General features: G+C 46.8%; 2 protein-coding genes and 1 long non-coding RNA gene across 4 annotated transcripts; 2 read left to right on the top strand and 1 right to left on the bottom strand.

Annotated features, from left to right (window-relative positions):
• The first annotated feature begins 8,152 nt into the window (after nt 1-8,152).
• On the top strand, nt 8,153-35,319 carry SLCO4A1 (solute carrier organic anion transporter family member 4A1). Of its 2 annotated transcripts, none has more exons than XM_033075178.2 (12): nt 8,153-8,289; nt 20,679-21,657; nt 22,822-22,912; nt 23,792-23,913; nt 24,161-24,272; nt 28,540-28,694; nt 29,315-29,510; nt 30,008-30,173; nt 30,761-30,933; nt 31,301-31,365; nt 31,870-32,018; nt 32,813-35,319. In XM_033075178.2, exons 2-12 carry the CDS (start codon nt 20,832-20,834, stop codon nt 32,960-32,962), a joined length of 2,205 nt encoding a protein of 734 aa, XP_032931069.1. In that variant the 5' UTR covers nt 8,153-8,289; nt 20,679-20,831; the 3' UTR covers nt 32,963-35,319. The 2 variants fall into 2 exon arrangements, with proteins under 2 accessions (XP_032931069.1, XP_032931068.1); XM_033075177.1 differs by lacking the exon at nt 8,153-8,289 and adding an exon at nt 8,630-8,671.
• Nucleotides 35,320-63,206: 27,887 nt separating this feature from the next.
• Nucleotides 63,207-118,433, top strand: NTSR1 (neurotensin receptor 1). The gene is made up of 4 exons (XM_033075076.1): nt 63,207-63,909; nt 99,881-100,082; nt 111,406-111,496; nt 113,728-118,433. Exons 1-4 carry the CDS (start codon nt 63,247-63,249, stop codon nt 113,975-113,977), a joined length of 1,206 nt encoding a protein of 401 aa, XP_032930967.1. The 5' UTR covers nt 63,207-63,246; the 3' UTR covers nt 113,978-118,433.
• On the bottom strand, nt 71,388-71,857 carry LOC117004342. Its single transcript, XR_004419617.1, has 3 exons — nt 71,817-71,857; nt 71,588-71,670; nt 71,388-71,479 (listed from the first exon to the last, which is right to left on the bottom strand). It is a non-coding gene; the product is annotated as an uncharacterized LOC117004342 (long non-coding RNA).
• Nucleotides 118,434-121,896: the final 3,463 nt, after the last annotated feature.

Raw genomic sequence — 121,896 nt, forward strand, 5'->3', positions numbered from 1 at the left:
TGCTGAAAGTGAAACATCATCCAGTCTTCCAGGAAATACCACGAACCTTCTATCTGACAGGAGAACATAAATCTTCTATAAGGGTTCATCCATTCTGCATCTCAGGTCTCTGGAACCGAGCTGTGGACACTGGAGTGGGAATCTCAGCCTCCTGAATCCAGGGCTGCTGAACCTGAGCCCCTGCACCCCCCCAGCATGGGGAAAAACATCCCCATGGGGTTGGCCCTTACTGAGCTGGTTCTGCACCAGTTCCTCATGCCTGAATCACCTTCAGCCTCTTAAATTTTTGTGGGAGACATGAAACCTTAAACACATCTTTACAGCCCAGAGTAACCCACCTTTCCATGCTTCAGCCTCCCCAGTCACCTCCTAGGAGAGGCTGCTGCACTGCAGAGGTTTCAGACTCTGCACCCCACGCTCAGCAGGGCAGCCCCAGCTCACACCTCCAAGAATAGATTTCCTGCAGGTCCCTGACCTCGCCTTTGTAGGTTGTGCTCACATCCTGCTTTTTGGGGGGACCACAGACGCCTTTCTGAGAAAGTTGTGGGGCTCACATTATTTGACGATAAGGGGATATTTCTAGGAAGAGGTGGCTGCAAAATTTTCCACCTCCCACCTCCACGAGTGGTTTCAGAAGTTCTTTTGTGCTTTTACTTTTGCTCCCCCTGGTCTCTATCACTCAAACCTCTTCGCTTCACGGCTCTTTCCCAGAATAGGGCATCCCAAACTCCACTGGACCTGGGAAAGGACTCAGAGGCACCTCTGCACTTTCTGTGTGTCCCTCTGGATCAGCTCGGTGACATTCCCAACCCTGTGCATTATGGCTTTAACTGAGCCCACAACGATACCCCTCCAAAAGCTCCAGAAAGCGAAAGTTTCTTTTTTTTCTGCCTGGATCATTTTTCCTTGTTTTACCACTAGATGGGAGAGTGAGACTGGGCTAACTCAGCTGCTCCCCTCCTTATCCCGGCAGGAATTCCGAGGAGAGAACTGAGAGATGCCCGAAGGTTATTCCGCAAACCCTCCCACCTCAGGGAGGGATCGGGTAACTCCCAAAATGTCCAGTTGTTGCTTAACCCCAAAAGTGCACGATTGCCTGGTGCTTTCCCAGAATACCAGGAACCCCCTGGATCCCACTCTGCCTTCATGGAAGGGGGATTCATTCACACAAAGACTGGATATATTCTTGGGGTGGAACCGTTCTTATTTTCCCTCAAATCCACCTGTCCTAGAGCAGAGGGAGACAGAGGAAGCATTTACAGCACTCCTCTCATCCATACACCAAATTCTCCTTCTCAGGAATCCAGGTGACCCCAAAAATTGTTTGGAGAGGTTAAAAAGTCACAGAATCACAGAATAGTTGGGGCTGAAAGTGACTTTAGTCCAATACCCAACAGGTAAGTATAAATAAAGCAGCATTTTCTCCTTCTTTCCTTCTACAGGATTTTTTCTTTCTCCTATAGGATTTTTGTGTAAGGATGCTCCCAGTGATACCATTTTCCTGCAGAAAATAAAACTGGGCTGTTGCAATGATTGCATGTGCAGGAGGAGAATTCATGCCTTGGTCTGACACCGCTCACCTCGAGAGCTGCTGTGGGTGAGGGAGGGAACAGCCCCTGCTTCATTAGTGTCAGTAAATTTACTTTAACTGCAGCACTTCCCAGCTCCTGAGACTTCCCAAGGTTATGCTGAGACTGGGTTTATTTGGGAATTATATAGCTGCAGAAGCAGTTTCTCAACCCAATCAGATTGTCCAGTTGGACCATTTTTATTATTGTTGGGTTTGAGGCTTTAAAAAGGAACATCTTGCTTCCTGAGATTTCACAGATTTTGCAAGAAACCTCACAGTAGACAAATTTTCCGACTGCCTGTGTGACTACATCAGAAGATGCAATCCCTGTGAATTGGAAATTATCTTTTTGGAGGATTTTACCCTCTGCCCAACCTTCTTAATTTGCAAGTTCTTTAGAGAAGTGACTCATCTTATTTGTTTAATGCCTGGCAGAGTTGGGCAATGAGATGAAATAATTCCAGTAACTTCCCCGACTGCAGTACCCTTGTTTTCCTATATTGAGATCTCCTGGCTTTGCCACTACAGGAAATATGTGACATTACCCTTCTAGACAGAAATAACAGCTTCTTTAGGAGACAAACCCTGCATTTTTACTGGATCTATCTACTCTTATTTTCCATAAGTAGCATCCACCCCACCCTGGATGTGCAATGAGGCCACTGAGTCACCACGAAGGAGTGACCAGCTCATTCACCTCCCAGGGGAAGACCAAAAATCCCCTCCAGAGGCAAAGAGAGACATCTTCCTTCAGTAGATAATTAGAGGTGAAAAAATAAAATTTAAAAAAATACATTCCAGACTTGGATTTTTTAAACCAGCCAGAAGTAGAGTGATCACAGCCTTCTGTGAGATAGAATTAGCCTCGTGATTTCTTCTCCATGTTTACAGGGATAATATTTTTCCAAAGTTCAAAGTCTTCCTCTCCAAGGAAGCATGTGATGTGCTTTGCAGTCACACCATATTCTGGTGCTATGAACAATTAAAGAAATCAATTTCTAGAGCGATATTTTCTATGTTTATAATCTCTGAACTAATTACAGCGCTGGAAAATCGATAGTTATCTGGAAATCTTTCCAATACGGCCAACTAAGCATGCTACAGATCATGATGGAATATATTCTTCCCAAACACATGCTGCTCCTGACCATCCCAGATCCCATGGGCAGATGATAACACTGTCAATAAACCTCTGTACCTCACTGCACTGCACTGGCAGCATTCACCAAAATCTGCAGGGGACATTGGGCTGAGAAAATTGCTGAGAGCTGGAGCAATGCTTGTGCCAGCATTTTAAGCCAATGACAAAAAAAAAAAGTTGAAAGATTGAGTTAGTTCAACAGGAACCAAAAAAACCAAGTATGAAATAAAGAAATTATAAGTCCATGCCTTAGTTATAATGCTTTTTCATCAAGCTTTATTAAAAGAAAAAGTAGAACCTTTGGTGACTGAAAATAACCTCCTTCTCAAGTTTCCCAGCAAGAGAGAAGCAGCGTTAAATGGGCAGTTTGATGGTGATTACACTTTAGAAACACACCTAAAGAGGAAGGGTGTTGCTCTAATGAGCAGATCTCCTCTTGCTCTACAAACACACTGTGTTGACCGTGGCAAATCAGCTGGAAGCAGAGCTCAAACCCTTGTGCTGGTGCTCTCCACACTTCCCACGCACTGCAGGCACTGCCAGGATCCTCTCCAAGATGCTGCCGCCTCCATGGTGCCCTGTGAGAGCTCAGGCTGCTCTTCCTTGCTGTGCTGGAGTTTGTCCTGCTGCTAAACAAGGACAAATATTCCTACTGGACACGGTGCCAACAGCACAGAGAGTGGGTAAGAGGCACAGAGCAGAGTGCAGGGGATTTCCCCCACACTCCCATTTGCTTGGTACAAGAAAGTGATAAAATTCTGAGCTGTCACAATGCCACAAAGTGTTTGCTCTGATTTCATATGTTTTTCTCTGATTATTTTTCATAGTTTTTTCCTTCCAGTGAACTGAGCAGAGGAAAAGTAGGGCTGGGGCACATCTCTGCACTCACTGCCTCCCCAAGTGGGGAATTTCCACAGCTCCCCAAGGGGGTGATCCTTACCCTGGAATCCCACAGCTCCTTAAGGGGGTGATCCTCATCCTGTAATCCCATAGCTCCCCAAGGGGATGATCCTCATCCTGGAATTCCACTGCTCCCCAGGGTGCTAATCCTCATCCTGGAATTCCACTGCTCCCCAGGGTGCTAATCCTCATCCTGGAATTCCACTGCTCCTTAAGGGGCTGATCCTCATCCTGGATTCCCACAACTCTTTATGGGGCTGATCCCCATCCTGGAGTGGAGCTTTGGGTCTAGCAGCCCATGGAGGTAAGGTGCAGCTCTCATCTCAGGAGACAGGCCATAATTTATAGTTCCTCCTAAACAAGACCTTGACAGGTTGGTTACGCTCAAAGAATTTAAATTTTGGAGCTGAACACGAGGCATGCAATGATCTGGATTGTAAATATTGTTATTACTAATTTCTGTTTGCACTCCTGTAGCACTCCCTCGTGCAGCTGAGGAGCTCCTGTGTACATTGGGACAGAGGAAGGAGCCCTTGAGCTGCTGACAGCCTGCCCAGAACAGAGGGCCCAGACCTGAGAGGGGCCAGGGGAGCTGATGGCAACAGCACTCAGAACACACCAGTGATGTGGCTTTGCTAATCTGGACTGCTTTCTGCCAAAAAGCAACAATTCAAAAAGCATTGTGTTTATCATCACCACAGTGAAAATTTCCCTTTTAACTGCAGTGGCTGAAAGGTCCTTGGTGGGGACAGGGGGCTGCCAGGTGCCACGCACTGCTCAGGTCTGCAGGACCACACCTACAGCTGCTGCACTCGCCTCCAGCGTGTTTTCCCTTCACATGGTGGTACCTTTGCACTCTGCCATCATTCTTGAAATTGTAATGTTATATTTCCTTCAAATAAAACTCAGCTGGAGCACTCACTTCTGTTTCTGTCTTAGGGAAGGAAGGCTGAGGTGTTTGCACATTACCTAAGGGGAAAGATCTGAGGAGGAAGAGCTCAGACCTTTCAGGAATATTTCAGAGAGAATCTCCAGCTCTCCCTTATCTCCTTTAAAATTAACACATCATACTTTGCACATGCTGAGCAACAAATTTTCTAATACAGCTTCCCAACAACCCCCAGGCCCGGAGGGGCAGTGCTGTTGTTTTATAAAGAGGGTGAGAGCAGGACACTCACTCCCCTGGCCAGTGACAACCAGCACCTCAGGGACACCCTGAGCTCGAGGTCTGCACAGAGATGATGGGGTTTAACAGCCACCACAGCATATGTCACCCATGAATCTGTGTAATTCCTCCTTAAACACGGTTACACTTCCGTCTCTGCGATGTCTCTGCTGCCAGTTGCTCTTGTTTAATCAGCAGCCACTCTAAACCTTCTACCTCACCCTCTCATTTACAGGAACCTTTGCTCTTGTAATAATGAAGGCAGCTCACAGAACTGAGCAGGACACATTTGGATGGTCCTGTTTGCAAAAACAAAAGTGTGTCACAACAGGATAACACAAAGTCTGGTAAAAATCCCAGGAGGGATTTTCAGAAGTGCTTTCCTCACTGCAAGCCAGCACCAGCACTCTTGAAAAATCCCATATTTATTTGCTATTTATTATATGTTTCCTGTAAATTAATTTCTGGCTGAAGTTAGACTTATAATAAAATCTAAAAAATTCCGCTTTTGGAAAAAGAAATCCAGGTCTGTTCTTACTTCCTGGAGATTTGCTGCTTGTTCTGCAACAGGAGATGTGAATCATGGAAGTATTTATAACAGCAATATTAGGAAATGATCATTTGGGCACCAGAAATCCATACGAGACATTATGGCTTTAAATAAATTGTTTGTTGCTTTGTTAATCTAATCTTGTAAATACGTGCACACTTAACTATATTAAAAATGTAAATGCTCCCAGGCCTGGACTTCACATGATGAATAAACAACTTCCCTTTTTTGCCTTGTCAGCATTGTGGGTCTTGGAAAAACAAGATTTGATGTGTGCACAGGTTTAGCCAAAAGATTGTCACAATCATCTCAGGACCCATGGGCCCACAGGACTGAACTTGAAGAAACCTCATTCAACATCTGCTCATGACAGAGCGATTCCAGACCCAGGACTGCATCCAGCCAGTGTCTTCCCTTCCATGCACTGGATTTGCATTCATTAAACCCAGAGTTTTAATGATTTATGGACATTTATAAAAAATGGCAGCCCAGAGCTGCTGACACTCTCAAAGCTTCTGACAGGAGTACAGCACATCATAAATCCATCCCTGAGTGAAATATTGAATGAAAACTGGTGCAGGCATATCTGCAAATGCTAACATGACCCCATAAAATAAAGGATTCAGGCAAACTAAAATTATCAGTGTGCCCCAAACATGAGGAGATAACGTCACAATACATCCATACATAACAATAGTATAATAATTATAATGTTAGTAATAATACTTCTAATGGAGTTACCAGTCTCCTTGTCATTGTTCATTATTGTCTCTGCCCTGATAATTCTCAGCTCTGAGGATGGACAGAGGCAGACAGGGCCCCATGCTTTGAGAAACAACCTCTGTGCTTTGGGAAACAAATTCCAGCTTCTCCTTGTCCCTTAGAACAGCTACCTGGGATCTTGGGGATAACAGGTCTTTGGCATGAGCCTTCTGCCACTCACACAGCAAGCTGTGCACTGGTTCATGCTGAGCCCCAGGGTTTGAAAAACTGGAGTTTAAACAAAGATGCCCCTGAGACAGACTCCTTTTTATTTACAAGTGAATCGGCAGAGATGGCCAGGCTGATTTGCAGTGCCTGCCCAGCATCTCTTAAAGACTTTAGTAGGAGACAGACTCCTTCCAGGCGACCTCTGTCCTGCCTTGCCACACCTTCCCCCTGGTTACCTTATCACAGTTGCTATTAACTCAGCAAATCCACAGCACAAGCTCCTTATCTTTACATCTTCCTTACCCAAGAGGCAACCTACTTTGAGATGCTGAGCAACAACAACAAAAAATCACTAAAAACTACGTTAAAAATTACTCTACACCTCTTAGGACAACTTCAGCCAAGGCAGAATGGACCAAAATACATGTGGAGAAGTGAGCTGAGCTGAGCTGAGCTGAGCTGAGCTGAGCTGAGCTGAGGAGCAGGATGCATCCCCCTGCAGCCAGAACCAACGATTCCTCACCTCTGCACCGTGGAACAGGAAATGTGGGGGGTTCCCCAGCTCGGATGCCTTTGATGTACTGCTTCACCTTTGCACATCTGTTGTCCTTTCCACCTTGTTTATGTAGAATAAAAAGGGTTTGAAACAGGACCCTATTCATCAGTGACTGCACAGCACCAGCCAACACAATACCCCGGCTTTGTTGTGCAGGAAATTATTTGTATATAATAAAGCAATATCAGTTTGTATACACAGAGCAAATGTTTCCTGGTTTTCCTGGCCACAGCCTGTTGTAAAAAACAGGCTCTCCTACACTTCATTTTACTTTAAAAGCAGATTCAACAGCTCCCAATTTAACCAAACCCCACAAGGGCCCCATCTACCTCCAGCTCTAAGGGGAGCAAGGATGGCACAAAAAGGCAGCACCTTGCAGCTCCATCTTGGAGGATGAGGAGGATGAGGAGGAGGCAGTGATGTGAACAGCACATCACCACAGCCCAAGATGATCTTTGATGAGTTGCTGGGTCTGCTTCTACCTCAGCCTCTGCCCCAGCCCTTGGTTCCCCGTGTGTCCCTGAGCTCTGGCAGCAGCTGTGGGAAAGGTGCCACGCTGCTGTCCCTGCAGGGCACAGAGAGGGCAGGGCAGGGCTCGGCATGGCAGCTGCATGTCAGATGTCTGCTCACGTCTTTGCCCTCCTCTCTGCCTCGTGCAGTGTTAGCTGGGCTTTTCCATTACCCAGGTTATCCTGCGCACTCCGGGAAATGGAGTGCTGATTGCACTTCGGGAGCTAAACACGCAGGGTCTGAATTATTTATCTGCAAGCGTGCAGAAACGAGCCAAGTCCCTAAGTGATGTGGAACAGCTCTTGGAAGGAAATCAAAAGGAGGTGCAAAGGCTGCAGGGGTGGGCATGGGGAGCTGCATGGTCAGAGCCTCACACCTGCACATCACACCTGCTGGGACTCTTCCTGCCCAGGTGGTTCATGTGCTGCAGGGTGTGCAGTGCTCAGGTGTGGGTTCTGATCCGGAGACTCTTCTGTGAAACTCTCAAGAGACACCTCTGTGCCTCAAACCAACCACAGTGACAGCAAGTCCCCAAAAAACAAAGAAAAACGCCCAAACGAATATGTTAATGCAAATGCAGGGGTTTAGGGTGTCCCACAGTTTTCCTGCTCAGCTCCCTCAACTCCGGAGGGATTGTGCATCCTCTGCAACCACGAACTCAGCCGTGCCCAGCCTGACAGTGCCTGGCACGGTATCGAACCATGCAGATAGTGCCACGATAGCCGTGTTTGGGTTCAGTAATGCCCTGCACTTTCGCTTTTACGCCAGCTCAGCCCTACAATAGCTGGGGGAAGGACCAGAGTCCTGTCACTGCTCTCTGCCGCCACACACGCGGATGCAGCTCCGCCAGCACCGCTTTCCGCAGGGATGTGTCGCAGAACTTCTCCATGAGCCTGGGCGTGCAGGGGGGCTGAGACAGCCCCGGACCAGGGAGGGCAGCCCGAACCCGGGGGCTGCGAGGCTGCAGGTGCGCAGGGGCCGGGAAAGAGGGAGGGTTTGATGTGATGCCTAAACCCTTACCCTACCGCTGCTCTCTCCTCACCCCTTCTTCTCATCCCCCATCCCTCTCCTCCTCTTCTTCCCCCCAGACACATCACCCTGCCCCTGCCCTTCCTCTGCCTCTGCCCAGCTCCCATCCCTGCATCCCTCCCGTCCCTCCCTCGCTCTCCTCCTCTGCCTTTCCCCCTCTTTCTCCCCGGTCTCAGTTCCCCCCCCATTGGCCCGAGAGCGGTGGCGTTCCCCGGCGATTGGAGGAGCTTCCCGTCCGTCAGAGCGCTGCCCGGAGCGCGGCCCCGGCCGTGCGGGAGCGCGGAGCGGAGCCGGCGGAGCGCGGGCAGCGGCGGCGGCAGGTACCGGGCACCGGGCACCGGGTACCGGGCATCACACCGGGTACCGGGCATGGCACCGGGGGTGCGGGGAGGATGCGGCACCGGGGATGCCGGCATGGCTCGGCAGGAGCCGGCGGGCGGTGCCTGCGGGGGAGCCCCGGGGGCGCGGGGATGGCGCGGGGGATGCGGAGCTCACGGGGGGCTCGGGCCGGTCCGCGGGGCTTTGGGTGGCCACAGCGCGGGCTCCGTGCCGGGAACAGCCCGGGGGATGTCACCGGGGGACAGTCAGAGAAATGGCCCGAGTCACTGAGGTTTTCCGCTTTGCGAGGATGCTGCAAGGCTGCGTTGCTGCCTCGAGCTGTGAATCACTGCAGTTTGGGGTTTCCCTCGTAGCGTGACGGTGTCTTTCTGTGGAAAATTTAAATGATGCTGAGAAAAGACAGAAAGTAGAGTAAGGTAGTGAAGTGGCATGACAGGATCTTTACAATCTTTACAATAAGAAAAAATGTTACGTTAATGATAAATTAATGCCTGTTCCACAGGAGCAGAACTGAAGTTAGTAGCGGGCAGGATGCTGGGTGGAATCGGAGCACTTTAGTTACTTGCTCTATATTATTTTATAACCCATTTCTTCAAATGATACAAATCATAAGCTGCTATAATAAAACCATGTTTTTCAGCTCTGCGAGCCTTAAAAGCACAAGTGGACCTTAATCATATGATTTTGTTGCATTACCATTTTATTGGCTGTTTGATTTTACCAGGCAACGCACCAACACACTACAAACCTAAAGTTATCCTTGTCTGGCACTTGTTTCTTTCTTTCTTTCTTTCTTTCTTTCTTTCTTTCTTTCTTTCTTTCTTTCTTTCTTTCTTTCTTTCTTTCTTTCTTTCTTTCTTTCTTTCTTTCTTTCTTTCTCTTCCTTCCTTTCTTTCTTTCTGGGCTCCTACTACTTTCTGTAGTGCCACTTGGTTGTAAAAACACACTTTAAAATAGCATTTGAGGCAGGAATGAACACAAAGGAGATCTTGAGAAAAGTGTGTCAGAGCTCTTGTGAACGTGAGAAAGCATGAAACTGCGGGGGGAGCGGCTTACTCAAATAATGAAAAGGAAAAAAAAAATGCAGCTATTTATATGCAAAGAGGTCTGGCTCGCAAACTGTCAGAAGTGATCGGAAACTGAAGCAGCGGCTCTGTGCACTGGGCGGGCTGGGGGGACAGATCTGAGCCCCCTGCCCAGCAGGACTCCATCAGAGCCGGGGTATGAGCGTGGTCCGGTGTCGCAAGTGCCACCTGAAGCGCTGGGAAGTGGCAACTCCGCTGATGTTCCCTTAAATTCTCCTGCCCATAGGGCAGACCCTCTCTATGGCAGTGGCAGAAACGTGAATTGTGACCCTGGGATGAGAGATGAGACTGGGAAGCAGCGAGTCCTGCGAGGGTTGGGTATTCTTGGCCAGTGGCACCAGGAGCTACCTGAGCAAGTACTCGCTCCAAGTCTTTACAGAGATTAGAGATTCGAAGGGGGAAGATGGGATCAGGCTCGAACAAAAGAAATACCCACCGGCTTAGGGAGATCAGCATCCAGCTGCTCCGTGCCTCATGACTGCAAACTCCTCCAGGCAGTTTTAATCTTTTTTTTGTGCGTGTCTTTGCAGTACAGAGCGTGCTGGGGAGGATCCTGCCCTCCCATTTGGGACTTTACACCCTGCAGTAGCAGGGAATCGTGGCTCTGGTTTATGCTGCTCATTTTGCTCAGTCCACCCCAAAAAGCATCACTGAGCACTTGTTTTGTTTTTTCTTTATTTTAACTGTGTGTACCAAGCCCAGAACCCTGCCTTTGCACAGATGAAGGTGCTCATACGCAGGATGCCATACATTCTGCTTTACCATTTGGGATTTTTGTCTTCCTCACATGGTTCCATGAGGTGCTGCCTGTAAGTTGATTATTCAGAGCCTGGGACATTTCTATCTTGCATAATCACAGTGAATGGTGGAAAAGTTTTGCAAGACCCTGCACCCACGGAACAGAGTTGGCTTTTTGCTGGTGGGTCAGTGAGATGCTGGGTATGATTTCAGGGAAAATGTTCCCCCTTTGGATTTTATGCTTAGTGAATTGAAGTTGCTGTGTTAAGGCAACATGTAAGAGTTACCAAGCACACACAGGCTGTTACAGGTGTGAGCAGCATGAAATTCATGGGCCTGGGTTTCTCTGGCTGCCCTGAAGGGGCACAGTTAAAAACTGCATTGTCTTTGTCTGGTGAGGGGCTTATCCTTGTGCAGAGAAGCAGAATTTGGGAGCTGTAGCAGCCCAGAGCACTCCACAGCAGGATCAGGGCTTTGTCCCCAGGGCCGGTGGCAGCGTGGCTCTCCCTGCACCTGTCCCCAGCCATCCCAACCCTCTAGCTCTGGGATCTCCTCTCCTGCAGCCACCCTCCCTTTTCAGAACTGATTTATTGCTAGACCTCCCCACCACAGAATTAGTTTTGTTCCATCCTGGCCTTGAGTGACCTCCTGGCGTGCGAGCGCGGGCGCTGGACGGAGCGGCCGGAGAACAAAGAGCTCCTGCACGCGGGGAAACGCTCCAGAGAGGTCACAGACTTCATCTGCTTTATGGATCCCAGACAAAAGCATCCAGCCCACTCCAGTGGATGGGATAAGTGATTGTAGACAAGCACTCAGAGAGTGCCACTAACTTCAGTGGATTTTGTGTCAGAGCTGTCTAGTACAGAGGAGAGCATGTGATGAGGCAGTGAAGTGTTTAATATTAGCAGAGCAGTGTTGTTCTAACCTCAAATCTCTCTTCAGGTTCTACAGTGTTGCTGCTGACAAAAATAGTGTAATTCCACCTCTAGGTTGTAAATGAGCTTGAGCAGTGGGCATATGTTAGTGCTGGGAAATACTCTGTTTATTCTGGTTCACCTTGTTCAGCACAGTGCTGAGCCTTTCCAGCAGCTTTCGAAATTCCTGGAGCAGTGAAGTCCCCTTTCTTCTCCTGTGCTGTTTCACTGGCATCTAACTGAATTTAATTGCTGTTGTTAATGGCTTATTGCTGTATGGCATCAATTCAGTCAAGAGCTTGGCTTGGTGACTTTAAGGAAAAAAATGAAGCTGACAAACTTTGTTTAGCTGTGGCTGAGGATTTGATGGAGTTAGGGAGTCATTTTCATATTGAAAAAGCAAGATCAAGCACTTATTTCTCTAAAAAATATTTTGATTTGCAATATTCTGGCTGAAAAAAAATGCAAGAAAAAGTACTTTTTGTCATGTTTATAGCTTCATATTTGTCAGTTCAAGTGTTTGGGATATCCTCTGTGATAGGAGTTTGTTTTTCTAGATGACATTAAGAGATAAAAAAAATATATTTAGATTCTAGAGTTTTGATAAATGGTAACAACCCATGACACAGAAATAAAAAGTCCCCAAAATATCTGAAGGACTTGAGCTCTTTTAAACATTTTCTCTCTTAGCCTCTCCTTGAAAAACTGCATCAATCTTTTTAGCTTGCCATATTCCGAATAAATCAGATTTGAAATTTTAATTCAATATTCTTTTGCTTTAAAAGCTCTGTAGGAAACAGAATCTCAGCCAGAACAGTGATGAGGCTGCTCTGCCTTGCCTGGGCTGGAAGGGTTTGCCCAGGGCACATGCTGTGGAGCTTTATGTTGGCATAAGAATTCCCAGCAAAAAAGGATTTCCTCAAAGTGCTTTCAGAGCTGCTTTATGCTCTCCTTGGGTTACTGGAGTGAATTCAGTCACTGAGGATTCAGATCTTTGAGCCAGATGTGGGTCTTGGTTATAGCAGAATCAGCCTTTTCTGGAGTCCCCATATAACCCTGAGTAAGCTGTGATCCCTTTAGGGTTGCATATTCTCCTCTTATTTGGCAGTAAACCTCAAAAAGAGTTTAATTCAGAGAGACTGCATTAAAAGGAGTGAAAAATAGGTAACCAGGCTGTGATACACTGATTACTTGTCTCAAATATTCTTGTTTTTAAATAATTTAAATTTTGAAATGCTGCCTTTTTTCAAGAGACAATAGAAAGAGTTTGCCTACTACCATGAACCAACCCAGTTTTGTTCCTTTGAATTCCGTGTTGCTTTCTTTGAGCAATCTTGGGAGCCCTGCTTGGATGCCTTGTGTGAACAAACACCACCCTGGCTGAGCAGCAATGGCAGGATCAGGAGCATCATTTCTACAGGAACACAGGTGAAACTCAGTGCTCAGTGGCCTCCTTGAGTCACAAGGACAAGGTTATTCTGCTGTGTCCATTTGTCCTGTGGGGACTGTGGGATGTGAGCAGGTCCTCACCAAGGAAAGCAGAAAAGTTCCTGAGCCAGAAATGGAAACCACACTATGCTGCTGTGTGGAAGTGGGAATCCCTTGAAGGCAGTTTCCAGATTTCCTAAATCCATCCTCACAGCTGCTGTGATTCCTGGTGCATGACAAAGAGAAGGCACAAGGCACAGTGTGTCTCCCCACTTCTCATGGACAGCAAACCCCTCTGAGTCCAGCGGGTGTTTGGGGCTGACAGTGGGAACATTTTATCCCTGTTCATCCTTTTATCTCAGGAAGAAACACCAATCTGGCACCAATTTGCTCCCTGGCAGTTGGAATGAGTTGCTGACCTGGTTGAACAGAGTCAGAGCAGCCTGCAGAGCCTGTGCTGCTTGCAGGGAGTGTGCACTCACCTCTGGACACCTCTTTCTCTGTCCCTTAGTGTGGATATGGTAGTGTGTGTGTGGAATTGCTGTTTCATACTGAGCTGGTGTTCTCAGAGAGGCCTCTTGATGCTGAAGGATATTACTCAGCTTTTTTCCACCTCTCAAAGTAGTCAGTGGAGTCTCACCTCTTCTGATCAGGGGAGATTTTTATTTATTTATTTAGAGGCATCCAGCCATGGGAGAAGCCAGCAGCCACAGACAGCACAACCAGGATGCACCTGCCCATTTACAGCCCCTTTGTTTGTGGCCATGCTTGAGATTTTCAGCACTTTGTGCACGAGGTGTTGCTGCACCCTCTGATGGAACTTGCAGTACAAGGGGTTGCCATTGGAACAAATAGGAGGTTTCTAAGAGGAGTACCATGCCAGGTTGGCTCCTTGGTGGCAGTGGTCAGCAGCCCTGCACACTGTCCCTGTGCTGGTCTTGTGCTCTGCCCCAATTCCCCTTTGAGTTCCTGCCCTTCACCCCATAGCTGCTTTAATTTTTAGTTGTGGTACTAGTCTGGGGTTTTGAGTCAGAGAATGAAGAGGAGTCATCCCTTTGAAAGTGTTCATCATTTCCTCTCAATGACACAAATAGGGATCTGCCCTCTTCAGAGAAATCCCCTAATATACCACAGCCTGTCAAGATCTAGGGTATTGCATGAGTAAACACAAATTATCTGCAAGCTGACATTCTGTTTATCTAAAAGTATGAAATAAAATGAAGAGTGATGCCTGTTTAGCTCATCTTTACGGGGTGGATGAGGAATACTTGCTATCAGGAAACTTGGAGGCTGCAGATGCCATGTCAGGAACCTTACAGCCATGTGAGTCTGTGCCAGTGCTGGACCAAATTCCCTGTGCCACATCAGATTTGTGCTGAATGGGTTAATTTTGCACCATCTGGCTTTGTGCTAGATCAAATATTGTTTCTGTTGTGGTAGCCAACATGAGGCCAGAATAAGCTCAGAGTAATATCCTCGACTAATCCAACAGAAATATGATTATGTACCTGTTCCTTCTCCAGATCATATCTGCAATAATGGGTGATTTAGCAACATAAAACATTCCTTGATGAGACAGGGGAGAAGACTGAGGGTGGAGTACTTCTGACAGGCTCTGACAGCTGGGGTTGTTCAGCCTGGGGAAAATATGGCTCTGGAAAGATTTTAGAGCCCCTTCCAGTGCCTAAAAGAAGCTACAAGGAATTTTTACAGGGGCATGGAGTGATAGGACAAGTGGGAATAGCTTCAAAAGGAAAGAAAGTAGTTTTAGGGGTTAGGTATTAGGAGGGAATTCTTCCTGTGAGGGTGGTGAGGCCCCTGGTACAGGTTACCCAGAGAAACTGTGGCTTCCCCATCCCTGGAAGTGTCCAAGGGCAGGTTGGATAGGGCTTGGAGCAGCCTGGGACAGTGGAAGGTGTCCCTGCCCATGGGCAGGAACTGAGGTCCTGAGGTCCCTTCACACCCAAACCCTTCTGTGATTCTGTGACTTGAGGTACAGAATGTGATGATCTCCTTGCAGCTGGCAACAGAGACACAACAGGAATGTCTAACTCAGATTAGGTACTTAGCTTTAAACAAGTCATTATAGACAAAAAACTGCAGTCCTAGTGCAGAATGGCTTCCTAGGGAGTCACCTGAGACACAGAATTGGAGGTGATTTAACTTTGCATTTTGCACACCACAGTGACCTCCAAGGTGCTGATCTGAGGTTAACCAAAGCAGAACAGCTGGAGTTCCACTGCATCTTGAAGTATTGCACATTTCAAGCAGTGAGTTCATTGAAGTGTTGTCTGGGAGGCTCTGCTGCTCCCCTGCTTGGCAGGAATCTCAAGACTAATACCTAAGAGGATTAAGGAGCATCCCTGGATGTTAAACAAGATTCAGGCTGAGCACTGTGCACCGGTGAGCTCGTGCTCCCAGGGCTGTTTGGGGAAGCTGTTACTTGCTGATGTAGAAAAAATGAGTGGGTTTGTGGGGAAATACCCTTCCCTCAGCTGAATCTTTGGTGTGTGTCTCTCATACTCCCACCTGGCTCTGTGTTTCCACCTGCCCATCTTGTGTTGTCCTGTGCTCACTGCAGTGCTGAGTGTTGCAGGAGATGCTGATGAACAGCGAGTTTCTTTTTCCGTGATGATTTTAGCTCTTCTAATGTGCTCCTCTGAACTCTTTGTTGTCTAGTTGGACATGCATGAGTGGGCATCCAGCCCACCCAACACAAGGCTGAGCTGGAGAAATGTCTTAGAAAGCTCAAGCTGATGGAGCAAAGTGACCTTGTGGTGTGTGGTTTTCTCCAGAAAGTCCCCATGGTGCAGGGAAGAGGGGTTGGAAGGGAATTGTGTCTCAGGAAAAAGTGAAGGTCTAGGTGATTTCATGCTAACATTCCATCTGGTTTTCCTTTTTCTTCTACCTTCATATTGATCAAACCATAAGGATGAAAAAGTGAAAAAGTGTTAAGTGCCTGTAAACCATGGTAGATGTCAACATTATTGAAATACATCTGTTCTGAACACAGCATCCTTGAGTTGTGTCACACAGGATGTTGCATTTTTTTCATTTCAGTTATTCTATCTTTAGAAGCACCAGAGAATCACATGTCTCTCATTCTTTATTTGGGTTTTGCTCATTTTGTTTAATTCCTTGCATCATAAAGGATTTGCCTGAGTCTGCATCTTCTGCTTGGAAGCAAAGAAGGCACAGCTGTGGGAACTAACTGGTAATCCTTGGGAAGAGCTGACCAGCAGCTCATGCAGAAAGAGGGGGCTGAATATAGAACTTCCTTTAATGGGATGTAAGAATCCAAATGGAAAATAGGGCTAGGGGCTGAGAAAATGCTGGTGGTGGGTCTGAAAACACCCAGCTCCATGGGCAGTGACAGAGATGGAGGGCACAGCTCTGTGCCAGCATGGAAACTTCCCAGCATGGGCCAAATGTATGGGTAGGAAAAAGACATTAAAGCAAGAGTGACATTAGGGAGGGGGAGTTAGGAATTACAGCATAAAAGACCCTTTTGTCTGGTTAATCTGTGCTATGGCAAAAAGCAGTGTCCGGGTTAAATCTGCTCCACACGTTGGCACTGCAAGTTTTTAAAGATGGTCTGAGGCAGCTGCAGCCAATTGTATGTGCACAGATAAGCTGGAACAAGTAAATAGACTCAGAAAATCTGGCTAGATTTATCTTCAAAGCATTTTCAAGCAGCTAATTGAAAATTATCCAAGCCACCTTCCTGATTTCCTGCATATTATTGCAATAATTTCCCGGTGAATGGAAAGCACTTGGAAAACATACAAAGGGTTTCTGAGTGCTAAGCTCTACTGTTTGGAATTTATGTAATTATAAATATGTCCTTGTTCATGTGATAATTCAAAGCCAGTTTCTGCTGCTCTCTTGCATGCTTCAGGCTCCAGCAGGGCTAATCATGTAAAAGCAGGTCTCTGACATGAGGGGTGGGTCAGGATATTCCCATTGCCCCCATTCCTAGGAACTTCCTCCCTCATCCTGTCTGTGCCTGATGGTGAGCACAGCATTCTGTACACGGTCAGCTGGCTGATCTCTGGGTGTGTTTCTCATTCCTGAAACTTTTCCATGTGTGCAGGACCATGCTGTTCTCACAAGAATTGCTTACCAAAGGCTCCACTCTGGTCCTGGGGCCAATCCCACAATAGCAGCATCCTCTGTATTGCTGATCCATAGGGATGCTTTTTAAAAGTGGGCTAAAAATGTCAGGTTTACACTTGGTGTGAGCTGGGTGAAGTTCCTCAGCTGCCAGGAAACCAGCTCAGTGTTACTCAGAACAACTCACTCATCCCATTCTTGCTTTTATCTCCCTCGCACTGAAGCAGTGCCCTAAGGACAAGCCCAGTTCACAGGACTGGGAGGTGGATTTATCTCACTTCTGGGAGGCTTCTCCACTCCTAAAGCAGCCTGTGGATTACACTTGACCCATATGGTGTTTATCAGCCATGACAGAAGGAGTGCTGCTAATCCTCTGAAGCCAAACTCTCCAAGGAAAATTCAGTGTGTGTTACCAAGAGAAGTTAAACGGACAAACCCGGATGGATTTATCCCTGGCTGCAGTAATATGAGCTTGGTACTTGGATGTGGACTTTCCCAGTATTTGATCAGTAAGTCCAGGCTCACTCACAAATTGAGGAAAATATAAATAGAGGAGACCCAGAGGAAAATAAAGGAGACCCATCCCAGCCAGCAAGCATTGCCTGGGGCTGCTCCTCTCCTGTTTGCAGTACACTTCCTGATCACTTTTAATCCCTTACCTCTGTTCGTTAGGAAATATCTCCATGTATGCAATGGAATTGAAAAAATGCTAAATCTGCTCATAAACTGTGCTCAGCTGTGGAATGCAGAAGTTATGTATAGATGTTATTTGCCACAATAATACCATATAAAAGTCAAAAAACCATAATGTGGAAGGGAAGATTAACTATTATTGGGCATGTTTCAGCAAATGGGATTATTTTGCATGTCAGTTATGAGTTAATTTGCAACATTAATCTCGTTGCAGTCCTTGGCAGAGATACAGAATGTTTTTAATTGGTCCTGTGACTTTTTAAATGATCACCTGATGAAAAGCTTGTAAGTTCTACTATTGATTTAATGCTAAATATTATTGGGAAGGGGGAAAGTCTTTACAGATTTCATCAGGAAATACAAATCATATGCTTTCATTACCTTACTACTTTTGCTGTGTTTACTCAATAATGTTGGCACTCTGGAACAAGCTGTACAGTGGGGGGAAAAAAAAGTAGAAATCTTGCAGCAAAATGAAGAAATCTATGGCAGAGAGATAATAGCATTGGGACTGATTCAGTGTAAGCAAGAAATCACCTGCTGAGTCATTAAAAACTGAGATGAATGGGATGCAATAAATGGATGACTTGGAAGAATATGAATGATTAGGGAGTGCACGAAGTTGCTTGGGATTTTTCCCCTGAAGATTGTATTTTGTCCTCTAAAGTGGCATATGGCTCCTGTGGAAGCTGATACCCGCAGTGAACGTGTCACAGGCAGTTTATAAATCCTTCAAGAGATGCCAAGCAGCTCGGGGGACAGCACAGAGCAGGCGTGGGCTCCCTGCCCACAGCACCTGGGCACGAGTCATTAGCCCAGGTCCTCTGGGATGTGTGCAGGAGGTGGTGTTGGGGCTGAGGAGGCTTCTGGGTGGGGGGAAACATCTGCTGCCTGCAGGAAAGGCTGGCTGCTTCCCTGGAAGTGTTTCACCCTGTTTGCTGTTAGCTCACACTAACAGTGGCAGGAGATGAAGGGGGGATGGCGTGGTCACCTGGGTCTGCTGCCATCAAGGGAAAAAGGTTTGATGAAGAGCTGTAATCTCTTTCCTGACCCATGAAATAGCAAAATATCAATATAAATTCATGAGGTATCAAAGGAGAGATCCCAGTGTTTAAAGGAGTTCCCTCCAGGGTGGAGCTGGGCCAGTTTGGGAGCTCAGGACTCCTGCTTGCATATCAGGTAATAACAGAGATGTGCTTTTGCTGCCTGCTGAAATCAGTGAGAGCAAAATCAATCCCCAGCCAAGAAACCTTCTTTACAAGTGCAGTCGAGTGTAACATCAGACATGAGTGTGATGCAAGTTTGATAGGAGGAGGGTGCAGCTGCAGTCCTGGCTGCTGTGCAAGGAGGCGTTTGATTTACATGAGTATGAACCAGTCCGCCCCTTAGAGCCTGATTCAGCGCCTAATAATCACTCCTGACTTTAACAGCGTGCTAAAGCAGGCTTATTTATTGCTTCCAATATTGCATCCAAAGATGAGAAACAGATTTAGAGCTGTAAGAGTCATAAGAACACTGGAGAGGCAAAAAAAGTGGAAAAAATAGATCCTTGCACCAAGGCATAATTTTTTTTTTGTGCCAACACACTACAACAGTCTGTCTCTGCAGCAAAATTTCAACCCCTGCATTTACATTTTACACATCAAAGTTACCTGTACTCAGCTAGCTAAGGTAGGGGTTACCTGGAGGACTCCAGCATGGAACTGCAAAGCAGTGCCCTCCCACCCACCAGGCTCACCTGCCCTGCACTGTCATCAAATCTGCTGGAATCTGCACCCTGAAGTAGGAAAAAGTCCATGCACTCTGCTCCCCGTGCAGGGTCATTAAGATAAAATTATTTGCAAATGAAAGTTGAACCTCATTTGTTGAACTCACTTTAAGGACCAGAGGTGCTGCAGCACTAGTGGCATGAATGTTTTTTGGTAGCACACGTGGGCTGTGCTCTGCCCTTCTGGGGGATCTTCTGCCCCGTCCTTCTGCCCAGTCCTCCTGCCCAGTGCCTGCAAAACCTGCTGGTGCAGAGAAACACAACTATTTAGCAAATGTCAATCGTTTTTTTTACAGCAACACACAGGTAAGTATTAAAGTCTTCACCAAAGGCTGCAATACTCTCAGGTTACAGCCATCTGAACTTAGTTCATTTTATCAGGGAAAAATGCCCTTTTTCCCTCTTCCATGCTGATGAGGCTGTCATGTCAGGGGGAAATCTTTTGTGGGAACCTCTTGAACAGATATTGGCAAAATTATTGAGAAATACAGGATGCTTTGAGCATGCTCTCTAAAAAAAAAGGGTTCTTGCCTAGCATTTGTTGCATATTTAAGACCAGTATTCAAGAGAGAACCTTACTATTTTCATCATTTATAGTTCAGCCAAGGCATTTAAGGAAAAATACTCTTGGTTTCTGGCACGGTCAGGTGCTGCAATGCACAGGAGCAGGGTGAAAGAAGGCAGTCTGCATCAGTAATCAGGTTAGAGTCAGCTGCCTCTGCCCTCCAGCCTGCTCTGAAATGGCATGTAGTCTAATTAGTTATAGAAAGGATTTTACTGAATAGTTGTAAACAGATCTGAGGCTTGGAATAAAATCAATCTGACTGTGGAAACTTTTCAGGATAATTATAAACTGTTATTGGCAGAGTGTGAAAGAGAGACCAAAGGACTTCTAGCAGTGGGAAACTTGTAGTTGTGTGGGCTGTTCTCTGCAGGGGGAGGAAGGGGGATGGAGGTTGTGGGGTCTCACCAGGTCTTTATCAGAGGAGGAATAAGGGGGTTCAGTCAGTGGGGACAGTGCCTTAGAGGTGCTTTTCTTTTAAGGCTCTTGGATGTTTTGTTCTTTTCTGTAATGTTAGTGATGCCCTGACACCTGAGGTACCAACACATTCCATGGTGGAAAGCACATGACCAGTTGAACTGCACAGTGAAATGATTATACTTATTAAAAAAAAAAAAAAAAAGAAAAATATTTGAGGGGTTTGAGCATGGTTTTGTATAAAGGCATGTAAAAATTCTCTTTGCACAGATCAGAATGGTCTTGGCTCAGACCTACACCGTCTCCCTACTGAAGTAAGTGCTGGAAATTGCATCTCCTGGACAGGCTGCTCCTCGCTGCCCCTCAGAGCCACCCTGGCCACCAGCCCACCTCACCCTGCCCCTGGACTCCACATTCCCGTTCATGGCAATGCCCCAGAACTCCACCAGAGAAAATGGCTTTTGCTTCACTCAGCCCCTCGACTTCTCCTGCGCGTCCCCTCGTCCCGGCGAGGCCGGCCGGCCATTTGGAGCGCTGAGTGCCAGGGATGGCTGCAGCACCCCCCTGAGCAATGGCACCACATCCTCGGGGGCTGCCAGCCCCTGTGACTCCTGTGCCCAGCCCCTCTGCACGCCCACCCCGGCCGAGGAGGAGCCGCCGTTCGAAGAAGGGATTAAATACGTGTCTGCTGACGGGGAGGACCTGGCCTGCGGCTGGGGGGGCTTCACCCCCGGCTGCCTGCAGCTCTGCAACACATCCAAGGGCGTCTTGTTCTTCCTGTGCGTGGCCTCCTTCCTGCAGGGCATGACCGTGAACGGCTTCATCAACACCGTCATCACCTCCATCGAGCGCCGCTTCGACCTGCGCAGCTACCAGAGCGGGCTGATCGCCAGCTCCTACGACATCGCGGCCTGCGTCTGCCTCACCTTCGTCAGCTACTTCGGGGGCAATGGCCACAAACCCCGCTGGCTGGGCTGGGGCGTGCTGGTCATGGGCTTGGGCTCGCTGCTCTTCGCCCTGCCACACTTCACCACGGGGCAGTACGAGGCGCGCTCGGCGGCCGAGGTGGGCGTCTGTGGTGGCAACCAGAGCGTGCCCTGCTCGCAGGCCGCCTCCAGCCTCTCTGGGTACAGGTTTGTGTTCATGCTGGGGCAGTTCCTGCACGGCATGGGAGCCACGCCGCTCTACACGCTCGGCGTCACCTACCTGGATGAAAACGTCAAGACCAACTACTCCCCTGTGTACATTGGTGAGTGGGGCTGAAGGGAAAGCAGGATGATGGCAGGGGGATGATGATCCCTCTGCCTTGGCCAGCCCTCTCTGGGAGCACCTCTCCCAACACTGCTCAGCCTTTTGTTCCCATTGAGGGGCGAGGTGGAAATCAAGGATGTGGCAGCTGTTGGGGAGGCTTGGGTTGTTTACCAGGACGAAAATTGAGCATGGTTGGGTGTTTTTTTGTCCTGTACCTCGTGTCTTGTAGATGGGGAGTGCCTCCTGTGGCATTAGCACGTGGCCATGAGGCCATACCCCCACCTGTGCAAGGGTGCAAGAATCACAGCAGGATTTGGGTGCAAAACCACCTCTAAAGGTCATCTAGGCCGATGAGAAGGGACATCTTCAAATCAATCAGGTAGCTCAGAGCCCCATCCAATTTGACCTTGAATGGAACATCCACCGCCAGTTTGGGCAGCTGTGCCAGTGTTTTATCACCATCATTTATATCTAACCTGAATCTTTAGATTGTCATCCCTTCACGCCTCAGCACAGCAGGGATGGTCTCTGGGCTGCTCAGCTACTGCTGGGGCAAAGCACAGCCAAGAACAGAGGCTCAGCTCACCCCTCCATATCACTGGTCACTCAGCAGCTGCCAAACTCACAGTCCTGGGGGTGAAAGTGCCAAAAGAGTGATCTTTTAGCAATTCCAAATGTATCAGTCTGCCCATGCTGTATCAGAAGGCTGTGTAGTGTGGGAAGGAGATCACAAGGAGATCATCAGCATGGATGATCTTTCCATGGGTCATGGTTTAAACAGCAAACTGAAATAAGTGCCTGTGGTGCTGTGTTTAGTATAGTCATTTAATGCTGTCAGTGAGAAGAGAATCCTGCTGCTCAGTGCTGTGGCAGTCAAGATGTGGCAGTGGGATCAGCTGCATCCCTGATAAATATGATTCATAAACAAATTTTACCTGCCCCTCTTTTATTTTACTATAAAACGTCCCAAAAAAAAGCTTCACTGGAACAGAAGTTTGAGAGGAAAACTTGTTGGAATGATCTGGGTTTGTGTCTTGCTGGTTTAGGAGGAAGGGTGTGAGGCAGCCAGAGGCTGAGCATCCTGCATCCAGGAGGGAATCGGGCTGGGGATCCCTGGCTGACACACTGCTGGTTGTCTAACACGACATGTTTTCCCTTTCAGCTGTTTTCTACACTGCTGCAATCCTTGGGCCTGCAGCGGGTTATCTGGTAGGAGGAATGTTTCTAAATATTTATACTGAAATTGGCAGAGAGTAAGTCGTTAAAAAAAAATCTTGTTCCTTTCCCTTTCTGCTCTGTGTTTCCTTTGGGGTAGAAAAAAGTGATAACAATGATCTGGAGCAATGAGCTGGTGGCTGGGTGGAAGTGTGCCTGGGGTGTTGGGTGGTGTGTCTGCAGGCAGGGAGGCTGGAAGGGTGGATTGCATTAGTGCTGCTGCTGGAGGGAAATTGCTGACAAACCTGTCAGCTTAAATCCTTCCTCACGCTGCACTGCCTGTGCTAATGAGGCTGTGAGCAGCAGGTGAATTTTTTGAAGGAGTTCCTTGATGAGGTAGTGCTCCCAGCAGTGCTGCTCACCCTCCCAGTCATCCCACCAGGATGCTTAGTTCCTTCTTGCTTTGTAATGTTTGTTATTCATTCTTGTTTCCTTACAGCTCTTTGGTAGGTCATAGAATCACAGAATGGTTTGGGTTGGAAGGGACTTTAGTGATGATCAAGTTCCAACCCCTCTGCCATAGGCAGGGGCACCATTTATTAGACCAGATTAATGAATTAAAAAGGGGAAATGGGTTTCCAGGGGAAGAATGGGTTATTTCCACCAGTTTTCTTGCAAAGGATGTTTTTTGGGGTGGAACAAGGATCAGAGCACAGTTGAAAAGGAGTGAGGCGAATGTGCAAACCTGAGATGAAATGAGAATGAAGTGGGTGTGATTTCCTGGGTTTGTGGTGAGGCAGTGCTGTGCTGAGGCAGGAGGGATGGTGGACATGGCATCCCCTTCAGATCACTCCATTTCCTTCACTGTCACCCCCTGGCCCTGCCAGCCTCAGGGAGAGGCACCCGGAGCTGCCCCGCTCCGTCCCCAACCAGCGCCTCTCTCTCTCTGTCCCCTGTGTCCCTCTGGCTCCTTGCAGGATCGACATCGCCCCCGAGAACACGCTGTGGGTCGGGGCGTGGTGGATCGGATTCCTGGGGGCTGGAGCTGCCTCCCTGCTCATCTCCATCCCCATCCTGGGCTACCCCCAGCGCCTCCCAGGTACGGGGCTGGGGCTGGGGCTGCTTCCATCCTGTGCACCTGTGCAAAGGAGGAGCCTCCTGTGTTGGAATTGGAATTCCTACATGGATTTCACCCCTTTGGCTTTCCATCTGTTACTGCTGTGCCCTTGCAGCTGTTGGTGGAGGGAGGATGTCAGGTTGTGTTTTCCCCCTGTAAATCCACGGCTTCAGGATATCCACATCCCATGTCTGACACGCTCCTCGTTCCCTTTGCCTCTCCTTTGCAGGATCCCAGCGCTACATCGTTATGAGAGTGTCAGAGGCTCATCAGCTGAAGGATGGCAGCCACCAAAAAGCGTCGGATCCGGACTTTGGGAAAACAGTGAAAGATCTGCCTCGGTGAGAAAACCCCACACAGAGGTCAGGGAGCCCTCCAGAGAGAGGAGAGAGAAATGAGCCCTGGCTGAGCTTCCTTTCAGCCCTGCTAGCTCAAAGGTTTTGCCCAGCTTCAAGCAATGACCCTTTCTTGCAGAGGAGGTGTCCAAGTGCCTGCTTCTGTCAGGGTTTGGGAGTTCTTGGCAGCGAGGCTGAACTAGAGCTGGTGCTGGGGATCACACAGGGAGCAGGGGACAAGTGCCCAGTCCCATCTGGGTTTGCAGAACCTTGTGTCCACCTGCAGTCCTGTGCCACACACCGAGTTTCCCTGAGAGTGCCTTGATGCCAAGCTTTAGGTGGTGGGAGATGCCCAGGCATTGCCAGCTCCCTCCCTCTCCCCAGCAGCATTATTTCAGCCTGGCTGCTTCTGCCTGGCCTCACCTGGCCCAATTTCGTGTTTCCAACAGCTCCTCCTCCCCAGCCCCTCGGGGTTTTATTCCTTTCCTCTATTTTTACTTGTGTTAGATCCCTGTTTTGTCATTTTTAATGAGAAACGAGATGAAACAGGCCCTGCGATTCTCACAGCTCCATTCCAAACAAGATATTCCACACTGTAACTTTCAGTTCCCTTTCTCTTTTATTCTTTGTTTCCTTTTTTTTTCTTTTGCCTTCACATCTTCCAGCCACCTTTTATGTGATACTATTTCTTATCTCTTCAGCAAGGCAGTGACACAGCAACTTGCTTAATCCTGGGCTGCTGCTCAGCTCTGTGATGGGAACAAAGCAGGGGCCAAAATAAAATCTGGTCTTTTAACCACAGATTTTTGCAACATTTTATGATTTCTTTTTTGTTGTGTTGAGTTGTATTGAAATGGAGGGCAGAGGGAGAGGTGCTGCATTATTTATTACTTGGGGTTAGTTGGCATGGAGGCTCTGGCTGGTGCAGAGATACCTGGGTATTGATTCCTTTTGGAGCTTGCAGTCAATAAGGGACTCTTCCTTTTTTTTTTCTTTTTTTTTTCTTTCAAATTATTATTTCTACCAGGACCATTTTTAAGGAGGAGATTTTACCCATGTGTAATGGCTGCTCCCTGCAAAGACAAACCCCAGGCTGCTGCCAACAATCACCTCTGAGCTTTAGCTGAGGTCTTGGTTGTGCTGGCAGAGCAGGATGGAAGCAGGTGCTCAGAACAGGAATTTTCAGCACCAGTCGAGCTGTGTTGTGTCAACACAACAACTCACACCCACCTGAAGTTCTTGCAAACTTTGTAGGAAGTTTACCAGGGGTTAAGACAGTTTTATGAAGAATATTACATTGAACAGATTTCAGTGTTGTTATTAAATGGCATTCTTGACTGGGTGCCATTTTCCGAGGTCATGGCTTGTTCTCCTCACGGAAATTGAATTCATAAACCTGCATTTAAATAACGATAGGGCTGTGACTAAAACCAGCACGAATGGGGCAGCAGAGAGGGATGAAATTCAGTGGTTGATGCTTTTCTTGCTTGTCTGGAGCAAAGCTCACACTGTTTCTGCTGGCTGCCAGCAGGAACAGAGACAATCCTGCTCCAGGAGCATCTTCACACCTCTTTCCTGAATAACAACCACCCCAAGGTGGGAATTTGTACCAGACAATTCAGAGCAGTCCAGACCTCGGTGTGGTTTGAAAGCAGGAACCCAACAGACTTTTGTGGTCCCTGGTTTTGATTAATGAAAGGGAAGTGCCTCCAAGGCTTTCTGCTCTGGAAACTTGCATTAAAGAGGAGATCCCATCTGTGCAGGCAGCTCTGGGGACACGTGGAGCAGGCTGCAGGCTGAGGCCAAGGGGCACTCACTGTTCCTTTTGTCTTAGGCACCGTGTGCCACACATTTTCTCACAGTACAGGCAGTAACAGTCTCACAAAGATAAGCAGAAATACTGATGAAATAAAACACTGTTCCATGCCATCAGCTCCTTTCTAAGTGAGGTTAATGAATTGCTGCATTCACAGTGCTGCCTAAGAGCAGGAGCTTACAGGAATGCAGCCCATACAGCCTAATCCTCTGCCCTGGAGACACTTCTGTCTTAACTCTTGGCTTGAAAAGGCCTGATAAAGCAGCATTTTCCTTTCTCTGCTTCCATGTGGTTGCTGTCATGGAGCAGCCCCTCCTGTCGGAGTGAGGAACTCAAAGGGAGGGCATGCAGAGCTGTACCAAGAGGAGGCTTTGTCCCTGCAAGCTGCAGGGTGGAGTTAGTGAGGATCACTCCCTGATCTTCAGCACGAGGAGCTGTGGTCAATATTTCACTGATCACTCCTGGGTTAGGTGCAGGGTGGGACTTTGTTTCATGTCATGGCTTTTCTGCAGCTTCCCCACATGGCAAAGGGAGGTTGGTTTTTGTTCCTGTGGTGCTGGTGACAGTGGGTGTCATTTTGTGCTGGAAAAGTCCCCGTTCACGAGCTGTAAAACTGTATAAATATCCATTTATTAGTGACTCATTAGCTTGTGTCTGTACTCTGGTACAGTCTGGGTGTCCTGGGCATGCCAGTGTTTCTCAGAGGAGCAGGTTCTGAGCATGCAGGTGGTCCCAACCTACGCAGAAAACCATTATGGGAGAAGGAGTTCCTGTATGTGCCCATATCAGTAAAGTCTGGGAGCTTTTTTAGGTATTGGGATTCCTCTCTCTGCATTGCTGGGCCTCCTGAAATCCCTTTGGCTGTAAGAAATGAGCACTGCCAAGGCTATTCAAGAGTTATGTGATTTTTGGGTGTGTTTAAAGTCCTGCTGATGTAATAAAAAAGTTTTTGTTTTCTTTGGTAAAGTTTTATGTGCATTAGCTCCTCAAAACTACATCTTCTATCTTCAGACAGATTAAATTATCCTTATTTTTAGTGCTGAAAGGAGTTCCTTTGCATTTTTTTACTTGCAAGTCCAGCCTGTAATTTTTGGGCAGAGGGCACAAATCACACTAGTGCCAGGGAGCAACTCTTCTCTGTAAAAAGGTGAAGGCACTTTCTGTTTTGGTTTGGCACTTTCTGAAAAAGGTTTTCTGCCTCAGCCTCAAGATCTACAAATGTTTTCTCACTAAAATATTAGGTTTTATGCTTTTAAATTAGGCACAGTCCAAAAGATCTGGAAAATAAAATAGTACACTAAACTAATCCCAAGAGCTAGGCAGTGTAAAGCCCCCTGTAATCAAAGTGCAGGAATGTGTGGTATTTCTGTCTTTCAGCTTCTTTGTTCTTTTGATGTAATGAAATTCTCCATTTCATTTAAGTAAAGTTGCATAAATCTGACTCTGAGCCTCAGCACATCTCTCCCTTGTACCAAGGCAGGTTTTCCCTGATCTCACATTTCCACCAGAGCAGGAGGTGCTGCCTTCCTGCTCAGTGAGCATCCCAGGGCACCTCTCTTGCAGCATTTGTGCCCATCCCAGAAATGGGATAACCCATGGCATGGTCTGGGCTTGGCCAGAGGGAAGTCATGGGGCAGAATTTGAATCTTGTTACAAAACATTCCCTGCACAGCAATGTCAGTCCTCTCAGTCCAATATCCGAGATAGTGAGAGATAATTGAGACCATTCCCTGTGCCCCAGGGCCTTTCTGCATCTCAGGGATGGAATTGTTGCTGGATCTGCATATAAATGACACATGGCAATTTCTCAGGCATATCTGCAGCTCTCTCCTAAATTCCAGTGGGTCAAAATAAAATGGAGTTACTCTATTTATACACTAAACTTCAAGTAAAACTGGGCTTAGATTGTGGCAGAAAGATTGCCTGCTTTTTTTTCAGGTGTCTTGGAGGTGTTTCCTCCATATAGAAAGGCTTGCTTGGTATTTCCCCTGAGTTACAAAACATCCATGATTATCAGAGGTTGTTGTTGTTCTGAGAGTGTTGGTGCACAAGTAACGTGTGTATGTGAGGATGTAGCACAAGTTTGACTTGGTTGAGTCAGGAGTCCTGAGACATCTACCAACAGGCCCTAATAAAACCTTGAAATGGGGGAGATTTGGTGAGGAGTAATGTCCTCTCAGTATTTAAAAACAGAAAGTACCCTGACTCTAATGGTGGGAAATTACTGCTGAGATGTAGAAGTGGTGGGTGCCCTTAGTGTGAGTTATATCACACACATACACTCTGTGTCACTGGCTGGAAAAGCTCTTTCAAACCCCACTTAGCTCCCTTTTGGTGTTTTTCCTTTCAAAGAGTTGCAGGATGATGGGATGCTTCTGATCCTTCTGACTTAGAAGACCTGAAATCAAAATGTGCCTTAAATCAGCTTTTCAATTCCAATATATTTGTCCTTCCCAGGTCAGTGCTGCTGCTTCTGAAGAACCCCACCTTCATCTTCCTCTGCTTGGCAGGAGCAACAGAAGCGACCCTGATTGCAGGGATGTCCACCTTTGGACCCAAATTCCTGGAGTCTCAGTTTAGTTTAAGTGCCTCTGAAGCTGCCACCTTTTTTGGTAAGGAAACCATGTCTTTGCAATGTTTTCCCATTCTGACAACAAATAGAAGAGCACTTTTAGCTTGCAGTTTAATTCTGGACTGGTTATCCTCTTCAGCTGTTAGGATCATTTCCTGTCAGCACACCTACACCCAGTGCATTTCCAGAGCTGCATCTACTGACATCAGGAGGAAATGTGTCACTTCTGTAGCCATCTGTTACCCTCTAGAGGAAGGCAAAATAATTGTAATTCCTCCTAGTGCATCACCAGGAAACATTGGCTGAACGTTTCCTGTGAGGAGAGATGTCAGGGCTGGGGGGGATATTTTGTCAGCTTCCAGAAACTGGGAAAATCCTCGTGGAAGTGCCATAACACAGACCAAGGAATGGTGTCCAACAAGCCTCAGCACTCATGATGTGCTCTCAAAGAGTCAGTTTTAAGATCTCTGGGTAGGAAAAGCTGCCTTACCAGGCTCATGCCACATTAGAGCTGTTAGAGAGGACCAGCCACTGAACTCACACCAAGAAGCCACACAGGAAACAAGGGGTCAAAATACACTGCAATTGATGTATTCAAACCTGAAAACTCCTTACTGACATTTCTAAACTCACTTTGGGTTTTTTCCTTTTCTTTTTCAGGTTACCTTGTCGTGCCAGCCGGAGGGGGAGGCACATTCCTGGGAGGATTCCTCGTGAATAAATTCAAACTGCGCTGTTCAGGAATCATCAAGTTGTGTTTGTTTTTCACAGTGTTCAGTCTGCTGGCCATATTTGTCTTTTTTATCCACTGCCCTAACATGCCCATGGCAGGAGTGACCCAGATGTACGATGGAAGGTAACAACCACCACCCTGTCTGTCTGTCTGTCTGTCTGTACAGAAGGATAACTCACACAGTGCTGGTGGCAGTCATGTGTGGATGTGCTGGGGGTGAAACTTGGTGTCTAGTCTGTCCTACAGGCAAATATTGAGGGTGAGACATAGAAAATAGATGGTTTTGCAGTGAGATGGAGTTTTTGGAATAGTTTAATGGGAGTTACTCCACTCTTCAGCTGCCTCTGCAGCAGCCCCCATCTCTATCCAGTGGGATAAACTGGATCAAAAGTGGGGATCTCCTCTCTGAATGGAAGTGTCACCCTAAGAGCTGGTCCCTTAAACTCCCTTGGTGGCTGTGGGAGAGACAGCTCCAGGGCATGGTTAAAATTTAGTGAGATGAAAGCCTTCCAAGCCTGGTTTTATGCTCCCTGGGGATCCATCACAACTCCCACCATCCTTTCCTCTCCCCATGTCCTCCTGTAAAGTGCTGCTCACTGACTGCTCCTGTGTTCCCTCAGTGCTTTGCCAGGTGGGCAGCTCAACTTGACAGGAGCCTGCAATGCCCAGTGTGGCTGTTTGCAGGAGACCTACAGCCCTGTCTGTGGCACTGATGGCATCATGTACTACTCCCCCTGCCATGCTGGCTGCAAGAGGATGTATGAAAACCTCAAGAGTGGCAAGAAGGTAGGTCTGAAAGCACTGGGGATGAACAGGGTGGTGGCACATCTCTGGAGTGATTTGGCTGGCTCTGCAAAAGGCTTGAGCTTTGCTGCAAATCAGTGGAAAATCAGCCAAGGCAGGGTGGGTGCTCTCAGGTACCATGTGAGATGAAGGCAGAAGGTACCCTCAGGTCACCCTGCTTTGCTTCTCTCCTTGTATCCAATCATCTCTGCCTCATTCTGGGTCAAACTGTGCCAAAATCCATGGAAAATCAGGCAGGGAGCTTGGTAAACACCTGGTTTCTATCCTAGTGCTCATTTTGGGTCTTGGATGAACATGATGCACCTCCTTATCCTTCCAGCACGTTGCTCATGGAGTCAGGCAAAGGCTTAGGAAGGGCAGAGGTGATACTCAGCAGCCTGGCAGAGTTCATTTCCCCTGTTTGATTGCCCTGTTTGGAAACAGAGGTGTGTCAAAACTGCAGCTTGATTTCCACCTCCTTCTGAGACTCTAACCAGCTGCTTTCTGCCCTCCCTGAATGTCTTATTTCTAAAGCTTTGGCTGTCCCCACGCTCTCCTCAGCAGAGCCCCCACCAGCCTTTCTTTCCCAGGTCTACCACGAGTGTAGCTGTATTGACAACACCCTCCTGCCTGGCTTTGGTGAAGCAGAGGCAGGGAAATGCACCTCCTCCTGCGGTAAAAAGTCCTTGCTCCTGATCTTCATGTTCGTGGTCATCCTCTTCACCTTCCTGAGCAGCATTCCTGCCCTGACTGCCACTCTGAGGTAAGCACAGGATGGCCTTGTCCTCTGCCAGCACTGCAGGAAGCCTCAATATCCTCCTCTCTGCTTTGTCCTGCTGGATCAAGCATGAGAAAGGTGTGATGGGAACCACTGAGTTAGTGGGAGCCTGGAGCCATCAGGAGTAATTCCTGTCCCAGTCTAGCTGGGAAAGGAAATTTCAGCATTGGAAGCTTTGTGCTCTGAGATGGGATCCACACATTTACAGCAGGGGTGGAGGGGATTGCACTGGGGTGATCCTAAATCTCCAGAGGGGATGGAGGTCCCAGGTGGGCTGGACTGAGGACCTGGAGTTGTGAGGCTGGGAGGTGCAGCCTGGCAGCATTTTTAAACAAATCCTTTTTTTGCCCAGGTGTGTCTCTGACAGACAGAGGTCCTTTGCACTCGGGATCCAGTGGATTGTGGTACGAACACTAGGTATGGAGCAGAGGGAATCTGCACACCAGAACGGTCTGGTGGTTCTGGGAGGAGTGTGCCAAGCTGTCAGCCAACAGTAAAACACACTGGGTTGGAAAAGAAGGGAGTAGGACACACACTGCTGTAAGGAGAATGCTTTCTTTCATTTGCTGTCATCCAGGATAACCTAATTCCCTTTGCACATGATTTACAAACTGAACAGAGGGTTCTGTAACACATCACAGGTGACAGAGGTTCAGTGTCCTGCCAATGTTCCCTTATTTTGAGGAAAAGGAGCAGAGGTGGTGAAGCTCCTGTGAGTGGCTTTTGGCTCTTGTGCAACATGTAAGTCAGGATGGCCAAAAGACCTGCTGGACTCTCACATCCTGAAATTCAGTATAGTTTTGATACCTGGTGGCTCTGGATGCTGCAGGATGAGTTCTCTTAATCACAGGATCAGCAGAGCCTGGTGCTTTCCTGCAGGGGCTGCTGCCCAAACTGAAGGTGCCCTCTCTCTGCCCACAGGAGGCATCCCTGGCCCCATTGCCTTTGGATCCATGATTGATAAATCCTGCCTGCTCTGGCAGGACCAGTGTGGAGAGCAGGGCTCCTGCTACGTGTACCAGAACTCAGCCATGAGCCGATACACCCTCGTCGCTGGACTGGTCTACAAGGTGATGCTGCTGCTTAGCTCCCCTCCCTGATAAAGCAATCAGGCCTTTAGGACACAGTGGTTTGCTCTGGGAAAGAATTTTACAAAATTGTGTTGCCCTGATCTGGCCCACCCCCAGATGAAATTAAATTTTCACACAAGAAATTTCTCAGGGAAGGCAAAAGCCCCGTTTGCTTCTCATCGGGTAATGGTGCTCCAGGCACCATCATTCTGTTAAATTCCCATTATTTTCTAGGCTTACAGCTTCTACTGCACCATATGAAATACCTCCTTCCAACAGCAGCCAAAGTGATTTTTGCTAGAAATGGAGTAAAATATCTAAGTGCAGTGTATTAGTGAGAGTGAGGGATGGCATTGTGGGCAGGCTGTAAATAACCATTCCCCAGTCACTGCTAGAAAATAAGAGAGCTTAGAGCTGTGGGCTTTATTTATTAGCAGAAAACCATCATTTTAACTGCTCCCAAACAGGCACTTGCCCTAGATAGTAGTGTTTAACAGCTGCTCTGATAAAGAGGTTTTCAAAAGCCTTCCAGCAAAAGGCTGAGGCAGTGTTGGCTCATGCAGCACTGTGCTCCAGGTGTTTGTGTGGGGCTGAACTTTTCCAAATTCCCATTGCTCTGGGGCTGGCTAAATTCAGATTTTTACCCCCTCTGGCTCTGTGTGCTGCTCTGCTTCCCAGACTGACCAATAGCTCCTTCTCCCCAAAGCTTGGTGAGCAAAGCTCATTGCAGATGTGGGGTGGGCCCCTGGTTTTGGGGGACAGCAGACTATAATGGGGTCTCTCCCTGCCTGCAGGTGCTCGGGACAACCTTCTTCATAGTGGCCTGTCTACTCTACAAGCCCCCACCTGCAGAGTCAGCCCCAGGCAGCTCAGATCCATCCGAAAATGGCACCAGTGACCTCCAGGAGCAGAAGCCTTCACTGCCAGCTGAAGAGGATATATAGTGCTGTCCACATGCAAGTGACTTTCTCAGCCTCAGAAACACCATGAGAGGACATTATGCAGTCTCCCAAGGGGTTTTTAAATCAGCAGTAATATTTCAAATTTTTATTCTTTTTTTAGTTGAAGATAAATAATTTAAGTGACCACTGGTGTGCTTTGCTATTTTCTTAACGGCAGAAGCACATTTAAAGTTGTGCTCTGGTGCCATGTGCAGTTATTTAATTTTATTTAAAGAAAGGGCTACTGTAGATTTATTCTGTGTCTGTGACAAGCCAGGACCACGTTCTCCACTAGTGGAAGTAATCACTGGTAACTCCAATGGAGCATGTGGGGTTTAAACCACCAGAGGATCTGGGCCAACTGTATAGAATATCTCAGTTGTAAAGTCAACTGTAGCAAAACTGCTGGAATTTCCAAGCCTGGGAGGAGCACTGCTGTCCTGCAGTCTGCACTGCAGAGGGGTCAGCTGGCCCTTGAACTGCTGCCTGCAGAGCAGACAGCCCTGGCAGTGTCCTCCTCCTTCCCATGACACACAAATCACTCTGGTCAGGAGCAGCTTCTCTCATTATGCAAGTTCCTGTTACTGGGAGAGGAGATTTGATTTGCAAATCCACCAGTACACTACAGGCAGCCATTCCCAGAGCTGCTGAGCACTGTACACTCACTGCCTCACTCATTGCAGGGTTTACACCGTGGTGACACTTCATTTTTTTTATTTGTGTTGTTTAAAAGTGATGCCTTTTGTAATGTACTGTGCAAAACTTGAACTTCTTGCTGTTTGCTGGGCGTGGGAAGATGTGAGATACAGATCTATGCAATGTTTATCTTGAGTTGTTCTGTAAAGACAGTGGTTTGGGTAAATGGAAAGGTTGGAGTGAACTCAGTTTGTCTCTAGAGCAGTAGCCTGAGGGATGGGTCTGCCTTGTGGAAGGGGGTGCTGGCTCAGAACTGGGCTGCTTGCAAGGAGAGAGGGCAGCGTTCCCAAAATGGCCTTTGAATGTGCTCTGCAATATCCAGCAGGGGGACAGAAGTGGAATTGGGGCATGTGTGAGTCTGGCTTCCCTGTCAGTGCAGAGCTGGTTAGTGCTTGGTGTGCCAGCGTTTGCACAGCCACATGGTGCAGGTGCATGCCCAGGGGAGGCTTGGCCAGCCCTAAACCTGCCCTGTGCAGGTTCCCAGGGGATGGCACCGACAGCGCTGAGCTGCAGAGCTGGGGCTTCCCTCCTGCCAGCTCCCACTCAGAATCACCCTGCAGGTGTTTTTGTGTATTTTGTGTATTTATGCTTTCACAAATGGACACAGGATGGGCATTTGCTTCCTTCATTAGCAAAGGATTGACTCAGACTGTTCCCATTGCAGACAGGGATGGTGGTGCTGGGGGTGTGGTTGATATTCATGTCTATTCAGGGGGAAAGCAGTTTCTATTCACAGATGCCCTTCCACCAAAGCCACATGGTGAAATCCCTGCTTCCAAAGCCCTTATATCTATCCCCTGTCGAGTGCTGGGACAGACTGTGCATCCCCTGCCCCATCCCTGCAAGTGCTCAGTGCCAGGTTGAGTGGGGTTTTGACCAACCTGGTCTAGCTGAAGATGTTTCTGCCCATAGCAAGGGATTGAAACAAAATGATCTTTAAGGTGCCTCCCAACCCAAACCATTCTATGATTCCGTTTCTATCTCTAGGAGCTGCTGGAAAAACTGTAAGTGATAAGGATGGATAGATGATGACTTTTGGCTGCTTGTGGGTGGGCAGCTGGTGCAGCTCTGCTGGGGCACAGTGTGCAGGAGAGCCTTGCTTTCCTAGGGAGGCAGGATTAGCCCCACTGATGCAGGATTTAACCCCAACTCTGCCCCAACACCTTCACCTGGGTTTGGAGCCACCTGCCAACACCAGCCTGTCTCCAAGTCTTGCCCTTCCCAGCTTAGACACTTTGGGTACAAGCAGGAATCTCAGATGGGGAAAAGCATGAATGTATTTTGGGAGCATATTTTATGTATGATGTATTTATGAAAGGTAGAAGTTTTTCTTTATATATATATATATGGGTATGTATATATATATATATATATATATGGATATGGATATTGCAATGCAATTTTAGTGTTTATAAAATGACCTTTATTCGAGTGTGTTGTTTCCAGAGCTAAACAAAAGCTCCTGGGATTCTGGGCATTTATTAAATTGCTGTGGGACTGGTAATTCAAGGATTTTAGTAAGCAGCAATATGACAGTCCTGTTCCATAAACAGGCTGTTTAGGTGTACAGGCAACTTAAAATATTTGGAAGTATGTTTCCCAGTCTGATGTGAAGTATTACGTTGCCATAAAAGCATAGAAATATATCCACTCTTCCAAAGATACTTGTGTGTGTGTTTTCCATCAGTTGTCACCTTTCCCAGCTGCAGTTCTTGCCAGGGGTGAATCCATGGTGCCATTTGCTGCAAGGTCATCGTGGGATCTCCGAGGAGGAAGGCTGGAACTCAGGTTTGTGGTTAATTTGCAGTGTCAATAAAGCACCCTCAGGCCCTGTGGGTTGGTGTCTGCTGCAGATTTACCCTCTCCTCCTGTGACAGAGGTTTGTGATTGCCTGGGGAAGAAGAATCATTTCCCTTCTTCATCCACCAGCCCTGTTAAAGCCAAGGAGTGTGTGCCAGCCCTGCTCTGGGTAAATAAAGGTCAGAAGTTCTGTGTCACCTGCTCTGGGTGAATAAAGATCAGGAGTTCTGTGTCACCTGTGGTTTGCTCAGGGCCATTTGTGCTGTTAGGGACTGCAAACAAACCATGGTTGGTGCTGAGGAGAGCTGCAGGGAAATGAAGCAAATGAGCACCCAGAGGGAGGGCAGGGGGAACTGCATGTTATTTATTGTGGGCAACATCCCAGGCAGTTTCTCTCTGCTGAGGAGTTTGTTTGGAAGCTTCCTGGAGGTTTTAAAATGCCAGTAAATAAAAGCTTTGAGTGACACGCAGATGGCTCTGCAGAGCTTCCCACCCTTCTGCCAACGTCTCTCCTACGCCTGGATGTGCAGAAGAGCCTCGGTGCCTCCCTGTCCCAGCAGCTGCATCCTTTGGCTTCCCCTGCCCCATCCCTGCAGAGACAGCAATGGGAGCAAACACCAACAATCCACTTTCCATACTTCCTATAACACAGGAAGGAAAAAGAAACGCCAGCCAAGCAAACAGAACACAGTTGGCACGATGTGATTTCAGCAAAAGGAAGAACCCTCCCTGTTTCCAAGGGTCAGCCCTGCTCGTGGCCGTGGGTCAGGGTTTGTGCAGGGCCAGCTGGGGCTGGGGAAGATGCCACTAGATGGCAATGGAGCACGGTGCCATGGCCAGCACCTCGGTGTGCTGCTGGCAGCGCCTGCCTGGGCTTGTGGGGAGGACAGAAATCACATCAGGGCACTGCACTGCAGCTTTGCAACAGCAAAACCACTAATGCAAGATCCAAATAAGCTCCAACAGTAAAATTTTAGTATCTAGTGATGCATTATTCTAGGGAAAATATACAGTTTGTAAGAAGAAAGCTGTGCAACAGATGGGGGTCCAAACAGAGCAGCTGTAATGTTTCTAAAATCTGATAAATTCTTATTTGAAGCATTCCCTTCCCAAGCAGGGATGGAGGGCTCTGAGCTCTCATTCACAGGGCAGTTTTTATATTTTGATTTTCTTCCTTCAGATGTTATAACTGGGGTTGCTATTAGCCTGATCTTTTCACCTCACTCTGAGACAAGCCTGCCTGTATTCTCCTCCAGTCAAAAGGATGTTAAGGAATAATCCCAGGTGCTCTGACCCAGGTGGAACTCCATGGTAAACCTTACACTGAGCCCAGTGGTCTCTGGGTCAGGCTTATAATTTATAATTTATCTAACTTGCTTTAAAATCAAACAGAAAAAAAGAGGAGTGGTAGGTTAAGGGTAATGTGTGTGTTTTACCAGCCAGGGCAACCTCAACCCAGCAAATGTGAGGGTTGGCCATGGGAGCAGAGTTGGGTTTCCATCACACAGTTACAGGAATTGGAGGAAGCAGAATGTGCTGGCATTTTCTGTGGCCAAATCATTTTTCTCTAGAACAGAATAAATGCCAGAATTTTCTTGTCTTCCCTCAAGTTTTCATATTGACCTACAAGCACCGATTTTAGAAGAGGAAAATGAGACCATTCTGTTCTTTCTAATGAGGTACTGCGTGTCTTCTCCAGCCAGGGACCAGCTGTCCAATTTCCTAGAGAGGCACAGAAGAATGGATCTCACATTAAATTAGAATTTTCTCTGGTGTTACATCTCGCCTGCTTCATTACCAAGTAACACTCTGCCAGTTAAGAGCATCCTGAGAAACCTCCTAAAAGTGCATACAAAGGGATGAACCCACCACAAATTCTCTCCTTCTAGTAAAGGGGAAGCAGAGCTGCTGTAAAATGAATATTGCAGTAGTTCAGTGAAACACTGATGCACGAGTAACTATAGAAACTGTAGCTCCAGACATGAGTGTTCAACATACTAATGTGCCCTGCTTGCAACTAATGTGAAAAATGTGATCTCTTACTATTCTGGCTTTCTGATTTTAAAATACAAAATCTGTTCCAAGTGGAGCAATGCTCTGGAAGTTGATGAAATCACAGATGTAGCCTTGCACCTCAGGAGGGGGAAGAATGGAAAATCCTGAGCTACCCAAGCCTCTGTGCATTGCAGATAAAATCTGCCCTGTAGTTCATAGAATCATGGAACCATGGAATGGTTTGGGTTGGAAGGGACCTCAGAGCTCATCTCATTCCACCCCTGCCATGGCAGGGACACCTTCCACATCCCAGGCTGCTCCAAGCCCTGCCCAGCCTGGACTTGGACACTTCCAGGGATCCAGGGGCAGCCTCAGCTTCTCTGGGCATCCTGTGCCAATTCCAACTGTTCACTTACCACCTAACAGTAGCAATGAAAGCATTTTTAATAGAAAAAGTAAAGTGCTTTTTGTCTCTGCATTCCTTCATTCCTAAGAAGGGATTGGCAGAGGATTTGTCTTGGGAGATGCAGACACTGAGTTTTGTATTTCTCTGTGAGGAAGAAAAAAATCAGTAAGTTTGAGCTTGATGCACCAAAAAAAAAAAAAAAAAAAAAAAAAAAAAAAGGATTTTTGCTTTTTTATCATTGAGGGTTGCCCATCTAACTTATCAAAAACTTGCTGCTCCCTGTGCTTCTCCTGAGAGACAGCCCAAGCTGCTAAAGAAACCCATCAGGGGCCTTCTGAGGTGTGGTGCATCTATCTTTAACAATATTTAAAACCTTGCTTTCAATTTCTTTTTTCAATTTTCGTTTTCAAATGTGATAATTCCCAATTCTCCACCAGCAATCTGGGAAGATCATTTGTGCAATCCTTTTAAGACTTCACTTGGATCTGAGCTCTAAGAATATTCCCTCATTAAGGCACTGCAGTGTCTTTCATTTCCTCTGTGCTGGGAGCTGGGCCCTCAGCAGTGTGTTACCTGCATCTGCATAAATCAGATAACGGGGAGGAAAACTGATGGAGGCCAAATTTATCAGTGTTTTCACACTTTGTAGGTCAGTGGACTTGTGAGTGTTGCTGGCACCTTATCTGCTTCTTGTCTTGCTCTAAATCTTCTGATGCTCTTCTCTGGGAGATAAGGCTCCTCTCATTTTTCCATAGCTCTGTTATTTGCTATCCTGGACATCCCAGTACTCCATGAGGGGAGGTTCCTGGGAATTCCCAGTGGGGTTTCAGATTCCTTGGGAATGCTGTGAGCTCTGTAGAACATCTCCTCCTCCCTGAGCTCCCCTGGGACAACGTGCTGCAGGGATGGAGGGGCTGCTAAACCTCTGCCTTCAGCCCCAGACATTTAAAAGCTGTGGGGAGAGCTGGGAACCTTCCCACTGTGCTGTCCTGCCCGTGCCAGGGTGGGCACCGGGGCTGTGGGCACCGGGGCTGTGGGCACAGGCAGCTGCTCCCCCTCCTGGGGAACATTCCACATCCCTCCAGAACATCCTGCATCCCTCCTGAGCATCCTGCATCTCTCCTGAGCATCCTGCATCCCTCTGGAACATCCCACATCCCTCCTGAGCATCCCGCATCTCTCCGGAACATCCCAGATCCCTCTGGAGCATCCCGCATCCCTCCTGAGCATCCCACATCCCTCCTGAGCATCTCGCATCCCTCCAGTGCATCTCACATCCCTCCGGAGCATCCCACATCATTCCTGAGCATCCCGCATCATTCCTGAGCATCCCGCATCCCTTTCGAGCATGTCGCATCCCTCAGGAACATCCCGCATCCCTCTCGAGCATCCCACATCCCTCCTGAGCATCCCACATCCCTCCCGAGCATCCCGCATCATTCCTGAGCATCCCGCATCATTCCTGAGCATCCCGCATCATTCCTGAGCATCCCACATCCTTCCGGAGCATCCCGCATCCCTCCCGAGAATCCCACATCCCTCCTGAGCATCCCACATCCCTCCTGAGCATCCCACATCCCTCCGGAGCATCCCGCATCCCTCCCGAGAATCCCACATCCCTCCCGAGCATCCCGCATCCCTCCGGAGCATCCCGCATCCCTCCCGAGCATCCTGCATCCCTCCCGAGCATCCCTCATCCCTCTGGAACATCCCACATCCCTCAGGAGCATCCCACATCCCTCCTGAGCATCCCACATCCCCCTGGAACATCCCGCATCCCTCCGGAGCATCCCTCATCCCTCCCGAGCATCCCGCATCCCTCCCGAGCATCCCTCATCCCTCCCGAGCATCTCGCATCCCTCCTGAGTATCCCTCATGCCTCCTGAGCATCCCACATCCCTCCTGAGCATCCCGCAGCCAGATGGGCGCTGCTCCCCGGGAGCACACCCTGGAGAGCTCGGGGGGAAAAACCGAACTGCCTCTACTCGTGTTCTGCTAATCTAATTAGGCAAAAGAACATCATTAATACTCTGCGTGTCTAATTGATTAACACGCCCGCTCCGCGCAGGGCTGCTCTCATTAGCGGAGTTTCGGAGCCGCGAACGCCGCTTTGCCCGGAGTTGTAAATGTGTTGTGTTTTCTCATCTCCTCTCTGCCTTTGTGAAGTATTTTGCATTTTCACAGGGCTGTTAGGGATGAGGGGAAAGGGGGGAGATGGGGGAAAACCCCCGAGTGCAGAACGACAGAGAGTTTTGCACAGTGAAGGTTTGTTGTCTTTTGTGCCTCGCTAACAGTGAAAGGCAGAGAGATTATTATTTTTTTTCAATCTCGTAACAATGAGGTTATTTTTTTCCTACCCCAAAACATGACAAGATTTTACATTCTGCATAGGAAAAAAAAAAATTAACTGGTGCTTCAGCGAGCTGAAAACCTAAAACTGTACAACTTATTTCCATCAGAATGAATCAGACTTCTAAATTTTCATTTTGCAGGTCTTTTTCCTTTTTTTTCCGCCCCTTCTTTCTTCCCTTCAGTTTCATAAATATCTGTATATTTGGTTTTGCTTATAGCAGGAATTTTCAGTTCCTGAAAGGATAAATGTGAGATGATTTATGTCTCTTGCCAGACACACTGACCAGAGGGATTTCCCAGGCTCCAGCAGCTGATCTTGATGTAGGAACAGAATTAAATTTAGACCATCATATAATTCCTTTTGTAAGCAACCAAATGTAAATTCTGGTCGTGTTTTCCCTTTTGCTTCTCCTACCAGAGGGATAAAAGAAGTTATAAAAATATTAAGAGCTCCAGATTTTCTTAGGGAACTTACCAAGAGGCTGTTTTTTTCAGACAGCTTTGCCCTGTTTCCCAGAGGGAAAACTGTTTCCCAGGTTTTTTTCTCAGTTGTTCTTACCTGGCCCAATTTTCCCCAGCAGCAGAAATCAGTCTGCAAGTTACACATGGTCCGTCTGAGCCCATCCAGGGCAAATAAAACCCAGGGTGAGGCCAGGGCTACAAAATCTCCCTAAATGTGGGCCAGCCTCTGAATTCCCTGTCTGTGTTTGGTCTCATTCCCCAGAGTGGTGACAAATCCCCTGTGAATCTGGGTCACACCAGGACAGTGACAGAGGAGCAGCACAGGCTGTGTGTGCTGTGGCTTCTGCTCAAGGACAGCCGCTCTCCAGCTGGGAAAAAATGGGTTTATTCTTCAGGAATGCACAATAAAAATAAAAAATAAAAAAAAAATGCAAAGCAGATTAATGCAACCAATTGAGTTTCATGCTCACTTCCTATAGAGGCATTCTGGAATTTTATTTCTCTTTGTTTCAGGGGAGAAAAGGCACTTCCAAGAAGCAAATAATTGTATTTACAGAATTATTTTTGTGTTTGTGGGCTCCTGGGGGGAAGCAGTGGGAATGAACTGGGCACGTTGTGATGTGACTCACAGATAAAGTGCTCAATGGACCCACGTCCCAGACTGCTGCTGCTAATTTAGGTTGGTATTTGTTTATTATTTCCCTTTCATGTTGCTCCTCTCCAACGCCCGCCTGGCATCGCCCACACTTCTCATTTCAGCAGGACAAAGCATCCAAAGGATCAAGATTTAAGGGAAGATCCCATCACAAACACTGCCCCATGCCAGGAGGCAGCTGAAGGATTTTAAAGTTTATTCCTGTATTTTTCTGGCTTCCCATTTCCAAAGTGACACAGGGAAACAGTTTTCCTACCTGGATAAAAAGTCCTTTAGTGCAGGAGGAGATGGGACAGAGGGGCAGCAGCTCTGGGAGGTGAATTATTGACCCTCCTCCTCCAAACAGCTGCCCTGGGGTCTCTCTGTCCCACCCACATCCCCTCCTGCCACCTCTCCACAGCCACCATGCAAGGAAGTGATCCCACATTTATTAAAATAAACTCCTTTTGTGTCTCTGCAGCTCAGGAAAAAGCACCCATCCTATTCCTGGAGTCAAGTTCTTTTAAACCACATATTTTTGCATGTTTACAGCCTAAAATAGGGTTTGTGTGGATTTGAGGGGTTTTACCCACATCTATGGCAGATTAGGTTTTGAAAGAAATAACGTTTTAGCTTATTCCACCCAGGATCACAGCAAATCCTCTACCTGTTGAGAGCTCTAGTTACCAGATTTCATAGAATTCTTGTACAAATCCTGTCAGTAGATTAAAGGCAGATCTGAGCATTTTATCCCCTCCAGGGCTGCAGGGCCAGGGCTCCTGGGGCTCCTTGTGGCCCAAAAAGGGGGACAACTCTCCCCAGGCACACTGCAAGGGCTAAAGGCTCTCACCCTCAAAATCCCTGACTAAAATAAGCCAGAGAGGAGGTTTTCATCATGCCCTGGAGTGTCTCAGCATCAGGAATGATTGCTGTGACACTCTGATTTTCTGTCTGCTCTATTAAGCCAACCTTGGGGACCACGGTCCCCAGGAGGATGCAACCTCCCAAAGGTTTCCTATGACATCTTCCAGCCCTTCTGGGGATGCCTCAGCTACCATGGGGAGTTCCAAAGCAGCACATGACGTGTGTTCAGGCACCTGAATCCCTCCTCAAATGTCAGCCTCCTTCAGAAGTTTCACGCTGCAAAAATTCACCTCGCTTCCCCTCTGGCATTAGGTTACATTGTGGATTGCAAGAGCTGTGAGCAGGAATATGCATACACGGGGCTAGAGGAAGAAAGAAACACTTTAAATGAAAGATCAGGTCATGAATTAAAGATAAAGGAAATGTGATTACTGCAGAAACCAACTGAGAGCAGGCAAGTGCTGAGGTGGATTAAGGAGGAGGAGGCGCTCGCTGAGCGTTGCCACATTTGCTTCCGTCATATTCTGTTTATAGAGGTAGAACCAAAACCAATATGTAGTCTGAAAAGAGCAACATTTAACCTCCCCCGTGCCAAGTGCTTTGATTTAGGCTTCTCTTGATGTGCCAGATGTAATTAAAACTCCCAAACAGCTGTGGGAATAGTGGAAATCCATCCTTCCCTACCTGCAGCCAGAGGAAGGGTGTCACCGGGAGCGGGTGGTTAAGGAGGCACCAGGGAGAGATCACTCCTGCTAACCTTTTGTGTGACAAGTGTAATGTTAGGGGCTTCCCTTCCCTCTCTGCTCCACACATTCCCCACCTCACTGCCTGGAGCTTTTTCCCTTCTCTGTCACACAGGCAAGAAGTGACACTGTGCAGCCGTGGGTGTCTGGGGGGAAACTCCCCCTGTGCAGCCTCCTGACAGTCACAGAGCCCAGAGCTGCATCCCTCTGCTGTCCTGCTGCTGATCAGGGATTACATACCTGGGTAACGACACTAAACCCATCCAGACTGGAAAGCATCTTGGAAAAGACAAAAAAAACTTTAAATTTTGACTCAGTATAGCATGTAGTTTAAAATTCTGTACCAGACCCAAGTGCTGCTAAACCTTGACAGGTTCGGTTTTGAGATCATGCAAACTTTGGTGCAAACATTTAAATTTAGAAGCTTTAGGTCTGAGTTAAAAGCCAAGGAGGGGTGGATCTTACATCTTCTTGCTCAGCACCTGAGCAATCCAGGTGGCTTCAAGCCCTGCAGGGTTCTGGAGCTCAGCCCCACCTCTGGCCTGCTCCTAAAATTAAATTTCTGCACAAATCTTCCCAGAACTAAGAATTTTACTTGACATTTGAGAAAATCACTCAAGGGAGACAGAGTTAACACAAATCATACCTCCTAGCCAGCAGTACATGTTTGGAAAATCAGCTTCATTGCACTACCCCAGGTTTTTTAAGCACTGTCTGTGCTGGAGAAGATGGCAAATAGCAGAAACACATGGTGGAACCAGGAGCTGAGAGAGAAATGTTTTTATGTCATACTTACTCATTTATACCCTGAAGATCTTATTTATCCCATGTCCACCAGCTGCTTTTCTCCTAATTAAACCCTTTGGAGGGCAAACCCTCCTCCCACTGCCTTCCCCATCCATGGGCTCTTCAGAGCTGCCCTGGACTCTCAGCTGCAGTTAGACCGTGGTCCACAAAGGCTAAACCAACAAAGAATCACCGATTTGGAGGATCCTGTGGCTGCAGGGAACAGAGGGGACTCCCCAAATTCCGTGTGTTTTCTGCTCACTGCCACCACACCTGGTCCTGGAAAGGTTTTCTGTGCACTCTCAGCTGCTAATTTTGGTAACAGCATCACTGTAATTAGAAGAGGAAAAAAAAAACACAGCAAGGGAAGAAGTCCTGGGGTGTGTAGGGGAAACAATGAGGTTGTTTGAGATTCCTCATTGCTTTCTTGATCTGATCAGGAAATACACACACACATACATTAATTCATACAGTCTAGCTTTCCCCACAGCTTCCTCTCCACAGACAGAATATAAAAACCATCATCATTTGATACTATAAAACTACTTGACATTCTTCATCGTGAATATCAAGATTGTTTTCTTGCCACTGCAAATCCCTGCGGATGCGTTATGCCCGGTTATCTCAGCTCAACACATTTCACAGGGGGCCATGTTATAAGAGTGGCAAGATTGACAAAAATAAAAATTCACTTCAATGTAGAAGGCAAATCTATTTCTTGTTTGGCAGGCTCTGGCAACTGGTGCTTAAACAGCTCCTCATGCATTTCGGATGCACTCACAGCACTCGGGCAGAGAAATTGCTGCCTCCCAGTCTGGAGGAGAGACAGGCACTTTGTACCACCCGTCTGCTCGTGGATCATCAGAGCTAAAGCTGCACAAAAGCTGCTGCTTAAGTGCATTTCAGCCTGGGGATTTCAGAGCTGCCTTTGTAACACATTCTACGCCGTTTGTATTGAAGTGAATTGGTTTAAGCATCACCCCTACCCGGGGCAGAGCAGAGTGAGGGGTGGTGGAGTTCCTGCTGCCTCAACCAAGCAAAGCCAATGGATATTTTGCACCACTTCTGGGTGCAAATTCCCACCACTAGAAATGGGGGCTAGGAGAACTAAAACACTTCTGGGAGGACTCAAAACATTTTAAAGTATCTTGTCCAGCACTTCATTCTAGTGGAGACTTGCTTTCAGCAGAAAATAAAAACCTAACAAGAGCTGGATAAAAGAAAGAGCTGGTGGGACAGGCTGGATGCTTCCAGGGAGGCTGGTGGGATTTTGGTTTTGTATTCTCCCTGGACACTTCACCAGTCAACTCATCTCCTGAGCTGGCCATGGTGCCCAGAGGTGTGGGAGCAAAGGTTGGGGTGCCAATCCATGGCCTGAAGTAGCTGGGAGCCAGCTGTGGGTGACACTGGAGTGTCAGCTACAGACACTCACCAGCTGTTGTCCAGATGTGTGGAAAATGGGCAGGAGACCTGGTTGTGTCCCCTGGGTCTGCTGAGCAGCAATCCCAACACTCAGTGAATTGCAGGAACACAGTGTGCCTCATTAGAAGAGCTCCTCATAAGTTATTCATTGTTATTTAGACTCAATACCAGACAGCAAAATTTAATCAGCCAGTATTGTGAAATAGCAGTGAGGGAAAACTGGCGAGCAGCTCTGCATTTCCAGAGGCATTATGAAATGGTCCCTGTGGCTTTAGCTACTCATTTTGCCGTGTTTGTTAGCAGTGCTGCTCTTCCTGTGTTATTCCTGCTAAGCACAGGCTGCTGGTTTCACTCCTCTCCACAGATGGGAAGGCACTGACTCACCTGCTGGGACAAGTCTGCATGGCTGGGACCTTGGGGCTGGTGGCACATGGGCAGGAGAGGAGTGACAGAGAGTTTTTGAAGTACTGACCACACTCAAAGCCAGCTCACCTGATCCTTGAACATTGAAATAGAGAATGATTTCAAAGTGCCCTGCCCCAAAACCACAATTGCATGGATTATAATGCAGGAATATTGCCAGTCTTTCCTCTTGGTCATGCCAGTTCAAACCAGCAGCAAACATGACTGCCATGATGAAGATGTACCTTTCTCTTTTTCCATTTTTGCTATTTCTGTTTCAAGTCTGCAAACCTGTTCTCAAGGCTTCATTCACTTGACAATAACATATTAAGATCCCCATTCACAGCTCCTCAGATTTTTCCTTTCCCTCAGTGCTGCTGTCCTGGGTGAACCAGAGAGTCCTTTGAACTGAAATGGTGATTAATTACCATCTTTGCAAATGCTGAATTTCCCAGTTGTGACTTGATGACTAATTTGCTTTGTGAGAAGAGCAGAAAGGACCACTGGGCTCTTCTCATGGGAGTCTGAAAGGCAATCTCTTAATGAAAGTTAGAGGCACCAAAGAGGATTACCCTGTGTGCAGTGCCAGCTCTGAAGGGTGAGCACAGCAGGTGAATGGGCAGGGGGAGCAGCACAGGATCACTGCAGAGCTGGGGCTCAGGGGAAGGGAGACACCCAAACAGCCCCCTAAAGAAAGGCTTGGCAGCCACACCTTGCCTGCTGCAATCCTTTCTTGAAAAAACCTGGATAAATTGTAGAATAAACTCAGGTTTTGCCTGGAGCTCACAGGGGTTGCAATTGCTTTGGGAAAAATTGTCTTGTGCTCAGCACAGGTGAGGCCCTGAGAAGCGTGTTTGAGTTTCCCATGCTGTTAATGACAATGTGTGACACTACTTGTACTGCCAGGGCTCGGTGAATCTCCACCAAGAAGGAAAGGGAAAATATTCCAGTAATAGCTATCATTGGCTTGTGGCTATTTACAGCACCTTGAGGGGCAGCATGCCCTGTCAGAGAGCTTTGAGATCCTTTATCTGAGTCCTCTCTTCAGTTAAAATTGGAGATATTCTCTTTTCATTTCCCTGATGTCCTTGGCAGGAAGCAAGCCGTGTGCTTTTTTAGTACCTGTTGGTAACAGAATTTCCAAGTGCCCCAGAAGTCTGATATTTTTGTGTTCTTTTTCAAAATGGAGGGACACATTAATTAATTAATTCCAGGACCCAGGAGAAGCTCCTTGCTTCCCAGCCACACAGTCTCAGGGCTGCATCCCAGTACCCACGTCAAACCGCGCTGCATCCCTGTGAGACAAGGAAAAGGAGGGTAGCAAATCCCCCCGAGCCTGAAAGGCTGATGCATTAGTTTATTGCCTCTCCTACCCTCACTAATGCCATAATCTGATGGAATTAGGAGAGATGGTCCAAAAACCAGGAGAGTGGAACCATTCCATCCAAAGCCATAGGTACCATGAGCCACTACCGCACATCTCCGTCTTTGCCGGGCATCTCATGTGAGAAGGGAGGCAGCAGCGATCCCAGCAGATGTGGAGGAGCAGAGCCATATGTTTGAGTGGTTGATGGCTCCCAGGGGGGCTGCTGCAATCACTGTCCTGTGGACAGCAGCCCTTGTTGGGAAGGCAGAGGCTGAGGCAGAGATGGTGTCACAGATGTGAGAAAGGGGCGCTTGAGGGCTCTGGGAGTGCCTGCAAGAGGTGACAGGGTTTTCTCACCAGCCTGGCCCATCTTCCCTTCTCCTATCAGCACTTGGAGGGGCTCCATCCTGCAGCTTCATCTGCTTGGCTTCCTTCAGCACTGCTTGTTCACAGCCAGCCTTCTGCTCTGCTTGCTGCTAATGAAGTAATCCAGCGTCTCTGCCAGCCACCTGGTGCCTTTGTTAAACGGGGAGGGAGCAGCAAACTGCTCTCAGCTCGTCTCTAAGCTGACAACTTTTCTCATGTGTAGAGTCATAAATATGTAAGAAATTCAGCGACCACATCAAATGCCTGATCCTAGCTTAAACCTGACTCTAAAAGACAGACACGTCTGCTCCGAAATCGCCTGTCCTGGACTTGGACTCTTTTAGCGTGCCTGCTCTCTCCTGTGATCCTTACTGTGTCCCCACTTGAGTTCTCTCTAAATGAATAAATTCATACCTGTTAGTGCAAATTGGGTAGGGAACCCTGTACCAAATGGAGGGTTTTGTGAATATTTAATGAAATGGAAGAACAATGAAGAGTCCCAAGGCATGCAGGGTTTGGAGCAGGAGGTGACGGAAAGCAGGTGTGACAGGCTCTGCTGGTGGCTGCATTTGGCTTGGCACAGGGATTCCACAATGGGACATGTGCATGCAATGGTCTGGTGGGGAAATAAGTGATGGAGAACAGAGCTGCACCACTCCATCCGTCAGGGTTCAGAGGAAATTGTATGTGCTACGAGTCTCAGGCGTGCTTGTGTTGATTCCCCACATATCTTGTGTTATTCATGGTTTGAAGCTGTAATTATTTGGCTGAGGAAAAGACTCTGGATGGGTCCTGATCTTTTTCCCAACCTACAGACAATGGTGTTACTCCATTGTTTCCACCTGAGTGAGAGAGACCTGAATGTGAACAGTGCATTTTGATGCTGGAACAACATAAACTGTGGAACCTGTCAAAGGTCACAAATGATGGAATTGGGAAATTAAAAAGGTACTGGAAAAATTCTTTAAAAACTACCTAAGCTATGGTAGCACTGACTGCATTTTGTGATTCATTGACATTGGGGAAAATATTTTGCCTGAAAACCTGCAGGACCTCTTGAACCAGAAGGACTTTCATAAAACACAGAGGAGTTCCAGCATTATCAGAGCTTTCCTTTTTCTTCTTTCAGGAGCTTCTTCAGAGTCTAAGTCTATTTATAGGTCTAGCTGGAATTTGGGAATTAATAAATAAAGATGAAGAATCCAAAAGGAAATGAGTAATTAACTGCATTATAGACCCAGGCTAGCCCTTTGTGCTGGAAGTGTAAGGAAAGTGGGTGAGTATGGATTAATTAGACCTGATCTTCTGGTTTCCAAAGAAATCAGAAAATCTGCCATGCCATGAATTTGTCACTCTCTTTTTTTTTCTTACTTTTTATTTTCATTTGCCTGTAACAGAGTTTTAAATACTGATACCAAATGTAATATGCTTCCAAAGCAGCATTAGTGCTGAGTCTAAACCAAACATTATCTGATTAAATCTTGACCCAGATGAGTTTGTCTACTTTCTAAATACATATTTACCATATGTTACCTCATATGCTGCTTTTGTTTTTTGCTGAATCTTGGGTCCAAATGCTGTAATAATCATATGTTCCTTTTAGTCACGAGTCAAACAAAGTTCCAAGTTTGCAACCACGTTTGCAAGACTGAAAATTAGAGTATCAACATCCATAGTCAATCAACACCCTGGTCAATCCTGATGCTGTCCCTCCAGAAGCAGTGGCCAAAGCCCCAGTGGAGGTGGATTTTTCCCTGTGCTGAGCTGTCCAAGCACCTTGCAGCCTCCTCAGGACCCCTTTGATGCTGCAAAATCCTGTATTGGTTCAATTTCTCTGATTTTCAAATGGGAAGCTGTCCTTGCTGCCTCAGGGAGGAGGTGATGCCTGTTCCTGCCCTGGATATCTCCCCTGTGAGGTTTCATCTCTTTGAGCCACAGCACAAAGCTGAGCAGCCCTGGGGGCTGCAGTCCCTGCTCACCCCACACTCTCCAGCAGGGCAGTCCCAACATCACAAGTCTTTTAGCAGCTGCTGAGCCTCCAGCCCCAGGTCACACTTGAACTGTCAAATGAATCAACACAGAAATGTGTCAGATTTTGGCTGGACCTGGCTGCTCCTGCCTCCTCCAGCATCCTGCAAGGAAAATGTGTTTTGTCTGCTGGGGATGGCTGTGTTCTCCCACCTCTGCTTCAGCACAGGTTAAAACCCTCTGCACACACCCATGCAGATTCTCTTCTTTGTCCAAATTTCCAGAGCAATCTTGAGGAGGCTGTATGGATCTCATTTCTAGCCTGCTGCTTAAAAATATCTTGCTTTTTGGGCTGGGCAGAAGGCTTACTAAGCAGCACATTTATACAGAACATTCAGACTTCTTCATTGACTTGAATCAAATTTGACAGTCCCTAAAAAACCTCTGAGTATCTAGAAAATCTAAATATTTTTTAATGTGTTTAAGTATTTGCACTGTTGAAATGAAAGTGAACATAAATGCTGGTTTAATATTTATCCCTGTTTGTTCGTGGATTTTATTTCCAGGGCTCTGTGACAGTAACATAAATGTAAGTTATTGCTGATACATATTCACTCCTTAATTCCTTTCTCCCAAACCTCTTTATACTTGTGCTACTTACTCTTGCTTGAGCTCTCCCTCTTTTTGCCTGTTTCCTAGCAAATTATAGTTAGAGGTGAAGTATTTTCTACTTCAAGCTAATTTCTAGAATTATTCAAGCATTTAATTTAAGGAAAAGCATACAATTATAGCAAAGTACTTTGGAAAATTTTAAACCTTAACTAAGAAGCTGCCTTGGCGTTTCTGGGATGCACATTCCCTCATCACAGGCTGAGCTGGGAGCCCACAACAAAACCCTTGAGCCAACATTGTCCAGCTTCAGCCCTGTGGTTGTGCTGTAGCAGGCTCAACATTGATTTTGGCTGCTGCAAAGCTGGTCCCATTAAACACACCTACAAGAAAGCCTCCCAAGGGAGTGGGTTTCTGTCTGAATAGCACAAGTTGCTGTGTTTAATTTAAACATTTAACATCGAACATCCTCTCGCTCCACGCTCAGAATTGATTCTAAACTAGGGATTTATGTCATCTTTCTGTGAAGGAAAATCCTCAGTGGGCAGAAGTGGGGAAGGAAAGTAAAGGCTGCTGCTCCTCAAATCCACACATGCTGGCCAAATGCCATTATGTGAAATATTTGCAGATATTCTGCATCCCATCCAGGATGATCTGCCTTATTGCACTGCAGGTGCTCAGCCTGTAGCAGCTCTGAGCAGGTTTCCTGCAGGATTATCACAACCTGCACCTCTAACCCTCTATCTTAATTTATTCCAAAACAAAAGCATTTCTCTGGATATCATCAAACAAATTTAATTCCATTCATCTGTGCCAGGTCAGAAATTACACCCATGAATGGGGTTTGCTGTTGGAGTAACAATTTAATATCATTTAAGCCTTTTGGGACCAAACCTCACTGTCATGACACCCTGGAGGACAAATCCATGGGCTGCAGGAACCAGAGAGTTTCAAGGCAGGTTTGTTTGAGATGTTTGCTCAGTGCCAAAGCCAAACATGAGGATTTGCTGCTATTTTATAGGTTGGCAAAAAGATCCACATAAACACAAGCTGTAATAATTAGCTGGAGACAGTAAGACACAAGTGCACTGAGTTAAAGGAAGGGAGTGGAGTTTGGCCCTGTGGTTTCTCCACTCCCTTTGATTTTGATGGTGGAATAGAATCATGGAATCATTAAGGTTGGTAAAGACCTCCAGAACTGTCAAGACCAATGCTAATGGAAATATGAAAACACATTGGTGGTGGTTTCTGAACCCAGCCTGTTATTTAGCTCCCAGTCAGCTGGGACATGGCAAAAACCAGAAACTGCTGAATTCTGGTGCAGGTCTGGGCAGGCAGGATCAGGCTCAGATGTGGAGCTCTGACACTGATTCCAGATTCTGGCCAGAACAGGAGCTCACTGAGACCATCTCTCCATCCTCTCTCCACAAACTGGCAACATTCAAACCTAATTTGCCTAGTAATGATTCTCATCCCATGTTTTTTCAGAAACAACAGCGAAACGTGTGATTTCATGACGAGAAAATCAAAGATGCTCACAGGGTGTTCCTGTTATTATCGGCACATTTCGGGCTCTGTCTGTGTGATCAAATAAAGCAATTAGAATGATGATGATTATTGTTGTCACTTGCAGCTCCTCTCCTCCCATGATCAATACCAGAGTTCCTGGTTCCCCTGTTCCTGCTCAGCCCAGGCCAGCCCACCCCTGGGACAGCAGCACAAGGTGCTGCAGCAGGTCTGGATCTGCTCCTGCCTCCTCCTGACGAAACACAGCTCAGGAGAGACCCTGCAGATTACTGTGCTTTGATTTTGCATTGCTGTGCATTGATTTTGGGAGAGAATGGAGGACAGGAGTGCTGCATGCACCACACACTGGGGGGAAGGCAGTTTTCATTTTGGGGAGATTGCCCTCCTAATCCAGCTGGAGGTGGCTAAAGCAAGGTGTGCTCATGGGGATAACTTCACAAACCACAACCATGACTTCAGATCCCCCTGCACACCCTGGACAGTGAATCTCCAGGAATCTGGGGTAACAATTATTTGTTTCCATCTTTATCAGCTGCCTGGAGCCAGCAGGACCATTCCCTGTGGCTCTCTGGTGTGTGAGCAGTTGAAGCCCCATCAGTGAGGATACCCTGGATGGAAGGGTCACCTCCACCAGCAGCTGCTGTTTGCCATGGAGCTGAGCACAGCAGCTCCCTACCAGGCAGGAGAGGAAGAAAAGGATTGTCTCCATGAAATAATTGCCTCCTGGAGGAGTTATAATAGTAGGCTATCACCTGGTGAGGCTGGTGGGAAGGTGGGCAGAGCCCTGTCAGTGAAGAGTGATTCACTGGATAACTGTTTTACAGGAGAACTCGCAGCACTAATCACAACTTCTCAGTTGCTACTGGATGAGAAGAGTTAAATGTAGAGTAAAAATAGCTCCCTATCTTCTGAGTCCTCCATGAGCACAGCACTTGTGAGGAAGTCTGCAATTAGGCAGACTGAGAATCTATAGAGAAATGGATTCGACTTACCTCCTTGACTTTCAGCACCTGAAGGAGAAATTCAGCCTGTCAGGAACTGAACATGAGACTACTGCACCTGTCCTGGATTAGGAGCATCACCCTCTCCAGATCTTCTGTTAGGTTCAAAAGCCAAACAGGATCAGGAGTCACCCCTCAAGCAAAAGAACCTCCTTGGGCTCCTGTTTCCATCTCTCTTCCCCCTTTCTGTGAGGCTGGAGTCAGCCCAAGAGCTTCCCTGGCTCCATCAGAGGGATGTGCTGGGTGCCCTGGCTCCAGCAGAGGGATGTGCTGGGTGCCCTGGCTCTATCAGAGAGATGTGCTGGGTGCCCTGGCTCTATCAGAGGGATGTGCTGGATACCCTGGCTGCAGCAGAGGGATGTGCTGGGTGCCCTGGCTCCATCAGAGGGATGTGCTGGATACCCTGGCTGCAGCAGAGGGATGTGCTGGATGCCCTGGCTCCAGCAGAGGGATGTGCTGAATGCCCTGGCTCCAGCAGAGGGATGTGCTGGGTGCCCTGGCTGCAGCAGAGGGATGTGCTGGATGCCCTGGCTCTATCAGAGGGATGTGCTGGGTGCCCTGGCTGCAGCAGAGGGATGTGCTGGATGCCCTGGCTCTATCAGAGGGATGTGCTGGATGCCCTGGCTCCAGCAGAGGGATGTGCTGGGTGCCCTGGCTGCAGCAGAGGGATGTGCTGGGTGCCCTGGCTCCAGCAGAGGGATGTGCTGGGTGCCCTGGCTCTATCAGAGGGATGTGCTGGGTGCCCTGGCTCCAGCAGAGGGATGTGCTGGGTGCCCTGGCTCCATCAGAGGGATGTGCTGGATACCCTGGCTGCAGCAGAGGGATGTGCTGGATGCCCTGGCTCTATCAGAGGGATGTGCTGGGTGCCCTGGCTCTATCAGAGGGATGTGCTGGATGCCCTGGCTCCAGCAGAGGGATGTGCTGAATGCCCTGGCTCCAGCAGAGGGATGTGCTGGGTGCCCTGGCTGCAGCAGAGGGATGTGCTGGATGCCCTGGCTCTAGCAGAGGGATGTGCTGGGTGCCCTGGCTGCAGCAGAGGGATGTGCTGGATGCCCTGGCTCCAGCAGAGGGATGTGCTGGGTGCCCTGGCTCCAGCAGAGGGATGTGCTGGGTGCCCTGGCTCTATCAGAGGGATGTGCTGGGTGCCCTGGCTGCAGCAGAGGGATGTGCTGAATGCCCTGGCTCCAGCAGAGGGATGTGCTGAATGCCCTGGCTCCAGCAGAGGGATGTGCTGGGTGCCCTGGCTGCAGCAGAGGGATGTGCTGGGTGCCCTGGCTGCAGCAGAGGGATGTGCTGGGTGCCCTGGCTCTAGCAGAGGGATGTGCTGGGTGCCCTGGCTCTATCAGAGGGATGTGCTGGGTGCCCTGGCTCTATCAGAGGGATGTGCTGGGTGCCCTGGCTCTATCAGAGGGATGTGCTGGGTGCCCTGGCTCCAGCAGAGGGATGTGCTGGGTGCCCTGGCTGCAGCAGAGGGATGTGCTGGGTGCCCTGGCTCAGTTCCCAGGGACCAGCTGTGACAAGACCCTGCAGTTGGGTTTGCTGTGGGTTGGTTGGTTGGTGAGGGTGAGATTGTCACATTTTCTGTCTCTATTTGCTGTCAAAATCTGCTCTAAACCAATTTTGCTTAAATTTGCAAAAATTGCTTCTTCACATCATCCCTTTCACATCTTGAAGCAAGTGTGCATTTGATCAAAATCTTTCTTTTTGTACTTTGAGCTCAGCCTGTGACATGTCACGCAGCTAATTCAATACCTGCACATGCCCTTTTATTCCAATAAAAGATGAACAGATAAAGTGATCTCCTCATATTGCAACACAAGATGGATTTTATTTCTTGCAAGTTTGCCCTTTTTCCAGCATATCTCAGATCTCTTCATATGGCAGACGATCAATTTCTCCTTCTAGCTGGCATATTAGGCTCATAATAAAATGTGTTTGCATACTTATCAAGGGAAGCAGAGAGTCTCACAGAAGACAGGGTGTATTTCTGAGCTCCTTGGAGGGGTTCTGGGGAGTGAAGATCTCCACTAAGGTACAGATACAAGCAGGAGGGGGCTACACATCCTACTGCATCCAAAGCTTAGTCCTCACAAAGATTAATTTAGGATTTGTTGCTCACTCAGCTAATTTGCCAGTGGTTTCAGAGGTTCATCAGTGCTGTTAATTTGTTATTTTCTCAGTAATGATCCACTGAGGTGTCTCAGGTGCCTCTTTCTCCAGGCAGACTCAAATGAGGCACCCCTTGAGACAAGGTTGTTTGAGGACAACTGGTGAAGAACTCCCAAAAGTCTTTCAAAGTAACTCCCAGAATCTTTAAAAATAACTTCTGATGTTTATGGTCAAAATCCCACTTTTTTTTTTTTTAATATGTTCCATATTGTTATAGGCCCCAAACATTGGAAAAGCATTTCCAAGCATTGGCCTTGCTGTGCAAATTAAGCTGTAGAGGGGACAGAAAGCATTGCCTGGGGAATTCTGCTCTCTGAAATTATTACTTATACAAACAAAATCTGGGCAGATCCTGCCACCCTGACTTCAGCTTGACTTTTGGCTTTTAATTCTTGAATTTCATAGCTCTGTTTCTCCTTGTGCCTCTCTGGCAGAGGAATATTTCTCCTTGCACTGAGGTCAACCTGCTCATCTTGCCAGCATAGCTCCAGGTAAGAGAAGGGCTTTAAGTGTTTCTCTGAACCTCACACAATCTGGAGCCAAGCTGACCTGCAGAATTTGCTAAAGGATCAGAGTGAATTCTGGAGAATCGAGTCATTTAAAGAAATAATTGTGTTGATTGAACTCTGCCCAGCTGCCTGCCAGTTCATCTCACAGGTGCTTTTGTGGAAGTTTCTGTGTTGTTACTCCTCTTTGCCACCTGGAGAAATATGACTTCCTTTGATGACATGATCATTACGGAGGAAGGAGGACTCCATCTAATTTTTCTAACCTATTTCACATCCTTGTCACCAGTGTAGCTTTGCTGATGTTTAGCAATTTCTTGTATGAATGCACCTTTCTACCCAAATCATTCTCCAGACTTTTTCCTGGGGCATTCAGAGCTGGGTTCAGGGCTGGGTAGGTAACTTCTGTTCTGCTGTAAAATCATGTACTGCACTAAAAGTGAACTTGTTTTGGTTCCAACATCAGTGCACATGGGCTTTGTAAATAAAAGAGAAAAACTGTAGCCTGAGCTTAGGAAAAGAGAGAGCTCTGGAGTGACCTAATTGTGGCCTTGCAGTACCTTAGGGAGCTACAGCAAAAATGGAGAGAGGCTAACAAGAGTGACTGAATAAGGGGGAATCACTTCAAGCTGACAGAGAACATACAGAGATGAGACATTAGGAAAAAAATCTTCCCTGTGAGGGTGGGGAAACCTGGCACAGGGTGCCCAGAGAAGCTGTGGCTGCCCCTGGATCCCTGCAATATCCAAGGCCGGGTTGGATGGGGCTCTGAGTACCCTGGGACAGTGGAACTGTCCCTGCCCATGGGAACACAACCTTTAGGGTCCCTTCCAACCCAAACCATTCCATAATCCTGATTCAGCAGGAGGAGCCAGTTACCCATTTTAGCACAGACACCCCAGGATCACCCCTTTGCTTTGGCATAAGGCTTTGGAAGGATATCCACAGGTTAGGCAAGACAAGAAGCAGAGCTGGGAAGTCTCTAGAAACAAAAATGAAAAGATGCTGCAAGAGCAGACATTGTTTTCTGTAAAATGAAAAAAACCCAAGTTATTTTTTAACAGTGAAACAGTTGGAAGTATTTTTGCTTGGAGTCAGAACAGTTTGTCTGTGATTTATGAGAATGTTTAGAAAGATAGCTATTGTCCAGAGAGTTCCCCTTCTCAGTAAACATCTTTCCACTAAATCAACCTAAGATTTATTTCCCACAAGCTGGGTTTTTTTTTTTTATTTATTTATCTCTTTTTCTCCAGTACCTGCAGTTCCCCAAACACCCTGTATGAGACCTATGGAAAAAAAGATGTCAGGCACTGAATGCAACCCCAATTATCACTGAAAGGCACTGAATGAGCTCCCTCTCTAACACAGGATGAAAAGAATGAACTTCCCTAGCCATATTTTTTTGTAGATTTTTTTTCTTTATCTCCTGCTTCCTTTGGTTGTTTTCTTGCAGTTTAATGTAGAGCAGTCCCAGGGCTGCTCTACATTACAGAGCCTCTGGAGTTGGGGCTTTTACCTGATTATGGGAGCCCTTTCCCTTGGGTTGGGTGCAGCAGCCTCTGAGGCATAAGAGAAGGAAAAGAAAATCCCTCTCCAGGGATTTCTGCTCACTCTAACAGAGTTAACACTGTTTTTGTCATCTCTGGTCCAAGATGCTTGAACTGAGAAATTGTGTGGACAAATCTGGCCAAGGGGAGGAAGGAAATCAGCACAGCCTGAGGTGTGAGATGTGGCTGGGAGGCGTCAGGGTGGGCACAGGGAGCTGGTGCCTCTGCAGATCTGCTGGGGTCAGCAGGACTGCACCTGCTTTGCAAACACAAAACCTCAGGCAAGCCCAGGAGGAGATACCAACAGTTTCCTGGCCACAGGAGTGTGAATAAACCCTTCCTCTGAGTCTCACATTCAGCATCAGAGCAGCAGGTCCTGCAGTGACATCAGTGAGCAAACAGCAGGATGGAAAGTGGGATTCTCCAGGCTGAGGTCAGGCTGTGCCCAGGCAGCTGCAGGGCAGGGATGGAGCTCAGCAGCCCCAGTTATCCCTCCTTGTGATGTTCAGGGGGGACCCTCAGAAGCTGCAGAACAGTGTCAGCATCCTCCTCTCACACCATGTTGGGATAGAAATTCCAACATGGGTTTGGGAGCAGCCCAGGCTCAGGGTGTCAGTGCTTGAAAAAATAGGAGGATGTGGGCTCTTAAAAGGAAGAATAGCAGGAACGAGCCAGATTACAGAGAACCAATAATAAACATTTGCACAGGTCACAGCAGGCTTTGGAAGAAATGAAGTGCCAAGTTTTTGAGTTTAAAATGTCACAGAGTAACTCAAAGCCAGTGTAGGGAGTCCCAGGAAAGTTTTCACTGGGAACCTTTCTGGTGCTGACCCTGCTGCATCCCTCAGTGCTGGTGTCCCTGGAAAAGGAAAGGGAATTTGTGAGTGCAAGGGACCAGGGTGAAGGGTGTCTGAACACATCCTGTTCTTTGGTGACATAGAGCCAAGGAAAAAACTCTTCCAGCCCATGGCATTTCCAGCATTTAATAAAAAAGCTCCCACCAGGAAAGAGCACAAAGCATGGCCAGTGATTTGTGTGTTTCCTGAAATCCAAGGAGTTTAATCAGGATCTGTGAGTACTTCTAATGCATGGGAAGGTCACTGGGGAAAGACAGTAAAGAGAATTTGGCTGCCAGGGATTTTTGCTGCGCTGCTTTTTCCTTTGCATTTTACAATTGCCAGGCTCACTGAAATTTTAGAAAACAGCATCAATTATTTGGAGGAGGGCTGAGAAAATGAGGTCAATCTGCAAATTGAGTCCTGAGACTTGCTGAGAAAGATTCTGGTGTGGTGTGAGAGGAGAAGGGACGGGGCTGGGCTGGAGCTGGAGCGCTCCTGGCAGCCAGGGCTGTGCTCAGAGCCGGCACCGCTGCGTGGAGCTGTTGGAAGCACGGCTGGCACAGCCTCTGCCAGGGCTGCAAAAGCAGATTAAACCCCTGGGGAGCAGAGGAACAGCCCATCTGTATGTGCCATGCTTGGGGCTCCCGGCCACAGCAAGTGCAAACTTCCCATTTGGACTCCTCTGTCAGATCTTGTGTTTGTTCTTGGAATAAACCCAGGATTCCCAAAGAGAAGCCCTGTGTGCAGCACGGCTGTCAGTGTGGTGAGCACTTGTACTGCATATATGAGGACAAAATGCATTTATTGCCACGAGGAATCAGATTTGGGCTTGCTGCAGTACCAGCCCAAGGGACCCCAAACTCCTTTATCTCTAAGCTAAGGCAGTTGATATCTCCTGTGTGTGTCCATTTAATGTGTCAGTCTCTGATGTTTGAAACAAATACACAGGGTCTGCCAGCCAGTGCATTCATTATCTTAGAAGGAGTTTTGTCAGTGTAAAGGACTGAATATGACCATGCAACACACAGAATACAGGACCTGTAAAAGGTGCCTTTATTTCCCAGTTCTTCCTTCCCAGAGACTGATCCTTCTTCAGAGTGATCCTCTTACCAGTAGCACCATACACATCACAGCATGTTCTGTGTTTTGGCTGCCTTTTTCCTTTTTAAAGCTGCCCAAGAACAAACATGCTGGGGTGTGTGATCATTGCTCTGCTCTGGGCATGTCTGTCCACTTTGCCAACCCACACTCCGACTGGCTCACACTGCAGAGCCTCAGCGGGTGAATCTGCTGTGAAAACCAGAGTCAATAAATGTCCTGTGTATCAACTGGTTTGATTTAAAACACCCTTCTGAAATCAGTCCAGCCAAAGGCAGTAAATATTGTTTATTGCTCAGCCAAGCCAACACTTTATTTTGCAATAAGTTGAGTGTAGGAGTGCCTGTAAGTAATGATCCAGTCAATATTGCCACCAACGATGCTGATCAATGCTCCTTTCTCCATCACCCCTTTCTCCTTCACTCCCTTGCTTTTCAGGCACAGCATGCCCTAACAAAATCCCTGTACACTCCAGGATTTCACCTTCCCAGCCCATCTTAGACACTCCTGACTTTTAGGGGAGAGGCTGTCTATAGTGAGCCCAGTGGGAAGTGATTTTAAAGGCTTCAATCAGTCCAGCATGCCCTGCCTCATGAACCTGCTCTAGCAGGGGTTTGGGGCTGGGTGCTCAATGACAAAAAGGTTTTTATGTTCTCTCTTAGCACCCACCTCTTGCAGAGCTTTCCCTCTGCTGCTTCCTGTGTCATCCAAAAAATCCTGCCCGATGAAATCAGGCAGCAATAGGATTAACACGAAAAATTCCTTGTGACTAGAATCACCTGGAAAAGAAAAAAATGAAAAATACTTGAGTCTACATAAAAGGGGAGTGAGGCTTCACATCCGAGGCACAGTGGGACCCTCAGCTCGAAGTCCAGGCAGTTTAAATAGATGAGGTTTTTGGGTGACATTTTCCAGCAAGATTTTAAGTAAATGCCTTGCTGTAACATTTGAGATCAGGCGTTTCTTGGTTTCCATGATTCTTTTCCTTTTTTAAGCCGCAGACACACACACACAAAATATATTAAAACGAGCCCAGATTAGCTAAAAGGTCGGCTGGTTCCGAAACAAACAGTGGGGATTTAAGGTGGAGGCTTTGGAGCACCAGAAGGAAGCGGTTCATCCCCGCCTCTGCTTTGGCTGGAAGGGCAATGTGGATTAAAACCTCGCTGGGAGCAGAAGTGAAGGTGAGAAGAGATGCTTTTGTCATTCATTTTGTAGAAAGGGAATTCACAAATTCCCCAGGGCTTGTGCTGGCAGCAGGGAGAGAAAAGAGGTGCTGCACAGAGAGGAAAAGGGTGGGAAAGGGGGGAATATCTTGGATATTTTCTTCTGGCAGGCTCGACCTCTGCCTGTTTGGACACCAGGGCTGGCAGGGTCTGAGGCTGGACCAGGTGCCCAGCTCTGCAAAAACCAGTGAGGACAGAAGGGAGAACCTGCCTGGGCAAAAACTTCCTGAAAAGGGGGGAAGGTTCATCCATTCAAAGCTGCATCCCAGAGACAAGCTCTGTGCTCATCACCCTGGCTGTGAGAAGCAGAGCTGTCTGCTCCTGAGAATCCTTCATGTGTGGCTCAGGCAGATTTGGCAAGGAATTAATAGAATTTATTAAATTAATTAGCTCATAGAAATGCTCTGCTGAGACCTTTCCTGATGGGAGCACCCAGCCCATTTTTGGGGTGGTCCCTACCAACTTTTTGGGTAGCACCTTCCCCATGCACTTTCAGGAAAGGAGAGATTTGGCCAGCACAAACTGCACCAGCCTGAGGAAGTGCTGATTGTAGATCAACAGCCACATTATTTCCAGGTACCTGCTATTTCAGTTTGCAATTAGAATTATTTTTAAACTGTATCTCTTGATATTCCCTGGCAGTGCTTGGCATGGAGGAAAAGTGGGAGAGGCAGCACATGGAGCACTCAGGAAGAGCTGGGGCAATTCTCTCCTTGTTGTCAGCCGTGCCTGAGCATCATCTGTGTGCAGAAACACGAGGCAGCAAAACCCAAACCAGAGCATTTCTGCAGACAGCTATTGATATAAACGTGCACATCCACACTGCAAAATTAGACCAGCAGATGGGTATCTTGTTTGTGGGAATAGCAACTGCTTCTCACAAGGCCAAAATGAAGTTACAGCACCAGAAGGGACAATAACTCTTCATTACAGATAAAGATCCCAACAGAACTCACTCACTGCATCTGTGGGAGAGCTGCTTTAGTCCATAATTGTGGGTTTGTGCTTAAATCATGGGGCTCTGAGCTCCCCCCAGCTTGGGGGTTGAGGGCTGGGCACAGGGGGTAGCCAGGAGAGGTTTGAATCCCAGCTGCAGCTCTCCTTCAGACAGCAGTACACCACCAACTTCCTTCATCTTCCACTTCCCTTTTCCAGGATAAATTGTCTTGATCCACCCCAAGACCTTGTCCAAGGGTCAGGAGCAATGGGGGAGACCAGCTGGGAACAGCAACTCTGATAAACTCCTCCCAACTAACAGAAATTTCATAAAAGAAGAGCTGAAATGGAAGGAACACTGGTGTTAAGAGATTATTAGTCATTCTCTAAACCAGAGTGGGATGAGTGCTGGAAAATATTTCTCTCCAAATTGATATGAGTAACATGACTAAATAAATCTGACTTTGGTGTTCTTATTGGATGGATGCAAGAGCAGCAAAATTGGGAGGAATATCGACTCTTGGTAGATGAGTTGGGGAAAGTTTGCTGCTTGTATTCAAGAGATGATTTGATTGACTGAAGAATTAGACATCTTTCATCAGCTAGGTAAGCAGTCTGGGTCAACACAGAGCCCACAGGCTACTGGAAACAAGGTCCTTGGCATCTGCTAATGAACAGGAAAAATTATGGCTGTCTTTGAATAAACCAGTGATGCCCTGAGTGGGATTTACTCCATCTCCTCTCTTATTTTCAAGTATTTTTATCTCAAAGGCGACTGAGCAGACAAACAGCTCACCAGAGCTTTACATGTGGCTGAAGGAGTAACTCCATCATGGACCACTCATTCTTGGGGAACCTTTCCCTCTGGAGGATCCATTTGTCACCTTCAGCATCACCAAACACCCTCACAGCCCCTGTCCCTGCAACAGGGAAGCTCATAGAGGAACCCACATCCCCAAATATGAAGATATTAAGGGAAAAGTCACTGATAGAGACCAAAGCAGAGCAGCTGTGCCATGGCACTGAGGGTGCCCCTAGCAGGTCAGGGCACAGGTAGGTATTTTTAGGTGCATTTTCCCCTTCATTTACATGCATTTATCCTAGCAGCAGCAAGAGCTGAGTGGATATTTGGGAATCAGCAGTACCTACAGATGTACAAGAGTGTCAGAGCACCCCTGATGCCTCTCCCCACCCGGAGGGGGATGAAGGAGAGGGCTCAGACCCACGAGCAGCCCCTTACCAGCCCTTGGCTTCCATGCCTGTGCGTCTGACTCAGTGAGGGATGGAGAAGGTGTGGGGGAGTCTCAGCCCAGCCCGGGACCTGCTCCCTCTCTCTGTCCCTACACGGGCAGCACTTTGGGGACCGAGCTGGGGCTGCAGAACCGAGCGGGGCCAGGGCTGCTCTGCAGTGACCGGCGGGGAGGTGCGGCTGTGCGGGGCAGGGGTGTGTGTGTGTGTGTGAGCGTGTGTGTGTGTCCTTTGTGTGTGCGGGTGTGTGTGTGTGTGTGTGAGCGTGTCCTGGTGTGTGTGTTGTGTGCATGCCTGTCATCGTGTGTGTATCCGTATCCCAGTGTGTGTGTGTGTCTCTGTGTGCGTGTCCCAGTGTGTGTCCATGTCCCGGTGTGTGTATCCGTGTCCCAGTGTCCCAGTGTGTGTGTGTGTGTGTGCGCATATCCCTGTCCCACTGTGTGTATCCATGTCCCAGTGTGTGTATCCATGTCCCGATGTGTACCCGTGTTCTGGTGTGTAACCGTGTCCCTGTGTGTGTGTCCATGTCCCAGTGTGTGCGGGGCATGTTCCAGTGTGTGTGTCCATGTCCCAGTATGTGTGCCCATGTTCCAGTGTGTGTGTCCATGTCCCGGTGTGTGTGCCCATGTCCTGGTGTGTGCCCATGCCCTGGTGTATATCCCTGTCCCGGTGTGTATCCCTGTCCCAATGTGTATATCCCTGTCCTGGTGTGTACCCATGTCCCGCTGTGTGTATCCTTGTCTCGGTGTGTGTGTCCACGTCCCAGTGTGTGTATCCATGTCCTGGTGTGTACCCATGTCCCGGTGTGTGTCCATGTCCCGATGTGTATATCCATGTCCCGGTGTGTATCCCTGTCCCGATGTGTATATCCCTGTCCCGGTGTGTGTATCCCTGTCCCGATGTGTGTACCCATGTCCCGGTGTGTGTACCCATGTCCCGCTATGTGTACCCATGTCCCGGTGTGTGTACCCATGTCCCGCTATGTGTACCCATGTCCCGGTGTGTATCCCTGTCCCGCTGTGTGTATCCATGTCCCAGTGTGTGTATCCCTGTCCCGGTGTGTACCCATGTCCCGGTGTGTACCCACGTCCCGCTGTGTGCGGGCGGCTCCCGCAGCCGGGGCACATCAGTGCGTGCGGGGGGAGCCGCAGGGCGGGGGGAGCCGGGGCCGCGGGCGCTCGCACGGAGCGGGGGGCGCGTCTCGCAGCCGCACACGCGCGGCAGCCCCGGGACCGCCGGCTCCTCCCGCCGCATTAAAACGAGCCAAGTTCCCCGCCGGGGGCAGCGGCGGCTCCGGGCGGTGCTGCCCGGCGCCGGGGATGCACCCGAACGCCACGGCCGTGCCCGCCGGGCCGCTGCACCCGCACCCCAGCGGCTATGCCAACGCCACCAACCGCTCCGACCTGCTGCCCAAAGTGCCCGACGAGGAGGACCTGGACGTCAACACCGACATCTACTCCAAAGTGATGGTGACCGTCATCTACTTGGCTCTTTTCTTGGTGGGCACCGTGGGCAACTCCATCACGGCGTACACGCTGGTGCGGAAGAAGTCGCTGCAGAACCTGCAGAGCACCGTGCACTACCACCTGGCCAGCCTCGCCTTCTCCGACCTCCTCATCTTCCTCCTCTGCATGCCCATCGAGCTCTACAACTTCATCTGGGTCCATCACCCCTGGGCTTTCGGGGGGGCCGTTTGCAAGGGCTACTACTTCCTCCGGGACGCCTGCACCTATGCCACGGCGCTCAACATCGCCAGCCTCAGCGTGGAGCGCTACATGGCCATCTGCCACCCCTTCAAAGCCAAGAGCATCATGTCCCGCAGCCGCACCAAGAAGTTCATCAGCTGCATCTGGATCGCCTCCTTCCTGCTCGCCATCCCCATGATCTTCACCATGGGGCAGATCTACGGCAAGGACCAGGATCCCGACTCGCTCATCTGCACGGCCATCGTGGACACCTCCACGCTGAAGACGGTGATCCAGGTGAGGGATGCTCGGCAGCCGCCCGCTCCCCCGGCTGGCCAAACTTTGCGGAGCCGGGCGGGCAGGGGGTGAGGCTGGAGCGGGGACGGGCTCAGGAATGTCCGGGGATGTCCCTCCCGGGCAGCCCTGAAGGGACCCAAGGTGAGCTCAGGAGGGGTTTGTGAAGGTCTCGGCTGTGCTTGCTGCGCTCTCCCCGCACCCGCTCCTGCCCCACCACGCTGAGCAGAGACCTTGCCCCGTGCTAAATCCTGCCCCGGGCCCGTGCAGCCCTCCCCGGAGCTCCTTCCCGTGCCCGGAGCTTCCCTGGTCCCGGTGCGGAGCTCCTGGTGCCGCACAGCCCGGGACAGCCGGCCCCGCTCCGCTGTGTCACACCGGGGACTCTCGGGTCCCCCCAAAAGTGGCGGATCACGGCCAGAAATCCCCAAATCTCCATCCTTTCTCTGCATTTTATGCACTCCTTCCCTTCTGCTGGAAAGCGGCCAGCAAGTTCAGGAGAAATAAAACCATCTCTCCCCCTCCCTCAGTTCATCATGTTGATCCAGAGCCCTTTCCTTCAGTATAGTGACAGCTCCTAATTTCAGAAAGTTTTGGACACAGGGTGTAGCAAAGGCTTCTGAACAGGAGCTGCATCGTGAAAGGCAGAGGCTGCTATTTTTGCTGTTTTGGGGAAATCCGTAGCTGGTTTTAGCAGCCCCTCCTGACTTCAGCACGGCTTTGGTGCTCTCCAGACAGTGCTGAATCCAACACACCCATGCGTGGAAAGGATTTCAGCATCAACACTTGCCGTGCTCCAGTGCTCTGGCGGGTTGAGGCATTTGTTTACTGGAGCATTGAGCTTGAAAAATGTAAGAGACATGAAAGGAGGGACAGAAGAGAGCAAGACACCAATCTCCACAGCCCCTTGGCTGCCAGGCTTGCATGTGATAGCTGCTCAATTTTTTATTTGGAACATGAATTTCAGGTGGGGTTAATCAGCGGGCAGTTGAAATTTAAAGCTGCATGTGTACTGGAGTCGGGATGTTCCCACTCTTGAAGAGAGGGAACTTAAATGAAAATGAATCAGAACCATTCCTTCCCACTAAAAGCAGGTGAGCATATGTGCATTTAGATTTAAGATCAGAGTCCATAAATGTTTAGACAGAATTCTCTCAGTTTCCCCTCTGTACTGCTCCAGTGAGCCAAAATCAAGCTCTGATAGAAGCCCTGGATTGCCTCTGCCATGATCCCTAACTTTCATCTGAGGTGGTGAGGGCTGCATTTCTCCTGGAAGGTTTTGTCAGCTGGAGCCCAGTGTACTTAACCCAAATTCTCTGCTCTCTGAGGAGACGTGAGCCATCTGATTTGAGAACAATGGGACTGAAATGCATTATTTCCACTCATCTTCCTTCTAGGATTAAACTGATACTCATTGTTACCATGGTAGGGCTAAAACTAGAGGGTTATTTCCTATCCATATCTTTGGAGATTACACTTTAAACAATTCTCAGTGTACCTTATAGTCTTGAAATAATTCAGGCTCTACCTCATCCTATTAGCCAAGTCAGGAGTAGGAAGACATGAATGTATTATGTGTAAGTGAAGTCCACCTGTGGGCTTTTCCTCATATAAATATATATTTAATAAACTAGTGGATTAATTTAAAAGTTAAGGAGGCAGCTGTTGGGGGAGAAGGAGGAACCAAACCCCAAACCGTGTCAAGCCATTCTGTCTCAGGGGATCCAGCTGCAAAAGTGGCTTTGCCAAGACAGGAAGGTTGTTTCATGGTTTCACCCCATTCTTCTGAGCACAGGGAAGCATTACACACCGTGAGGCAGGGCCCTGGGCTGGGGAGGCTCTGGGGTGAATAAGCACAGCAGCTGCAAGTCAGGTTTGCAGTGCGTTAATGGAAAGCATTGCACAGCGTGTGAGCCGGCGCTCGCGCCGCGTCAGCCGTGCAGAGGTTTAAAAAAAGACAAGTGATGGAAGAGCCAGGAGAGAAAGGGCAGTGCTGATGTGCAGTGTGACGTGCAGAGGTCTTGCTGGGTGGCAATCTGGAGCCCTGGTCTTTTGTGGTGGGTTCAAGCTGCTTTAGAGCATCTCTGCATCTCTTCGCATTCATTTTCTGTCTTTAAATTCAGGAGAGCAAGGATGCACTTGCTCGAGCTGGCAAATCGCTTGTAATAAATCACTCAACATATTTCACTCCTATTCCTGTTTGGCAAACTGTCTAAAGCAAGCTGTCTTTTTATTTTTTTTGGAAACCATTAGTTCTCCAAGTGGTTTTATTTGTTGACTGATTGAAAGAAGTTCAAGTTCTGTCCCAGAGCAGGGCATTGTACCCATTTATACCCTCAGAGACAAGTGTGAGCTGTGGCTCTGCTGGGATCATTACAGGAGAATGATCCTCTCTGAACTGGAACAAGCTTCCTGGAAAAAGTATTTCACAGAATCACAGAATATTCTGAGTTGTAAGGGCCTGTTCCATTATAGTAATTTAACATCTCTGATTTTGAAAAAGTTCCTCTGTATTTTCTTTGAGCATTCAAATTTTAATAGACATTCCTGAGTGAAATTAGACAGAATGTGAACAACCAGGATTCATTGTCATAATACTAAAAAAAAGTAATTATTCAAACAATACTCAGGAAATTTGGTTCTTGCACGTATTAACTTGCACCACTTAAGCTCCACAACAGCTGTAAGAGGTAATTACTGATATTATTCTAGCAATTGCAAATTGTTCAGGGCAGCACACAATCAGGAAGAGCAATAGGTGAGATGTTCTGCAGGGTGACACTGTGTGTCCCCACAAACCAGGCACATCTCACCTCTTGCCATTGAGGCCTCTAAAATGGAATTCTTAGAACTCTTTCCACCTTTGCTCATCACTGTCCTTGCAGCTGCTTCACTCAGCCTGTGGATCTGGTTTATTATATATTCCCCATTGCCAAGTTTTCATGTTCTTCTGCCGGTCAGGGATGTCTGCTTTGGATCTTGGCATCCACGTGGGATCTGGAGCCAGGAGTAAGTTCCATTATAGCCACATTATTTAGGTCTAGTAAACTCTTTAGCTGGCAGACATCCTCTGAAAAGCACTGTTGCCAGTTTTCAGTTCTTTTTCCACATAGATTAAACACCTCTTAAAGCCATAGAAATAAATTCATGTTTTCATGGCACTTCTGGTGGAGGAGGTTTTAAAGCTCCTCGTTGTGTCAGCAATAGAAAGGAGAGTTCTGGGGCAGGATGGGAGGTTTTCCCTGTTCACTTGTGAGCCTGTGCCTGTGGGGCTGGCTCTGGAACCAGTTCCTCAAAAAGGATCCTTCTGAGAGTGCTGATCTACCTCTGCAGCCCTGTGTGCCATTAACACTGCACACTCTCAGCCCTGATTTTCAAAAAGCTCTGAATTTTACTGGCCAGATGCAAATTGATTTTCCTGCTTATTACTTTCTTACCTCCATACCTGTTTTCTGGAGAGGTTCACAGCAGAAGGTGGGGAAAGAGAGGAAGCTGAAGGAAATACCAACAATCCTTGTGCACCATCAGTCCCCACACAGAGTCAGCAGGACTAGGATATCATCTGAGCCTGGACTGGGCACACAAGGGGAGCTGGGTGTGGGCAGCCCCTGGCACCCCAAAATTCACAGGGGAAGATGTTCTCCCACTGGTGTGGCACAGCCTGTGCCTGGGTGGCTCTGCTGCAAAATGTCCCCCAAGTTACAGCAAGTGCCTGGGCAGAGTGTCTGACACATGCTAATGTTTTATTTGCACGGACAGCTGGTGTGATCCCATTTATTAAAACACATGGCAGCAGGCCCTGCTCCTCCAGAAACTGCCACAGCTCCAGCAGCTCTGAGCTGCTCATTTGTTAGGGCAGCACTTGGGGAACTCCTCTGGACTCCTCACCCTTTGGAAGGATTTCTGTTCTGCTGTGGATCTGCTCTGCCTCAGCCCATCCCGTGTGCTGCAGCTCACCCTTCCCTCCAGAGCCCTCATTTATTGTGTTTTATGAAGGCTGCTCACAGTTTGGATGATTTGTAAAGTAAATAACTCTGCACATGAAACAACTCTTTGCTCAAGTGGCTCCTCAGCTTTATTTCTGCCTACATGCAATGCCTTTGAAGGGACCTGCTAAAGAGCCTCAGGTGTGGAGGGAATGGAAAGGAAGGACCAGGAGCCTTGACATCCATTACCATGCTCTCTACACACTCTTCCAACATCATCTATTAGATTTCCATTAGTCTGAGAGCCTCACAGAGTTATTAATTCCATGTAGGATGCTGCAAACCCTCCCTTACGCTTTGCTCTGCTGAGGAGCACCTTGGCAGGATGTGGGATGTGCTCACTGCTCTGGTGCTGTGGAAGGCAGGGCCCTGCCCATCATCAGATCTGTGATTCCAAGTAAATAAACATCACAAGTATTTCTCCTTATTTCGTGAAAATAGCAAGCTGTAAACTCAAGTGCCTGAATTCTCTCCAGGTTTGCTGGCAAATCCTATCCAGGATTAGTCAATGGTTCAGGAATCCTGTGTTTATACTGGTATTGACTAGAGGAATTGAAGTTGATTTCTTTTCCTTAAGTCTCAGCCAAACTCCTACTGCTCTAACTGTGCTGCTCTAAATCACTCACCACACCAGAGAGCCTGGGTGCCACTCACCCCTCTGATGGCACCACAAATGGCACCTTGGTGGCAGGACTGTCCCATCAGGTCATGGCACTGCCACACCCTCAGGTGGACAAGAAAATGAAGATATTGCTGTGTAAAAGTGTCTGCATCCATCCCCACAGTGGTGCAGAGGGACCCCAGCAGCAATGCCCATCTGCTGTGGTGGGAGCATCCCTCAAAATCTGCCTTTATTTCATGGACTACTCAGGGAACCAGGGCTTTAACTCAGCATATGCACGACAGCCCAGCCTGCCTAATCCCAGCCCGTTTACACTCTGCTCTGTCTCGCAGCTAGATCTAATTTAAATAAGCTCTTGTGTTCATTGCTTTACATAACCACTTGGCCTGCTGTGTTTTGCCAGTTCTTACATAATTTCTTCTCTTTTTCCCCCCCCAATTGATTTTAATTCACTCGATTTCTTTTTCCCTCCCCCTTCCCAAGATGTCAGCTGGAGAGATAATAAAAAAATGGGGAAATGTGGTGGATTGGTTTAGCTCTTAGGTTTTCCTCTTACCAGCAGTTTGTGAAGGCAGAAGAGATGAAGGTAATCTCATAGTTGCTTTTCCCAGAGAAAAAAAAATCCTTCATCTGCCTTTAATCTTTCAGATAATTTAAAACAGCTATTTAATTGTCATCTCCCTGCTTCCCCCCTCCTTTCCCTTAAAGACTTTCACTCCATCTCTGTGCAGCATCTGCTGGAGACTCACAGATGGCACTTTGGGCTTCCTGACGTTTAGAAACGTTTCTGTGTCCTGCCTGAGGCAGGCAGGATGGGCAGCATCCCCTGTGGGACACAGGGGTGCCTGGGTGGGGGATAAAGGGGAATTGGGGCTTCCATGGTGTCCCCACTGCTTTTTCCCTGCTGTGAGTTGTCCCTTGCTGACCCAGGGGACAGTGACACAGCAAAGGTGACCAGAGGGGCTGGGGGACGTGCTGGGGTTGGGCTGGCAGGGTGGGAAGTCTGAGCCTTAATGCAGAGAACATTAAACACCAAACCCATCATTCCCAGTGCTGACACCCCTCCTTTCCCTCTCATGAAGGAGATAAATCTGGGTTTTTACATTCCCACTCTGTCTGGTTGCTCTTTGCCCTCCAGGACAGTCACTGTGTGAAGCTGGAGATGCCTCCAATGCTCATCTCACTCCTTGTGCTCCAGTAACATCTCCCCCATGTCTTGCTTCCCATGGATACCATTTCTTCCATCCAATTGCAAAGTCTCTTAGGTGTGGGATTGAAAAAACCCCAAATGTATAATGATGATAAATCATTTGAGCTGATGAGTTATTCAGGTAAAAAGTGCTTGGGTTTAGAAAAGGTGGTGATGGTGGAGTACTAACCCTGACTAGGGAGAAAACCTCTGAGCTGACAGTTCATTCCCAGTATTTTTCTGCATTCACTTGTTTTCTGTGTATGGGAAGAAAATATTAATGAGACAGATTTGTATCCCATTATTCAAGGTCCCTCCTCCTGCCTCCCTGGGGTACCAGAAACTCATCATCAGCCCTGCTCCTGCAGGACAGGATGCTGTGGCACAGGGCTGTGCTGTGTGCCTCTCATCCTTGGCCTTTGGAGAGGATGCATCTGGTGGGCTGGAGGAGCTGCTCACCTGCAGGTGGTTTCAGCATGTGAGATTTGCTCTCATCTCCTGTGGCTTTTTCACTTCAGTAATTCTCAGTGCAGAGTGCACTGCTGGGCACAGCTCCATGGGAGCTTTTTCCTCTCCCAGGGAAAGGAAGGTAGAATGGACAGGACCTTTGTAGCTGAACTTTTTCCTTTGAGGACAAGTTCAGTGAGGTTTCTTTGAAGTTTTCGTGTCCTCATGGGCTAGGGGCAATTGTCAGCTGAAGGCAGGAATCAAAGAGAGATGAGATTTTCCTAGTAGAGATGGGAAAAAAAAAAGAGGGAAAAATGCAAACTAGTATTTGAAAGGGAAGAAAAAGCATCTATTTTATGCAAAATGCTCATTAAAAAGCTGGGAGGACCTCTGAGGAGTCGTGGGCAGAGCAGGAAGAATGTTCAGAATCACTAACAGGGAGGGGCAGCTGTGCCAGGGGCCGTGCCCTGGGTTGGGTGGCACTGCCCATGGCTGTGCTGTCACCTGCAGGGGAGCAGCCCTTGTGCCACAGTGCAGCCAGGGGTGTCCTGCTGCCTTCTCCTGGGCAGCTCAGCCCTGCTGCTGGGCCCCTCCTGCCTGGCCCAGCCTCAGGTGCTCCCTGCTGTTCTCAGGGCTTTGTGAGGTGCCAGGCAGCCAGAGGAGGAGCAATCTCACCCCTTCACCATCCCATTTTCTTCTTCTTTTTACCTTGAATTAAGGGGTTAATCACCTTACAGCCTCACCCAGACCTGGGAGCAGGGACCTGCTGCAGATCTGCCACGAGCTCTTGGATGCAGGATGACATCTGGCTCAGCAGACCCCTACTTTTGATCAGGACTCCAACAAGCTAATTAATACAGTCATTGCAGTGCCACATCCTATTAATTTTAACTTAATCAAGAACAAAGCATGTCTGCACTGCTGAACCGAGCAAATATGATCTTAATATGTGGCAGGACTTTCATAGCACCTTGTTCCCTTGGAGAATTTGTTTAATAAGTCCATGACTATTTGAGTATGTTCAATAAGAAATTAACCCACTTTCCCCTCCTATTCAATGATTTTTTCAAAACCATCTTATAAAAATGCAGCTCACACAGCTGCTGGGAAGGTTTAACTCATTACTCGCATCACTATTGATTCCTCCTGCAAAGACCTTACATTTTATCCCCACGGGGGTAATTTATACATTTTAATATACTCATTTAATTCAAAAAAGGAAACTCAATCCTTTGAGTTTCCCATGTTTCATTTTTTATTGCTGTCAGTCATGGACTTGTGACACTGTCATACTTGTTCCTTAAATCCAAGCGTGTCAAGTTTGATAAAGCTCTGCAGGCAGAAGAAGGATAGGTTTAGACTCATAAAGAGATTATTTGACCTCGAGGTACAATGATTGGGAGCTGTGGATGCCCCAAATACTTAATAGACTGCACTTACCAACCCAAGGAGCAAACTCTGCCTCAGGCTTGTCTCCCTCACAGCTTGCAGGTGATTCCTGGCCAATGCAGGATGGAAAATCCCTTGAAAGAGAAGCAAGAAAAGGCAGAAATTTGATCAGTAAGTACCTCAGAGTGCAGCAGTCCAGAGGAGCCAGGCACATGGCCAGCCTGGCACTCTGAGCACAGCCTGGAGATCAAACCATGCCAGGAAACAAACCCTGTAATACCTGAGGCTCTGTGAGAGGAGCTGCAGCAGAGGAGAGCACAGAGGAAAAGCACCAAGTTCACTTCTCCTTCAGAATAAGTCCTTTTTTTCTCCCTTGGAGGTCTAATTGAATTTTCTTTGGCCCCATCCTCAGCAACCCAAGGGGCTCTAGCACAGCCTCCTGCCTGCTCAGCCTTTGTGGAAAAAATCCATGAGCAGAGTGTGGGGATGGGCAGAGGCATGCAAAAGTGTCCACAATAATTTCAGCACTCACAGAGCTTGGGCTGACACACTAACCTCACAAAACAGGTCAAATTTTCCCCAAAAAAAGAGTTTTTCAGGGCACCAGTGATGGAAATTTCCAGCACTTTTCCCTTCAGCAAGTGATGCAGATGAGCAGAGCTGCACAATCCACTGTTAGCAGCTCTCACACTTGGGGCTGCAGTCGACAGGGGGACAGTGTTTGACTTAAATATGGCCTTTAATTTATTTATAACTGCATATCCACCACTCAGTATCATATTTAATGCAAATAACATTCAAGTGAAATCCCCACTGAGAGGCACATTATGAAGATTAACAGCCTGGCTTTTCTATTACCCTGGTTTATACACCGTGGATTTGTGCCCTGTGCTTTGTGGGCAAGTGCTGGCAATATTTGAATCCAGAAATCTATATCTGTGCCTGCTGTTTTGCAAAAATTGGTGCCTGAGAGCCTGCTTGTGATTCCACAAGCAAAGAAAAGGGCTGGAGGCATGAAAACCTCTGGGAAATGCTGACATCCAGTTGGTGAGAACCTAGAAGGGTTATTTTTGCTGATCATGTAATAGGGCGTTGGAGAGAGGTTTATTTCTTTTAATCATACAACCCACTTTTCTTTTAAACAGGCTGTCAGGAAAATTAATCTCACCAAGTTTAAGATAACACTGAACATATTCTCATGCCCTGAAATTATCTGGAGCTGGTTTATTCCTTTGGCTCTCCCTGTGGTGAATTTGCCAGGTGTAATGCCATGGGCCCAGCACCTCATTATGGAATTTGCTAGCAGGTTTGATTTGGTCTATGTCTGTTTTGGGTCCTTCTCTGTTCCTCCCTCTGTTCACCTTTCATGGAGGAGAAATGTGACCAACACCACACTATAAAAAGTGGCCAAAGCCGTTTGTTGCCCCAGCAGGGTGATGCCACTTGTTCCCTGTGCCATCTTTCAGATTCTGGCTCTGTCACTGCTGCTTGCTGGGAGCTTGGGAAGGGAAACCTCTGCCCTCCTTTTTCCTAGAGGGAGTCAAACAGTGATGAGACTCCCAAGGGCAGCTGCTGCTTGAGGGCAGCGTTGGAGTATCAGGAGCCCAGCTGTAACAGGAGAGAGGTCACTGCAATGCCAGCATGGCCAGAAACTCTGCCTGATCTGATGGCTTTCCAAGAGCATCCTGGAGCCAAGGAAAAACCATTTATCCTTTAGTATCTAGCAAGAAAGGGAGTTTGTTTGAAGACAGAGCACTAGCAGCTGCAATAGCCATTTTTCTGAGTCAAAGGAAACAGCAGAAGCCTATTAGACCTTGTGTCACTGCTGAATACTCTGCTTGGGAGCAGTAAAAAGCTCAGGGAATTTCCAGCTGAGCTCCATTATGGGTGCATTTTCCCTCAGTTCATCACAAGCCAAAGTATGGGGGTGTCACCAGCAGCATGTCCCAAGAACAAAACCACAATTACCCAAAGAAAAGAGCTTTTCCAGGGCAGAGAGGGGATAATAACAGCAAACCAGAGAGGCTGTGGCTCCCAGCACCCCCTGGCCAAGCTCAGCTCAGCCACAAACCCTCCCTGCTCCTCCCAGATCCCATCAGGTCACACTGGTGCTTCCTATATTTTTTTTTCAGCTTGGTGTAATCCCTTGCCAAGCTGCTCTTCCAATTCCTCCTCTGGAGGGTGATCCCCACTGCATGAGGGGCAGGCTGGCAGCTCAGGGAGATGCTTGGAAGGAAGAGGAATGTTTCAGGTTAAAAACAGGGATGGGGCTTTAGGACAGAGCTGTGCCTGGGGGAGCTGCTCTGCTTTTTGATAAGGGAGAAAAGGCCTCTTCTCACTAGTGATATTAATGTTAGGGGTCCTGCAGGGAAAGAGAAGGAAGATGAAGCATGGCAGGAGCCATTTATTTTTGAGAATGAGATGCCAGCTGCATTATTGCTTTGCAGTTCTGTCCCTACCCAGCAAATGAGGCTCCCACCCCTGTCCCTCCCTGCCTAGCCTGAGTTCCTCCAAAAGGGGCTGGAGATGTGATCTGCAGGGAATGGCTTTATCAGGGGAGATGAGGCAGAAGGTCTTTCCCTTTTATGATTGCTTTTATCTTCCCTCTTCCCCCTGTTATCAATGGAGCTACTGCCAGGAAGGCTGTTACAAATATAGTGAACAGCTAGAAATAAAGCTTGCTGGTGTCTTCATTACTTTAAAAAGAGTGTTTTTGGGAAAGGGAAAATAGCTGGTCATGCCCCAGAGGTTTTCTCATATCATGCAGTGCTGGGCTAAACTTCATCCCTTAAATATTGTCCAGGCAAAAGTAGCTTTTAAGGGCCTTCAGGAGCTGCCCCCTTCATTGCCAGGTTATGTCTCTGTGCTCTTGCACAAACCAAGTTAAATAATGTTTCTGTTTTCTCCTCCAAAGGTTTGTGCATTCCCCCCCATGAAATAATGGAAAAATTTGTTAAACTCATCAACTACTTAGGGAAAAATGCAATTTACTCAGTTTCAATTAAAAGAAAACACCCAAAGCAATAAAAAACCCACTGGCAGTCTGTAAGAAGTAGAAGCAAAGAGGCAAGGGCAGAAACAGGGCAAGAAATGACAGTTTTATAAACCTCCTGCTGGGTAGGGATAGAAGAGGTCTTTGTGCCTGCAAAACAAAACTGTTTTTTTCTGTAGAGCAACTATTGACTGGAGCTGTAGAACTGCAGCTGGAGCTGTGCACAGCAGCCACACGCCTGCAGACAGGCTGCCTTCCTCCCCACTGAATTCAGGGTCTAAATCAGAGCTGTGCTCTCAAATTCGAAGAAAAACAACCCTAAAACATTCCAGATGATTTTTCAGGAGAAGGAGTCAGTTCAGGTGATTTGCAAGAGCTCCTTTTTCCCCCAGTCTCACAGGGCTGCAGCAGCGTGGCTGTGCCAGGTGCCTCTTGCTGGGGCTGTGTCTGTCAGGGTGCAGTGCCTGATTTTCCCTGAGGATTTGCAGGAATCACTTTTCCTGAGCAGCAGAGAGGAGCTGGCTTCAAAGCCACGTGTATTGATCGGGCTGTGGAGATTATCTTGACTTGAGACAAGATTGAAGCACAGCTGAAAATCTTCTGGGCATTAATTCCATTCCAGAACTGGGCTTCTTTCATCTTCAGGTCCACACCTCAGTGCTTTACACTTTTGAGGGTCAGCCTGGGCAGCCAGGCAGTGAGTGATAGGATGAGGTGAAACAGCCTCAAGTTGCACTAGGAGGGTCAGCTTGGATTTTAGGAAAACTTTCCATACTGAGTGGCTAAGCAAAGATGATTCTAGGAAAACCTTAATAGTTAGCACATTTCTATTTCTATTTATTTCTATTTCTATTTCTATTTCTATTTCTATTTCTATTTCTATTTCTATTTCTATTTCTATTTCTATTTCTATTTCTATTTCTATTTCTATTTCTATTTCTGTCCTACTGATTTCACAATTTCCAATCACACCTGGAAAAGCTGTTGATGCTCCATGGAGCCATCACCTGGACCGACCCAATCCTCCTCTCCAGATCCAGCATCCCCAGGAGCAGTGCTGCTCTCCTGCCTGTGCCTGGGGCCTCTCAGGTCAGCATCAAAACCACTCAGGTGGAGAAAGAGCCTTTCTGCCTGGCTGCCTTTGCTCACAAACAGACATCAGTCCCAAACAGGGGTTGGTGATGATGGGGAGTGATCCCAGTGCTTGGGAATAGCTCAGGAGTGGGTTTGGCAATCAAACACCTCTTCAGCAGTGGTGAATCACAGAATCACAGGAGGGTTTTAGTTAGAAGGGGGCTAAACTTCTCATTCCAGCCCCTTGCTCTGGACAGGGACAATTTCCACTCAACCAAGTACTCCAAGCCCTGTCCAGCCTGGCCTTGGACACTGCTGTGCCCAGCATCCCAGAGGCTGATGGGGAGAAAATCCCCCAGCCCTTTCTGGGAATGAACTTGATAAAAATCATTACCAGCAAACATCAAGAAAGAAGCCTTGAAAAATTACCTTCCAGGCTGTGGCAGTGGTTGTTTTGACAGAGTTTTGATGCCTTCATTCAATATTCCATTGAAACTTTGCTGGAGATAAGTGATCTCATAGAAAACAGGGCTTTTGTGTCTGGTCACAAAGAATGCTTTGCAAAGACTGCTGAGGGAAGTAGAGTACTTATCCAGGGAGACAAGAATTTCAGCTGAAAATAATCATGGCTTTTTCATTTATAATTCTAGCTGCAACTTGTCAGAAATCTGCCTCAATCCAAGCTGATTGGGCTGGAAAAGGGGCAAACCAGTGATAAAATGTGGACTGGTCACCCCTAAGAAAACAGCTTGTTCCAAGACTTACTCACAAAATGCTTCCAGCTTCTCCTTCTGCTCTCAACGTGGTGTGCACCAAACCCTGGGATGTTTTTAGGAGCCCATGGTTCAGGCAGTAATGTAGATGTGAAGTGGAGCTGCTGCCCTGCCAGCCTCTCACAGCTGTTGGGTGAAGTTTTGTGTTTAAGTTGTTTTAAGGTGAACGAGACAAACTTGTCTGGAGCACCAGCACCAAGCCCAGCAAAAAATGGACTGATTAAATAAACAGAGATTTCCCTGTTGTTAGTGCTGTTTAGATAACTTTGAAATGCTTATTTTTCAAAGTAAATTAATTACATAACCCTTTTCCCTGTTTTTGGCTCGAGAAGGAGTCAGTGAATTTTCTGTTTCAGAGCAGAACATTTGTGCTTTTCACCATGATTCAGGGAACAGTTTTTAGTCTGAGGCTGGTGTATGGATGATTCACTGTGACACATTTGGTGCTGGCAGCAGGCCCCGCCTCAAAAGCATCGATGTAGCCTGCTCTGGGCTGTGCCTCTCCAAAATTTGGGATTAAAGCTGCACAGGTCTGGGGGAACCAGGCAGACCCCTGGACCACAGCAGAGTCCAAGCTGGCATCAGAACTGGTCTGTGACAGCCTTTCTTGTCAGAGCACATCCTTATACTTGTGAGTTATTTAATTTCAAATTTTCCCTTTCTTTTTCTCTACTTTCCATCATGGTTTACATGTTCTCCTCCATTTTTGATGGTTTCTGGGTCTGCTTCTCAGAAGGCTGTGCTTGCTGCACTGGAAGGAAAATCATTTCCCTAGCTGTTCTGGCTTCCACCACTGAAAGTGAGAAGAGATGGAATGGTGCAAAAAGTGTTGTGGAAACTGTGCTGTTTAACTCTCCCTTTAGTGTGTGATCCATCAAAGTAATTACATGCAGCTCAGGAACCTCAGACTGCTGCAACAATGGCATTCTCCTGTAGCTTTTCTATTTCCATCTAATTAAATTGTTATTGTTTCATTCATGTTAGTTTGCATTTTAAATAAGGAGATGGGGGCAGAGTGGCTGATTGGTGACTGATTCTCTGTGTGAGTAAAGATTAGCACTAATCACCCTGTCATACCTGTGCTTTCCTCTTCCTTATGCACCTCAGACATCAAATTGCAAAAGAAGGGGAGAAAGAAGCTGGGGTTTGATGGCACTGATTTATTTCCCCTGTTGGGTGTCAGGAGGGGAAGGGGACATGTCCTTGCCCACTGCCTGCACAAGGTGAATTTGGAGGAGTGATGTTCATCCCTAAACAAGGCTGTGCTTTGGAATTTAATGGGCTTCCATCTCCTCTTGCCTTTAATTTTTGTTGTGTTTTATCACCTTTATCACTCTTCATTCTGCCAAGAGAGGGCAGGGAGGAGAGCAGGGCTGGGCATGTGTGGAACCATCCCTGCTAGAAGCAGAACTTGAGATATTCTCCATTAAAACACCCCAGAGCCGTGATTTGCTCCCAAAGCAGCCAGGATGCTGCAGGCACCATCCCCACCACCCTGAGGAGGCTCAGCAGCTCAGGCTCCACCAGCACCCCCCAAACCCTGGCCACAAAGCCCCTCAGCCATGGGGACAGAGCTTTGGGCACGTGAGCAGAGGTGTGACAGCCAGTCCAGCTGGGGATGGAGCTGGAATTTGGCCATTTCAAACCTCCCCTGCTCCAAGAGTTCCTGCAGCCCTGGAGCACGTGTGCTTTTGGAGGGTATTTTTAGCAAACTTCAGTTTACTGAGGGCCACAGAGAAGTAGAGCATCAGCATCTGGAGGAGCTGTCATTCCACTTCCAGTCTTGCAGGAGTAACACATTGACTTATTTATGAGAGCAGTCAGCTCCCCTCTCCCTGTGTGTAGCAATCTGCTTTACCTCTCCCAGCTCAGAGAAATAATTTTATTGTCAACCATTCTGTGCCTTAAATAAAACCTTAAAACCAGTTAAGCAAGCTTTGAGGGAAATGGAAATGTTCCCAGATTTTATTTTATTTTATTTTTTCATTCTTTCTAAAATAACCCACTCTTTCACTGTCTAAACCAGCGAGCAGTAATGACTGCTCTGGTCAAAAGGAGGGGGAGGAAATTACTTATTGTACAAGACAACATCCAAATACATTGCACCCAGTAGGAGAAGCTTAATCTGTTAGCTGGAAAATGCCCGTGTCAAGAATGACTAATCTGAGACCAAATGATACCTGGAAAATGAAGATATTCAATGCTCCCTGCAGAGAAAGATCCATCAAAATGAAAGGACAGGCTGTTTCCTCCTCCTTTATTTCAGTTCAGATGAACTTTCTTCATTTCTACACTTTTTTTTTTTTTTTCTGGAACGGGGTGGGAGAGGCAAAATACTCTGAAGGCACTGGTAGTTCACTCTGGTAAACAAAGCTGCCTTGCTGCCACAACCTCTGCACCCAAATGCTGAGCCTCACAAAAGCACTGATGCTCTGGGAGAAATCTTGGCCTTCTCTGCCATGGCAGGAGCCCAGAGAAATGCTGGGTGAGCAGCTCCAGGCGAGCCCAGAGCAGGTGGGACATCCCCAAAGGGATCAGAGTTTCTCCTTCCTCCTCCCTCTCCACTGCAGATGTTCTTTCTGCACGCGGGAGAGGGAAGAGACGTGTGGTTTCATAGTGAAATAATTTGTTTTCAAAGGAGAAAAAAGGAGCTCAGGTCAAACCAAGAAGAATGACTTAAATTTATCAGGGATGAGTTAAAAGCAATTAATTTAGGGTTGATCTACAGCACTTTGTGTGCAAATTAAGCTTCTAGTTTGAGCTGAGGTGGATCACTTTGCTTCATTTTGGGCTTATAACCCATCTTATTCTTCTTTCTTTTTTAGCTTAGGACAATTCTGAAATAAAGCAGAAGTTCAACATATTTTTTTATCTAATATTTTGAAACGAAATGTGTTCGTGTTTCCAGGGAAAAAAAACAAGTGTTTATTTGAAAACACTGAAAGAGTTCAACATTTCCCCCTTTTTTCTCAGTAGTGTATATTGAATTATGACAAGTAGCTTTTGGTTTCCTTCCAAAAATTAATTTTGCATCAAATTCACCACTCTCTCAAGAAGATAATTTGTCTCTAACTGCTGCATTCCTAAGCAAGGGCTGTGTCCTGTGCCCCAGGTTTGTATCTCCCATCCTTCTGCCTCAGCCTTGTGGGGTGACTGGTTGAGCCAGGGATCTCCAGAAGTACAAGCACAGGGTTTTATCCACAATTTACTGACTTCATTCTGCAGGAGGGGTCCAAAACCACTGCAAAAGCTGTTGGAGCAGCTCTGAGTTATAGCAGATATTCAAAGCTCGTGACACAGGTACAGGAGGCCTCTAGGACCACGAGATTAGCTTTCACTTTTTCATTTTATTCGTTTTTTCTAATTGCCTTTAGCTAATTAGAACTACTTCAGCTATTAGAAACCTCTTACACAGAGGACACCTCTTAGACAGAAACATTTTTCAGTTGTTTTTATAACTTGTGTTCTCACATCTCCTCAGTCCCTGTGCTTCTCATTGCCTCACAACAGCATGTCGTAACTCCTTAAATGCACAAAGATTTTAAATTCTCCAAACAGATCTTCCTGGTAATATTTTTGTACAGCTTTCACTGTGTCACTGTGATGAGTCAAAGCACATCTGATTTGGCTTTATCACTCCCTGAGCCAGGTTCCACTTCTTTGTGGCATTTTAATTAATGCATAATAAATAGATAAACTGAGACTTAAGCTGTCCCCTAGAAGTTAGGCACAATCTTCTTGGCATTCTCTTTTGATTCATTTTGTTTGAAGTATCTCTCTTCAGTGTGTCTTTTATAACATTTATTTTGCTTTTGCTCCTTCACTGCTAAAGATCAAATGTTTTTCCTTGCATGTGTCAGGGACAGACCAGAGAGGTCCTGAGGGAAGAGTCTTTAATAAGGTCTCTAATTTGCTCTAAATATATTAATCCAAATAGCACTGAAGTGGCTGGTGCTTCCCCTTCTTTATGTTTGGTTTGTGCTTTTTATTTTGGTTCTCAGGTTGTGAGACTGGCTGTATCATTAAAGATCAGACCAATCCCTTTTTTTCATCATTTTTATGATTTCTGCTTTACCAAAGACTGTGAAGCAAAGCAGAATTTCTGAATGCCTATGCAGAAGTTTTGACACACTCAAATAAGATTTGAACTCTACCTTTAGAAATAAAGCTGGTCCATGCATAAATTCATACAAACAACCATTTTTCCTGCAAAAATAGCTTTATAATTACACTGAAAAGGGATTTTTGCAGAGCCAACAGCTCTGTCTGCTTGTAACAAGTGCAGCTGCAGAGACCTGCCTGGAGCTGGATGCCCATGAGTTAGGAGGGACCTAAGAGATGAGCTTTGAAGTCCCTTCCAACCCACTCCAGTCTGGGATTCTGAGATTCCCACCAGATCTACCTGCAGTGCTTTACCTTTCCCAGCATTTAACTGCAGCATACCTGAAGGAAGCAGCATTTCTGTCCTTGCTAACACCTAGTTTTGAAACCAATTAAGAGACAGGAGACAATTAGAAGGAGAATGTGCCATGCCTGTCCTTTCTTTGCCCATGGTGCCACCTCTGCTGAGCGCTGCTTGCCCGAGACTTTGTGAGTCATTGCTGCACAAGAGAGCTCTGAGTTCAGTGTGAAACCAGCACTTTTGTTCTTGCACACTCTTATTTAATATCCCTCCTCCTCCTTCAGCACTTCCAGTGCCAGTGGAATAATTGAGAGCATGGATGTTTTAATTTCCATGTCTCGGTTTCCGAGTTGGCAGCACACGGCAACAGAGGGGTCACCTCTCCAAGGTGCTGCAAATTCCTTCAAACAACCATGGCAAGGCCCAGTTATCTCTGCATTGGTGAGATTTTTTCCTGAAATCCAAATTTTGCTTCATTCATTTACAATATTCATGCACTCAGTCTGCCAGCCTGGCATTTCTGCTCCCCTGTGGATGTTTTTATTGCCTTTAGTCAAGGCAATATTGCACAGGAGTTAGATTGAGGCATGGAAAGCCAAACTCTCCAGGGTCACTTGAAGGCTTCATTTATAAATAAACCCTGCTAGAAAACAGAGAAAGTCACTGTGGAAATGCTTGGGAAGAAGAGGTTTAGGCCAGACCTAGTAATTTTCTGCCTCTATCTATTTACCTGAAAAACAGGAATATTAAAAACTTTCTTGTACCCAGAAGGAAATGAATGGCTTTGCTTAATGAATCACTTAATATCTTTGTCCATAAAATGATGCATAAATCCATCATACTTCCACCATTTCAGCACTGTGTTATTCTCTCTCCATGAAAATTCATTGCAGTACCTGAATGCTGAGTGCTAATGAGAATTCTCTGCACTTAAAGGGCTGAAATTAAAATACTGCAATTACCAAAGTATCTTCCATTAGATGGAATTATTTATGAGAACTTGTCACTTAAAAGACTCTCAGATTTTACTGAATCAAAAATCAAGACATTTCAGGCCATTGTCATGTCTTTTTCTCTCCCAGAGTGACACAGGATCATCTCTTCTACATTGCCATGATTTATTTGGGAGAACAAAGTCCAGGTTTTCTTATGAGTCTTCTCTAACCATTGTGGAGTCTCTGCAAAAAAAAAAAACAAAAAAAAAAAACAGAGCTGAATCACTTCATGTCACCAGTTTTGATGCTCATCCTTCTCATGGAAAGTGAATCTGGAAGGGCTTTGTTGTCCTGGGTTAAATTTAGTCCTAGACACGGACCAGAGGGACATTGCCCCAGCAAATAATTACATTTTTCAGGTTTTTTGGCAGAAACAGACCTGAAATTGCATCCCTGATTCTCTGTGGTCCATCCCACATTTTCAAAGCTTGGAGTGTCCAAGGCTACACTCAGATCCCAACTGAGTAGGACTTTACTGCAAGCAATTCCTTTTCAAATGGAAGAGGTAAATAATACCAGAAGTGAGCTTTTCTTCCATTGTGAGCTATTATCTTGTAGGCAGAGAAAATACCCTTTATTAAAATAATGAACTGAAATGAAAAGAAGCAGACAAAGTAAAGATCAGGGTGAGTTCTTGGGAAAGCAGATCCTTCTTTGATCTCAGGTAGGAGCAGATACCTTGGTTATGTATCAGAAAATCAATCCCAGTGGTGCAAAGATGCCCACACCAGAAACCAAGGACACTCCTGGAAGCAGCAGAAGGTACATTTGTGGTACGTATTTATTGTCCCTGGGCTGGGGGTGAGCTGAGGGCATCTAACATGTCATAAAAGCAGTGTCATATTCCATCTTGTGTCAGTTAAAGCACTGGTAGTGGCTCCTCTCAGAAGTAGATGTTTGTGCTTAAAATAAATTCCTTGGTATAAAGGTAGAAAGGGTCACAGTGTATCTCGATTTTTTATTAGCCTTTTGGAAATAGAAATTATTTTAAGAAATGGATAGTGATAGTGTTGCTTCTCAGTCCCTGTCTTATTGTTGAAAGAAGGAAAAAGACTGGAGAAACTAATTACATTTGAAGTGTATCTGATATTAAAAAAAAAAATTGAAGAAGCCATCAGTCACTGAAAGGAGGAGAATGTTTCATTATGAAGCCAATTTGCCCTTTATTGTGACTGATGTGTGCAGGTGTTTGCTGCTCTGTGCCTCAGAGTTGGGCTCTGAGACTGAGCCCTCTGCTCAACATCAGAGCTGATCCCATCCCACGCTGCCCCACGTTCTCACAACATCCTGGAGAAAAAACGGAGCATCTTTGTGACATTTGGAGACAGAAATCGGCCACCACAGAGACCCACACCACCAGGGGCAGGGGCTGGAGCATCTCAGCTCTTCTGCTTCTCCTGGGCTCAGGGGAGGGAAGGGAGTGGGGCACATCATCCTGAGAGCTGCCAGTCCCCAGCACTGCTTCCTCCTCCTCTCTGACTGGAATGGGTCAAAGCTCAATGGAGGCTGAGGAGAGCAGCAAAGGACACCTTGCTGTCACTGCCAGAGGGGACAGGGATCCTCCCATGGCCTGGGACAGCTGTGCCCACCTGGGCAGGGAAGGGTCATGGGGCTCACAGGGCCAGGCAGCACCAAAAAACTCTTTTTGAGAGCTTCTTTCCCCCAGCCCTGGGCACTCTTTGAGCAGGCATCTCCCCATGCCAAGCTGGGCTTTGTCCTCCCCCTGGCCACGATCAGGGTGAGCAGATCTGCTGTGGAAGCTGTGAAAAACACGTTTTACTGTCTTGGTAAAATTTAAAAGGTTTAATAAGAAGATAATAGGAGACATACATAAAGCAAAGGGTTTAAATGGCTGGGTGCTTGGCAAGCTGCTAAGAGCACACTTTAAATACACTTTACAATACATTAACTTGTTGCACATTCACAGTCTTTTTTGCATAGTAAAATTTCAGGGAACTATTTAGCATGGTTACTTTTTGGGTCTGCTTTTTTAGAGCATGTGTGTTTTTTGGCTTGTGGTTTTAATTCTTTTCTTATTATCTTTTAATTTGGGTGGTGGTCCTGGCTGGTGAGAGCTGCAGGGTCCCCATCACACATTCACAGGCTGTTATTTCAGCTAGGCAGGTAGTTTAAGCATCCTATCTCTAAAAAACTCATGTCTAACTTTTGCTATTAGTGATAGCATAGGGTTAAAAATGTTTCTAAAATCATGGGAATTATATACAACAGATTCAGGGGGTGGAAAGAAAGGTTGGGTCTGGTAGGGCTGGGAAAGGGAACCAGGCCTGGGAACGAAGGTTGAGCTTTGTATTTATTGGATCCTGTGAAACTGCACCTGTGGAATCATCATGTGATAAATAATGTGATTGTTAAATGTAGTAATTGTTTGGTAAATGGAATATATTATTGTTTGAATCATGAGAAGCAATGTAGTTGAAACAAGAATCATGAGAATGGGGATTTTGGGGACCTGATGGAAATCACAAGAATCCATGTTTGGATAAGATCAATGTGTACAATAGAACAATATGGGTTTAGTAATTATTCTGTAGTTACACAGTGAAAAGGGTATAAAACCTGTCCCTCTGGAATCCATGTGGAGTCAGATTTGGGTTTGTACCCCTGATCCCAGAGCCCTTCAATAAAAGCACCTGCATATAATTATGTGTTTCCAGTAACATTAGAAGAAAAAAACCCATATTCATACAGAAAAGCTATTTTAACATTATCCATACATACTTATTTCAATAGTTGTGAAAAGCCAGCAGTCATGCACTTGTGACAGAAGGCAGAGTGCTGTGCCTGCCCTGCTCTGTCCCTGTGGCACATGCCAAAACCACAGTGCTGGGCAGCAGCCCTGCCTCACAGCAGTTATTATTTTATTTTTTTTTACCAGGAGATGGAAGGGAGAGGATCAAAGGGATGATTCTGCCATCACATTTTGTTGGGCAGCATCAAACAGAAGCGTGGTGTGCTGGCTCACTGTTGGGTGGCACAGCCAGATGTTCCCAGTGCCTCAGATAGAATGGGCTTCATTTCATTCCTTCAGCTTGCTCTGCTTTTTAGTGGTGAATTAAAAATATTAAAAAATTAAAGACTGAATATACTGGATTCTTGGCTATGAATATTTATGGCAGTATTGGACTTGCAAATCAAAGGTAATTTAAATGTCAAAACTGGTGTAAAGTCTCTCCTTTGGAGGATAAGTCAGAAAATTAAACTTGATTACAAGCCATAACATTTGGAAATTAGCATCTTAGGGTATCAGTGATAAACACTTCTGTACATCCCCTTTTAAAATAGTATATTTTTAAAAGATGAGAATTAATTTTAATAAAAAAATGGTCCCTTAATTAACAGTGAGGTAATTAACAGGGAAATCCTGGTTGCATTCACAAAACTGTGATTACTTCATCTTACTAAATCACTTCCTCTTTTGCAAGGAATCTGCCTCCACAACTATTTGGACAGGAATGGTTCCTACCTGAGACAGTCTTGTGTCTGGGCAGCCTGCCTTAGGGATAAAAGCAGCAATTTTTGCACTGAAATTTTTGTGCTTCAAAAAGGAAATTATTTCAGTTAATGCATAGCAAAGGCTGGTGTAAGTAAGTGCCAGCAACAGCAGCTGCAACATCTCTGTGAGCAGAGGGGGATGTGACCAGCAGCCACACTCAGAGCCTTGAACAGCCCCAGGAGTTACTGGGTGCTGCAGAGATTCAGCCTCTGATTCCTGCATTGCACATTCAGGACATTGGAAGCTGGTACCTGCTCCAGGTCAACATTCTCAGCCATTCCTCCATGGAGCTCTGTGGTTTTGAGAAAGGTAAAGCTGAAAAAAACCCTCCTGTTAAGAGCTTGTGGATTGTGCTGCAGGAGTTTGAGCTGCCGTGGAGAAATGGTTAGAGATTCTTCCAAACCTGCAAACAGAACCTTGATTTGAGGAATAGCAATTTATAACTTTGCTCTATACAGAATCCAAGGAATTATTTAACCCAGGCTTCCCTCATCCATTTTTAGCCAACCTCAAATGCTGCCTGCAGCCTGGTGGGTACCCCTACATTTGGGGTAAGGTCCAGAGAAATTCATAACAGCAAAGAAGCCATTTCACAGGCAAAACATCCTTCTCATGCCAGTCATTAGCTGGCTGGATTATGCTTTAGAGCAAAGCAGGTCACATAAATTCCCTACTAAGTAATGACTCCTCAGCAGAAGCAAATCTGACATTTGGCCTATTAGCCTCATTTGCAGTCTGGTCCGACAGCATTTGGTCTCACATGTTCATTTTGTACTTTAATTTGGAAAAAAGAAAATCAATTTTGAGAAATGGGAAAGCATTCAGGGCTTGCCTGTGCTGTGGTTTGCAGGAGGGAGCTGTGACCTTCTCGATCTGTTTTGCCTTGGGTTCATTTTCTGAGAGACCATGTGGATTTGGGGTTACAGAGCCTTCCAGCTGCCCAGTCAGGCTTTGGACCCACAGCTCATTAGCATCTGACCTGTTCAATGCAGTGGCTTTTAATTGCCCAAGAGAGACATTGTCACCAGGGAGAGGTGGCTCATACCTGCTTTACCTGTGCTAGATTCAGGATTTCTCTCTCTGCATGAACCAACATCCTCCCATACTGTCCCCACTCTTTGAATATTTCCCTGCTGATTTATCTTCATGTGAGGGGGCAGGCAGCAACCTGAAACCAGGAAATCCTCTGAGCTCCTTGGAGATGCCAGGTCTCTCTGCAGCCCCTTGCTTGTCTCGTGTGCCTGGCAAAATGGCTTTTCTCCAAAAAAACCTGCCCCCCACTCACACCTCCTCAGGATGACACCTGTAATTCTACTGTAAGAGCAGCAGAGTGCATAGTATTACTGTAAAAATATTAAATAGGCCCTTTCAAGTAGTCTGAAAGCCAGAGCATGAATAATCAGCCTGGTGTCTCCTCAGGAGCTCCTGGCTTTCCATGCAGTAATGTTCCCAGACCCCAGGTGATGTCTCCACAGCAGCCCTGAGTGCCCATTGCAGCACTGGGGGATCCACGTGGAGGGTGCTGTTGGCTGTGGGTGGAGATCTCCAGCATGACCTGGAGACCCTCCCAGAGCAGCTGCTTTCCCTGAAAACCCCAAAACTGCAGTGCCAGCACACCCAAAGCATTGCTCACCCTTGTGCCCTCTGTGGCTCCAGCTCCCAGCTGGTCCAACCCTTGTGTCCATCTTGCAGAGAGAACGACCTGTCCCAAAGCTTCAGGCATGGGAATTGCTCACTCAAATGGAAATGCATTATTTCATCTAGTTCTTAAGCCTCCTTTGAAAAAAAAAAAAAAAAAGAAAAAAAATCTCTGAATATCTCTGTCTCTGAAGCTTTTATTTGCATCCCCTTACACATTTATCCAAGCCATTTGTATTTCATCCTTACAACACAGAAGAAAAAAAAAAAAGAAAAAAAAAATGATAGACACATTGACTGATAGTGAATGGGCTTTTTTTCCACCCTCTGGATTTTTTCCTTTTCCTCCTCCAGCTCTTCACATCCTCAATTCTCCAGCTCTCTTTTTCTGTAAATATCCTCAACAATGAATGGACTCAGGAAATGTACTCAGGAACACACAGTTCTGTGGAGAAACCAACAGCCACGCTCACATCACATAGGCTGGCCTAAGAAGGTACCTAAAACTTATTCTGATTATTAAAGCTCCTTCCCAGAATGAGAGGCAGCTCAGGATGGAGACTTTCATCTCCTGAGGGTGCTGGGGCTGGGAGCAGGACCAAGAGCAGCCACCAAATTCAGCAGGAGCCCTGGGAAGGCAAAGGGACCCAGTTTCACTCTGACCCCCCTGCCTTGCCCCAGGAACACTCCCTGGATTTCACCACCATGTGCACAAATTTTCTGCTGGTCTGGTTTTTTCCATAACAGCCACAGCAAGCAGGAAAAGGAGCTCATTTCAGCAGCTCCCAACGTCAGCAGGAACAGACCTGGAAAACAATATAATGATAAACCTGTTGGTTTAAGTGGCATGAACAGAGCAGAAGTACTGACACACTCCAAGGAACACCAGAGGACCAAGTTGCTCCCATTTCACAATTTATTCCTATTTTTTCCCACACTGGCTTTCATCTTAAAAGCTGGGGGATGCAATGTAATTAATGGGTGACACAGAGCTAATGTGTGATAAAGACAAATCTGGTTTTGTGTTCAGTGTATGTCTTGCCTACAGCAAGAGTGAAAAAAAATTAAAAAAAAGATTTGGCCACTATAAAGGAGATGCTCCATGAAATACAAATGTGCTTTCTGACTTCCAAAATAGAAAAAGTGCAGGGAAGTGACTGAAATTTTATCAGGTTAAGTAAGATCACAAAGAACCTGAGGCCTCCATGAATAGTGTCCTGATGATAAATCAGTAGAAGAAGTCTATAAACAAAATGTGCTTCGTGATCTGCCTTGGTCACACCACTCAAGTGCAACAAAGAGAGATAATTTTAGTGTTCCTCAAGACACTGCCTAGTCAATGCCTTTCCTTGGCAGCTGATCCAATCACCCTGATTGTGGGATGCTTGGAGGGATCAGGAGAGATGAGCAGAGCTGCCACCCTTGACCTCGCTGTGCTTGCTGCAGAACCTCTTGAAGGAGAGCTGGAGATCTCTGTGAGGACAGGGACAGGCAGGCTCTGCCCCTGGGAAGGGCTGCCCCACAAACAGGGGTGTCAAGAGGGTGCTACAGCATTTCCTGAGAGGAAGATCAAACCTCCCTCTCTAAATGGCACCACTGTCCCAAGGTCTCCATGTCAGCCAGGAGAGGTGCTGCTGGCTGCCCAAGCTGTGCAGCTCTGCAATAAAAAATACCACTACTTTAGGCTGTAATTAATTTGTGTAAATTGGGAAAAAAATAAAAAAAGGGAAAGAATAAAAAAAAAAACAACAAACAAAGGAAAACAAAACAACCAAAGGACATAAAAATCCACACTGCCACAGCTTAATAAAGCTTGGGGAGGAACTGTAGCATTTTCTTTGTAAATTGAGGTATGTTCCAAACTTCAGCTTTAGAGTTCAGGCCCCCAGAGAGATTGTTAGATTTTAATTGCTACCTTAATCAACATTTATTAGTGCTAACCAAAGCTCCTTGTGGATTTAAAATTCAACCCAATTGTCAACTACTAATTACTTTAAGCAGACAAGCTGTTATTTTACCAGCTGTATTAATGAGACTTTTCAGCATATGTGAAATATTACAAAAAGCTTCAGAAAAATTGATACTGAAATGTAATTCAACAGATTAATTTTTTTTTTGTCTTGACATTACTTGTCTCTCAGACACTATAGCATCTCTTACCCTCCTCTACCTCCACCTCACCTGGCAGAAATGCAAAACCAGAATTGGGTCTCATGTATTTTTTCAACAGGAGGATGATTTTTTTTCTTTTTTTTGTTTGGGTTTTTGTTTAACCTAACTTTCCTTTGAATTGTTCTGAATTGGGTCTAACATATTTTTCAATAGGAGAATGATTTGTTCTTTCCATTTCTTTGGGTTTTTGTTTAAATTAACTTTCCTTTGGATCCTCCTGCAGTGTGTACCTCATGCATCAGGCTGAAGGCTGCAGTCCTTGGCTGGTTTATAACAAAGTCTTTATCTTAAATCTTCACCATCATCCTGGGGAATGGAGCTGATTTATTAATTACCCCGTGCTCTATTAAGTTTCTGCTCTCCTGTCAGCCAGCTGCTGGCTGCATCCTCATTTTTCCCCCCAAAGGGCAGCACAGAGGGACACTGCAGCTTTGCCCCTGTCCCCAGAGAGGGACACTGGAGCTTTGCCCCACACTCATCACTCTCCAGGTGCAAAACTGGAGCCTGGCAGGCACCAAACAGAGCCACACCTCTCTCTGCCATCACCCACCTACCAGGAGAGTGTGGGAAGAAGGGAAGAAAGCACCATTTGATTCAACTGTTTGCTGCTCTTCACAGTCAGAAATCTTTCTTGTTATGCTCCTGTGCTTGTCTTTGGCTTTGTTTCCCTGCTAAAGCAGACTGTTTAGTTAAATCCTGAAACAATCACTGCTGGTGACTTCATACCCATGTGGGCAAAAGCCATCCTTTTTGATTGTGAGGGATGAAATGACTCAGTGTTGCCAGAACAAGAAAAGTTGGGGGATGATTGACTGTCACCAGGGTTTGAATATTTTTCTTGACATTGTCTGTGAGTAAATATCCAAGCTTAACAGTCTCATTCATGACATCAGCCATCCCAAGCATGAACCAAAGAAGAATGGGATAACAGGCACAGGTTAGAGGAGCAAGGATCTGGATGCTGGCTCACAAAACCAGCACATCTGACACTCCTGTGTGGCTTTTGCAGCCTGTGCTGTGCTCAAGACTGTGCTGCCCCTCCTGCAGCATCCCAGGCTGCAAAAGCCACACAGGAGTGTCAGATGTGCTGAGCACTTGCAGTTGTGGCCAAGAACACAGGAAAGAGGCTGATTTCCTGAGGTTTGACAAGGACATCATCAGCCATGCTCAGCAGAGAGCATCAGTCTGCTCCATAGGAAGCACCATGGAAACTTTCCTTGGGTGAATGTCCAGCACCTGAGATCCCACAGCTTGGGCAACCCAGTGGGAAGGAAGAACCAAAAGAGGATAGGCAGAAAATAACTGCAAAATCTGGACTAGGATTACTCAGCTGTCAGGAGCATTAGGTACCCTATGAACATTTATTCAATTATTTAGAGGGCTGACAAGCAGCAGAGCTGGAGAAACCCAAATATCTTGTGAAAGGCAATGGGCAAGATCCCTTTGGCAAAAACAAGCAGGGACCAAAATACCAGCAGATAGTGAGAACTGAAATCCAACTGCACTGGTGAATTATTTAAAGTGTATTTCCAATCTGTCATTTGAAGTTGAAGTATTATTTCCCCTTGAGTAGAACATAGCTGCTGGGGAGGGTGAGAGGGAGATAGTAACAAAGACCTGTGTGTTCAAAGGGAAAAGCATGAACATTATTCACTGAGTTTTGTTCAACCAAAAATATTGCCCTAAATAGTGCAATGGATCTGAGAAGCGAGGCTGAGGCCAGCAAACTGACAGCATATGAATTGACTTTATTCCTGTTTGCAAGCAAAATTGGGTAAATTGAATTAATTTACCCTGTAGCTCACTGCACCAGTCACAGGAAATGAAGAAGGAAGGAGCTGGACTCGATGATCCTTGTGGGTCCCTTCCAGCCCAGAATATTCTGTGATTCTGTGATTTCCTGAAGGAGGGAGTGGGGCAGATTTGAAGCTTTTGGGTTAATGATGATGTGATGGAGGATCATCACTGCTGCTCTGTCACTGCCTCTGTCCTCCCTCACAAGGCACAGGAAGGCAGCAGCTGCCCCATGCCAAAACCCTTCCTTTTTAAATTCCACATATCCCTCTTAAATCAGTGGCAGGAGGCTCTAAATTAACTGAAGTGAGATGCACAAATACCCAAATTCATCATCTCAATCAAGCTCAATCCTACAGAGAACTTGGGTAATTTGGTTTTAGGAGTTTTTTTTTTTTTTCCTTTGGCATTGGGCTATTTTGACTACTCTTCCATTTTTCTAAATAAACATTTTTCCTTCAGTTTTATTAAGAGAAAAACTTTCATGGTATACAAGACATTTCCAGTGCACAGTGATAAGTTTTAGAACCTTCCAGTTTGTATATTCTCCAGTCCATTATTTCCAGGATTTCCTGATTTTAACAGTTTTTCTTTCTCTTTGGAAGGTGGAGTCAGTAGAGCCCTCCAAGTTTGAGTTTGGTGGGCAAAGACCAGGAAAGAAGGAATTTCTCTCTTAAGAAGAGTTGTGATGGAGTAGGTTCTCTGGCATTTAGGGAGGGAATGTAAAGCTCTGAGGTCCCCAGGGAGTTCAACATTTAGGTGTCACCCTTGTGTAAAATTCAGAATAATAAGATTTATATGAAACACTTAAGGATGAATCACATCTTTTGCTGTTATTTACAATAAATAAATAAATCTGAAAATAGTTCAGGTCACAGCATTGTAAAATGAGGTAAAATGATCCTTCAGGTACCCAGTCATGCTCAGGAGTGCCACCATTATTCAGTGCTCTGACATCTTTCCCAACCCACCATGAGCAAGAGACCCATTTAGGTTGTTCTGCGTCAGATGTTATTTTTTATGTACAAATGTTTTCTCCAAGGAGGGAAGTTTATGAATGGGAATGTTTTTGCCATAGATATGATGGATGCTTTTTTGTCAGTACTCAATTTATTTCCATCTGCTCTGTATCTGATTAACTCCTGCAGAGTATGTGATTAACTCAACTTCTCAACATCATTAGCTGCTCTGCATTCCCATTATAGTTCATCAGTGTGGGACCACACACAGGCTTGAAAATGGTACACGTTGGTTATTCTTAAAACCTTAATCCACACTGCCTGGTTATTCTCTGTGATGGCCACAGATCTACAGAGAGAAGCCAGGAAAACATCACTGCTGTGGAGCAGACACAAAATGCTAATGAAAACAGAGTTTAAGCAGATCCTCTTTGTGATCTCAATGCTAGAGCTAAATTAAGCCCTTTGGAAGAGTTCATGGCTGGTGTTATCCAGCTGGAGACAGCTCTGGAGGCATGCAGCCAGCACAGAGAGGAGAGGACCATGCCCTGTGCATGGCCACCTCCTCCTGCTGTGCACCAGCTTGGAGGAACCTGCACCTTGCAGATCTGCAGGCACAGCACAGACTGCAGTCAGTGCACACTGCACCCCAAGCCTTGTAGTAACACGGATTTTCTTCTGATATAAATATCTACCAATACAAAACCTGAAACTCCTCCACAGCATCGAGCAGCCAGAGCTCAAGAACAAGTCTTTTGCATTATCCTCTGAGTTGTCTTTGGAGGGGTTTTCCCTCAATGAGTAAAGCAAGTAAATGGATGTGTCAGGAGCAGATGCTCACATGTCCTTGCTGTGCAATTAATTGAGCTCCAGCCTCACTGACACTAATTGGCTGCAGGGCAGCAGCAGCAGCATGGGCACAGGAACCACCCCAGTGACTCCATCAGTTCCAGCTGATCATTTATCTTCAGACTCATCTGTTCTCTTCCTTCAGCTCAGCAACAGCACCTGCAGTCCCCTGTTCCCAGACCACATCCAAAGCAGAGATAAAGCTGGGGCTCCTGAAATGCAGAGTTTTGGCTAATTCCAGCTCCTGTGCCTGATGCCAGCTGAGGTCAACAAAACCTGCTGAGTTTGGACAGGATGAGCCTGTGTTGCAGGCTTCTCTTTGGGATTTCTCCCCCTGGATGAAAAAGTCTGGATGTCCTGCTCGTGTGTGTTCATGCTCACACTCTCATCACTGCCCCAGCTCCTGATGCTCAGCTGCTGGTGACTGTCACCCCGTGTCCCCAGGCAGCTGTGTCCTGGCTTCAGGCTTTGCCTCTGTACCTCAGAGCTGATCACACATTTTGACATCAATACCTGTGACCGGGAGCAGCATTTTACATCATGCTAACCTTTCTTTGAAGTGTCTGGGCTTGATGTTCAGCGCTTTGAAAAGGTCTCCCCGAGGCAGAGGGAAGGTGCTCCTCAGTCTCTCTGAGCTCCTGCAGCTCCAGGGGGTGAACAGAGGAGCACTTTGGGATGAGATCAGAGCAATTCACACAGCCACACTCTTCAGATAATGTGTATGGAATGTGTACTCACCTCTAGCTGGGTAGAAGAGGTACAGGGTATACCTGGAGATAACAACCAGAGGCTTTTGTGGCCAATTCTCAGGGTATTTCAAAGAGAAAAATAATAGCTGTGTTTTGATATCTTGTATTTGATTGTTCACTGAGCTAATGATGGGATATTATATCCTGGATCTACAGAGATTTTTGCATCCTGTCCCTTTTCAGGAGGAAAGAGGAGGGTTATTTCAGGTGGCTGAGCTGGGTTTGTGTCACTGGTGCTGCGAGGGATGCAGGATTCCACCACACCCTCGTGCACCCAGCCAAAGTGCCTGCACAGGGCACAGAGTGGCAGCCACCCACGTCAGCAGCCAGCCTGTGTCCGAGGGTGACAGCTGTGTCACCCCTGCCACGCTGTCCAGGCTGCTGCACAGAGCAGCTGCCTCAAATGAAGTGTGACAGCAAACCTGCCCCAGCTAAAACTGGCAGCGTGTAAAGGTCGAGCTCCTGCTCAAATGCACTGGTGGAGCTCCAGACACTCACACAGGCTTTGGCTCCTGGCCAAATATTCCTATTTACCTGGGAGCTGTGCTCACATACCAGGATGCCCTTATCCAAGGTAACAACCAGAGGCAATACCTTGCAGTACTGGTCCCCTCAAAAATTCCAGAGGAGATAAATTCCCTTGCTAGGCTGTAGTTGTCCAGCTTCCACATTTTTCCTTGTGCCAGTTACTGGCTCCAAAACAGGAGTTATTTTCTTCTATCACTCACAAACACTAACTTCTCCTGCCCTGTTGTAGCTAAGGAATGGCATTTACCTGATAATTGTGAGATACTTGGCATGGAAAGCTGGAGAGCTGTGTAGAGGTGGGGTTAATTCTATGGCAATTTATTTACTGTGGGGGGAAAAAAACCTGTGGATGTTTTTTTTTTCATCAAACACATCCTGTGAACATCAAACACAAGTGCCATTGCCAAATGCTCCCTTTGGCATCCCAACATGATGTACCTTCCTCTTTCCTGCTTTGTCTTACACAGATTGCTGTATCCTGGAATGCAGTACTGTGCTTATTAACAGCTGAAATTATCCACTGGCTGGTTAAAAAAATGCTAATTCTGGCTACTGAGTGAGATAACCAGTAATTTTGTAAAGTACATTTAGTCAAATAAGATTTTTTGGCAGCCAAATGTTGTTGTAGCAGAATGTGCTTCCCTGATTGACATATGCTAACAATACTGCCTCCACAGTCAGGGGGAGGATAATTTACTTTCCATTTCCATTGGAAATGAGGTGAACCAGAATGTGGTAGATTGTTAAAATGTAGCTCTGTGGTTTAATAGATTTGCTCAAAACAACAAATCAAATGATGCACTGGATCCTCAGTCCTCTCCCTGTCACTTCCAGGAAACCACAAGGACACATCTCCTCCTGAGGCAATTTTCAGCTCCTTTGGGGTTTCTCACCCGTTTCCCCAGGTACATCCCCAGGAGTTTCTGCACTGAGAATCCTCCCCAGATAAAACCAGGAAGGCTGCAGCCACCTCACAGCACTCCCCAGGTGTGCCCAGGGCAGTGAGCTATGGCAGAAGCTTGGTGGGTATGGATGAGGTTTTACCAGCTCATCATCACCCACACTTCTCTCCATTTTAATTGTCCTTCCCACAGCCCTGAAAAAAAAGGGAGAAAAATCGCTGTGTGCATCCAGCTCACTGCTGGAAGGGGCTGTGTCCCTGGAGAGGCTGTGCTGACACACACCAAGGGTCTGGCTCTGCTGTCACCTCATTTATCAGGCTGCACGGGAACATCTCTCATCTCTGACACAAAATCCCTGTCATAACCCAGGGTTAAAATTGTCCCTTAATCTCAGCTGGGTCCCATGTCCACTCCTGGGGCTTTGCTGCTGCTGGCAGAGCATCCCAGCTGCTGCCCCATGGGATGCACCACACTGAGCTGCTGCTCTGGCCAGCATTTCATGCTCCATTGGCTTTGGGGGATTTTATTTACTTATCTGGAAAAAAAGGCAGGAGGGAAAACACAAGATCCATGTTCAAAAATCTTCTATGTTCTCAGTACTGGAACATTTTCTATTTTCTCATCAAAACTCTTCCAATTAAAATGTTGTGATTAATTCTGATTCTTGGCTGGTTTTATCATAAATACTTACAGTCTTGAATTTGCCACTGTATTTCCAGAAAAGCTTTTAGCCTAATGTTTTTACTTTTAAACCACTGAAGTTCCTCCAAGACCTCACATTTTTTCTGTGCCTCTCCAAAATCATGTGCTGATGGACTGTGGGAACAGTCAGCTGCAGGTGGCTCAGGGGATGGAATTTTGCTGGGAGCAAAGGTGACCCATAAAAAGTGCAAAACTCATTAATTTTACCCTCCTAGCCTTCAGATAAATCTACCAAAAAAAGTCTTGTCTTGTAGTAGGGATCCAAACCCTGTTTTTTCCAAAGTGACCTGTGAATCTGTGTTCCTCCAACAATCACCTTGGAGCACAGAAGAATCAATCTTAGCAAACCCTCAGATTTACAGGACTTTGTTGGAGCCCTCTGGGGAGTTGCTGTGTGGAGCTGTGTGCTCATCTCCTCCACCACAGCTGCAGGGAGCTGATGGCTGCTCTTGGTGGTAACCCAGGGAAACCACACAGTCAAACCATTCGAGGGACGACTTGGCAAAAGTGAATCACGTCAGAGGAAGCTCAGCAGAGCCAGGGGAGCAGCTTTCCCTGCAAAAGATCGAGGAAGAGTCACAAATCTGAGAGCTGGGTGTCCCTTGGTTTTGCTGTCCCTTCTCCCGTTTCTCTCCCACACTCTTGTTTGGAAGGAAGAAGCAAACTCACACAAGTTTGAATTCTCTGTCTCACACAAACTCTAATTTTTGTTGAGCTAACTGTGAGGCTGATAGCTGCATCATTTTCCCTTCTAGAAATCTGATTAAATTCCCACAAATCTCCATTTATCTTCTCATGAGCTTTTGAGGCTCCATCCTCAGCTTTGCTCCATCTCCTGTGTCCTTCAAACCCCTGCACAATTACAATGATTCCCATTTCATACCAAAATCACCTTTGGCAGTAGAGAAAGGCCAAGAGAAAGGTGGCACCAGTGTTGTCATTGTCCTGCTCAGCACAGGCAGAGCAGAGTGCCTTGGGTCTCTGGCTGTCACTGCTCAGGCAGTGCTGGGAGGGCAGGCTGCTGTTCTGGATGAGACAAGATTTGGTCCTGAGCACTAATCCCATCCCACAGATGCTGCCAGTCTGGTGCTTGAGCAGCTTTTAGGATTGCTCTGATTCCAGCAGTGACAGCAGCATGGAACTGGGTTAGTGGTTCATTCTGCAATCACTGCAAACACTGCAATATTGGATTTTTCCTGGTTTTTTGTGGTTTTTTTTGGTTTTTTTCTTATGAGGATTTAGCACACAGTCATGGTTTTGAGGTGTTGTTTTTGTGTGGGATTTTTAGCCTAGAGAGCCCAGCTAAGCCTTTCCATGCACAGCTCTGGGCTCCTGCACTGAGCTCCTTCTGCCCCTTGTGGTGCTGGGCTCTGGTGGCTTCACTCTGGTGCAAAAACATCAATTTTGAAGGAGAGGAGAATCAAACTGAACCATGCTTGGTGAGAGCAGAGATGAGGCCAGACCCCTGTGTGTGTGCACACAAAGAACCTGAACACAGCTCAGTGCAGATCCAGCATCACAGACTGGGCTTTCCATGGTGAGCCAGCATCAGTCTGAGACTTTCAGGTCCAAAATGAGCCTGCACACTCTGCAAACCTCCTTCCTGGGGCCAGAGCAGTCTGGAAAGATCTGTAAAGCTCCAAAGGCTCCCGTGGGTGTTCACTGGCAGCTGTAGCCACTTTAGCCCACTGGAGAAAATCCCACTAAACACCTCTGCAAGCCTTCCTGCTCCTGAACTTTCATATATGTAGTCCTGGGATTCCAGACCAGCTCCTCTTGAGTAAGTGGGAAATTTTCCACTGGCTTTGAAGAGCTGATGGAGGTACCAGCTCCAGCAGTGTGCAAAGTCACCTGAAAATGAAGTGTTGCTGCACAGTGTGTGGGCTCCTTGCAAGCAGCTCGACAGAAAAACAGGGAATATAGAGGGTTTGTTTAGGAAATTTGGCACTTGTGTACTCAGGACTTTGTGTTTGCAAATAATTCATAATTCTTTTAACAAATTAAAACATTCTGCTACTGGGGGAAATATTGATTTTTTAAATTTTTTTATTTTTTTTTTTTACTATATGAGAGTTTTCCTACAAATCAAGGCAGGGGAAAAAAAATCTTTAAATACTGCCTTTGATAGAAAGTATGCAATACTCCCACTTCACTTTTACTATAACAATTCCTAAAAGGGAAAGTCAATGCTATTCTAGCCAATTTCCTAAGCTCTTTAAAAGACTTCACAGTGCAATTTTGGAATGAATCAAGGCTTTTAAGAAAGCTTGAAAAAGACTTTTAGAGTTCTGCAAAATTATATCAAGCAAGTCTAATTTACAGCCAGGGCAAAAATTTAGAATGAAAACCAATAAATCCTGACTCTCAGGTGACAGAGTGAAACATTTCCAGAGTTAAGTGCTGGGTTTTGCTGATGTGCTGACATTGCTCAGCTGTGGGGAAGAAGAAGGGCAGCTAAAATCACAGAAATTGGAGTGAGGAGCTACAGGGTTTGTTCCTTAGTCTGGCCTGGTAAATCTGAGCTGTTTCACCCCTGTGTGCCCCAGCTCAGCCTGGCTGCATTGCAAAGGATAAAAGGTTGGTGTTTACTGCTGAATGATCTGTCTTAGCCTGTGGAGTCACTCCAAAAAAAAAACTCTTCTTTACATACAGGAGGCTGTGAGATCTTTCAGAAGGGTAGAAAACTGCTTTACACTTGACAAAAGAGGCCTTTAGCAGCTTGGAGTGGTGGGGTGTATGCAGGAATTGGCTCAGCCCAGAGGAGCTCTGTTATTATCACCAGCACAAACGGGAGAGGATGTTCTCACCCTGGAGAGACAAAACCCAGCTCTACTTTTGTTTAACACCTTGAGCTCCGGTGTAGGGAGACTTGATCCATCCAAAGAAAACCTGGGCAACAACAGCAGCACCTGTCTTCACCTAAAGAGCATTTTCTGCTTCAGATTTATGGACAGAGAAAGCAAAGTGCTTGATGTGCCTCTGCTCCCATGTGCTGCTCATTTCTGTTATGGATCTCTGCAGCATCCTGGGGCTGTGTTTGGGTGATTCCCACTCACCTCCAGCATTTCTGAATCCCCCAGAGCACAGAGCTCACAAATCTGCATCAGGCACAGGGTGCACAGAGCCTTGTCCCCCTGGTGATGGTGGGTGGGGAGGGGACATCTCCACCCCAGCAGTGCTGCTCCTGCCTCTAGGTGAGGTTTGCACTCTGCAGAGGGACCTGGTGTGTGCTTGGAGTGCAGGGCTGTTCTGTGTCCTACCCCAGTGAGGTGAGGATAAGTCACTGTGTGGGGAAGAAGTCAGCCTGCCTTGGAGCCTCCCACTGAGCAAATTCCCTCTTGAGTTTCGTGGTTTCATCTTTTTGTCATTTAATCACTTCTAATACAATTGCTTTCACAGCGATTTGCAGCACGGTTTAATTCTTGTCAATATTTTGAAATTCTAAAAGCCTGAAGGGCTTTTGATTTGCTCCACACTCACCTGAGTGACGTGCTGAGTCTCCTCCTGTGCCATCCAGCAGAGAGGATGAGCTCTTGGGCTCAGCAGAGCAGCTCCCCATCCCACCTTGGCAGCCTTGCAGATGTGCAGGCAAACCCCACACGTTTCCCTGGGCTGCCCTTTGCCAAGCTCAGCTCCACTGAGCTTTCTAAACAGCAGCTTTCCTCCATTTGACATGAACTGTGATTTCAACTTGATTCAATCACTGCTTAATTTGCTCCTCCATTTAATTTTATCAAAACCGTAGTAATCAAATAATTTGTACTGAAAACATTATGATTTCCACTTGTTTATTCTGATCAATTTTAATCCTTTAAGGCACAAGGTTTATTTAACTTAGTTATGAGGTAACAAAATGCTGTCATTAAGTCTACAAGGAAAGGACAGAAGATAAAAAAAGGTAGTTAAAAAATCCTAAAGAGTGCTCACAATGCAGAAAAAAGACAATAACACACTGTTATTCAGAAGTCACGCTATGCATGATGAAAGCTAAGCAGCATCCTGCTGGTTGGGAGATGAAAAGATCAATGGCATGTTTCAGTCGAGACATTTCTGGCAATAAACTGCACTGAAAAGGGGAAAAGAATGTAATTAGATATGAATGATTTTGCCTCTTTAGGGTGTTGACCGACATGAATGAACCTGCGTCAGCAGTGTTCGAGTTCTGCCTCTGTACAATAAACCTCCAAAACCAGCTGAGTAAGAGGAGGGAAAGATTTGCACTGCAGGCTGATTCGAGAAATAAAACCCAACCTCCTGCTCTGCTGATCCCATCCCTGATCGTCCCCATCTCTCCCCTGCAGGTCAACACCTTCATCTCCTTCGTGTTCCCCATGGTCGTCATTTCCGTGCTCAACACCATCATCGCCAACCAGCTGCTGGTGATGTTCAGGCAGGCGGCCCAGGAGAACCAGGTGTGCACCATTGGTGGCCAGCAGACCATGCTCAGCATGTCCATGGAGCCCAGCAGGGTGCAAGCCCTGAAGCACGGCGTGAGGGTCCTGCGTGAGTATTGCTGTGGATGATACAATCCCTCCCAAGCCATCTTCCCCTGGCCCCTGGAACTTGCTGTAATAGATAAGGGATCCTATATACCAAGGTTGAGCCAAATTCCTCAAGAATTTGGTCACTCTCTAACACTTTGGAAGATAATTGGTTAGAAATTAGTTTGTGTAATTGGTCAGTTTACATTTAGAACTTCTCACTTAGATTGGATGCTGTTCTTTGTATAAACTTTTATTGGTTGTAGTTTGAATCCTCCCTGAACCTATAAATATTGCTGTCTGCCCTTTGTTCTGAGAGAATCCTGCTTCACCACCCTTCGCATGAAATAAAGACTCTTGTGGAACTTGTCAGGTTAGGTCTCCGGTCTTTCTCTGCTGGGTAAATCTGAGCTTTTCTGAGAGACTGCTAAATGTTAGCACTCTCTGGTCCTGGTAAATACCACCAGGGACCAAAAAGAAAAACCACATATCGCCTTCCCTCTGTGCAACCGCCGGGAGATGGCCAAAGAAACGGAGCCTGGGTGTCAGGAACACTCAGCCACAAACACCAGAGTTCATGTCCAAAACAGAGACTGAGGAGTTCTTTTACTTTATTCTAATAAAGGGAGAGGCCATGGGGCATTCCCCTGGGGTCTCTCAGAGTTTTGGAGGACACAGCCTCCTTTTTATCCCAATATCCCACATTTCCCTCTCCACATTGCTGAGGTACCTGAAAGGTTCAGACTTCCTGAATGCCTGATACCTAAGATTCCCCTCTAATGTATAACCCTCCCTTTTAATTTTTAATTCTTATAGCATTCATAGATTTTCCCCATTGCTTCTTTCATCTTCCAATATCCAATTTCCATTTATCAGCAAACCTGCAGTTCGTTTGTAAATGAAAACATTTTTTCCGTTCATTAATGGAATCCATCCCATTGTTTCTTTTATCTCTCAGTGCTGCTCTTATCTACCAGCAGATCCACAGCTCGTTTGTAAAGACAAATCCAACATTCCTCTCAAAGAGTAACAGGTAGAAATTGAAAAACACTTTCACCCAAAACACCCTCTCCTTTTGTCTTTGCTTGTTGGTTTGCAAAGATAATGAGCAGACCTGCTCGCTCTGGAAATACAAAACCAACCCAGCATTTTAATGATTTAGTCAGCAGCAATTTAAACCTTGCTTGTATTGTTTCATTACTTCCCTTTTCTGCAGAGCTTTGGTTCAGACAGAGCTTAAATAAAAGATCCTGCACTCAGGAATTGAACTGTACTGCAGAATAGTGGATGTCTTGATTAAATAAGCTGAGGAAAAGACCAAAGAATTTGGTAGCTTAACCTTAGGAGGATAAAGCAAAAGGTGTTCAAAAATAATACTCAAAGTTGCTAACAAAGTGTGCCCGTAGTGGTTTCAAACATTGGATGAGGAGGATTTGTTAGCAGAAAGCTTTCTGATGTTCTGGTGGTTTTGGAAGGGTTTGGGTTGGCAGGGATCTTAAAATTCACCTTGTCCCAAACCCTTTCCATGGGCAGGGACACTTTCCACTATCCCAGCTTGCTCCAAGCCCTGTCCAGCCTGGCCTGGGACACTTCAGGAATGGGGCATCTTGGCATTTGAAGTGTTTTGGCCCAGACCACATTCCCAAAAACAGAAAGCCCAGAGAGGGCACCAGGAGCCTCCACGACCATTTCCCAGCTGTTTTTCCCAAGGAATGCATCCCATGCAGCACTCCCTGCCCATGCCATGGGTGAGCACTGTGTGCATCCCAGCTGCCAGCTGGGAAATGCCTGCTGAGAAAGGAAAAAAAACACAGGGGACATTAAATCCCCCACGATTACCTTGTTGGACTGTGTTTGTTTATTGTCTGTGCACCCCAATGAACTGTTACCCACGGGTGGGTGAGGAGGGAGCCCTGCTTCAAGGACTCTGCTCCTTGCTATCCTTTTCTGTTTTTTAACACTTCTGCCTGCTGCCATGAAGTGAGAAACTGCCTTTTCTCACTCGTGCTGCACCACCTCACACCTCCCTGTCTGCTTTTAGTATTGTATCCTCTTTGATCATCAAGAAGAGAGAGCTCTCCATGAATAATAGCAGAGAAACCTGAATTTACACCTGGCATTCCTCAGCACAGGTCCACATCTCCTCTGAGGCACTGAAAAACAACCCTTCACTTTCTGAGCAATAAGCATAATTTTCTTTTTCATCTTCTTCTGCTTCCTCTTTTTCTTCTCCAGGTGAATTTTTGGGTTTGCTGTGTACTGCAAAAGCAGAGAATATTTGGCAGCAGTGAGGGTTTCAGTCTGAGATGGTTCAAAAGTGGGTCAGATGTGGCTCCTGTGCAGTGATGCCCAGGATTGCAGCATCTGCTCAGGGCCCCCCAGCAGCAGGGCTGAGCTCCCCTCCCTGCTGGGAAGGCAATGAGAGGGAAGCTGTTTGTTCCATTTCTGTGCTGAGGCAGATTCAGCAAATAAAAAAAAAAACCTCCCTCACTTTTGTCTGTGATTCACTCCACCATGCAGAAGTGCTCTCTTTATCTAGCAAATGGGAGTGAAATCCTGCTGCAGTTCAGTTTTTCAGAGGCACTTGATTACTGGAGATACTTGATTCACACTCACATTTGTCACCTGTTCCTCGTGAGTTATATTTTAATAGCCCAGGCCTCTGAGCTGTCTGAAAAGTAGCAAAAAATACACAAGGATGCACATGATTTATCCCAGCATCCATGACAGCTAAAATCATGAGTCTGGGCTCATTTATGGAAGAGGGTGGGAAAAGAAAAATGACACTTGTCCCTCCTTATAAAACTGTTGGCAGAGTATCAGAGCTTCATGGGGGTATTTTCCATTCCCAAAAGTGGACTTTGGCCTCAACTACAGGATGATTTGGATTTAAGGATGAAATGTTTCAGAACTTGTAAAAGTAGTGCTAAGAAAAAAAAAAATTGTAGTTCATGATGTGCAGAGCTGTTGGATAAGATCAGAGCAGCAAAAAACTTCGGTGTTCCAAATGTACTGAGATTCAATATTTGTTTACATTGAAATAAGAGAGTGGCCAGGCTGACAGCCTCATTCAAAGCATCCACAACAGCTTTCCTCCTTTTTGGTAGCATTTGTCTATTTTCTTGGCTCTGTCTGGTTTTGGTCATGTACAAAATAATGAGGGTGATCAGGATTAAGGAATGTGTCAGGCCTCTTGCCTGGGAGCCACCTCATTAAGTCAGTAGGCATGAGATTCCTGATTGTAATTCCCTCTGTGCTGTCAGAGTTCACCAGGTGTGAGGATTTAAATTCAGAGGGCTCCAGGCACTTGCAGCTTCCCAGCTTTTTTTTTCTGAGAATAACAGGGCAAGCAGTTCTGTTGTTAAAAATACCATTCACCAAGAGACTTCATCCTTCCAGTTCCTTCCATGAAACCACCTCCAATTTGTGCTGCTATTCCTTGGAATGTTGAGTCTCCCAAAGCTGTGATGAAGCACAGAATATTCTCTGTGTGAATGTTCTCTGATTGCACAGCCAGATACCCCAATCACTTGATAAAATCCTAAGCAATCCTTAAATACTCACATGCACACACACCAGAGCAATCATAGAATCATAGAAGGGTTGGAAGGGACCTTGAAACTCATCTCATTCCACCCCTGCCATGGCAGGGACACCTTCCACTGTCCCAGGCTGCTCCCAGCCCTGTCCAGCCTGGCCTTGGACACTGCCAGGGATCCAGGGGCAGCCACAGCTTCTCTGGGCACCCTGTGCCAGGGCTCAGCACCCTCACAGGGGAGAATTTCTTCTTAATATCCAGTCTAACCCTTCATTCTTTCACTTTAAAGCCATTCCCTTTGTACTGTAACTCCAGGCTCTTGTCCCCAGTCCCTCTCCAGCTTTATTGGAGCTCCTTTAGGCACTGGAAGGCTGCAGAAAATTCCTCCTGGAGCCTCCTCTTCTCCAGGCTGAACATCCCCAATTCTCTCTGCTGCTCAAAAACCAGAATGTATTTGATGTTGGCTCAGGGTGAAAGCTCTGTTCAGCCAAAATGTCTTCTGGAAAGGGGCCAGTTTTGTGGCAGGGGCTGATACCCCACCAGTACACCTGCCTGCAGCCCCTTCTGCAAGCAGCTTCAGCAGCTCCTGTCAGATCAGCTCCCACATGGATGGAGGGAAGGCAGGAGTTACTGAATGGCACAGCTGAGCTCTGATCATGACTTTGAGACAAACTGATGGACATCAAGGGGAGGCTTTGCAAGGGGACATTGGCTAAGCCCATTAAAATGTAATCAGGTCCAGGTAGAGTGTGTCTGTTACTGAAGCTGCTTAGAGAAAGCAATTATAAAGCACTTAGAGGTTTAACCAATTAAAAGAATATCCTTCAGTCTCCCCCAGCTGGCTGGGTGATGCCTCAGTAAAATGCTTTTTAGCAGATGAAGTCAAGCCACATTTTTTACTGAGCGTCTGTGGATTTTTAATTTTGGGGCCTCTGCATTTCATCAAGAAATACAAGACAAAGGTCAAGAATTAATGATGTATCCATGTATTTCATTAATTTGTGCATCAATAATTCCCCTTCTGAACAAACACTTTGAAGAAACCATTCATTTCTCATCAGCAATGCTCCAAGACTGAGTTATTCATTTCAGGAGGAGGATATTGCCATGAGATTTATCATAACCAGCCTACAGACAGGAATAGCTTATACTTGGCAACCACAATACACAGAAGAGCACCAGTCTAAAACTCCTTAAACAGTTGTATTTCATAATTCCTATATTCTAAGGAAAGCAGATTTATTTGTTCATGAATCATTTCTTTTCAAGAAAGGAACAAAATGCATGGCAGTTTGTATCTCTAATAAAAAGTCTGAGCAACTCCAAGTGGAGTTCAGCAAAACCCCTGTGGCATTAAGCTTGAGTGGAAGCTGATTTTAACAGCTGAAGTGTCACACTGAAATTTGGGAGGATAAATTACCTATTTAACAGTTGTATATATTTGCCAGAGATGTTTGTAGCTGTAGGTTTACTTTGCAGCCTGCCAAGTGAGATAAAACAAGCAGCATCAGAGCACTCTATAAACACCCTCCAAGGAGCAAAAACCAGGGGTGGCTGCACCTCTGGGGTCAGGGAGTCTCTTTTTTCCCCTCTCCCAAGATGTGCTGGCACCACAGCCCAGCCTGGCACAGGAACTGCAGGTTCTGGTGGCTGCATCTCTGCAGAGAACTCCAGGATGTGCCATGCCCTGACAGCAGATTTCCCAGGTGTTAAGCTGTGACAATGTGAGTGCTTAAAAAGTTAACTAATGTGATTCTAAACATGAAGTCTGGCCAGGGCTTTAGTCAGTGTAGAAGCAGGCAGTGAATACAGCTCCAGGGTCCCTTTGATGGGCAGAAATTATTCTGGGAGGAACAAAGGATATGTCAAACTCAAAACTGGAAGGCAAAGAAGAAAGGGCTGCAGAGGAAGCCAGTTCAGGTTAGATCTGATCTCATAAAATAGAAACAGACTTGAACCTGGTGAGGATAACATAGGATCCCTTCTCTACCTTTCAAAGAGGAATTTCTCTTCCTTTCCTCTTCCCTCTCCAAACATCCAAACATCCCCAGGGGAAATGGCATGGGTGAATTTTAAATGGAATCAAGCAACCTCTTCTCTAATTTCCAAAAGAATAATTACCTTAGAAGGAAACTTGGGAAGACACCCCAGTTTGCCCTGGGACAGCAGTGGTGTGCTGCTTGCTAGTGCCTGTTCTTGGGCCAGCTTTAATCTGTATTTTCTGCCTTGCTCCTTATGGATGAAACTGGTGCCAGGGGATGATTTAACCACTGGCGTGAGCAGGGGCAGGAATTCACATCTATTTTCAAATCTGTCATCTGAAGCCATTAAAAATCAGGACTGGAAAATACAGTCTGAGTGAAATATGTTGATTTTGAATCCCAGAAGGTTTTTTCATTCACTGTGCTGTCTCACTTTCACTAATAAAGAAGAATTTAGGATTTTTTCAATAATATGTTCAAGAGCATTGGGGGACTGTGTCCAGCAAATGCTGTGTGTTTTCAGTGGTGTCTAGAGGAGCTGAGGACTTCCCAAGCTCTTTGTTATTCCCGCTTTCTTCTTTGCTGTCCTGAGTACTCCTGGTTCATGCTGGTGATCCCCAATCCCTGCTGATTGTTATTGACTTTTATGGAAATCCTTTGTTCCACAGCCTTATGACCCAAATACCAGCAGGAGTAGTTTTAATTTTACTGGGCTCATACCTACCCTGGCAGCTCCTGCAATCCCTACTTTGGGGCCTGCTGATATAAATATTGCCAACAGGCTGTCAGGTAGAACATCATGTTAATATAAACAGCACCTCGAGGTTTAACAAGGCTGTGCCAGCTGTGCCTGCACTTGGCCCAGCTTTCACCACCTCTCATATCAAACAGCCCTTTGTGAGACGTTCTCCTGTAATGGCATTGACTAAATTAGTATATAAATCTTAGGAGCTTGGGATATACAAGGATTGTTTCTCCAGAAATCAGCATTACCCTGACACGAGCCTGATAACCTTTTGTACTCCTCATTTGCACCAGCTGGTGGGTGTGCACCCCTTGGGCAGCCCCGGGGGTGAGTCTGAAGCACAGAAAAGGCTCAGAGCTGTTGTTCAGGGAGGTTTATACCTGCCCAAACAGCTCCTGCCTTTGCTCATAAATTCCACTGTGCTGTTCCACATCTGTATGTGGCTCAGCTCGCCTTCAAACACAGAGAAAAAGAAATAAATTGGCTGAAATAGTCTGGACAAAACTATCAAAGGAAGATGGATCTGAGCCTCTCTAGAGCCTCAGCAGCAGAGGTGTTGTAAGAAGGAGCAGCATCCCTGTTCTGCCTCTCCTGGAGGGAAAGGAGGACAGCACAGAGGGGTGCCCTCGCCAAGGGCCACCCCAGGCTGCAGGGCTGTGACTCAGCAGTCCCATGGGGGCTGGAGGAGATGAAGTGAGGAGGAGAACAGCAGCCCAGCGAGTGCTCTGTGCCTCTGCAGCTCCCCAGTGAGTCACTGGAGGTGGCTCCTCACCCCTGGCTGTCCCAGGCTCTGAGTCACCCCCAGCCTCACATGGCCCCACCAGGGGATGGGGGCTGGGATCCCCTCCTGAGCATCCCTCCTGAGCTCAGCCAAACCAGCCAAACTTCCTTATCCTCTGCTCCTGCTAACCCAGAGGTGGTCCTGGAGCAGGGCAGGTTCCCAGCCCCAGCCCGGGATACACACAGGGCAAAATAAAATACCCGGTGTGATCCAATAGAGTTTCACTTCCAGGATTGCTCCCACGTCCAGTTTAGTCTGAGAATCGAGACTGGCACAGTTTAAATCTCCTGTGCGATGAAAAAAATGTCAGTCAGAATTGATGTTTCTCTCTGCAGGACTTCCTGAAGGAAAAACAAACCAGGGCTCGTCCTCTGCCACTCCTCCTTCCTCTCCCCTTCTTCCTTGGCTTGCAGTTCAAACAGGCAGAGAAAAGAGCCTTTATAAGACAAAATAGAAAGACACAGGATGTAACAATTCAGGATTTAATACACATTTTAATTGGGAGTTTGGTTTAGAAGGGAAATGAGAGCCTACATTGGTGGAAGGATCATTCCCTGCCACTCCTGGCACCATGGGGTCATCTTGCTGGGGTCCCACATCCACTCCCCAACCTTGAGGTTTGGCACCTCATTTGTTCAAATATAGGAAATATCAGAAGCTCGTGGAGCAGCTCTGCTCCTATTAGAACCTTATTGAATTAATTAGAAGTGAGGGATGTGTCTGGTTTATTTTTAGTTCAAAAAATAAAGGCAGGAAATCTCCAACCTCACAAGCACCATCCTGGACAGTCACCCCATCACACACTGAGTCAAACCCTTCCCCTGCAGTGCTCAGCTCCAGCAGGCTGAGCTGCTCCTTCTCACTCCACCAAAGGAAGCCATGTGTCAAGCTTTTGATGATTAGGAACATCCTAGGAGCTCGTAACAACAATAAAAAAATCTTTTTTGGCAGACAGTTTACCCAGGATTTGTTTTAAGCTCAATTATTTTGACAGGCAGGTGCTCAGGGAAGAACCAAACAGCAGGAAAAGGAACCAGGTATCTGGGAGAAAAGGATATTTTCATTCTGTATTAAGTGGAAGTTAACACAGTCTTGTGTTTTGTATTCCTCTCAGGGGAGAGGACCCAAGAGGGCAGGATTGCAACCCTAATTCTGCTTGATCCCTTGTATGATAAAATGAAAACATACGGATTAAGGGTGACAAATCCAGGTCGGGATCTCCTAATCTGTGCAGCACAGAGCAGTGTGTCACATAGGTGGGGCTTCCAGATGAGACCACAAGTGTCTCCAGTGCTCTTCACATGTTTAATAGAGTTTTAATTGCGGAGTGATTGCATGTGATATTACAGAATTATCACAGATTACTTAATTGCTGATGTTAAGCAGATACTTCTCTCAATATGTGTTTTTGTTACTATAGATCCATATTATTTGGCACAGCATTGCCTGAGCAGCAGAAGCAGAGATCATTTACCAGGAGAAAACCACTTTCATTTAACATGTTGGTAAATTTAACAAGCAGATGTGTGAGATTCTTCTAATTGGCTGTCGGAAGAATCCGGATCCCGCCGTTCCTAAAGAGCTGCACGCAGGGGTGAGCAGCTGAGGAGTGCCAGTGCGTGGAGCTTTCTGCAAAAATCATGATGTGCCTGAGTGAACCTGTGTTTGGAGCCATTTGGGAAGCTGCTTTTGCAGCCTGAAAACGCAGCTAATCCTGTGCAGGCTGGGAGAGCAGATGGGCTGGAGCTGTGATGTTGGCTCGTTCCTGTTGGCCCGAGGCTGAGGGATGGAGGGGCAGAGGCTGCAGAGGGCTGCTGCTCCTGCAGCCCCTGGGAGGGATCTCCTGGAGAATCACTGCTCCATCCAACAGAGAAATGAATTTCTGGAGGTGGCCAAAAGCAGGGCCTCAGAAATGTGAAGGAGTGTCCTGGTTTGGAGGACAGGTGTCTGCTGAGAAAGGCAGAAATGGAGAATGTAAACCCCCTCCCTCCAAATTGTTGTAATTTTGAAATCAAATGGCTTTCTGGCAAACATATGGGAATTAGGAATAACAGTTCTTTTCTAGGGAAATTAAAATAGAAATACAGCACTACAAAGAAACAAACCCCAAACCCTGACACAGTCAGAGTACAACCTGACACCCGTCAGGCAGGGTGTTGGCAGCAGTCCCATCCCATGGTGGCTGCATCCTCCTGCAGTGACAGATGTGGCTCAGTTGGAGCAGTGCTCCTGGACAAGGTGCAGTTTCCCTCTGGAGCTCCAGTGGGGATGTGGAGAAATCCGGTTTTCCTCTGGAGTCCAGTGGAGAAAGGGGCTCCCTTAGTGTCCCAAAACCTCTGTTTTTATCTTGGTAAGAAATGTTGGGCTCTTCCCCCTGGCTGGAGCAACTCCCAATGGGATGCAGTAATTTTATCAGTCCCACAGTGGGACTCAATGGCCATGAGCAGAAAATGACTGGCTGGAGGAAGGATGGGTTGTGAAAAGATAAAGAACAATGCCCTGCCTGGTTTCAATGGATGGTCCATTAGCAGAATATCTGCCGTTGAGATAAGGATCACTGCCCCCACCCTCAACAGATGGTGATAGAACAGACACCTTTTATCACACTCTGGATTGTAACCCTGGACAAGGAGCAAGGCAGGCATCCATGCTCCATTCCCAGGGGATGTCCCCTCCTCTCCTGTGCCACCTGTCATGCAGGGGCTCTCCCATCAAACTCCCATCAAAGCTCCTCAGGGAAGGATCAGACCCAGCTCAAATTCATTCACCTGACGGCATCTGAAGGGCTGCAGGCTGTCTGGTGATGAATTATATCTGTGATCACTGCGGCCAGAGAGCAGCCAAAAAACAGTTTGAAAAAATGAATTCACTTGGACAAGAGAATAAAAACAGACCCTCTAGCCTTCCTTCCAAAGCATATCCCTTCAGTTGCTTAAATCTTTATTGGATAAATGGCTTTTGCAGCATTCCTGGAAGATGCTGTCATGCATTGTGGAATAGAACCTTCTCCATTGTTAGTTGTGTGTTTAATGAGAAAGGGAGCTCATGGAGTTGGAGTAGGGTTGAATATGGACCTGGACACCAGGGATTATTTAATTTCTGCTCTCCTGTGCCTCTTGGCCAAGCATCAGTGATGGGGAGGTGCAGCCACAGCCAGCCTGGTTCCTCCTGGACTGCATTGTCCAAGAGAAACACATCTTCTGCACCTCTTCTCCTTGAGCTATGACATGGACCCTTGGGATGACAGTGTCTGCGTTTGGGACATATCCACATAAATATTTTCAATCCCAAGGCAAATACAACCCCAGCCTCTGGCTCCACATGCCAAATCCACACTGCACTTGTGGCACCTCTCATTGGAGCAGAGCTTTGCTGCTTCCCAGCCCCTTACAGGTCACATAAAGGACAAGAGTGATGCTTCCATTGTTGTCTGTAGAGCAAATTTGGGACCCAAAATTAACTTAGTTATTTTATTTAGTCTTTATTTTCTTCTTGTCTTTTATTGTGTTATGTTTTAACTGAGATTTCTTTATTTCCTGCTAGGATTCTGCCAGAATCCTGCTGTTCCATGCAGAAGTTGAAATGTATACTACAAAAGGAAACAAATCTTTCTCTTGATTGCCTGATAGATCTACTTTTTAATCCAGACTGACAAATGCACTCTATCAACAGCACTTTATGCCTCAGAGTTGTTACATTTTATTTTCCATTGTTTGACATCCCTCAGAATCTGGAAAGGAAAAAAGCAACAGCGTCTTTCTCTGCTTACCCTTTAATTAATCATTTTTATTATGGCAAAACCCAGACCCAAAGAGGTTATAATACCAGGTATGGCACAAATGTAGAAGGAAAGGACGAGCCCTGCCACTGGGAAGAGCAGTTTAATGATTCTCAGCACTGTGGGGACTGTGGCCAGTGGCTCCAGCTGATGGGATTAGAGTGGCCCTGGCTCCCTGTCTACCTGGATGTAAAACATCACCACTTGTCTCTGTGAACACTTTGGATGAGATACAGAGGCAAACAGAGTTTCCTTTAAGCCAGTGTCTGAACTGGGCATTGCCAGTCCTTCATCTGCACCTCCTGATATCCCTGCCCCAGTGCTTAGTGCTGTTCTCTGTTCCTTCTCTTTTGCTTGTTTGTACAGACATTTGCAGGCTGGTTGTCCCTCAGGGTTATTAATTCTTTGCACTACAGCAATACAAGGACAAGTTACAGCAATTAAACCCAGGCAGACAAGTCCCCTTTTCACCCTGATGGAGAATTGCTCCCAAAGTTAAGGATTTTTTTCCTGCCTTGCAGGTGCTGTGGTGATTGCCTTCGTGGTGTGCTGGCTCCCTTACCACATACGGCGTCTCATGTTCTGCTATGTCCCCTCCAGCCACTGGACAGAGTGAGTCACAGCTTGGGGACACAGCTTGGGGACACAGTGGGGTCCCCCCATGCCAGCACAGGCTGGGGGCTTGGGATGGGGCTGGGGATGCCAGGGCACCCACAACCAAAGGGTTAAAGTCTCAAACTCCTACTTGCTGGTTTTGGTTGGTTGGTTTGTTTGTTTTTGATGTCTTGGTGTTTGCCAGGCAAATTAAGAGTCTTTGTTTTACCGGTAGGAAACATTGCCTTGAACCAAAACTCATCATCAGCTCTCCTCCTCCTCACCCCTGCTGGCACAGCCATGGGGTTCAGTCTGGCAGCCCTTGATGAAATGATATTTGGGCAGGGGGGCTGGTACATCCAGATTTCAGTCTCTGTGCCAGAGATGTTGATGCAGCAGCTCCTGTCAGCACACAATTGAGCTCCATGAGGCCACATTTCCTCTCTGACAGGGGAGATGACACAGGTGGGGGAATGACTGTGCTCCTCACTGAGTCTGGGCCAGGTTATTTACTGGGTTTTGCAGGGAATGGATCAAAAGAAAATACCAGCAGTTGCTGCTGATTAGGAAGTGCCCAGATTGTCAGAGAATTCTGGGATAATTGCACAAACACACTGCACTGCTCACAGATGTACAAAGGCACCCCAGGAGCTCCCTGCTCCTGTCTGAGGCAGGAGGCCAGCAAAGCAGCCACCAAACTAATTATTATTTTTATATATATCATCTAAAGCTAATGCTGTCTGGGGACACACACTGGGGAAGTCTGAGATGCCAAGGGATCACTCCTGTGTCTCCTGGCATGGTGTTACATCCCTGTTCTACCTGAGACCAGGGCTGCTTCTTTCAAGGGAAAGAAAAAAAAATATCTACAATACCAAAAAACAGAACAGCAATGAAAACCTAAAATCCCATCAACTCCAAACACAAAATACAATAAATTAGGATATAGCCTTCTACTGAATGGAACTATGGATCCAGCCATAATAAAATCCAAAATCTATCTTCAGCCATGAAAACAGAGCTTTAGGCACACACTGGGACAAACTCCTGTTTCTCCTTTGCTTTCCTATATGAAAAGCACTTAAGGCACTGTTCAATTATGTAATGGCTGCATTTGCTTTGAGCAAGAGGGGCAGAGAAGTCTGTCTGCAGTTAGTGGGAATTTATGCATCATGGCTGCATTCACATAATATTTTTTTCTTCTTTTTAAAACCATGAGTGATTTTAGGAAAACACTGAATTTACAGAGTGGTAGTGAACTATCAGTCTGGTGGCTAACCAAGAGTTTGCAGCAGCCTGGCATGTTCATTTATAAACACATGTGCCTTGCCCCTGAAGAAGAGAAAATTTTTCCAATATTAATTCTTCACAGCTACACAGAGAAACTCTTCTTGTAAGAGCTGGATGGGCCATGCAGTCCTTGGCAGTGCTGAGGGGGTGTGGAGGGATGGGCAATGTGGTCCAGCACTTCTCTATTTATCTTTTGTTAGACATTGCTCAGACTAGAAAAAAGGTCTGCAATTTTCACCCAGAAAAATGCTTCTGAGGAACATCTTCCTGAAAATGAGACCTGTGGTGTTTATAAATGCTTTACCAGCTCAGGGCTGTTGTTCTGAGTTGGCTCAAGGAAAGATATTTCTGAAAGTATAGAAGATAATAAAACATTTTCAATCAATTCTAGTTGAAAACATTAAATTGTGGTGGTTAGGATGTGTTTCAGAAGCATGCTGTCACCAGCTTGCCCCCAGAACAGGAAATGCTGTCCCACATTATGGACAAATCCCAACCCAGGGACCCATTGAATGAGCTGATTCTGCTCTCACTGCCAGAGGGAGGAGAGAGCTGCATCTGTTACTGGAGTTTGGCTCTTCTGCAACCTCTGTAGATCAGAACTGCAGCCAAAAAAGTCAAGCTAATGTGTATGTATGACACAGAAGCAAATTTCCATCTGGCTTCCCAGTCTCCAGAATGCCTATTTCCAAAGCAAAAAATGAACGCAGGAGGTAAATACTTTGTCTGGCTCCAGGGCTAAATGTCTCTAACTGCTGGTGAGTGGGGCAATATTTTCACAGGGGTATCTGACCCATGTTTAACCAGCTGTGGATGTTGGTGGGTGGTGGTGGCTCAGGCACCACTAAGCTCATGTTTGCAGCTAGAAAAGGTGAGCTGGAAAGCAGCTTATGCTTTTCTCACCCTTGTGGCTTTGAGTTCTTCACACTCAGATTTTTGTCTTTCCTCTGCTCTTCCAGTTTCCTTTACAACTTCTACCACTACTTCTACATGCTGACAAACGTCCTCTTCTACGTCAGCTCAGCAATCAACCCCATCCTCTACAACCTGGTGTCGGCAAACTTCCGCCAGATCTTCCTCTCCACGCTCACCATCCTGTGCCTGCCTTGGAGGAAGAAGAAGAAGCGACTGGCCTTTGCCAGGAAATCCAACAGCATCTCCAGCAACCACACATTTTCCAGCCAGGTCACAAGGGAAACTACATACTGAAGCCAAAGGTGGAGGAGGAACGCAGTTCATGGTGGAGTCCAAACTTGAGAGAGGCCTCTGTGACTTTCATGCATGGTCTCCAAATTCACATAACACAAATGTGTTTAGCAAAGTCATTTTTGTTGGAAAAAATAGGCTTTGTTCTGCCAGTAACTTTGAGGTTATTTTCGAGCATTGGCCTTGCCTCTTGTGAGTAATGTCTACATGTATTGTAACTTCAGTCTGGCATAAATCCAGGTGTGGTGTTAACTGGGAAAGCCAAAATGTGTTCAACTTAGGCAAAACTGTTCTGCCTTTCATCCTTTTCTCAGTGCAGAGATGCCGTGTTCACATCCGAGGGTTTGAGATCCTGGTGGCACCGAGCAGAGAGTTTGATGAGGAGAGAGAAGCTCTGAACAGAAAGGGAAGTTCTTGGAGAATGGATATGCTCATCTGTGGGATGTTCAATGAACGAGGAGTGAAAACTCAGGGAGCCAGGTGGTTATTTCAGAAATATATCTCCTTTGGGAGTAATGACCGAGGTGCTCAAGAGAGCCGCTCTGGCTCCTTGAAATTAAATAAGAACAGATGATGCCTTACCTAGGCTGGGGTGGCTGTGGCCTGGGACTGGGGTCACCTTTGGCTTTAGGGCATCCACAGTGCCTGGCTTGGGTACCACTGCACCCATGACAGCAGAGCCTCTGGCAAAGTCAAGAATGCAGAGGCTGTGCCCAGATGGAGTGCTGAAAATGAACAGAGATGGGAAATCTTCCTTTTGCCATACAGCCAAATCCTATTTTTTACCACAGAGAACAGTTTGCTGGCCTGCATTAAGAGATGAGAAAACTCTGAGCTTATGAGGGCTCCAGGCTGCTGAGATAAGAGCAATCTGCCCCAATTCTGTGACACCTTCAGATTTTTCCCATTCTTATTCCAGTTTTACTCTTTTCCTCACCATTTCCACAAGGCTGACATCTCCGTATATAGCAGCTGTAGGCAGCAGGTCCTCTCATTCTACCTTTTCTTTTATTACTTTTTGCTACCAGAACTGTTGGCACACTTATCTGCACCCCACTATTCAGATAGTTCAAATGCAGAGCATAAGGAAGTCTAAACTGGGGAGTCTTCACTCTAAACCCACTTTTCTTTCAACAAGCCAGAGGAACAGAAACAACACTTGAAAATTCTCTTTGAAATTTCCCAGGTAGCACGAGTTTTCTGCCATATGGTTCCAGCTCTAACAGCTCTAATATGATACAGGCAATTGCTCCAGAGTCTTTAGTACTGAAACAACAGGCTCTGGGACAAGCTAAAGGGCTTTTCCCCAATTGGTGACCTGCACAAACCTGGAATTGATCAATCACCCTGTGCAGCGTTTGCTGGTGGTGACCTGGTGTCCCCTGTCACACCACACATCATCAGGAGAGCAGGGCTTGCCTCTGGAAGGGGACAGGGCAGGAGAGTGGGCTCAGTTTGGCTTTCTGGGCTTTGGCCACCCCATGCCACCCTTCAGCTAATGAGCACCTGTGGTCCCTAAGTGAAACCACAGAGCTGGAGGTGTGGATTGGCCAAGTGAGGGTCACACAGTGATGGACACCAGTGGCTGAACCACTGGTGACATCCTCTGCTACAGAACAGGTCGAGCTGGAAGGGATTCACAAGAATCATCGAGTCCAACTCCCTGCACTCGTGGTTTAGGTCCTGTTGGGCTCAGCACATAGAGGAAATAACATTTGGGGGCTTTTGCTGTGAGCTGTTGGTGATGAGTGACTGCTTTTGGGGCATTTATAATGTTTACCCAGCTGGCCATGACCTGCCAGGCATGGGGGGTGATTTTAATACCGAGTACAGAACCCCTGCAAAAGAAAGGGCTCAAAATAAAAGTCAGTGGGGCTTTCACTTCTTCTGATTCAGCCAAACTGCCAGCTCTGTTCTGTCATGCCTTCTTGTGTTTCTTGCCCTGGTTGTACCAAGCAGAGGGCAGGGATTCTATTTGACCAAGCACTTTTGTTGCTCATGGACTGTTGACTCCTCTTTGACAAAGAAAACAGGTAGTGGCACACAAATAAATAAATTGAAACAGAGGCAAAAGGGAGACTGATCTCTTCAGAAGGAAATCTGTGAGAAACCAGCAAGTATTTTCTGAGTATGGTGTGTGTGAAATGGCTTGGGCAGGTTGGAAGAAGATCTGCTCATCCTGCCTAGTGGGAAAATCCAGGTACATGAACAGGAGAGGGGGAAGATCTGCCTTGAGAGGAAGAGGAGTCTTGGTGTCAAACATTTAACTTTGGCCTTTCAGGCAAGACACTTCAAAAGTTTCTGAATGACCCAATTTTTTTATTTCACCTCTAAATAGCAGCTGGGAGGAGCTTTCTGAAACCTCCCAGGGAAGCTGTAACTACACTGCTTTAACTTTCATTACAATTTAACACCCTGCATGTCTCATTTGCTTTTGAAATATTAAACATTATTACTACACTTGTTCAACACCAACCTGCTGAAATGTGCTTGATTATCTTAGAAAATACTGTACAAAAATTGTTGTTTCACATAAGATGCTTGGTTTAGACTTTCACCACCGAGATACACTGGCAGTTTACAGAATATTTGATCACAGCTCAGAGAAACTGGCAGGTTTATTTTTGGTTAGACATGACAGTGGGAAAAAGCTGGAATAAAAGTGAACTAATCATAAACCCTTTCCACAGTGTTTGTTGGGCCACTTGAGTGCTGAAGAGCTGGGGGAATTTGAGGGATTTACCCAAGTGGTTTGCTGGCTTCTACAGCTCTGTTCTTGCAGTTTATCAGGAAAGCAGACCTGGGTCCATGGCCTTAATCTGAGATTGCAGCTCAAAGCTACCTCTTCCACTGGCCAAATCTGACACCTTTCAGCTGAGCAGTGTAAGTTACAGCTGCTTCCATCCTCTTCCCTCCTCACCTAATTTTGCTATATTCACCTTAGAGATGTGGCTCCCTTGAGCTCAAAGATGTGAGGATAGGAAACCCCCATGGTTTCCAGAGAATCACTGGACATTCTGGGTTGGAAGGGACCTTAAAGAGCATCCAGTTCCAAACCCCAACCATGGGCACAAACACCTTTCCATGAATGGTTGCTCCAAGCCCTGTCCAACTGGCCTTGTAAAGGAAAGCTGAAACAGTAGAAGAGAAAAAGGTACAAACTGCCCCATATTTTCCAGAGAAATGGTTCTTTAATGCCTTTTAACAATGATTGAACTGCTAACCCAATGAGGTTTTTGGATTTACTCTGGTGTGAATGGTTTTTGCCATTAGACAGAATAAAAACTCCCGCCCCTTGTGTCCCTGTCTTGGCTCTTCACCGAAGCAGAGGTGAGTGCTGGGGCTCTGCTCATCCATGCAAATTGCCTGTGTTTGGAACTGTTTGTTTTGACTAAAAAAAGAATAAAATCTGTGGAATCTGCAGATGTGAAGTGCTGCCAGATTGATTCTAAGGAACTCCATTCTGAAGAGCGTCTATCAAGTGACCTCTTCAAACGTTGTTTTGGGGTTTTGTTTCTCTTCACAGCGCCCTTGCCAGAGCCATCCGTTTGGCAGAGTGTGAAATCAGGTTTATAAAGTCTTTGCTATTCAGAAATTTCCCCCAGACAGGACCAGTCCATCAGTGCTGGAATGCTCTGCTGAGTTTGTGTTTTCCTGTAAGTGCATGAGACCTCACTTCAGCGAGCTTTTCAGGAGAAAACAACGGAAAATGGGCGAGGAGGGTGAGCAGGGCATGGCAGTAGCAGGAGCTTTGCACTTCCAGCATTCAGTGAAACAACTCCAGGTGTGCTGCAGCTGCAGACAGCTGGTGCTGCAGGTTTGAACCCATCCCCTGTGAGCTGCAGGGCAGGGACAGCAAACATCCACAGGTCACTCCATGTCCTCCTGGCTGTGCTGTTTAACTCTTTAACCAAAGCTGTGTCTGCTAGAGCTCTGTCTGGTTCTTCACATCACAGCTCAGCCACTCTTCCTGTCCTCAGTCTGGGTTTGCTTAGTATGAAAGCAGAAATTGCTGATCCAAAATTTCATGATGCTGTGTCCTGGCTTTGTGATCCAGAGTCCTTCCTCAGCTGTGCCACCTGATAGTCCTGCACATATTGTATTTATGGCAAATATTTTTTAAAGTGCACCTTTTTTTTTTTTTTTTTACTTTTATTCTGAGATACAAAATGTTGATGTGCTTTATTTTCTGTGGCCTGTTGCTCAATGGGAAAAAAATGAATGTTAAAAGTGTGTCAGTGTCTACTTTGTAATATTTTCTGTGACAAAGGGAAAGAAGAGGGTGTGGAACCCTTCTGTGTGGCAATGGGAAACACTCTTTCAATGTAACATGCTATTATTGATACTGTATTTACTGATCAAAGTGTCATGAAACGGTTAATTCCTGATATAGCCTTTGTACTGTATGGTATTTTATTTTGTCATTTATTGATCCTAAGAAATAAATATCCAAATTTAAGGCTTGGGCTGCTTTTGCTTGAAGTGGCAGGTGTGCCTGGTTGTCGCAGCCTGGCTGGGATCTAAACTGGTGGAATCCCATTGCCTTGGACTGGGATCTGCAGCTCCTCTGCACAAGGGCCCTGAGGGCTCCTGTCCCTGCCCTCTGCAGCACAAACAGCACCCAAACATCAGCTGCTGCTTCTGACTTCAAACAAGGACTAGTCAGGTTTGAAGGATGTTCCCATAAAGGGATGTTTGCCCTGAAAAACCTTCCTGAGATCTGTTAGAAGCATCAGATCTGTGCTGCTGGGCAGAGCCGTGGAAAGCAGCCAGGGCTTGGAGCCTGGAGGGTGGGAATGAGAGCTGAGCCCCCAGCCTGAGCTGCTCTGAGTGCTGAGATCCCAGGGGCACTGCAGGGCTCGGAGCTGCTGCCTTGCCTGTCTGCCCTGCTCGCTTCTCCCTGCTCAGGGCAAAAGTTACACGTGTTCTATCCTGGCCATCATTCTGCAGCAGCTCTGCCCAGAAAACTGGGCAGGCTAGGATTTATTGCACTGGGAGCTGTAGGGGTACAGGGAAGGAGTCAGCCCTCACCCCAAATAATGATGACAAAGAAGGAGGTTTATTGTGTCTTAACAGAGATTTCCCCTCCCATCTTCCCATCTTCAGCGCGATCCTCTTCCTCCCTGGCATTTATTTTTCTAACACAAATGTAATTTTGTGGGGATAGAATGCCTGGGCATTACCCATGATATTAAAGTGTCCTTGCACTAAATGAGCAAAAATCAGTCACCTCCATCCTCCCTGCAGGTTAATGCATCCTCCTCCTGCTCCTGGTTAATGTTATGTTGTGCAATAGCTGAGCTGAGCCATAAACTCTTCATAGTTTTTAACCATCCAACCCTTTTGTTTTGATTTCTGATAGAGGGAAAGGTTGTTTGGAAAGCAGCAAGAGAATAAAATTTAAATATTTGGAATCATTCATGCCTGGAAAATCCATCTTCTGAAACCTAGCTTCAATGCACTGCCTCTCCAAAGGCTTTTTGGTGCTGCTTCCAGATGAGAAGAGAGGAGCCTCAATTGTCCCTACACCATCAGGCATTAAAAGATCAAAATCATTTATTTTATGGATCCTTTTATTTGGTATTCAGCCCTGCTCTGCTCAAAGGGGTATTTTCAGTCTGCAGCTCATGTCTGGGGCAGTGGAAATCCACAGCACGTGGCAGCATCCTTGTTTCCTGCTGCAGATTTCTGTGCTGGGCACGCTGCTCCCAGTGGAGCCTCCATGGCTTATGCAGAAATCCAGCCCATGTTCAAGCTGGAGTGAAAAATGTTGCTGTCTGCTTGTGACTTGTCTAGCTCAGGGCTGACTCCTTGAAAAAGGCAAATTCTGGGCAGCAGAGCTTCCCAATCCTCCCAAGCCACCCTCCCATCCAGTGTCACGCAACTGTGCACCATGGCATGCCCCAAAAATGTGAAGGAAAACAGATATGGAGAGTCAAATAATTCTTTTTTTTGTCTTTTAGAAAGGCACAAGGACTGTGCCTCGAGCCATGAGGGATGCTTTCAGCTTGGCCCTTATTTCTCATTTCAATTATAAAAGCAATTTCCATAGTTCACAAGGGGAAAATTTCAGGCACCTTTTGGAAAAAAATGTTATGTTTTAGTAAATGGATTCATGAACGTTAATAAACATCCATAGAGAAGTTAATTTATTTTAAATAACTTTAAATCTTGCTCTGCCTTATTGAATTTGTTTGAACTGTAGACCAGGCTGGAGTATATTCATGAGGGCATTTAAGCATTAAGGCAGCACGTCACAGTTATTATTCCAGCCCTCCTGTGGGCTGGGAAGCACAAAGCAGAACCTGAAGTGATTTTGGGCACTCAAGTGCAAAACTCCTCCAGGAGCACAGGCACAGGCACGGCCCAAGTGCTGCAGGGTGGCCAAACCAAGCTGCTGGGGTTGTTTTCTGGGAACAAAAACATGCCAGGGGAGCCCAGAGCAGCCAGCCCAGCATCCATGGGCTGCCAGTCCCATCCTGGGCTCGCTCAGCCAAACACCAGTGGGAAAGGATCATAAAATCATGGAATCATAGAGGGGTTGGATTGCAAGGAACCTAAAAGCTCATCTTATTCCAACCCTCTGGGCAGGGACACCTTCCACTGTCCCAGGGTGCTCCCAGCCCCATCCAGCCTGGCCTTGGACATTTCCAGCTGCTCTGGGGACCCTGTGCCAGGGCCTCTCCACCCTCAAGGAATTTCTTGCTAACATCTAATCTACATAGAGAAGCAGCAAATTTAATTAAACACCCCATCACTAGTGGTAAAATCAGCCAAGGCAGCCAGGACTTTCTTGAAAGAGGAAAAGAAAGGCGAAAAATGTGTAGTGAGTGTGTAAGTGCATGTGTGGGTGCTGCAGCCACACCTGGGATGATGTTTTGTCCAGGTTGTTCAGCCTGGAGAAAAGAAAGCTCCAGGGAGACCTCAGAACCCCTTTCAGTACCTAAAGAGGCTTCAAGAGAGCTGGAGAGGGAGTTTTTCCAAGAACCTGGAGTGACAGGACAAGGGGAAATGGCTTTAAGCTGAAACAGAGTAGATTTAGATCCTGCCAGCACCCCAAAATTCCACAAACATAATGGAGGTGTAGTAGCCATTGTTACCAAGATTTAAGAGCATTAGCACACTTCCAACAACCCAGCACCCTCCATCCCTTTGTCTCTGCAATGGAGCTCTGGTTTTAGGGATGGATTTCAGGCACAGGAACTTCTGGGATTCACTCAAGAGCCACAATGAAATCTTGCAGAGCAGAGCCCCAAACCCCAGCGCTCCCAGCCATCAACTCTGCCTCATCTTTCCCTTCACCCATCAGCAGCAGGTAGCTCAGAGCTATATTAAGCCTCCATTCCAAGACACATATTAGCAAAACATGCCAACATTCAGCCATTAAAAAGCAGCTTCTCTCTGGCTGTCAGCAGCAGCAACAACCTTGTCACAGCACTTGGCAGCTCCCGGAGTGTTCTTGACGTTGAGTGTTGTTATCCTTGGTGTCTGCTCCCTGCAGGTTGCAGGAGAAGGTGAAGCACTGTGTGCTGAATTTAAAAAATACCCAAACAGCAACAAACTCCATTAAATGGGAATGACCTCAGCAGTGCCACGGGGAGCTGTGAGGAAATCTGTGACACCTGACATTTTCCATGTTTCAGTTCTTGTGTCCAACTAAAAAGCAGCGACGACTGCCAACAGCATTATTAGTACAGCTCCCACACAGAGCATGAATTCTTACAAAGTTTCACATTTCTGCAATAAATCATTTTTTTGTCTTCCTTCAGACTGGCAATTGGAATAAGATTAATTTCTCTTTACCATCAACACAAGCATGAAATACCATTTCTCGTGACCACTCCAGGAAAAAGCCTCATGTCACGGCTTCTGTTTTTTACTCAGAACTTGAGACTTAATCCCTCTCCTTCCTCTGCCTGAGC

The sequence above is a fragment of the Catharus ustulatus genome, chromosome 17 (genome assembly GCF_009819885.2).
Source record: "Catharus ustulatus isolate bCatUst1 chromosome 17, bCatUst1.pri.v2, whole genome shotgun sequence".
In the NCBI taxonomy this organism is placed as follows: domain Eukaryota; kingdom Metazoa; phylum Chordata; class Aves; order Passeriformes; family Turdidae; genus Catharus; species Catharus ustulatus.

What these genes read in the sequence shown, in the direction of transcription:
- NTSR1 (XM_033075076.1), top strand. Translation starts at nt 63,247, where the DNA reads ATGCACCCGAACGCCACGGCCGTGCCCGCCGGGCCGCTGCACCCGCAC. An exon ending in GCACGGCGTGAGGGTCCTGC is followed by an intron (nt 100,083 to 111,405) that starts GTGAGTATTGCT and finishes CCTGCCTTGCAG; the next exon opens with GTGCTGTGGTGATTGCCTTC. An exon ending in CCCTCCAGCCACTGGACAGA is followed by an intron (nt 111,497 to 113,727) that starts GTGAGTCACAGC and finishes CTGCTCTTCCAG; the next exon opens with TTTCCTTTACAACTTCTACC.
- SLCO4A1 (XM_033075178.2), top strand. Translation starts at nt 20,832, where the DNA reads ATGGCAATGCCCCAGAACTCCACCAGAGAAAATGGCTTTTGCTTCACT. An exon ending in GCCCTGACTGCCACTCTGAG is followed by an intron (nt 30,934 to 31,300) that starts GTAAGCACAGGA and finishes TTTTTTGCCCAG; the next exon opens with GTGTGTCTCTGACAGACAGA. An exon ending in GATTGTGGTACGAACACTAG is followed by an intron (nt 31,366 to 31,869) that starts GTATGGAGCAGA and finishes CTCTGCCCACAG; the next exon opens with GAGGCATCCCTGGCCCCATT.